We start from the raw sequence: 144,179 nt of genomic DNA, 5'->3' as shown, positions 1-144,179 counted from the left end.
GCCTCAGAGTGGTCTCCTCTCTTCCATTTTAGCCTCACAATAACCCTGGGGAGTAGGTTAGGCTGAGCGAAGGACCAGTCCAGCGTCTCCCAGAGAGCTTCCCTGCAGTGTGAGGATTTGAACCCAGGTCTCTCTCCCAGAGCCTAGTCTGACATGCTTACCACCACTACACCACACTGCTTCTCCCAAATGAAAACTGTAAGTCAAAGTTATGGTGTAGGAGCCATGCTGGGTACAGAGCTGCATCCCTCCCCCACACACACAAACACACACAACAGCCAATATGGAGTGCGTGTTGTTAGCTTATAGCCGGGGTTCCCGAATTATTTGAGCCTACAGGCACATTTGAAATTTTGACACCGTGTGATGGTGCAGCCACAAAACGGCTGCCGCAGGAGGCAGAGCCAGCCTCACAGCTTCCGTTCAGTTGCACAGTGACGTTTCTTGTGCTGTGGTGGCAGCTGCTGCCAAAGCAAAGTTTTTAAAAACCTGCTCAGCCATTCAAATCTCCAGTGGCCAATCAGAAGCCTTGCTGGGGGAAAGCCCTACCCGGCCCGGCCCCTCTTTCTAAATACACTTGGTGGGTGGCAAGGAAGATTTCAATGGGCATAGGGTTGCCAAGCTTTAGATACCAGCAGGACATCTCCTGCTATTACAACTGATCTCCTGCCAATAGAGATCAGTTCACCTGGAGAAAATGGACACTTTGGCAATTGAAGCCCCTCCCCTCCCCAAATCCTGCCCTCCTCAGGCTCTGCCCCAAAAACCTCCTGCCAGTGGCAAAGAGGGACCTGGCAACCCTAAGTGGGCACCATGGCTTCCATAGGCATCATTAGGGTTGCCAGGTCCCTCTTCACCACCGGTGGGCGGTTTTTGGGGCAGAGCCTGAGGAGGGCAGGGTTTGGGGAGGGGAGGGACTTCAATGCCATAGAGTCCAATTGCCAAAGGCAGCCATTTTCTCCAGGGGAACTGATCTCTGTTACCTGGAGATCAGTTGTAATGGCAGGAGATCTCCAGCTAGTACCTGGTTGGCAACCCTAGGCATCATGTTGGGGGCCCCTAGCCCATTTACTTGGGAGTAAGTCTGCTTTTGACTTCAGAATGTACATACCTCCTTCATCCTGTAGCTTCTGTGACTAGGATATTTCACCAGATTTTCCTGAGACAAACATATAGTCAGTCCTTTGTGCACAGATCTGTATAGCTTGAGATACCAAGCCAGATACAGTCCATGATGGGTAGCCCACCAGGGGGGACGTGATAAATCCTTTGCTTTGCTTTCCTGCCCAGGACTGCAAACATGGGGGGAGGGGTGTCAATTATGAAGCCACTGGGACCTACGTCTGAGTGAGCATGCATAGGATAGTGGGCATAGGGAGATACTGGGCATAGCAGGTGTTTATGAATCATATTGTATGAGCTGTGAATTCTTGCAGTCTGAATTGGAACACCAGCCCTGTCAACTGCTAGATATCAAGATGATGGAGCAGAAGAGAAACCTCCTGCTGGAGTTACAGTCTGCAGCCAGCCTTGTACAATTGCTAATATATAGAATTTAAGATGTACTTTGTAAATATCCCTACGCTTTGCATTTTGTAAACAAGCATGCTGCAAATGAACATATCAATATTAATGATTTTTCCCAGCAAAGAGGAATAATGAATCATTTATCCGGAATTCATTTTGCACAGAACTCGCTTTTCGATCTTGATTTGTTGATTTGTGTGTTTACGGAAGCCATTGCCTGGTCATTGCTTAACAGATTTATGGACTTCGCTAGTGTCCAAATCTTGAATGGGTGTCCCATTTGCTAGTTGTTTTGGAGTTCACCCTGTTCCCCTTCCCCACACTTTACTCCTGCTATTATACGGGGTCTGATTACATAAGCAAGAACAGTGTGATTTACATAATTGTCTGTCCTGTTGTACCAGTGGTTACAACAGGCAGACCTTTGTCAAATGCCTGGGGCTAGAAATTCACTGTGACTGCTGGAAACTGATTGCTTATGATTTGTTATTAATATTAATGAGTCAGGCTACATCTTGGTCAGATATCACCCACTGTTTCCAAAAATAGAATCTGGTAATTGGCATTTTAAAAAATGGTCATTCAAAGGCAAGGTGTGTCTATATTGCCCAGATGTGGCAATTTACTACATTGAGCACTACTCATTGTCTGTAAGATTGACAGGGGGGTCCTTAGTAAAGGGAAGGCAGTGCTGATGCTGAAATGTTTTGCATCTGTTGCATTTAGTGGCTTTTAGCTATTGTCTGACTCCCAGGTTACTCTAGGAAGGACTCACGTTTCAACCTGCCTGCCTTGTACTTTTCGCCCGTCACCACCATTTAGGCCTGATTTATATTTCTCACTCGCAGCCATTTCTGTACTTATTAGGTACATTTTTATCTCATCCTTCCTCCACAGAGCTCAGGGTGGTGCATACCATCCTCCATTGTATCCTCACAATAACCCTATGAGGTTGGTTGAGCAGAGAGAAAGAGGAGAGAGAGAGAGAGACTAGCCCAACTTCACCAAACTTGCTGGATGACCGTAGGCCAGTCCTTCACTCTAACCTACCTCACAGGACTGTTGTTGTGAGGATAAAATGGAGGAAAGTACAATTATGTTGTCAGCTGATTTGAGTCCCAATTGAAGAGAAAAGCAAGTGATAAATAAATATATTTTAAGCAGAAATTGGTCTGAGACTACCTTGTACCTTCCCTCCTCTCCAGTCCTGTCCCATACTTGTAATCTCATGAGTCACGAAAGGAAAATTCCTATGTTATTTATGAATGACATCGTGTTCTTTCAAATATTAATGCTTAATGGACTGAGACTGTTAATGCCACAACTTTAGAGTTGCAAATTAAATGTTCTTTTTGAATGTCGCAGCACATATGCTACTTTTCGATACGGAGGCAACAGGTAATCTAACCCCCCCCCCCCCGGCTAATTGAAGCAGGCTGTTGAATCTTTGCTTCCATTCCATTTTGATTGCCTTCGCTTGGAAATTGACATCTGGGACTTGAAACAATTTGCATAATAAGGTACTAAAGGCAAAATTTACACATTTTTAACAAAGACTCTGCTGTAGTTTGCGTGCTACCCAGCCTGAACACATTTACCAAAATTGCAGAAGGCTACACTTTCTCTTCAACGTTCATGTTTAGCATTTTGAGATCCTTCTTCCATTATTGCTGATGGCAGGGTTTTTTCCAGAAAATGAAAAAAAAAAAAAAAACAGCCTCATTTTAACTGATTATTCTATTAAGTGGAAATTATATGGATCCAGGTGATGCTCTGAAACTATTTAACAGAGATAAAAGTATTCCCTTGGAAAATAATGGCAAATCCTTTAACTGTTGCGTAAGTTGCATTCAACTCATTGGCCATAAACCTCGATTGTGCTGTTAGCACTGAATAGTATTCAATGAGGGGGATGCCGCAAATTAAAAATCTGATTAATTTTAGAGTAAGGGCCAAACTGGGAAATGTGTGGTTGGGTCTTACTGCATTTTTTAAAGGAAAGCCTTGTTCCAATTAGGGCCCCAGTTCTGGGCGAGGGGGGTTAAGCCTTTCCTTTCCCCCCTCCCTTTTCCTGAGGCAAATGTCTTATACCTCAGGCATTTTCCTCAGACAGTGTTTCCTCCTGCAGGACAAACAGCAGCAAGATGAAGGAGGTGATTTTCATTGGCGAAAAGTGTTAGCCCTCAGCCCAACAACACAATATGGTCCTGATCCAAGTCAGAGGTCCCAGCTTTTAACTATTTTTTTTTAAAAGAACTCTTACAGCCCATTCCTGATCTTGAGGACTGAAAGTCCTTAGGAGGAGCACAGGGGCCTGCGCCAGCATCCGTGCCCCTTGCGCCCATGCCCCTTGCACCCGCAAGACTGGCACGGACACCGGCATCAGGCCTCTTACTCCGCTCTCCTCGGCGTGGCCCTGGGATGCCGGCTCAGCCTCCTGCTGGCATCCTGACAGCCATCTTCCCAGGGGGCGGTCCAGGGGAGGAGCCGCCTTGAGGTGGCCTCCTAAGACCTTTCAGGCCAGGAATGCCCGCTTTGTGCTCACCTCGATGTATGCCACCGTTTTAGGTAGTGTATCCCTGTGGAATCCTATGGAGTGGTTCCACAGGTCTCGAGGATACATTTTGGCTTGGGGGGGGCTGAATCCTCCTTTGGAGGCGGTGCGGCACTGCCACCTCCAGCCACTGGCTCAGCCCTGCCCCTCAAGAATGGACTGCCCGTGTTTACATAGCTATGAAGGAGACATCGACACCAGGGAACGGGGCCTTTATTGCAGTTGCCCCAAGGCTGGGGAATGAGTTCCTCGATGAGGTTCAGTGTTCTTTCTCTCTGTTATAAAAGATGTAAAACGCACCTGCTGCAAAAGACTTGGCAACTGAGTTTGATTGAGGTCTTGCTGCAGTTGTGAACGTTCTGGTTATTGCTGTCTTGTGGGTGAAAGAAGACTCCAATGTGCCTTTTATCAGGGATTTTAATGTTCTGAGTTTTGTGATTTAATCACTGTTGTCAGCCGCCTCAGGCCTTGGAGAGGCAGGATATAAATGTAAGAAAAAAAGAAGCTGATCCATGGTTACGAAGTTTCCCCCACAATGCACAAATGCGGGGGACTGTTTAATGCATTGTAGGGTTGTTCTCTCAACAAGGGTACACATGAACACATGAAGCTGCCTTGTACTGAATCAGACCCTTGGTCCATCAAGGTCAGTATTGTCTACTTAGACCGGCAGTGGCTCTCCAAGGTCTCGGGCAGGGGTCTTTCACATCACCTACCTGCCTAGTCCCTTTAACTGGAGATGCCGGGGACTGAACCTGGGACCTTTTGCATGCCAGGCAGATGCTCTACCAGCCACAGTCATACTGCCCATACAGAAATGTTGGTAGCCATGTTATTTCTAATAACTGGTCCTCGGTTCTGGAACATAGTAAGTAGGGCTGCCAACCTCCAGGTGCTGGCTGGAGATCTCTTGCTATTACAACTGATCTCCAGGTGACGGAGATCAGTTCTCCTGGAGTAAATGGCTGCTTTGGCAATTGGACACTACGACACTGAAGTCCCTTCCCTCCCCAAACTCCACCCTCCTCAGGCTCCACCCCCAAAAGCTCCAGGTATTTCCCAACTTGGAGCTGGCAACCCTAGTAGTAAGTATGAGAGACCATCTCTGGGGATGTGATTTTCTGTCTAGCTCTGGAGCTGACTCCTCATGCCTCGGAGACGTTGTCCCTTATCTCCCTGGCCAAGTAGCCAGCAGAGGTCTGCAGTGATGTTTCATTTCTCTGTCAAGATGGAGTCGTTTGATGATGGCTGAGACTGGGGCCTAATGCCACAAGCAGGCCACTCAGCCAGGCAACACAGACAAAACAGTTGCATCCCTTTTGCAGCAGCTTCCCGATGATGGAGGCTGTTCACAAGGGAGGAGCAGCCATATCTTTATGGGCATGTGGCAGTCCTACCATTCCATCCTGCAGCCCTGATGCGGCTTTGGAGCACAAGACACACAGTGTCATCCTAAGCAAAGTTACACTTTTGTAAGTTCAGTAACGTCGGTTGCTAACTCTGGGTTGAGAAATTCCTGGAAAAAAAATTGGGGGGGGCTGGAGGGGGTCTGGGAAAGGATGGGACCTCAGCAGGGTATAATGCCATCGCATCCATCCTCCAAAACAGCCATTTTCCCCAGGGGAATTGATCTCTGTAGCTCAGTGGAGGCCAGTTATAGTTCAGTTATAATAACAATTCAGTTATAATTCCAGGAGATTTCCAGGTCCCACCTGCAGACTGACAACCCTAGTGGGTTTATATTTTATTTATTTTATAATAGGGGTACAAAAGGGGAAAAGGGATGGATAAAAATAAGAGGGTATCCATCTTACAGTAAAGGAAAAAGATAACATAAAAGTAAACACCTTAAAAACTAATCAAGCTGACTGCATTGTTATTCTTTCCTTCTATTGCTCAGGCAAGATTACAAATGTGTTCAGAAGATAAACACCCTCTACATCTAACATATAGGCTATTACAGCAGGCAAAGCGATTTCCTACTCTAAGCTTAAAATTACGTTGCTGTTATATAATGTTAGGTCTCTAATTTTATTTCTGTTAGCCTTAAGCCTCAACGTATCTATAGAATAATTTCCATTTTTCATTAAACTGTTCATGTGTCACATCATTAGCTGTATTTGCCATGTGGGTCATTTTAGCCATGGTGGCATAGTCCATTAGTTCCATGTCTGGAAGAAATGGTTGTTTCCATTTCCTTGCTAAGATGACTCCGGCAGTGGTAGTGGCACACTTAAACAAATCTTTGATTGCGAAGGCCATTCCGATGGCATAATGCCTAACAACATGTTCTTGGGGTTGAATGTAAATTTTTGCTGGAACATCTTTTGTAATTCCTGGTGGATAGCTTTCCAGTAAGATTGCAACTTCGGGCAAGAGTACTCCAAAGTATAACCAAGATTGAGGGGGGAAATTGCAGCTAACACCCAAGAGACAGCAGAAATTAAACTAAAGCAGAAATCAATGGGTGCAACTTTAGATCTCCACAATCAAAAACTTTTTGAACGTTCTCAGCTTCATCAAGATACCAACATCAAAATTGACACACATGAAATAAAATTAAGAGATAAAAATATTAAACTGTGTGGCATTGCGGAACAATTTGGAAAAACGGACCTGGAAGGAGATTTGAAAGCGCTATTGCAAGATCAGTATGAGTTCAACGAAGAGGCCACTGAAGTCAAATACTGCTATAGAATAAACTCTGCCTATGCTAGCTAAAACAAAACTCCAAGAGACATCCTGGTTAGATTTGTTCATAAGAAGACCCAAGATTTACTTTTGAAAGTGCAAAGAAACAACCCTTTGATCTGCAACGGAACACCAATACAAATTCTCACAGATCTTCCCAATAACATACTTGCTAAAAGAAAAGAATTCAACGAGCTAAGACAGATTTTTTTAAAAAAACTTATTTTTATATAATGGGATACAGAAAAGAACAATGGGAAAGGAGGGGGGAAATCAAATGGAATACAATGCCGGTATCCCTTATTCATTAGAAGTATCACTACCCCAAGGTAAAAGTATTATACGCAACAAATCAGAAGCCAAAGCTTTGATTGAAGAAATCCAGTCAGCTGAATATCGCTGGCCATGAGGTGAAAGAGAAACAGCAGGAGAAGGGTCAAGTGCTCCTATTCTTAAACAAGCAATTAAAAAACATCCAACAACAAAACCAACAAAGCCACAGGAGGAAGTCAAAGCTTTGGAAGAAGAAGACAAAATTGGACAAGCTGCTTCATTGGATACTCAGCTTTAACCAAAGAGATGGATACCATCGACATATTGTCTGTAAACATTAATGGATTGAACTCCTGCCAAAAGGACGAAAACCTTCCATAACCTACACAAACTAGGCAAAGATATCTGTTTGCAGGAAACGCATGTCAAAAAAGAACACGAGAAAATTCTGCAGGTTAAATATATGGGTACCTTTTATATTGCATATGTTCATGAGAAGAAAAAAGGTTTGGCAACATATATAAATGACAGGAAATTAACGGTTCTTAATCGCTATCCTGATCAAGAGGGACGATTCCAATTTCTCATCTTGCAGAAAAACAATGGGGAAACCTTCACATTAGCCAACATATATGTCCCAAATGCAGCTAAAAAGGATTTTTTGATCAATTTTTTTAAAAGTTGATAGAATACCACCAAGGAGAAATTGCGATTCTTGGAGACTTCAATGCAGTGATAAATCCCATCATTGACAAATCCCGTAACAGTATTCGAGGAAAGCTACCATACAACATCTTCTGCTGTATGAGTGAACTCTATTTGGTTGATGCATGGAGAACTAAAAACCCAAACACTAAAGACTATACATTTTATTCAGATCGTCATGACTCCTAATCTTGAATAGACATGTGCTGGATGTCAAAGATAATGTTGATATATCTGAATTCCATAGACATAGCTCTGAGAACACTCTCTGATCACAACCCTATTGAACTAACCTGGATCCAAGAGGGGTTCGGTTTGAGAAGACAGAAACTGAATGACCAGATTCTACTGAGGAAAAAGATCATTGCCCAATGTGAGAAAGAACTTGAAGAATTTTTTAAATTCAATAATACACCGAACATCTCGAGCTCTACAATTTGGGAGGCAAGCAAAGCCTTCATAAGAGGCAGACTTAGCGCAATAAATGCAAAAATTAAAAAAGATAGGGAAAAAGCATACAAAGAACTTCAGAGTGAACTCAGACACCTAGAGAAAAGACATCCAAACCTTCTTGATAAAAGTACAAAGCAAAAAATAAAATTGGTGAAACACAAAATACAGTGAGGGAAAAAAGTATTTGATCCCCTGCTAAATTTGCCCGTTTGCCCTCTGACGAAGAAATGACCAGTCCATAATTTTAATGGTAGGTTTGTTGTAGCTGTGAGAGACAGAATAACAACAGGAAAAACCCCAGAAACCCAGAAGACAAAAGTCAGAGATTGATGTGCATTATAATGAGGGAAATAAGTATTTGATCCCCCATCAACCAGCCAGATCCTAACCCTAACCCTAACCTTAACCCTAACCCTAACCCTCAACCTCCCTCGGTCTGCGGCTCCATGCAAGATCTCATCTCGTGGAGTTGCAATGATCATGAGAATGGTGATGAAGCAGCCCAGAACTACACGGGGGGAACTTGTCAATGATCTCAGGGCAGCTGGGACCATAGTCACCATGAAAACAGTTGGTAACACACTACGCCGTGAAGGACTGAGATCTTGCAGAGCCCGCAAGGTCCCCTTGCTCAAGACAGCACATGTACAGGCCCGTCTGCAGTTTGCCAATGCAGGTAAAAATGAGGATACCACCACAATGGTGTTTAATTACTTTTGCTTCAGATTTATGAGATTCTGGCTCATTTACCTTCAGTTTAGGAGACTGGGTATGCATTTGAAAATGCTTAATGTCTGGCCAGGGAGGTGTCTCTTTGGGAACAGGAATGAATACACATCCACAAAGAAAGCCAAAGGCAAGAGAATTAATGTAATAGGGTGAGAAAATATAAAATCACAAAAAAATGGTTACAGATTTGGACAGAGGTCTCATATGCAAGAAGGCAACAATATCTTGTATGGATTCACAAGCGTAATTAGCATATTTTGCATACTGTTCATGGGTGGACATGTTGGACTTATTCTCACAGCAAGGAGTTGGCCACCAACCCTTGGGAAGAGCATTACTTGAGTGGTCATTAGCCAAGATGTCACAGAAACCCACGAGGGTGCACAGCTGTAGATGTTCTTTGACCAGCATGAGAGAAACCACAGGGGAATCAACAATCATGCTGGTACAACAACATGGAAAAGTGCATAGAAATTACTGTCAGAATGTAGGGTTTGATCATTTGGCGAGATTTAAAAAATTGGTTGATTGAGGTCAAATGATAATGGAGGTTAAATATAATATAATGGAGTAGAACTGTAACAAACGTGTAAGAAAGTTAAAAAAAATTGGATTCAAATTTATCAAGAAACGCAGACAATTTTAAGATTTAAATTTCCTATGAATCCAGAAACTATGCTATTAGGAATTCCACCAGACAACTTGGATGTAAACTATACAGAAGTATTTGGATATTTGACGACGGCAGCTAGATTAATTTTGGCAGCTTCTTGGAAGCAAGATGATATTCCAGATTTCAAAAAGTGGCAACAAAAGACGGACGAATTTGCGGTGATGGCCAGATTGACCAGCTTGATAAAAGACAAGACGATGGAAGAATTTCAAAAGAAATGGGAATGCTATTTTGATTATGCTAAATGGAAAGGATAGATTGTTAGATATAAGGACTATTGTTTATAATTTTGCAGAATTTATCATATAGTTAGAAGGATATAAAATGCGACTTAAAATCAAGGTATAAAAGGAGATGTAAACTCCCCGAAGGAGTATAAACTGTGTGAATGATGTATGTGTTTGTATGTTTGTTTACTTTGAAAATGTTAATAATTTTTTTTTAAAAAAAGAAGCCTGCTAATTACAAAAACCATGAAAAAGCACTAAGACGGTCTATTGGTGGTCCTAAGATCACAGTTTTAGAACCACAGCCTCACAGGAAGAGTATGCATGGCTTCTCTGCATGCCATAGCTATTTTCCATTTCAGTGATTGCTGAGAATTCATTCCCCCAGTTTTTCCCCAGGCACCACAAACATGTGTAATGTGTTGACAGTAGAACTCTCGGTAGGCCTATTTCTATCAAGACATCATCCTTCCCAGGAGGTTTGTTATTAGTTAAATCCTCCCCTACCAGTCTTTCCACATCATCTAATGCAAATTGCTTTGAAACAGCATATTTTCTACCTAAACCAACACAGTTTTCAATGAACCCTTGACATATTGATCAGCATGATGCTTCAGAGTAGTTTTTAATTTGAGCAAATGGATCCTGCCTAATTAGATGACTGACAGTTGTCATTCTCGTCTTGTCAAGAGTCTGTCATCCACTCCAGAAATGCTTATTCGGATTCATCATCATCCATGGTTTTATTGTGTGTAGCTCAGTGCAAAACAGAGCTGGTGTTTGCAGTGTTATGGTTACTTTTGTTATGCCACATTTCTATCATTTGACAGTCTCCTAAATGGCCGTGGGTGGGGTCACCTCTGGCAAGAATGAATCACCTTCAGGTAACCAGGCAGGGAAGCTTTTATAAACTGGTTATCCCCTCCACACACACACACTTACCCTCCTATTTCATGTAGTTGAAGTGCCACAGGAATTCACAGATATTTTTATGGACAGTTGGGCTAATAAAAATGCTCATGGTCTAGCAACTTGTGTGGCCTTTTTTGTATCTAGGGTGTGAAAATATGCTTTCAGTCCAGATGAACCGAAACTTTTTCATTTTTTTAATGGGAAATGACCTTGGAAAAGTGTTTTGGATAAGAACTCAATCAAGGAAATTGTGAAGTGTTGACAAGGCTAAACAGAGACCTCCCCCCCTCAAAAAAAAAACCCATACAATATAGGCAAGGCATCCAAGAATATGGATGAGAGCCAATGTGGTGTTTTGGTTAAGGCTGCCAGACTAGAATAGGACTGCAGAACCCTAGACCGCTATCTTCACTCACCATAAAACCCACTAGCAATGCCCTCCATCCTAAACATCCTTCTAAGCACATTGGCTTGAATTCACTTAGAAGGGAGTAACTGTGCTTCAGATGGCACTGTGGGTGACCTAGTCCATGTTGCATTTCCTTTCAGCGTAATTTACCTCGTCCGTTTGTATCAACATAAAATGCAAAAGGGGAGAAGGTATGTGCTCCCTGGACGACAGAAAGGGTAAAAATTCAACAGATATTCATGGATTTTCAAACTCTCACTTAATATCATATATTTTAAATCCAGGTGAATTTAAGACAGGAATTGTGGCCACATGAAACAGATGATGAAGTCTAGAAAGAATGAGTTGGATTTTCATCTTTCTTGAAATACTGAAGTAGTGAGAGAGAGAGAAAAGAAAATCCTGTTAGTAGTGTAGATGGGGGCAAATAACAAAGGAGCATTCAGAATAAATAAAATAAAATAAAATTCTTTTCCTCTTTCCTTAAAAAAAAAAAAGGAGGTTAAACTTAATTCAGTTATTATATTTAGCTGGCATTCAATAACAGTTTCGCATGACCACAGTATTTCCTCAGGGAAATTAGAACTTGGCTTCACCCAGAATGCAATTAAATGGATCAGATATTGGTCACTGAGCAGCAAAGTAATTATAAATGGTGGTCCTATCCATTCATCCAAAAACAATCATCTGACAATATCCCACAAAGATCATGTGACCCTACTTTGTCAAACATCTTTATAAAGACTGTAAAGTATAACATGCTAATTATAGAGAGAATATTTCAGGAAAAAGAATTTCTCTTTGCCATGGCCCAACTGAAATTACGCCCTTGTATAAATCCATTTGTTTTGATGAGACCTGAGAATACCCTTAATAAAGTTACTCTTATAGTCACAAGCCATGCATGAACACAGAGAATGGCCTATCATTTCCCTGTGCAGCAGCTTCCAACATGGTATGTTCATTCAAATTACCGAGCCACTTTTTGAAACTCTCCCTTCCCTGTATAGAGAAGTGGCATAATGGCTTTACTGGGTGGATATTACACATGAAGGCTAAAGTATCATGCCAACATGGTTGAATGATCTTGACCTGGGATATGCACAAAAACGTTGTGAAAGGAGCTGACATTTGTCTAAAACAGTAGAGCAAATAAAACAGGGAAATTTTCGGTTTAATTTATAAATTGTGCAAAAGCTTAGGACATTCTGGGTTTTGGCACAAGACAAAGGACTCTTCAAGTATGAACTTCATGTTCAACCCAATAGCTATTTCAGGAGTCCCCAACCTTTTTGAGCCTACAGGCACCTTTGAAATTCTGACACAGGGCGGTGGGCGCAACCACAAAACGGCTGCTGCAGGAGGTGGAGCCAAGCACAAAATGTGAGTTGATGCTTAACTCTAATAGCAACTTTGCAACATTTCAGGCAAAATCTCTGCTTAACAGGATGCCTTTTGAAATGAACATGCTGTTTTAAAATATTTTCTTGCATGCACACAGAAAAAGTATACATATTGAGTGTGAGGTTCTCCAGCCAACCCCAGCAATCCCAAAAAGTCACTCGCTCAGACAGGCAGGTCTAAAGCAAGTAAACGTTTATTCAGGAGCCGCAGGTACAGCATAAGCAATCCACAGGTTCAAAGCTGCTAATGGCAAACCAACCTACAAAGCATAACTTTAAGCACAAAGCAATCCCAGGTGCAAAACCAAGCAGGCCTGGGAATTAGGAGATAACGGTGCCTGGTAGGAAGTAGGGAGTGAGCAAGCCATAATACTGAAGTTGCCTGCCTGAGACTCAAGGTCAGAGCAGGGGGGGAAGTGAAGGAGCTGGGACTGCTTGAACATCTCAGAGAAACAAAACCAAAAGATGCACTTGAACAGAAATGGGCCTAACTCATGTCAAGAACCTGTCTGGACAGCATGACTCCTGACATTGAGCTTGTTAGAAACTGTTACAGGCTTCAACATATGGAACATATGAACTGTTGTGTTAGTGTTGAGCATAGAAAGAATGTACCTATTTCTGAATTAGGAAGCTTTCATTTAAATCCATTCAAAGACTTCTCTCTCTTTAGTAAGAGCTGGGTGACAGAAAGTGCTTTCTCTATAGCAAGTGCTGTCTTTCCATCAAAAGGTCATAATTCCAAGAAGTCTCTCCGTGAGGCTCTCAAAGTGAGTACAGTACAGAGACTTGGAAGTATGCCGAAGTCAACAGTTACTAATGCCTTATTAGTTAACTTGCAGCTGGAAGTGAACAGCTGGAGGCAAATACAGCAAAATATTCAAAGAGATCTGTGAGAATGGAATTTGTCTTATAGTCTGTGCCAAGTCTGTTATCAGAGGAAGATTTTTAAGTTGCCATTCCTCTGTCAGCTCTTGGTGACTTCTAAGTTTAGTGTGACCTTAGTGGGTTTCTCCTGTTCAGCAGAAGACTACTGTATTGTGAACATTGCCAAAAACATTACTTAATGGAGGTTATATAAATGTTATACTGGTTTTAATATTTATACATGTTAGAGTTTTGGTGGAATATTGAAAATATATTCATTTTTACCGCATTCCTTAGGAAATGAAGATGTTAGTAAAATGAAATATTATAGATGTATGGATTAGCTAAAATAGCTGAATCTTGTACTGACTGTTCAGTATGTTGTTATGACAGCAGATAACCCTGCTGGAAGAGTAACTCCTTATATGGGAGTATGCAGAGAGTATTCAGCTGAAGTTGACCTGTAGTAGTGTACATCTCAGAGTGTAAACCATGTTATGTACTTGATATTGGACAGTATAAATACAGGCAGGGAAAGGCTTGAAAGTTAGATCTCTATCTTTGGACTGAGAGGGTCTCAGAAGATACCGGCTTGGTATGTATGAACTACTTACTTGTATGCTATTCTAGATAGTGTGAATCAGACTCTTTTAACTAAACCAGACTTCTTTAACTGTTATATTTTAAGTATTGGATTTTAAAACTTAATAGTATGTAGAACTTGCTTGAATTCTTGTATACACTTTAAAGACTTCATAATACTTGCGTATACACATATATTACATTGAAGCCATTCAATAAAAAGACTTACTTGCGTAAGTAAATTAAGTTGTGTCCTGCTTAGTAGGTGACTAACTGAATAAGATAACATACCACCTCTCGGGAAGGGATCAAGTCTAAGAGCATAGTCAACTGAAAGGCACTGACCCACTTCAAAACCCTCATCTGCCAGTATTTGTCTTCATTTTTCAGGCATCTGACCTGGCTATCCTCTTTACATGAGCTGGGCAAAAGCCCCACCTAATTCCTCCCACTTTCCTAAAACAGTGGGTAGGTGCCAGGAAAGGTGTCAGGGGCACCATGGTGCACAGAGGCACCATGTTGGGGACCCCTGAGCTATTTCCTAACACAACCCAGAACATCTTTGACCTGATTTTTGTGAGATCTGAAAGTACTGAAATCTGTGAAGAGAAGACAGTATTTACCTGACTTTCTCCAGGAGGTCTTTTACACCTTACTAGAGGTAAGGAGGCCAGATGTCCTCGTTTGTATAGGACAGTCCTCTTTTCTGAGGCCCATCCTCTGAAATTTCCTAAAACACATACATCAATGTACTGGTTTCTCTACATCAGGAAACAGCGGTGCACCACAGACTCTGTTGGCAAGTTTAATAGCTTCACAAGTTATCTATTGTGTGTACATGAAATGGAGACTCCTGGCCGATCCCGGTGTCAACAATGCACGTCTCTATGAGGAGTTCCAAATAAATGTTTGTCATGCGCATAAATTAATTAAATATTTGTATGGCTGTGTGTAAAAGGTTTCTTGTCAACATGGGCTCTATAAAGCCAGTTTCTGGAAAACATCCCTGTATCTGAAGATGAAAATAAAAAATGTCTAATATGATTAGCCTTCATAGCAAACACGTGTTAGGCTTGGAGGCAACTCTCTTCTACAGACTCTAAAATGAATGCTGTCTTCAGCAAATTTTCCATTGTATAATTGTATTTGTGGTATGTGTTACCACTATGCCAGGCATAATCCATCAAGGAAATAACTTTCTATTTACATGCTGGAACATGAGTTTTCTTTGAACATAGATAGGAACATGTCTCGGATTATACTTATCCCTACTGGATGGATAGCACCTTACAACATTTTCAAGTGTTATATAGTTTGTTTATGCCCTGGGTCTCCAACCTTTTCAAGCCTGTGGACACCTTTGGGATTCTGACACAACATGGTGACACAGCCGCAACATGGCTGCCACAGCTGGCAGAGCCAGCCAGACAATGACTGCTGCAGCATAACTTTGGTCACAAAGTGAAGATCTTTGTGGTGTGCTGGCAGCTGCTGCCAAAACTATGTTTTAAAAAATCTGCACAGCCAATGAAATCTCCAGTAGCCAATCAGAAGCCTTGCTGGGCAAAAGCCCCTCCTGGCCCCACCCACTGTCCCAAAACACTTGATGGGCACGAGAAATTGTGTTGATGGGCTCCTTGGCACCCAGGGGCTCCATGTTGGGGACCCCTGGTTTATGCCCTGTTTTTTTCAGATTCATTGCTATTGGAATTTCATTGGTGGTCACATGACTGACCGGAGCCAATAATAGTGGTATTGCTGTTCCCACAATACATAAGGTGACAGACAGACGGGATGATAGATTGCCTTGTGCTGGGAAAGACCCCTGTTTATATTTCCAGAGCTTATGCATGCTAGTACTTGATATACAGAGTGCATGGCTTCCAAAGAATTCCTTATTTAAAGGTTAACAAAAAGGAAGAAAGTTTTCAGAAATGGCTGGGGTAGGGGGAAATAAAATCCCGAAAGAGGAGAAGGGACATGTGCAGCTGGAACCTACAATGACTGACCCACGTGCAGGGCTGCACAGTTTGCAGCCAGTTGAGGAAAGGGCAGCTCACCTGCCATCCATCAGATTTTCTGTTTGCTGTCTCTCTAGGCAATTGCTAAAATAGAAAGGTTGCTGTGGTCCTGACAGGCCATGCTCTGCAGCTGGTGGGCTGAGTTTTGACTTGACGGGTCACAAATTAAGTATGTTTGCACTAATGCAATCTCATCCCCATAGTAGGAAAATGTATGTTTGCCCCGGTGGGGCAAGTAGCATATCCTGGGAGCCATTTTATTATTATTTATTATTATTTGATTTGTACCTCACTCTCTGTCCTGGCACATTGGAACAGTGCCATGGGGGGTGCTTAACCCTGAGCTGAACTGGATCCTCACATGACTGGTAATTTCAATTGTTCAAAAACCTGGGGAACTCCGCACTTGGAACCCTCAGAGTCCTCTCTACCTTGGCCCCAAATGTGATAGTTCTGCTTGCTGGAGCAAATATCGATGTCCTCCAGCAACGTAATCTATTGGTGTAAATGTCGTGAAAAGTGGTTCTCCTGCTACAGGACTGAGAGTGGCATCTGAGTCAGAGCTGTGAAACTCCCACCCCACCCCGTGCCCCGGAAAGCCACTCGTGTCTGCAAATAGTTTCACAGGGCAGCCACGTTGGTCTGCAGCGGAACAGCAAGACTGGAGTCCAGTTGCACCTTTGAGACCAGAAAGGTTTTCAGGGTATGAACTTGTCTGGAAAGGTTCTCAAGCTATAAAGTAGTTATTTGCAGGCAAGTCTCTGTTTAAATCCAATTTTACCTGTGCAAAACTATGGGCAGGGCTGAAATTTGAAATGTCAATTAAGCACCTAGGAATTTAATTAACACAGGCTATTAGCATCTGAATTGCAGGTGTGCAGAGCAGAGTAACGAACAGATTCCTCAAGGGTGCTCATGGGGAAAACCTCTCCTGTCAGAAAGATGGGCTGCCCGCTTTTTTGCCCCAAACCAGAGTTGGTAGCTGCTCCGAACAGCCAAATTTTATCTTTGAAATGCTAGGTGGGGGCTAACCCCACCCATCCCCCTTGCCGGGGCTCTTCTCCAAATCCCTCCCCACCCCCTGCTGGTGCTTTTATATTAAAGACACCGGAAGATAAGGTTACCAACCTTGAGGTGAGGCCTGGAGTTCTGGAATTGCAGCTGATTTCCAGACTACAGAGATCAGTTCCCCTGGAGAAAATGGCAGCTTCAGAGGGTGGTCTCAATGGCATCACATCCCTCCTGAGCTCCCTTGCCTCCCCCAATACTGTCTCCCCCCAGGGACCACTCCCAAATCTCCAGGAATTTCCCAGGCCACATTTGTCACCCCTATTGGAAGATCCCATCAAGAGGCCTCTTGTCTAACCTCCACCCCCTTGAGCATGGCATTGCTCAGCCTGGTTTACATGGCTGTGTTTATGCCATTTTCATACCTATGCTATGCTGTACTTAGTCTACTGATGGAAATGCAAATAATTTACAGTGCAGTCCTAAGCATTGTCGTGTGTGTGGAGTGCTGTCAAGTCGCAGCTGACATATGGCAACCCAGTAGGGTTTTCAAGACAAGACACTAACAGAGGAGGTTTGCCATTGCCTGTCTACACAGCAACCCTAGACTTCCTTGGTAGTTTCTCATCCAAATACTAACCAAGGTTGACCCTGCTTAGCTTCTGAGAACTGACAAGATCATCCATTGAATTTAGGAGGGTGTAACTCTGTTTAGGATTGCACCATAAATAAGTTTCTTGTTACTGCTGGAATGTAACGTTTTAAAAATTAAACAAGGGGAACAACAACAACCACAACAAATAGGCTTAAAATTTTATAGTTCAGTCTTTTTTTGGTGTTTTGATATTTCTGATATTATGTTCATTCAGTTTTCTATATGTAGATGTATTTTGCATTTGAATTGGTATGTTGTTTTGCCAGTGTGATAATTCTTTATTAGAATAGTGACTTTAAATCTGTATTTCAAACATAATGAAAAATGTAAATAATCTTAATATGTCAATAAGATTTTTTTTCCAAAGTTTAATGCCTCAGCATTGGAGACTGGATCTCCTGCATGGTATGGGGGCTGATGAGGTGTAAGTGGACTTTTCCATGTCTCCGTTGCAAATGTTTCCCAGTCTTCACTTTTTGATCGGGATCCTGGGAGCTGTAGTTTGCTGAGTGATTGAACCTGATGCCTAGAGTGTGTCTATGTCTAAAAGTAAATACACACTTAAGACGGGAAACCAGTATAGTTGCAGAGCAGAAGTAAATCAGAATCTAGCCCCCACCCCACCCCAAATTTCTCCATTTTCCCCCTGCATGACAAAGGTAATAAAGGGGTGGCAATGCTTCAATGACTAAAATTCAGTTTGCACATCAGAAAGATTTTTGTACAATACCAGTAGTTTGACTGTGGGACTTCACCCCGTTCCTTCCAATTTCCTTTCTTCCCCCTCCTTCCTGTGAATGTAATGAATCACTGCCAGCCCTGAAATTAAATTCTCTCCCAGTCTCTTTCCACTCTTGTCTACATATACTCTATTCCTGTTGCTTCATTCATCTATTAGTTTCCCTCACCTCCTCCATTGACTCAATGTCTGTCCTCATTCAAGCTGTAGCTCATCTTTGTGTCCTCTCTGTGACTCATCCACCCATGCATTCACAGCTCCGCTAATTTTCACTCCCGATGATTCCCACTCCCCAAATCCATTTTGTGATTCAGACATCTTGGAGGAGAGAGAGAGAGAGAAGGTAGCCCAGTGCTACCCAACATAGTGCTTATGGGTGCCATGGCACCCAACAATTTGTTTTCTGGCATGTTCTTACTTCTTCACCAAAGCACCTCTTCCCCAAAGCAAAGAACCAGTCCTGGCTTTCCTCTGCTTCATTGGAATATGGGGTGATTCTGAAGAGTTCAAGAGGCATTTATGTCTGCAGAGAACAACTATTTGGAACCAGCAACCTCCATCATTAGATGATGCTTGGCTTGGAACCTTCTAGCATTTTGTGGAACCTCCTGGCACACTTGTGTTTAGCTCCTGCCACTATGGCAGACATTTTGCTGTTGTGCCTGCTAATAGTCCTCACAATTCCAAAAGTACCCATAAGCTCAGAAGGGCTGGGGACCCCTGCCTTTGCCCCTTCTTGGACATTCTTACGGTGGTGAGTCCAAAAGCAGACTCCATAAACTTTTGAGTGGATACTAACAGCACAATTCTATGCAGCGTTACACCCTTCTAAGCCCATTGACTTTAATGGACTCACAAGTGTGTAACTCTGCTTCAAATTGCACTGTCAGCATAGAAGCCATTGGCCTCTCACTGTTGCAAATTCTCATATGCTGGAGTTTGCTGATGAGGATTTTTGGTCAAAATATTCTTGGATAAATGTCTAGATAACTTGAAGAGGAAGGTAAATAGCCTGCATCTTGTCCCAACTTGAAATCCTATACAATTCAGTGAGGCTCCTCAGAGTAATGGGGATATTGTTGTCCTGTGCTAATTGATTCTCTAGGCTTGATTTAATACCCTGCTTGCATGCTTGATGCCTTTTGATGACTGGTGTCTATGAGCTATTGGGTACACAACTGCTTAGAAAAGAATGGAACAATTTAGTGTGGTGTTAATATAAGGACACAAGAAAAGCCCTGCTGGATCAGACCGGTGGTCCATCTACTCCGGCATCCCATTTCACACAGAGGCCAGCCAGTTGCCTGGAGGGTCAGCAAAGTTGGCACAGAAGCCGAGGTCTTTCTCTGGTGCTGCCTCCTAGCACTGGTATTTGGAGGTTTGTGTGTGTGTAGGGCCGTCAAGTCGCAGCCGACTTATGGCGATCCCTTTTTGGGGTTTTCACAGCAAGAGACTAACAGAGGTGGTTTGCCAGTGCCTTCCTCTGCACAGCAACCCTGGTATTCCTTGGTGGTGTCCCATCCAAATACTAACCAGGGCTGACCCTGCTTAGCTTCTGAGATCTGACGAGATCAGGCTAGCCTGGGCCATCCAGGTCAAGGCGGTTTACTGCCACCTAATGTGGAGGTTCTCTTTAGTCACTACAGCTAGCACCCGTTGATGAACTAACTCTCTGTGAATCTGTCTAATCCCTTTTTAAAGCCATCTATATAGTCCCTGAAGTAGAAACTGATCTGAGTTTTGCAGCTGTCTGGCAAGAAGCATCCTTGTGTTCTAAGAACAGATGCTGCTTTAAAGTCTAGCTCTGTCTACATAGGTGTCTGTCTGCTCCCCTCCCCTAAAGGTAAAGGTCCCCTGTGCAAGCACCGGGTCATTCCTGACCCATGGGGTGACGTCACATCCCAACGTTTACTAAGCAGACTTTTGTTTATGGGGTGGTTTGCCAGTGCCTTCCCCAGTCATCTTCCCTTTACCCCCAGCAAGCTGGGTACTCATTTCACCGACCTCAGAAGGATGGAAGGCTGAGTCAACCTTGAGCCGGCTACCTGAAACCGACTTCCGTCGGGATTGAACTCAGGTCGTGAGCAGAGCTTTTGACTGCAGTACTGCAGCTTAACACTCTGCCCCTCCCCAAACTACATATAAATAAGTAGCTATGATTTCGTCAGATCTTGGAAGCTAAGCAGGGTCAGCCCTGGTTAGTATTTGGATGGGAGACACCCAAGGAATACCAGGGTTGCTGTGCAGAGGAGCAAGGCACTGGCAAACCACCTCTGTTAGTCTCTTGCCATGAAAAACCCAAAAAGGGGTCTCCATAAGTCGGCTGCAACTTGACGGCACTTTATACACACACACACATTACAGAAAGCGTCATAAGTTAGTTAAGATATTTCTTATCCTGCTTTTCTTCTCAGTGAGGACCCTAAGTGGCTTACAAAAAATACCAATGTAGTGAAAACAAACAAAAGATACACTAAAAATCATGGGCTGGGCTAGGATCCACGGGAGGGGGGGCAGTCCATCAAGACCACAGGCTGCTTAACCACAGGCTAAGGGTGAGACGCCCTTTGATTCTTGCCCTTCAACTCGGGCCTCTGACCATCCCTAGCCTTTAAGTGCCTGCAACAGGAAGGGAACAGAAGCCCAGCCTGCAGCTTAGGGTTGCCATGCAGTGGCTGACAACTGGTGAGAGGATTGTGGAGGGGGCAGAGTCCCCGGAGAAAAATTAGAAAGAAAAATAAGGCCTCGGCTACATACTGGAAGTTCTTACCATAGAGCTCCTGATGATTCCTAGAGCTACGCAGAGTGACATGGGTATGTCTAGCAATCATCACAAACTTTATGGTCAGAGCTTCCAATAAGTAGCCAAGGCCTTGTTCTACTTTTTAATTTTTCTCCAACACAATCCACCCACCACCACCCAATCGGGGAAATGGGAACCGTGCTGGAGCTTAAAGAGCTGGCAGCCATCTTCCCCTAATCCCACTCCCTTGTTCCCTACATTCCTAATACTACGACTCTGTGGCCATTTATTCATGGAAGGTTTTGCGTTGGCTTTGCCACTCTTTAGATGCACTTTCCCCCCATCCATATTCTCAAAACTCAACAATAAGCCGCCATGCAGAATTTTGAGACTGCAGATGGGGAAAATGGGCATCTATAGAGTGACAAATCCAATGCAAAACCTTCCATGAATAAATGGCCTGTAGAAAAGTTGCTCCTGTAATTCTCTACTAGGGGGAAGTGCTGAGCACTAAACAGCATTTTCATCGGATGGCAGTTCCAGCAAAGGTTGTGAGATAAGTACATCTGCAATCCACAGGTCCCTCAACTCATCATATGGGCCCCATTTCAAAGGGAGGAGCTGCCAATGCGAGGTGCCAAATGTGTTTATTGGAAAGCGAATTGCTATTTTGTAAGAAATGGACTGAGCCCAACTCATTTGAGATGCTCGCGCCGGACAGCTGGTCGCTACTTGCAGCCACCACTGAGCACTGATCAGCATTTAAACCAGCAACTTAGAGGTGAAAATCCCCCTATCCTGTTATTACCCTGCTAAGCCACATAGGCGTTCCAGAATTTGTAGTCTTTAATTTATTGGCTTTTAATCAGGAGAGGGGTGAAAATATTATAAGCAGCTGTGTGTGTGTACAAATTCGCCTCAACTGCCACTGCTGACAGCTTGCTGTTCGCTCTCCCCCCCACCCACCCCATTCATCTGTCCTCATTGATATTCCTAAAATTCTAACAGTATTTTTCTTCCCAAAGCAAACAACCAGAGGAGGGGGTGGGGGAGATGAAACTGCTTTCAACAAAAGAATCCGAAAATTGGCTCTGCCTCTTTTCATAACGTCTCTTCTGACCTTCCATGTGTAACATGTTTTAGTCATACAATTGATCAGTACATAGAGTTTGCGCCACCCTGACCTTTTGAACTGCCGGCGGTCGCCGCCGCAGAGATCCTCTCCAGGCCCAGCCACCATGTCGGAGGATGCTGAGAGCCGCTCCAGGCCCGGCCATTGCGGCGGCTGATGTTGGGAGCCACTTCAGGCTTGGAGAAGCTCTCCAACACTGCCACCGCAGCAGCAGGTCTCAAAGGTGAGTGCCGGCTCAGCAATGGGGGGGGGGGGGAGATGGGACTCCCCTCACGAGTTTCATGGGCCTTCCTTGTTTTACTTATTTATGTACTTACACCTTGCCTTTCTTCCCAGTGGGGTCCTAAAGCAGCTTATCGCACTCTTGTCTCCATTTTATCCTCACATCAACCCTGTGAGGTATGTTAGACTAAGAGCATCTGACTGGCCCAAGATTACTCAACAAGCTTTCCATGGAAGAGAGGGGAATTGAACCTGGGTCTCTTAGATCCTTGACATCTTATTTCTCAGGGCTGGGTTCCATGTCTGATATTTCCTTCCTCCAGCATGCAAAACTGTTACCTTCTCTGGTTCATCCTTTTCAGACTTTGCATCTGCATGTACCCAGAGCCTCCTAACTGCATGTCACTCCTCCCACTATGCAGTTGCCATGTCTGTAGAAGGATGATGCACATTGAATTTTATTTATTTATTGTTCTCCTTTCTCACTGAGACTCGAGGTAGATTGCATGATATAAACAATGTAATCAGGCAACACAAGGGACCTCATAAGCAATGCAATGGGACCAGGATCACAAAAGTCAGGAAAACAATGCAACAAGAAAGAGGTATTGTACCTGATATTTTGTAAATAGAACAGCAAATGGATTTACAAAAGTAGAAGGGAATGCAATAAAAGCAGGATAAAACATACAATAGACATAGGAATAGACTATAATTCCATCCATTTTATAAAGAAGCTTCCTCCTGAACCACTACTTTGTACTGCAGCCCTATTCCCTTAATAAAAATGTCCTCCTGGACAATTCTGTTCTACACAGTCTGCAGAATGACAGACGTCTGGGAGCCTTCCTGTACCCCTCCCTTCCACGAGGAATGCATGTAGAGTTTTGGTACATGCGAACTGACTGCTGGATTTGTCAGAGTTCTAGCCATGAAAGAGCTAGAAAAGATTCTTAAGTGTAAGGATGTGCCATTGGCAACCAAGTTCATGTTAATGCTGTAGTATTCCCTATTATTATGTATTGGGGGGAAAAGTTGGACAATGAAGAAAGCTGACAGGAAGAAAGCTGATTTCTTTGAAATGTGGAGTTGGAGGAGAGGTTTATGGATATTGTGGACCATCAACAAGACCAATCAGTGTGTTCTAGATCAAATCAATCCTGACCTGTCCCTAGGAGCTGAAGAGGAGAGGACTGAGAGGAAATATGATAACCATCTTCAAGTACTTGAAGGGCTGTCATATAGAGGAGGGTGCCGAGTTGTTTTCTGTTGCCCCAGAAGGTCATACCAGAAACAACGGGTTGAAATTAAATCAAAAGAGTTTCCATCTAGACATTAGGAAGAATTTTCTAACAGAGCGGTTCCTCAGTGGAACAGGCTTCCTCGGGAGGTGGCAAGCTCTCCTTCCATGGAGGTTTTTAAGGCTAGATGGCCATCTGTCAGCAATGCTGATTCTATGACCTTAGGCAGATCATGAGAGGGAGGGCACCTTGGCCATCTTCTGGTCATGAAGTCTGGGTCACTGGGTGTGTGTGGGGGAGGTAGTTGTGAATTTCCTGCATTGTGTAGGGGGTTGGACTAGATGACCCTGGTGGTCCCTTCCAACTCTATGATTCTAAGCTAAAATGTCTAAACCGAGGCTATCATACTCTGGTCACATTATGAGAAGACAAGACTCACTGGAAAAGACAATAATACTAGGAAAAGCTGAAGGCAGCAGGAAAAGAGGAAGACCCAACATGAGAAGGATTGACTCAATAAAGCAGGCGTGGGGAACCTCTGGCCCGCGGGCCATTTACGGCCCGTGGGATCATTTCATCCGGCCCCCAGCCCACCTGTGGAGGGCCACCTGCCAAGCCCTTCCCCGCTTAAACCCCCAGCTGGCGCACGCTTCCCGAGCAGCCGCCGGAGGGCCCCCTGGCCATCCCCTCCCTGCTGGATCTCCCGGCTGGCGCATGCGCGCTTCCCACACGGCAGCCAAAGGGCCCCCTGGCAAGCCCCTCCCCACTTAAACTTTTGGCTGGCCCACGCTTCCTGCACGGCCACCAAAGGGCCGCCTGGCCACCTTCTCCCCGCTGGATCTCCGGCTGGTGCGCGGCAGCCGGAGTGGACCCTGCCAATCCCCTCCCTGCTCGAACCTCCAGTGGGAGCAAGCTTCCCGCGTGGCCGGCGAAGGTCCCCCTGGCTACCCCCTCCCCACTGGATCTCCCGGATGGCACCAAGGGGCCCCCTGCCAAGCCCCTCCCCGCTTGAACCCCCGACTGGCGCGCACTTCCAGAGCAGCTGCCGGAAGGCCCCCTAGCCAGCCCCTCCCCACTGGATCTCCCAGCTGGCGCGCACTTCCTGCGCAACAGCAGGAGGGCCCCCTGCCCAGCCCCTCCCTGCTGGATCTCCCGGCTGGTGTGCTTCAGTAAAGCGTCTTGGCAGGGACTGTGGATCAGTGATAGAGCATCTGCTTGGGAGGTGCTGTGGATCAGGGGGAGAGCATCTCCTTGGCAGGGGCTGTGGATCAGGGGAGAGCATCTGCTGGGCAGGGGCTGTGGATCAGGGGGAGAGCATCCGCTTGGCAGAGGCTGTGGATCAGGGGGAGAGCATCTCCTTGGCAGGGGCTGTGGATCAGAGAGAGAGAAAACATCTGCTTGGGAGGGGCTGTGGATCAGGGGGAGAGCATCTCCTTGGCAGGGGCTGTGGATTAGGGGGAGAGCAGTTCCTTGGCAGGGGCTGTGGATCAGAGGGAGAGCATCTCCTTGGGAGGGGCTGCGGATCAGGGGGAGAGCATCTCCTTGGCAGGGGCTGTGGATTAGGGGGAGAGCAGTTCCTTGGCAGGGGCTGTGGATCAGAGGGAGAGCATCGGCTTGGGAGGGGCTCTGGATCAGGGGTAGAGCCTCTGCTTGGCAGAGGTTGTGGCTCAGAGGTAGAGCATCTGTTTGGAATGCAGAAGGTCCCAGGTGCAGGATGGACTACCAAACGTGCAGCATCTCTCTCTGTGTGCTTCTCCCCAATCTGTACCCTTCTAAGTTCAATCCATGGCATTGCTGGCTCGGGCAAGAAATGAACAGAGGTGGGTTGCCATTGCCTTTCTCTGCATAACAACTCTGGTATTCCTTGGTGGTCTCACATCCAAGTACTAACCAGGGCCGACCTTGCTTAGCTTTTGAGATCTGGTGAGATCAGGCTGGGCTGGGCCATCCAAGTCAAGTTTCAGGCAGCATGTAAAATTTCTCAATAAACAAAATGTACTTTACAGTTTCTCTGGGCCAAAATGGGTAGGTTGCCAATAGGTTAAGATCCTAGACATCTGCAGGACAAACCTACTGACACTTTCCAATGAGTAAGCCCCGCTGACTGGACTTCAGTAGGATTTAGAGTAGACCTGCATAACATTGCACTGCTGATCACTTTTTGTTTTATATAAATAAATTTTGTATGGCCCGCGAATAATGTCCAAGATATCCAAATGGCCCTTAGCAAAAAAAAAGTTCCCCACCCCTGCAATAAAGGAAGCCACAGCCCTCGATTTGCAAGACCTGAGCAAGGCTGTTAACAATAGGTTGTTTTCGAGGACACTGATTCATACTGTAGCTATTTGACAGCACTTCACACACACAGTTGATGTCTGCTGAAATGAGCGGGAAAGCACAGAGAAAATGCCCTCTGCCTTCTCAGCATGCCTGAAAGTGAAGTGGGGGCTTGCTCCTGTGTGGAAGCAGCCACGGTCTAGCTGGCTGAGTTGGCAGGGCATCAAGCTTGTGTGGCTTTCCTGGAAGACTGTTACTGTGTGTGTGTGCAGGAAACCTGGTTTCAGGCCAGTTGTGGTCTGCATTGGGAGCCAGGTGTTGTTGGCACTAGTGAACATTTTAGAGAGGACAATGACCATACTTTGCATTTGTAAGGTCTCATGATCCATCTCTGGCTTCTTAAGTAGCAATGTTAGGAAAGACTATTAAGGTTTAGGGAATTACTGCCAATCAGAATGGACAATACCAGGCCAAATGATGACCAATGGCCTGTCAGTATAAGGCAGCTTCCTCTGTTCATATGCTTTGGAAAAAGGAAAATCCATGTTTTTAACTGATCTTTATCCAGCATAATTTTAAGTCTCCCCCCCTCAAAGGCAATTAAAGTGTTTCAAGGGATAGCCCATGTTGCTTGGTGTGTCTTGAATAGTGATGGCCTCCTCTGGGGAATATTGTATTAACAGAGAGGTTTCCAGATGGTTGCATAAGTGTGAGAGGCATGAGGAGTGCAAACATGTTGAGGTGAGAGATCTCCAGGAATTCTAACTGATCTCCAGGCTACAGAGATCAATTCCTTTGGGGAAATGGCTGCTTTGGAGGGTGGATAGTAGGGCATCCTACCCAACTTAGGTCCCACCTCTTCCCAAACTCTCCCCTCCCCAGGCCCCACCCACAAATCTCCAAGAATTTCTCAACTTGGAGTTGGTAACCCTACTGAAACTGACCAATATTTGCAGAACTTCCCATCCTTGTAACCAGCAATGCAGGCTGGAGGTTCTGATGAACTAGGGTTGCCAACTCTAGGTCGGGAAATACCTGGAGATTTTTGGGGTCGAACCTGGGGAGGGTGGGATTTGAGGAGGGAGGTCAGTGAGGCATCATGCCATAGACTCCACCCTCCAAAGCAGCCATTCTCTCCAGGGGGAACTTCTCTCTGTCATCTGGAGATTCCGGGAGATCTCTAGGCCCCACCCAGAGACTGGCAACCCTAGATAAAAGACGCCTCTCCCCACCCCCACCCCCCAATCCCTGGCACCATGAGTTCTAGAAACTGTACTCCTCCAACTGTAAAATCTCTTTCGATGGCTTTAAAAAAAAAAAAGCTGGGAAGCATGGGCTGTATTCCTGCTGGGGGCGGTGAGGCTGGGGGCAGAGTGGTACCGGAGTGGGACGGGTGTGTGTGCAGTGGGCTGCAAACACAGGACCTTCTTGGAAGTCGCCGGTCATCGAGCCAGCGGCGGGGAGACTCCCACCTGCCTTCCGCTAAGCCCGGCAGCCTTGACTCAGCAGGAGCTTTACCAAAATTAAAAAGCGCATTAAAGAGCTCGATTATAACAGCACTACTTTTCGTGCTCGTCGCGTCTGTTCATCCCAGTTCTTCGGAATACCCCCTCCACGTGATCTGCCTGCCTATACGTATTATCTGCGTCTCTGTAGAGCTTTTTGCTTGGCTAGATTGAATGCTAACCCTTCTATGGTAATGCAGGGCAGAATCCTGAATATACCATACCCAGACAGGACCTGCCCTTGCTCTTCTGGCTCTATCGACTCATTAGCCCATGCCCTTTTGGAAGGCTGCTTTTACGAGGCACTTCGATCGCGCTATATCCCCCCTTTTAATATACAAATCCAATGCCTCTGTGACCGACATAATGCCTTTTTCACTAAGCGATAGGGACCCCAAGGCTACATTGTCAGTGGCAAGATTTGTTTCGGTCCTGACATCCCTCCAACGCTAGATATACGCTGCTCAAGATGAATTGATCAAGGAGCTTCTAAGGCAGGGGTGGGGAACATCAGGCCCAGGGGCCGTTTAAGGCCCACGGAATCATTTGGTCTGGCCCTTCGTGGGTCCCGGCAGATCTCTGGCTCAGAAGGAGCCAAGACTGGCGATCCGCCCCCTCCCACGGAGTGCGCCACCGGCCGGACGCCCGCCTGCTCGCCCGTGCTGGGACTGGCCATCTGGGGCGACTGCCTGCTTGGGGCTTGGGCGGCTAATTTTTAAGCTGATGCTTTTGTATGGCCCGCGAATGAGGTTATAAATATCACAAATGAACCCTTCCCATTCATAGACCTTTATTGGCATAAAATGTTATAAACATCCCAATGGCCCTTGGCGGGAAAAAGGTTCCCCACCCCTGTCCTAAGGGATAAAAGGAAAAGGAAAGGGCTGGGCAGGGGCGGCAAGCGGCCCCTTTAAAGGGCCAGCTCCCCCCGCCCCCCTATTGCGGGCACAGGAGGCCTCTCCCCCCTCCCCTCCCCTCCCCTCCCCTGGCCTTCCAATCCGCGCCCGCCGCCTGCCAGCCAGTCCCGGGCAGGGAAGGGAGCGCGCGCGCCTCTCCCTCTCCGCCGCAGCCTGCAGTTTTGCAGCCAGCCTGGGGAGACGGCGAGGAGCAGCCCCAGACGGGAGCCGCCGCCGCCCCTCCCTCCCTGCCTCCCTCCCTGCCTCCCTGCCTCCGTCTCTCGCCTTGCCTCCCTGCCAAGGAAGCCGTCCCGGAGCCGCGGGGAGGGCGAGCGCGGAGGCAGACGCACCCGCACGATGGAGGTGCCCCGCCTGGACCCCCGCCTGGGCAGCCCGGCCAGCCCTTGCGAGGATGTCATCAAGAACCTCAGCTTGGAGGCCATTCAGCTCTGCGATAGGGACGGTGAGTGGGGGAGCGGGGGTGGGGTGGGGGGCGTTGAGCTCAGCGTCGCCCCTTTGCAGCCTCCCCACCTCTCTCGACTCTCCCCCCCCCCACGGATGCTCGTACACAATCCCCCCCCCCGCGCGTAGGGCTCTTTGTTGCCCCTCCTGGCATCCCCCCTGCGCGGTGCCCTCCCTCTCCCCACCCCAGTCTCGCCTTTTCTCCCTGTTTCGGAACAAAAGAACAAAAAGGGGGGAGGCACCGGGTCACACCTTACGGAGCCTCCCCCCCTGCCGTTTGCGCGGCTGTGCCTGCTGAGATGACTGGCCAGGAGGGGCTCGCCGGCTCCCCTCCCCCCCCTCCCCCAAAACCGCGAGGGGTCGCCGATCTGCACAATGCCCAGGCGAGCCCCAGGCTGGCGGCGATCGCTTCCAGCCGAGCCCTGATCTCGAACCCCTTTTTCAGACTCTGGAATTATGTGCTGGGGGTGGGGGAGAGAGAGAAAATAATTGCTGGGAAGAGAAATAGAGAGACAGAAAAATGTTTCTTTGGGAGATCTTTCTTTCTCCCGTCTCTTTGGGCTAATTCCCCCACACACACACACACACACACACGCAAATACTTGTTGCCTATTCATAGTATATATATTTTTTCATAAGGAATCAAGGGCAACTAAAGTTACCCACCCGTCTCTCAAAGTGGGGGTGGTGGTCAATGCAAGTGGGTGGGTGGGGGATCCTGGCTGGGGGCGCAGAGGAGAAGGGGAGGCAATAAGGCGGGGTGTTGGGAGCGGTGGCGCGTTTCAGCACCATGGATAGCGACAGCCTCTTCCATGCTGGCGTTGGAAAAAAGGTCGCGCGGGATGTGCGGGAAAATTCGCCTGGTGGAGTCTGATCCAATGCAAGTCCGTAGGTCTGATGCCATACAGTTTGTGTGCAAATATTAAATCCTTTGTTCTAGACGGGCGCACACAGTTACAAACATTGATGCCCCGGGGAAATGGGAGAGGATGTATAGAGCAGGAATTGCTTCTTTCCAGCAAGGAGATGGTGGTACAGGGTTGGTTTGTTTGTTTTGTTTTCGGGGTTTTTTTTGCTTGATGACATTGATGGCGCTAAGTGGAGGAGCTAAAACTGCCTAATAAATGAAGTTTGGTTTTGGAGTGGAAAAGGGTTGTCTGAGCTGCAGGAAGCCAGCTGGTTTTTAAGGCTGCGATGAGGATCTTGGGAGCATCAATATACATACTGGTTTACCAGCTCGGAAGATGGGCAATTATGTGTGACTTTAATATTAACTCCATACAATCATGCCTGGCTTCAGAGAGGAAGCACCAGGAGACCTCATGTTCAGAAAGTCATACCTTAAAGAATGAACTTATAAAACACAATTTGATCGTGTGTTTCTGCAATTAGCAGACGTCGTTTTTGCAGCTCAAACAATGTAACAGTGTATTTCGATTAGCTGAAAGGGTGAAAATCAAAGTGAATATGTTTGGTTTTGTTGATTCTATAACAGGGTGTTTGGACCTTTTTGAATGCCTGTGGTCTTAACATTATGCTTCTTCCTTATGTTCATATTGCGGTGACTGTTTGACCACTCCCCACTGACAAGTTGCTCTCAAGCAATCCCATTAGTTCCAGTGGGTGGGAATATTTAGAGTAATGTCAGAAGTACAGACCAAATAGCTGCAACAAAATTGATACCCCAGCGTGACAGAAATTCTTTTCATAATGAGCTTGTAAAACATGAGGGGTTTTCACTTCCTAATTCCAAAGCATTTGTCAATTATTAATTTTATTTTAACATTATTCAGGATTCTGATTTTTTTTTAAGCTTCTCACTCTGGAGTTCAGAACCCCCAATCCCCATGAGAACATTGGAGAATATGTACATTCCCAGGAATTCTTTAGTCTATACATACAACATTAAAACCTTGGCATTGGGGAAGATGAATTGCTTATGGAGAGTTGTGGTAGTGAAGGAATAAGACTTGAATTTTCAGACAGTAGCCCATTCCCCTTCCAGATGTGATCACATTGCGCTGCTTCCCTCAGCTCTGAAACAATGCACTGCTATGTACAGTTGCTTTTACATACACAACAATTATTTGTGGATTCAATGTGGAAGGCACGTTATGTAACTTTCTCTCTCTCTCTTTGCCTGTCTCAAGCAATGTGTAATGAAGCTTGCTGTGTTCATTGTAGTGGGCTGTTAATTAATTCAGCATAGTATAATTAATTGCTCTGTACAAATGAAGCTACGATCTCATGCAGCCCAATAGGATTCTGGAGTGGTCCCCCCCACTTAAAAATAACTTGCTCAAACTGCTATCAGGGTGGGGTTGGGGTGACAACTTTCTCTCTTGTAGATTTCGAATGGTTGAATGTTTTAAATTTTTGTGGAGCTCCTGGAAGGCAAGGCTCATTAACTCCAATGTTTTTGGGGTGGGGAATTTGCAGAGGCTTTCTTTCACATATGAGCAATAGGCATTTAAGGAAATAAAATGTGTGTATGTGCAGTGCACTGAAAATACTAGGGGTGTGGATAACTAGGTGTGGAATAGCACATGAAACATTATTTCCAACAGGTGGTACCTCAGAATGTCAACATGGAAAGGGAGAAGGAGGAAGAAATACACTCCACTCCAGCATATAGAATTAGTAGCTTCTAAAATGTAAACTCCATATAAACCAGAAGGCCTTTCTTTTAAACCATTGTGAGGTACAATCTGTCAAACAGTGCTGCAGTACAATATTCATTTTGGTGGTATGGGTGAGGGGCTTCTGGGAAAACTTCAAAATGAATTGCCAGGCAGCCATTCTAAGGAAGCCTGGAGTCTGATCAGCATAACCTTTGCTCCTTTGAAGCTGTGGGACATTTATCTCTCAAACACCCCCCCCCCCCACACACACACACACACCCCGCAAAGGACCAATAATTGCATTTTATCACTACAGTCTTTTGCTCAGTTAAGTGAGTGTGAGCCACAATGAAACCAATTGAGTACAATATTTCAGCCTATAATAATGATGTCTTGCTTAGGAAACCTCACATATCAAGGAAGTATGTGTTATTTGGAATCCACAAAAGTTTTTTTTTAAAAAAAAACCATGCCTAACGAAGCTCTTTTGGGTGTGAAAGCTGGACAATGAAGAACGCTGATAGGAAGAAAGTATGGTAGATTCCTCTTAAATGTGGTGTTGGAGGAGTGTGTTACAGATACCATGGACTGCCCCAAAAACAAACCAGTGGGTTATAGATCAAATCAAGCCTGAACTGACCCTAGAAGCTAAAATGACTAAACTGCGGCTATCGTACTTTGGTCGCATTATGGGAAGACAAGAGTATTAAATATTTACTTGAGGATAAAGATGCCAACATTTCCTACACAGTGGCAAAGTTTTGTTACATTGCCACTAGAGTGCGAAGAGCTTGGGTTAGCACATCAGAATTGTAATCCTGTCTCTGTATTGATCAATTTTAACAACGTTTATCTGCTGGTCAAATGACTGTAAATAAATAAACTGAACGGGAAGACAAGAGTCACTGGAAAAGACAACCATGCTAGGAAAAGTTGAAGGCAGCAGGAAAAGAGATGGATTGAAAACCCAACAAGAGATGGATTGACTCTATAAAGGAAGCCACAGCCCTTAGTTTGCAAGACCTGAGCAAGGCTGTTAAAGATAGGACATTTTGGAGGGCGTTGATTCATAGGGTCGCCATGAGTCTGAGGCAACTTGATGGCACTTAACACAAACACAACGAATCTCTTGTCAGACAACTTCTAACAATGTTGGTTGATAATAATGAACATAAAAATCTGTAGAATGGGTGATATACATACAAATGCTTTCTCCTTTTAGTGATAAGGGCCACACAGAAAGATATGTGTTAAAATCAATATTTTATGTGTTAAAATCAATATTTCATACATATAAACCTACTAAATATACTGTTATTCTCCAAGTGATAACCCTATAGATATACTCCGCTTAAATACTTTTAGCAATTATTCTGGAATCTGATTTGAAAGTTTAATATTTGAACATTTCAGAATTTGAAAAACGGTTTGCATTGTATTCTGTTCTTAGCAAATTTGAAGGCCAAAGCCTGAGGAGGGGCTGAAACAGATCATATCAATATTGAGGGATCATGAGAAACTGTGTGCATGAGGACAACTTGGAAATCCTACTCCTGAAAAATTCTCTCTCCTTCAGGATTCTCTCCGCAGCTTGAATAGGCCTGTTCTCCTCTCCCCTTTTATTCCTTTAATTGACTCTCAGCTGTTCTCAACATTCTGTCCCTTCTCTCAATATTCTGCCCCTTCTGGAGCATTTTCAGTCCTCATCAGGTTCGTTAGTGATTTTTTTTTGTTTTAGTTCCTTTACACAGTTATATTTTTCTATGTATCTGGCAAGTCTTCTAAGTAGGTGAAGATCTCTGCCTTCTGTGGTTTTGTGGTTTTCATTATCCTCATAGGAAATGGTCAGTTTACTATAAAATATAGTGATATACTATACTGGGGGGGGATTCAACAGTGGAATCGGCTCCCTAGGGAGGTGGTGAGCTCCACCTCTCTGACAGTCTTCAAGCCGCAGCTGGACAAACACTTGTCAGGGATGCTCTAGGCTGATACTGCACTGAGCAGGGGGTTGGACTAGATGGCCTGTATTGGCCCCTTCCAACTCTGTGATTCTATGGTTCTATATGTAATTGTGTGTGTGTGTGTGTGTGTTTCTTACCACCTTACTTTTCTCAACCCTATAAATTCTCTGAATGCGCTGGGGAAATCTAGAATATTAATATACACTAAACAAAATTAAATAGAACAGTTTATTCAAGCAGATAAACACAATATTATTCATTTATTGAAAGATTCATATTCTACTTTCCCTAGTTTTCAACAAATATTTATCAAACCAGATAAGCATAAAATATTGATTTTTGAGGTGACGTGCTGGACAACAAACACATTTACAGTGCAGAATGGAAAATAAGAAGTATTTTTTAAAGTTTTTAAACCATGTTTGTAAAATAATGCTTTACAACAATGCCCAGCGGCATGGGCTTAAATGGACTTCCCTGGTCAAGTTAACCCTAAAATGTAGAATTGCGACCAAAAAGCCCTGCTGGGTGATGCGATCAAATATGCTTGAAGGGTACCTGAAGCAGAACCTCTCCAGCAATATAAAGGGCCACAGGGAATGCAGTAACGTTACAAGTTTAATCCAGTGCTGTCTTGTAGGTTTGGAAGTTATCTGTGCCCATGGAGTTCCCCTGCCCACAAGGAGTTCCCCAGTACACCCAAGAACTGTGTAAGTCACGTAAGAAAATGTGGTGTCCTGCTGGATTTAACCAGTGGCCCACCTATTCCAGCATCCTGTTTCACACCATGGCCAACCAGTTGCCCTGGAGGGCCGTAATACAGGGCATCAAAGGCCAAGCTCCTTCCATTGGTGTTGCCTCTTAACACTGATATTGAGACATTTACTGCCTTTGGACAGGGAGGTCCCCTTTGGTCATTATGACTAATAGTAACTGATGGACCCATCCTCCATGAATCCCTCTAATACCGTTTTAAAGCCACCGGTGCGAATGGTCCTCACTATGTCCCCTGGCAGTGAATTCCAGAATGCAATTACTTATTGAGCAAAGATGTACTTCTTTTTGTTCACCCTCATGCACACCAAATTCTGGTATTATGGGAGTAGGAGAAAATATCCTCTAGAATGGGATGTATGGACCCAGTTGGTTTATGGCTGCTCCCCAAATTCTTAGCAGTTTAGGTGCCATGGTTAACGCTGTTATTGTTTTTCAGGGTATTCCAATGACAATTATCCATTCAATTTCAGAGTCCCTTGGTTTCTTTGGGTTGTCTTGCTGTCTCTTGAAATATTGTTGATTTACTGAGTCATGTTGATGCGCATGGTGCTATGATTCAAACATTCCCATCTAAGGGCCTTTTCAGTTTTATCAAGTTGGACAATCTGATATACTAATTTCTGGCTGGTCAAATAGACCGTATCAATAAACTTGACATCCAAGTGCCTGTCAGTGCCATCTTAAGCAGAGTTACACCATTCTAAGCCGATTGACTTTACATCCGTAATCTTCTGGATTAACTTTATATTCTTGCATTCTATAATTGTTCAATTGAATGGCATTATAAACTTAATAAGGTGTGGATTGTAAAACAAATTTTGTATGGAAAAGGATGTTGAAATGTTTAATAGGCTGTAGCATAAATTGTAAGTCTCAAAAGGAAACAGAATATCCAGATTGTAGGGCAACTCAGCAATGTCCTAAAGGCATCGATCTGTTCAGTCTTCTGTTCCCTATTTCCTTCAGTCATAAATATCACTAGCATCATCTTTTCTCTTAAATTCCTATGAAAGATCCATTCTCCAGTGTGATCAAAGGGAGAGTCAGTTAGCTCTGTATGTTTTTCTTGCCAGCTATTTGTGAATGTCTAAGAAGCCATCATGGTTTGTATTGCTCTCTATATAAAGGTTTTCTGCCAAGTTCTCCACCACCCCACCACCCCGGAGTGCACTGGCTATTTGCACAGGATGGAACCAATGTGGGATTGTGAAGCTTCACATTTTTGGTGCAGGCAAATCTGTCTAGAAGATGGCGTAAAAGGCCTCTATTAGGGAAGCCAGTTGAATCTCATGATTATTTGACACTCACACCCATTTAGCTATAACTTTGAGTTTTCCAGTTTTGCTCCCTCCCATACCAAAATGGCTCATACATTTCACTAAAACCAGCTCTGTGAATGGCATAGAGTGAATATCTTTTGTGGGGACTGGGGAAACCTGTCGTTCTAAACTTTTGTCTCCTTGGTCCTTCCTTTCCATGTTCATAGTGTAATGTGTTCTTTTTGAGTATGCTAACTGTTTCCTCTTGTCCTTTGCTCACATGCTTCAAGTCTTTCTGATTGTCTCCCTTCCTAATGGCCATATATAGCTCTTCAAGTCTCTTCTCTCACAACAGTTGTTATCCTCCCACCGGTAATTTCTGTTGCTTCTTGCTGAGTAGCACTTTTGGGTGTGTGTGGGGGGGAAGCCTTGTAATGGGTGAAGCATTCCTTTTCAAAGTGTTTCTTTTAAAATGGACACATGGAAAGAGAGTCTCTTTGCTTCTTCGGAAGCAATACATTAACCACTAAATCACAGGGCTACATTGAGATGGCTGTTCTCTTTGATACCCAATTTATATAGGTTTTTAAAAATTGGTTTAATGGTTTAGTGATACTGATGGTTTTTGGCCTCTTGATGGTCTTGTCATTGTATTTTATTAGGTTCTTTTTTCATTGTATTTCCTGGGTGTCACAAGCTGCTTCAGAAGCTGTAGTTGGCCAGGAAGCTGGATAAAAAAGTAATAACATTATATCTTAGCTCTAAAATCAATCCAACTGCCATAAAGTATTCTTCATTAGCTGCTTGCATGCTGTATTCCAATGCACTCATTCATTTCAATTGGATTCCTCTGTGTAAGGGAAACAAGCCATAAAAAAAATATTATTCTGTGCTTTCCTTGTGAAACTGCAGTGAAATCTTTTCGATTCCATCACCAAATATCAGCTGTCCATTTCCTGGTACGCTATTTTCTGCGTTCTTCCTTTCCATTATGTGGATTTTGCAAGTTTATTTCCCAGAATTGAATTGATCAGCATTCAGAATCTGTGCAAGATGTATAATCATTTGCAAGTAATTACTCCTCCTCTTTTAATATCACTGGCAAATTTCACTATTGTGTTCTGTCTCATCTGGATCATTAATCAAGCCTTTCATTATACATAGAACAAAGCCCTGCATCTGTGATACCTTGCAGAACATCTGACCCTGCTCGAATCCCTGCCGTTGTCTCCTGTCGCCACTTGATCATTTCTCAGGCCATGCCAGTGATATTATCAGGCACTGTTCTGCGAACGAGAGGATAACCAGCCACATTAAGGAAAGGGCCTTTTTCTAGATCTTTGGTTTCTACCAAATGTCAGGAGCACATCAAAATCAACTGGTTCAAAATGTACCTTTATTTCTATGAGAGATCAACATTTCTTGCATTTTTTATTTTTAAATACTTTAACATAGGCCTAATTCACTGCCTATGACCTGAAGCAGGGTCATTCATTAGGAGCTTTGTAAACCTTTCCCCCCCCCTCTGTCTTTCATAAACTACTAAAAGTGGTGGTGAGAAGTGGGCACATTTATGGTGAGGAGCTGGGGTCCAGTGGTAGAGCATCTGCTTTGCACGCAGAAGGACCCAAGTTCCATCCCTGGCTTCTCCAGCGAAAAGGATCAGGTGATGTGAAAGGTCTCTGCCTGAGATCTGGGAGATTTGCTGCCAGTTAGAGTGGACAATACTGACCTAGAAGGATGCATTGTCTGACTCAGTAAAAGCATTCATATGGCAGGCCACTGTAAATGGTGGATGGATCAGCTTGGTGGATCATACTTTGTGCAGATCTGGCCTGCCTGAAAAAATGCATTCTAATTTATTTTAATCATGTAGACTAGTAAGTAGTCTTGAAGTTAACCAGATTGTACCCATACTTCTAAAACCCAGAACTTGGTCTCTACCAATTGTGCAGTAAAGGAACATCAATATATAGTCTATGGATTGGATCCATAGCTTTGCCAGTGGAGTGAAACAGATGGACCAGCGACGTGTCATCCAAAGCACAGCTTCTTCCTTCTAAGTCCACTGAAGTCAATGGTCTTAGAAAAGGTAACCCTACTTAGGATGGCACTGTTGGTCCCCTTCCCCTCGGTGGGCCTGCTTCTTTCCTCTGCTACATACCCAGGAATTTCAGACCCTCTTTGGCTTGTCCTATACCTAGAACATGGTATTGTTACCTCAGGGTTCCATTGTTCCTTCTTGAGGTAATGGTCACAAGAAGGCGCTTATTAAGAGAGCCTCAGGAGTGGGACAAAGATTAAGTTAGATGGGTGGGATTGGTGTAAATTGTCCTCTCCTTGTCCACCAGCAAGACTGCCGTTCCACCGACAGAACAGAATGTTTGGATCCATCCCTGTGCGGTTTATCCTGTAGGAGCACATGAAGATGCCTCATACTGAGTCAGACCCTTGGTCTGCCAAGGTCAGTATTGTCTCCACTGACCTGCAGGGGCTCTCCAGTGTCCCAGGCAGAAGCACCCTCACATCACCTCCTACCTGATCTTTTTCTGTTGTTTTTAGCTGGAAATGGCATGGATTGAATGTGGGACCTTCTGCATGCAAAACAGATGCTCTAACACTTAGCAACAGCCCCTTGCCAACTTGTGGAGTCATTGCTGCTAACATAAGTCAATTTCTTTTAAAAAAATACTCCATAGGATTAGGTCAAGGATCATAGGATTTCAGTAGGTATTAGCCCTGAAAGCTAAGAATGGAGCCACCATGTTCAGATGCTTCCAGGACTACCAGGACACGTGGGAGTGTGGCCACCTCCAGTGTGACGGTTTTGTGACACCGGGGCTGATTAGCATTGGAACAAGAATGTTGTACTAGGTGGGCTGTTGGTATGAGCTAGCATGGCAGTTCTTATGTTTTGTTACTAACACCTCTGCAAACTTTCAAATGGCCCAATCAAAGCTATCGTTTGGATTTTCCTATACAGTGCCAACCTGGCAGAAGATCCTGAGATCATAGGAGCCAGTGTGGCGTAGTGGTTAAGAGTGGTGGCTTGGAGCGGTGGAGTCTGATCTGGAGAACCTGGTTTGATTCCCCACTCCTCCACATGAGCAGTGGAGGCTAATCTGCTGAACTTGATTTGTTTCCCCACTCCTACACACAAAGCCAGCTGAGTGACCTTGGGCTAGTCACTTCTCTCTTAGAACTCTCTCAGTCCCACCTACCTCACAGGGTGTCTGTTGTGGGGAGGGGGAGGGAAGGCAATTGTAAGCTGGTTTGATACTCCCTTAAGTGGTAGAGAAAGTCGGCATATAAAAACCAACTCTTCTTCTTCCTCATTTGGCTGCATTTGTATGCACTGGCCCCTGACACTGCTTCCAAAGAAATTCAGCTCATGTATTTATTCCACCATCTTTCACAACTGTTCCCTCTTCAGCCTTTTGGTTGCCTAAATCTTTTGGCTCTGGAGTGAGCAACTTATGACTGCCAAGCAACTTCTATGTGCAAAGAGGTGCAGTGACATCCTGTGGAGGACTAAACAGCCATCGGTTTGAAGCTCTGAACTCTTTCCATAGGTTTGTTGCTGTCTGCTTCTCCAAAACCTCTCTCCCCCCCACCCCCCGACTGTGGTCTCTGGCTGTCTTGGTTAATAGCCTTGGCTTCCTATGTCCTTTCTGTTCTCTCAGATAATCTTGCAGCTGCTGAGTTTTCGTCTCCCTCATTAATTCTCCTTTGCTTGTTCATATACAGAGTGATCTTTCTCCTCCTTTACTTGTTGTTCATGGTTTCCCTGCCATCCTCCTTGTCTTTCAAACCCACCACAATTCAGATAAATCATGGCACATAATCTGTCCTGGACATCTTTTGGTAGATCAGCTCAGGGCAGAAGGACCTGGGCCCCTATTTAAGAATTAGCGGCAAGGATCATACACACAGCTGGTTTTTGTGCAGCAGTTCCCATGGCCAGTTGTCTAGTGCTTTTTGTGGGAGAGAGAAGAGTTGATCTAGAGACTTCCCAACTCGTAGACGAAATTCATGCGGGATTCTTTTCAGCTCTCTCCCACTGTTAGAGTGTGCATGTGAAAAACAGGCAGTTTTCAATGTGCTTATGTCAGGGTTTCTGAATCAATCAAAGGTCGTACAGGAAGGTTGATTTACAGTCGCATTTACATAGATTACTGCACTTTACAGTGCATGTAGGATTTCAGTTGGGCTACTTCGCTCCATCAATTTGCAATACATAATCTTCTGGGAACTATGTCATATGTAAAGTTGCATTTCATTTTCTCCAGATAACATCCTGTAATGATTATCCTGAACTCTGTGTTTGTGATGGTTTCTTAAGGCAGAAACTGCCCTCACTCCTTCATATTTAGGAAATTATGTTGGTTAATGTCCCACTGGCCTGGATAGCCCCAGGTGAACCTGATCTCATCAGATCTCAAAAGCTAAGCAGGGTCGATCATAGAATCATAGAGTTGGAAGGGACCACCAGGGTCATCTAGTCCAACCCCCTGCACATGCAGGAAATTAACAACTACCTCCCCCCACATCCCCAGTGACCCCAACCCTCCCCCTGCCATGCAGGATCCCACAATCAAAGCACTCCCGACAGATGGCCATCTAGCCTCTGCTTAAAGACCTCCAAAGACGGGAACTCCACCACCCTCCGAGGCAGCACATTCCACCATCGAACAGCCCTCAGCATCACAAAGTTCTTCCTAATGTTTAGGTGGAATCGCTTTTCTATTAGTTTAAATCCATTACTCCATGTCCTAGTCTCTGGAGCAACAGAGAACAAGCTTGTTCCCTCATCAATATGACATCCCTTCAGATATTTAAATGATCCTGGTTAGTACTTGGATAGTTAGTTAGTACCAAGGAAGTCCAGAGTTGCTACACAGAGGCAGACAATGGCAAATTACCTCTGAACGTGTCATGCCTTGAAAACTCTATGGGGGTCACCATAAATTGGCTGTAACTTGACGGCTCTTTCTACCAACAATGTCCCACTGTTACTATGTGAAAAGTTTCCATTTGTAGCTTGTAACTGAGAAAAAGAGAGAGTCTTGAGACCATACACACATCCACATACACACAAACTTTGATGCTATGGATTTTGTCACATTCTTTGTCTGACCTTGAAATTATTTTTTCCGACGTGTTACAGTACCTTGTGGTGCTGGTAGTGGAATCAATTTCCAGTGCAGTGTTTGTAGTCGAATCAGTAATCAATTTTTGTTTTATTGTTATCACAAAGTGTTCTTTTCTCTGTTCACGCTCGAATGCAGGCGCTATTTTTGCATAGATGGGTTTGAAAACCATAATTGGACTTTAAAAAAAAATCTGCTGAAGGCGTCGGTGAACCTTGGCAATCTTACCCAAGATTAGGAAGGGAAATGTATTTTGCTAGAATAACTTAAAATGAGTTGTTTTTATTTAACCACATTTCTGACATTTGTTCGTACCAAGTGTGTGACTTAATCTGAATGCTCTCTTCTAATTTTTGCTATCGGTCTCTGTTTTTTCTAGATCCTGTTAAAGGGCTGTCATTCCATCAGGGGGCGAGTCAGGATCATAGCCAGATATGCAGCCAAACAGAAAAATGGGGGCAGGCAGGACAGAGGCAAACAAACCACTCAGGGTTCAGAGTAGGTATGAGTTCAATAAGGGTAAGAAGCCCCCCACCTCACAAAAAAAGCAAATGAGAGAGGCCGTGGCTCAGTGGCTCACCCAAGTTTAATCCTCAACACCTCTGGTTAAAAAAAGGGTCTGGTAGTAGGTGATGTGAAAGACTCTCCTCAGTTGGAAACTAGTTGACATCCAGTTGGCCATCATTCATATATCTTCTGTGTGAATGAGAGGGCTCAGCTTTCCTGCCGTCTTTCTTCAGTGAACCCAGTTCAGAAATGCTTACCTGAAATTACCTTTATGGTCTCTGGTTCCTTGATGCTCTTCAAGGTCCACTAGCTCTTGGAAGGTTTCCCACCTCTCAGTCTCTGCTCCACGCAAGCATCACAGTAAGTGGTAGAACCCTATGGTGATTAAAATGGGCTGGACCACTTTAGACTACAGACAGGGGAGATACTGTTTTTTAACGTTGAAATCATATTGATTGTTTCTTGGTGTTGTTATTATGTATACCATGGATATTATTTATAGAGTGGATCGAGGAAGGTTTATCCTGTGAGGCGAAATGGGAAAGCTATCTAGAATGCCCGTCTCATACCCTTAGTAGCCTCGGTGGCTTCGCGGCTTTATACTCATCAGCCTTTATGGTGTTATTTGAGACATTGATACACCAGTATACATACATACATACAGAAGAAGAAGAATTCATATCACACACATTGGGACTGTTTTATGGACAATTTGGAAATCATCTTGTATACACTGTACTTACCTGCAGTTCCTATTGTGGATAATTGTTATATAAATTTCTGAAAATATTGATAAATAATAATTGCTTAGATTTTTTGTCATATATAGTTTTGGCCATTGTGCTGTTTTTTGTTACCAATTTCTGCATTCAGCATAGGGTTATTTTTGTATTTAAATCCTGCAACCTATGTCATCCTGACCCCAGCTGCCATTGCTCAGGAGCAATTTGTGTGGAAATATCCTACGCAGACAGATTAATATTTACTTCTGCATCTGCATTTGTACTTGCATGAAATAAAAGTACCCATGATTTGTCAATAAATTTGCCGCTGTTTAAGTGCTTGCATCAGGTGAAGCATGTAGACTACCAACATACTGGCCACTATTGGAAATAGGATGCTGATCTAGATGGGCCTTTGGTCTGATCTGGCAGAGCTCTTGCTTTCTTTATCGTATTGAAGATTGTTCTAAAAGCATAACTGGGAGTGGAGGCTCGATTGAGGGAAATTGTCTATTTTAATTTAAGTGGGAGAGTGAGTTAACACAGGGATACCTTATTTAATTACAGCAACACTGTATCGACAAGAAGGTGTACATGCATTACAAATGCCCAGTGAGCCGTATTATTGGTATATTTTAATGATTTCTTTGTAAACATTTCAATAGTTCTTTTAACTCTGTGGTCTCCATGTCTGTCTATTCCATGTTTAATAAACACTAAGCTACAACCCTATGGGGTCACCACAAGTTGGTCGCAACTTGACGGCACTTGACACACACCCATAAACACACACAAAATGTATGTTTTCCCTACAAGGTTAAATTGTGACAGTGGACTATAAGGAATAAATATTAAAGAGGCTGAATAAATAAAATACAGTAGATTGGTCACAATAAGAGTTGGTTGGGTGGCTTATTTTTTTTAAAAATCCCTATCTTTGTAGTTTAGAGACAGAGCAGTGAGATAATAATAACTCCCCACCTTCCATAGAACTAATCACTCTTTTCTTCAGGAGACCAGAGTTTTCCAGTTACTCACAACCTGAGATTGTATACTCAGAAATCTGCTGAGGAATGTTCTGGGTGATACAGTCTCAATTTTTACTCTTTCTTAAAGCCATATTAGCAGATTCAGTAAGGATTCAAGAACGGCCAGAGAGAGCTCATTAAAAACATCAGTAGAAAATGGTATTTGAAATAAGCCATAGTTAAAATTGAATGAAAGGAATAACATTTCCTCCTTGACCTCAGGGACAGATTTAAAGTGGAAGGCTCTTCCTGCCACGGAAATGTTGAGATGTTATTCTTGAAAGGTCCTTTCATTTGTTTTTGAATGTGTCTTCAAATATACTTCATTAGCCATGACATTGGTGTGTGAACCGTGTGGTGTGTGTGTGTGTGTTTTTTTTTTAATGTGGATTGCGTTGTATTCAGGGTATTTTCAAACTGTCTTAATTTGCTGCTTATACACTGAGGATCTCCTTTGTCGTTTTCAAAAGAAACTTGGAGGCAATGTTTTATAATGTGGGTTGTAAGAAAACTGAGGTCTTTGCTAGGGTAAATAAGAGGACATAGTGAGGATGTAAGCTTCACGTTGTAGGTGGTCCAGAAAGCCTTTAAAGCCAATAGAGCCTGATGTGGACCTATGCAGTCACTATGGGAGGTCTTGTAGTCCCTCTTCTCTGGCAATTTCATGGTGCCTATTTAGCCAGGAGGCCAAAGTAAGATTTGAGGTGTGCCCTTCCATTGGAATACCTTTTATTCTTCATGGTCTTTCCCTTTTTACAATGCAATCCAAAGAATGCTTCCCTGGGAGTAAGCTGCATTGGATAGACCTGCTGTATTCAAGTCCAGTAGCACATTAAAGAGTGACATGATTTTTGGGGTATGAGCTTTTGAGAGACTTTTGAGAGAGAGATGACACCCAGTTTTACCTGTTGATTGACGGCCATCCGGACTCTGCCCCGGACGCACTGGCCAGGTGCTTGGATGCCGTGACTGGGTGGTTGAGGGAAAGTCAGCTGAAACGGAATCCATTGAAGACAGAGGTCCTGTGGCTCGGTAGGGGCGGCTTGGGGATGGGGTGCCGGCTCCCGGCTCTTGATGGTGAGTTTAACACCTTCGCCCCACCGTCAGGAGCCTAGGTGTGATTCTGGATGCCTCCTTATCTATAGAGGCCCAGGTCACAGCTGTGGTCAATGCAGCCTTTTTCGACCTCTGCCGGGCCTGGCAGCTGGTGCCTTATCTCTCCTGCCCTGATCTAGCCACAGTGATCCATGCAACGGTCGCCTCTACGCTAGACTACTGTAACTCGCTCTATGCAGGGCTGCCCTTGGGACTGATCAGGAGGCTCCAGCTGGCAAAATGCTGTGGCAAGGCTCCTTTCTAGGGCCTCGCTGCAAGAGCACATAACACCAGTGCTGAAACAACTGCACTGGCTCCAGCTGGAGCATCGGATCAGGTTCAAGATGCTGGTTTTGACCTTTAAAGCCTTACACAGTCTGGGACCACTGTACCTACGGGACCACCTTTCCTGGTATACTCCCCAGAGAGGTTTATGCTCAATAAAGAACCATTTACTGGTGGCTCCCAGCCTGCGGAGTGTGCAGCTGTCCTCGACAAGGGCCAGGGCTTTTTCGGCCCTGGCCCCCGGCCTGATGGAACAGTCTGCCAAGTAACATCAGGGCCCTGCGGGACCTAAAGGAGTTCTGCAGGGCCTGCAAAACCAAACTGTTCCACTGGGCCTACACCTGAGGGCAGCCGCAAGTCTTTTCACTATCATCATTTGCTGACCTCCCCATCCTTCCCCCAATTTTATCTGGGAGCCCATTGCAGACTGAACCTGCCTAGTGGCTACAATTTAAAACAGAGTGCCATTTTGTTTTGTTATAAATATGAAGTATGGATTTTGAAGTATGCTTTAATGTTTGTTTTAATTGATGTTTTACTATTGTGTTGTGACCCGCTCTGAGCCCGACTTACCGGGAATGAGAGCGGGATATAAATCTAATAAATCTAATAAATACATACATACATACATACATACATACATACATACATACGTCTAGCTGTTCTACTGCAGACCAACACGGCTACCCTCTGAAACTATTGAGTAGATCTGAGTAGGTTTCTGAGTAGTCCTGTTTAGGATTGGTCTCTCATTGTAGCCTTCCGGTCCCTGAAGAGCCGTACTTTCATGTAGCACGCTTCTTTTTAGATTCCCTTGCCCTCGTGCCTAAAAACAAACCCGTCCACCAAGCCAATCACTGTCCGCTAACCATACATGGTGATTCTTCATCAGGGGCTTAAGAGACCTGAGTTTGGGGTCTACTGTAAAAACTTTGCTTTCAAATGCCTGTGCCTCTCTATACATGTTCAAGAATCCTGCCTTTTCAGAGTTCCAGGTCACATGACCGACGCATAACAGTGTCAACTGTTATTAATGGATGCAAGAGGGTGTAAGCAGGTATGATCTGTTAATAAATGTCTCTACAGAGAAAGAGATCAGCCATAGAAATAAAGGGGCCTTCTGCCACTGTTATAGAGAAACCTCACACCCAGGATTCCTTCAGGTGAAGTCTTCTCCTCCTTAGGAGACCTGGTCCTTGTTGCTGGTGTCTGGCCTAAAGATTTCTTGGTTATAGCCCCAGCCCTAACTGTCGAACTGCGTCTTTGGAGCCAACTGGTGCCAAGTCTTTGGGTGAGCAGGTAAGATTTGCAGCCTCGTGGCAAACCCTCCGTTTCGTATTCTGGGTTGATCCGGTCAAACAGTTTGTGTGATGTGGGGAAGCTTCCACTTGGCAGATATTTGTGTGTAACTATCCTGTGTTGTTTCCAAATTCAGGGCCTTAATAAAGGCAAGATGGGAGGATGATAGACCACTGCATCTTTCCTGGCTGCCAAAAGCCACGGTGGGCCACCACACAAAGATTCCTCATGCCCCCGCCCCACCTATTTAAAGAAATGCAACATTAGGATGGAAAGGAACAGAGAGGAAAGGGGGTAAAATAAACCCTACTAACCTCAGTGGGATTTATTTCTCTTTCGTTGCTTCCTATTACTGTGGCAAACAAGGGAGAATCACCCACTCACACAATGGGAACCACCAATTGTTTTAAGGAGCAGAGCCAGGAAAGCCTCTCTAGGAATTCAGATTCTCTCACTTCAATCTTTTTCTTTCCTTATAAAAATAGCAAGTGCTCTCTTGTCGCAGGAAAGCACTTGTGCACCTTCAAATCAAGCAGTGGGTTGGTGTGAGTGGTTATAAGATTCCTAGAGGGGCTTCTAGAGAGCCAGCGTGATGTAGTGGTTAAGAGCAGCAAACTCTAATCTGGAGAACCGGTTTCGATTCCCCATTCCTCCACATGAAACCTGCTGGGTGACCTTGGGCCAGTCACAGTTCTCTCAGAACTCTCTCAGCTCACACGGAGGCAGGCAATGGCAAACCACCTCCAAATGTCTCTTGCCTTGAAAACCCTATGGGGTCACCACAAGTCAGCTGTGACTTGCTGGCACTTTCCACCTCCAGAAGAGCTTCTAGCTGTTTCTGGAGCTCTGAGATTAGCCCAGGCCACCATGCCTCCTGTTGACTATTCCCCTGTTTTCACATGAGAGCAGAATGAGGCGAGGGGACTGCCTGACCTCTTAGGTCCCCAGACAAGCCTGGGGCATGGTTGCATCTTTCTAAGCCCATTGGTCAATGGCGTAGAAGACTGTAACCCTGCTTAGGACTGCACTGCTTGAGTCCCTTCCCCTCAGGGGGCCTGCATTTCCTCTGCTGCATACTCAGGAAGACCCTCTTTGGCTTGTCCTGCACCAACAATATGCTACTATTAGCACAGAGTGCCACTTTTTCTTCCTGATGTAATGATGACAAGAAGACACGGTATACCTGGTTGCGTTTTTATGCTACTTGGTAGAAGGTCATGTCATATTTGTCCTTTAAATATCAGTTTCATGTTACTTGATCTTCTCCAGTTTTCATTTTTGTCTCAAATTGAAGTCATTTTTCATCATACAAATGTCAGCATATAGCTTTCTCACTTTCTCTGTTCTTTTCCATTATTATTAGAAATATATGCACCACCTTGATAGGTTTATGGGTCCAGCCAATTTCCAAAAAGATGCACCCTAGCAGAACTGGTATTTTATTGTTTTGATGTTTTTGTCGCTTTCTTGTTGTTTCTTTTGTTGATTTGTGCTACCCTGGATATTTAATTTATAATAGAAAGGCAGGGTATAAAGCCTTGACATAAATATGTTAGCAGCATTTTCCTTCAACAAAATATTTTAGAAAATAAATTGTGCATGACTATAATTCAACTCCTGAGAACCGTGTAACATTCCTGAATTCACCCAGTGTGTCACCTGGCTTTGCAAAGATATGACCATCAGGTAGGCCTGGCGTTTTCAACTTTTACAGAACAAAATTGCATTTATTAAACTGGTTTGGGGTTCGAATAAACCCAAAGTGAGTCATAATTTTTTTTAAAAATTCTCAGCAGTTTCATTGAGTGACAATAACTGCAAAGAAGAAAATCTATACTTCATCAGTTCTTTACTTCTGGCAGTACAGAACATCTACAAACATAACTATTAAGAAAATATTTGAAAATACAATTTTGTCAATTTCAAACTATGTGTCAATTTCAGCTTCCTTTATCACAGTGCTCTTCAACCCATGGATTGGGATCCTCAGATGGGCTATGGAGCCCCATTTGCTGGGTTGTGAACTCCTGTAGAGCCACCAACTTTTTTTGCCTGGGTCCCAAAACTAGTGTGCATGTGTAGACTCAGGTCTCCATTGTTGGTGTTATGCTCCCTGCCTCATGCTGGTAGGAGCAGTAGGATAGTAAGGTGAAGTGACTCAGTAGTGGAGCAGACCCTTTTTTAGCTCAAGCAGGACTCTCTCTCTTCCTGACACATGACTCCAATATCTATTTCTTCCTGTCGCATGCTTGCAATGCTGTGGGCTGCCACCTGGGGGTTAAAGGTGGGTGTCAGTTCTATAAATGTTGAATACCGCAGCTTTACCATGCCATGGTGGTAAAAATGACCCCAGTACTGTGGATTTTTACACTGCAACTTACAAATAATGAAAGTGAGGCAAAATGAAACAACAGATGCCATTGATCATACTAAGGTTGAGAAAGGCACGGAATATAAAGTTACAGAAAAGTGAAAGCTAAGTTTAAGCAATTTTGTTTCTATTTCTCAGGGTCCGTTTGATCCCACTGCCTCTTTGTCCGAATCTGGGCCCTGATATACACCCCTCCGAGGCACTTGGCAGCGAGGGGTCTAAAACTACCAGTTTTTATCCACAACTGTTTTTGACGTGGAACTTCAAGGTTGCAGTACATAAGATGAGATTGGTTTCTTCTACCTGCTGCTACTTCATTCTGTTGGATGCAATAGCCAATTTCCCCTGTTCACTAGCCAGATTTGTTTACCATGAACAGAGACGACGCCAGGTTAAGAAGCAAAGGAAGAAAAAGCTTTTTTTTATTTTGCCAGGCAAAAGAGGAGAATATTTCAGCCCTTTTGGCTTTAAAACCCCGCCCATTTCTCCATATTTTATACTTTTTTAGAACCCTTTGTTTGATCAAATTTTAGGAGGTCTCCTCCCTTGAGTATATCCCACTATGATTTCATTTTTGTGATCACATGTTGTTTTTTTGGTATTAATTTGTCCCAAGGTACAGTTTTAAGATTAAGAAGCCTTAAACTTTTGTTAAACAATACTGCTCTTTACTGACTTATATAAGTAACCACAGCTTACAAATATAACATAAAAATAATATTTTTCTAATATGCTAAAATTAAATTAATTAAAATCTTACACACCCCACAATTCTGTTCTTTCTCTGGATGAAAACTTGCTAAATCCTGATATAATTTTTTGTGTGGGGGACCAGCTCTTCCAAACCCAATAAGTCCTCCAAACCCTAACTTGCCAGCAGTTGTTGTCGCATATGGCTTCAAAGGCACTAATAAGCATGTCTAGCAACTTCCCCCAATGGAAGTCTGGCAGCCAGGAAGCTGTTAAGCCAACCACTTTTGACCACCAGCAATGGCTGGGAGTCCCCTCAACTCTTTCTGTGGCTGAACCCCCTATCCAGATCAGGAGCATCTGTCCCCTGCTATGAGGCCCTACTGCCTCTTTCTTCCCATAGCTGTCGCCTATTACAAGTCCTCTTCCCAGTCGTCCTGTCCCACCTGCTTATGGAACAAAGAACTTTGCCCACATTTTGTCACTGCTTTCTATGCATTTCTGCATAAATACAGTAGCATGTTCTGTCCCAACTCTACTGCAGTTTATTGTGCTCCTTCCAGTTCCAAAGGAAACATGGAATCTTGCCTTGCAGCAATTAGAAGAACATCTGAAGCTCCACCACAGATAGGAGCTCAGAATTTGCTTGCTCTTCATTGGTGTTAAGGTGTATTTTTTTCTCCCAGCATCTTTCAGCCCAGATTATTTGGTCACATGCATGTATGTCACCTGCGCTTTCTACAGCAGGGGTCCCCAACATGGTGCCCTGGGCACCATGGTACCCGGCGACACTTTTTTGGGGTGCCCACCAAGTGTTTTTAGGAAGTGGGTGGGGCCAGGTAGGGTTTTTGCCCAACAAGGCTTCTGATTGACTATTGGAGATTCGATTGTCTGTGCAGATTTTTTAAAATGTTGCTTTGGCGGCATCTACCACCACAGCACAAGGATCTGCCCTGTGTGACTGAAGTTGTGGCAATAATTTTGTGACTGGCTCTGCCTCCTGCAGCAGCCATCTCGGGCAGCCATTTTGCTGCTGGGCCCACCATGCCATGTCAGAATTCCAAATGTGCCTGCAGGCTGAAAAGGGTTGGGGAAACCCTGCTCTAGAGCTTGCCCCAGTCATTGTCCCTAAGCACACTTGGAAGGGTTGGGGTTGCGCTACAAACCAATCGATGTATGGCATTTCCTCAAAGAAGTATGCAAACTGTAGTCTTGTGGCTGCCGACAGAGCATTTCTTGTGACAGTCTTGTGGCTGCCAACAGAGCATTTCTAGAGTTCATGGTTCTTTGGTGGAAACCATGACAGTTCAACTAGTTTAAAACCAGTTTGTGCCTGCAATAGCAGCATGCCCTTATTGCAAGGTTTCTCTGATAGTAGTTGGTTCCAAATAAACAGGACAGAGTTTCCTATAAGGTTATCCTTCAATTAATTTTATTCTGTAGATTATTTCTTTATAACTGCCAAGAAAAAGAGACTTTATGAAGGCAGTAGATGCTACTTTACTTTTTGTGTGTCTTGTGTAAGGCAGAATAAATATTCTTTCAAGGAGAACTCAGACCTCTAAATCTTTGGGGACAGGAGTCCCCGGTGGTAAACTGAGGTGCTATGTGTTATTTATGGAGCATACTGGCTGCTTTTGAAAAAGAGTTGGAAAAAATGATTTATGTGGAAAGAGTTTGCCAGGCATGAAGAACTTGGAACCATCCAACAACAAATGGGCTCTGTGCCTCTTAGAGAATATCTGCACTGCAGGTGTTAGGGCATTCTTCATTTCACATTGCGTGCAAAGCATTTGTCTTCCCTCTTCCTGCTCCGCTGCTAAACCTAAGATACCTTTCCTTCTTCTCGGGGTCCACATGTGCCTGGATGCCTGGTCTCCTGAGTATTTAAAAACTGGAGGTGCATGCTGATGAATTTTGAAATACTTTCCCTACCAGCCCCTTCTGAAGAGAGAACTCCTGGAAATGCAAAGTACTTAGTGCACGAATGGGCCTTCCATGCATTCGAAGTACAGTGCATCCTAGGTGGGTCTTACATTAACGTGGCTTTGTCAAGAGCTGAATTATGGTCCTGGGAAAGGAGAGATGGGGGAGCTCAGTACCATTTGGGGAACATTACAGGAAAAGGTTTGAGACTCATTGCTTTGTTGTCACCCCTTCTGTATTAAAAAAAATAGTGGTGCAGAATCACATTTTGATTGCAGGTATCTGGTTTTGCCAGCTTAGTCTGCAAAGCATGATCGTAGTCAAGGCAGTGTCTTTTGGAACAAGAATATCACATCTGTAGAGGATGCAGAGTCTCAAAGCCTGGTCTGCCCTTCTAAATCCATTAAAGTCAGTGGCCTTGAAGAGTTTAACTTTGCTTAGGATTGCACTGTTGGAGACCCCTGCCAGGTTGTGGGGATCTTAATTCCACCCCATCCCTGCTCCCTCTGGCAATTTCTTCTTTCCCTTTCTTTGTTGGAGCTCGCCATGGTTAGTGTTATCACTGCACCAGTACTTTCATTAACCATGTTTAGTGTCCAACCATGATTTTCAATAGCCATGGTTAAAAACAAGTTTCAGTTTAAATGATCCATGAAAAGCAATGGGAGAGGTGAGAACCATGATGTACTCTTGCCCCCCTAATCGTGGTTAAGGTGGGTTAAGTGCTAGGGCTCTTCTCTAGCATTCTTAATCCATTAAATAACTTGGGAAGTAAATCTTAATAAATTACTGTCAAATAATTTCTGATGTTGAGCTGTTAGGTTTTTCTTGTTATAGGTTGAATTTCCTACTTGGCAGCTTCTTGGTGCGTGTCTTTATTTTGGGCTGAGCATCAAACTTGAGGGTGCATCTTCACTTCCCTCATATTCATTGGTTTTATACCAGTTGAACACTCATGGCTTCTCCTGATTTAGTGTGGGAAATGCAGACTAGTGACAGTGCTGAGAGTTCTCTATGCATTTAGTTGATTGGTTGGTTTACTTCATTTGCAATCCACTTTTCTCCCCAATGGGAACCCAAAGCGGTTTACAACATTCTCCCCTTCTCCATTTTATCTTCACAACAGATGAGAATGTGTGACTGGCCCAAGGTCACCCAGCACGCTTCCATGGCAGAATGGGGATTCAAACCTGGGTCTCCCAGATCCTAGTCTGACATTATAACCCAGGGATCACGAACCTTTTTGAGCCTGTGGGCACCTTTGGGATTCTGACACCAGGTGGTGGGCTGCCAAAGGCAGCAGAGCCAACCAGAAAATGGCTCCCACAGGAGGCAGAACAGCACACACAGAGGAAACCCAAGTGTAGCGCCAAAGAAGGATAATCTGAATGTACACTGAGAAAGAGGAGTGGGAGAGAATACAACCAACACGGTAGGGGCAGCTGCAGTGGAAATAACATTGTTTTAATCTGCCAGTCACGTCTCCAGTGGCCAATCAGAAGCCTGTCTGGGCAAGAGGCCCTGCATGGCTCCACCCACTTTCTAAAAACACTTGATGGCAGGGTCGTCTTAACAGCATTATAGGCCCCCGGGCAAAACAGTGCATTGTGGCCCCTACCTACACAACCACTCACAGGAATAAAAATGTAAATGATTGATAAAATTAAAGATGTTGGTGCTTCCATAATGAACAAGTCCTTTATTGGTGCTTCCATAATGAACAAGTCCTTTCTCACATTATACTTCAGTATTTATTCATAATCCAAACCCAAATTGTGATTCGGCGCTTCTGGGTGTAAACCGACGCAATTGCGTCGGTGGGGCTGCGCGGACACGTGATCCCTGCTTACAAGCCAGGCACTGGATTGCCTGCCAATCTAAGCAACCTGGCAACCCTACATGGTGCCCAGAGGCACCACACTGGGAACTTTGGCTCTAACCTCATTCCTTCTCGTAGAATGAGCTGGTGCCACGTAGTGGTTAGTTAGAGCGTTGGACTAGGAGCTGAGAGACCTCGGCTCAAACACCCCCTCGGTGATGAAATTTACCAGCTGACCTTGAACAACTCGCACTTTCTCAGTCTAATCAACCTCACTGAGTTGTAAGGATAAATGGAGACAGGAGAACTATGTAAGCCCCCTTCCTGAACTCCTAGGAAGAAGGTGAGATTACAATGTACTAAACAGGTGGTGTGACCAGAAGAGCAGTGCAAGAACCATGGGGAGGTGTTTTGAAATCACCCAATCATAGCCAAGTGCACGGCAAAATGGGAGTTAAGATTTTGAAAGTTGGCGGATTAGTCACAGAGAAGTTGGGAGTGAGACAGAAGGGTTGTGAATGATTAGTTTTAATAGGAGTGTGGATGAAAGATCTGTAGAGGTATCAGATCACTGGTTAACTTTGCCAGTCTGGGAAGCTGAGTTTTGAAGGTCATTCTAGTATTCCAGCAGGGTCTGCAGGGTCTAGTTAGCCACTAAGTTGTGGCAGAGTGCTGCACTTATATGTAATCAGTCTGCCTAGGAATGGCATTTTTTCCCTTTGGCAGGTTCAGTTAATCACCTGACATCCAACCTCTCCTTGTTATCAGTTAAGATTCACCTTAGTTTGCATCTGATGAAGGGAGCTTTGACTCTCATAAGCTTGTACCCGGGAAATTTTGTTGGTCTCCAACATACTACTGGACTCGACTCTTAACTGCTCAGTTTGTATGCTTCCATTTAATGTTCATTCTTGTTTGCCTCATCCTTTAACTATTGGTCACAGGCTCTGGTGGGTTATAGCCAGGTCCAGATTCTATTGTCAATCTTTTTAAATTCCCACTTGGAACCTTGGTGTAGTGGATAAGGCAGGGAGTTACGACAGGAAATCCTTTGGGGCCCATGTCTAGCCCCAGCAAATCTGTCATGTAATCATGCTGCGGCATCTTTTCATTTCACGTGGCACTATGGCATTGCCCAGTAGGCCTGACTGGTGCACTGTGTTACTGGGGCCTCAAACCTTACCCCAAATCCTGTAGGATGTTCAGGGGTTCCATGGTAGATGGTAGAAGTTGTTAGGCAAACAAATAGGGGCAGAAAGGAAGAAATTTAGAAACTACCATTCCAGCAAGTGGCCAGCTTAAATCGCAGTTAGTTGATGTAAACTTTTTCCCTAAATAATCCAGTTGACTGAATTTTTCTCAAGCAAACAAACGTTCTCCTCCTAGTCAATTTTTGCCCGCAGCTCAAGTGTCTTATTCTCTCAACCTTCTCAGTGTGCTTCTTTTGAAGCGCTATGAATTTCATGGCTGGGGAAACTAATGGGAAGCTAGAGACAATTGGTATTGGCATTTAAAAAACTCTGTGGGTCCATTAGTCACTCATGCCCTTTCAAGCAGAAATCTATCTAGAGAATGACCTTGTCCAACCGTGAGATACCACTATTATGCAAGAAGAATGATCTGGTTTGGCGGGGGGGGGGCAGATTAGGGTGTTTTGATTGTTGTTGTATTCCAGTCTCCGTGTCAAAAATTCCCTATGTGAAAGTAATAAAATCAGAATTTAAGCAGTGCTGAAATTACTCCGGAGTCTAACGCTGGCCCTACCGAGAGCTAAAAAAGATGAGCAAAAAAACCCACCGCATGATACTATTGATGGACTGTAGCATTCCAGATTGCCCATGTAGGACTGAAAGTTTGAAACAGCATACAAATGTATGAAAAGAATAGTCTAGAATCTTCTCCCTCTGTGGGCAGGGAGTATTTTATGTGTGCAAATGTTCAGATATCGTGTTCCCCACTTTAGAGACCAACAAGATTTCCGAGGTATAAGCTTTCAAGAGTCAAAGCTACCAAAGGGAGCTCTCAAAACCTTATATCCCCAAAATCTTGTTGGTCTCTAAGATTCTACTGGGCTCAAATTTAGCTCTTATACTGCTGACCAGCATGGCTACTCTCCTGAACTAGTCCCTCACTTGCAGTCTAGAATGGTACAGCTCAGCTCCAAATACATCATAGGTAGCTTCTGGTTATCTGTCTCAGGCCTAAGAAAACAGAGTTTCACTTACCTGTAACTGTTGTTCATCTGGTGGTCTTCTATGCAGGCACACATTGGGGGACTGCATAGGCGCAGGCCAGCCACGGATAAGGTTTGTCAGCTTCTAGCAAAAATGAAAGTGAGAGTGCTCCCCCTCCCCTCGGGGCATGTAGCCTTCCCACCCAAAGGTCACATGACCCAGGGGGAGGGAGCACTCTCCCCTCCAGTTCTCCAACCTGCCGCCACGGAACCACCCACGTGTATTGCGGAGAGGTCCCACAGTGGGGAAGGAGGGAGGGATGTGTGCCTGCATAGAAGACCACCAGATGAACAACAGTTACAGGTAAGTGCCCATGGCCTCTCGGTGCTCACGGCCTCTCGGCGCCTACGTTCTCGGCGCCTACGCTCTCGGAGCCTACGTTGCTGAGGCAAAGACTCCCCCTGGAGACTCTTCCAACCAAGGTCTCCTTCTATATTAAAGGATATGGTCCATTCCGAGTCCGATGCAATGGACATGGGCGCTGAGAGGCAGTGGGTGCCAAGAGGCCGTGGGTGCCGAGAGGGCATGGGCGCCGAGGCGCCAAGAGGGTCGCCAAGAGGGCATGGGCGCCGAGAGGCCGTAGGCTCCAAGAGGCCGTGAGCACCAAGAAGGTCACCGAGAGACCATGGACGCCGAGGGTGCTGAGAGGCCGTAGGCTCTGAGGGTGCCGAGAGGGCCGCCGAGAGGCGGTGGGAGCCGAGAGGCCGTGGACACCGAGAGGCCGTGAGCGCTGAGAGGGTCGCCGAGAGGCCGTGGGCGCCGAGAGGCCGTGGGCACCGAGAGGCCGTGGGTGCCGAGAGGCCATGGGCTCCGAAAGGCTGTAGGCGCCGAGAGGCCGTAGGCGCCGCTTGTCTGGAGTCGGAATAGCAACACCCTTATGCGGCTGCAAAAGGAATTGAGTGCGGAGCTGTTGCTAATCTGGGACCCACTCTGAACAGGAGCAGAGGGGCCAACCAGGGCATCCTGGGACCAGGGCATCCTGGGACCCGCTCTGAACAGGCAGAGGGGTTAACCAGAGAATCATGAGACGTATCCTCAAGCTCCGTAGACGTCGCTCGGCGCCAAGAGACATCGACGACGATGGGAGATGCCGAGGTGAGTTAGATGCCGATCGGTACCGAGATGGTGCCAGCGCGGGTCAGCACCGAGGCGACTCCGCGTTCTGAGTGACGGGGGAAAGAAAACTTGTCCTGTTTAATGAGGGTTTTCACCGATTAGAGGTCCGAAGGGAGGATTTGTCTCGCCCAGACGTACCTCAGATGTCTTCCCGAGTTTCCGAACGGGGAATTTTCCTCAAAGTGGAGGTAACCTCGCTGAGGACTCCATGTAAAAGTGATCAGTCCGAGTCTTCAATGCCCTCTGAGTGATCTAGCACAGCTCTTACATGAGGAAGGCAGTTTTTCTGTGACAATCGGACTTAATTATTTCTTGAAGAGAGGAGCCTTCATAGACTCCATAATGAAGAGAAGCTAAAGACACGTTCTCTCTCCATGGCGGCAGAAAGAGAACTGGAGGGGAGAGTGCTCCCTCCCCCTGGGTCATGTGACCGTTGGGCGGGAAGGCTACATGCCCCGAGGGGAGGGGGAGCACTCTCACTTTCGATTTTGCTAGAAGCTGACAAATCTTATCCGTGGCTGGCCTGCGCCTGCGCAGTCCCCCAATGTGGGACTGCATAGAAGCCACACAGATGAATTATATTTATCCCTTCTAAAAATTCTAATATTCCAGCCACAGTAAAGCCATGGATGTCTAATCCCTGTTAATTTGGAGAAATTGGTACCAGTTTCTCATTGAACTAGAAACTGTCAGGAAATTCCTCATTACAAAAAAACATCATTATTAAAAAAAAACATATGCAGTGTATGTCAAAATAGTTATTGCTCCTGTGTAAAACCAGCATTCATCAGGCCATATCATAGGCTGATAAGGGAAGACTCATGTGCTATATCATTATTTCTGGAAATTTTTAATGGTCTTTGGGGTGTAATCCACTGGACCAATGGTGAGAAGATTTATAGTGTTATTTACATCAACCTTGAGCTAAATTAATTTCTTTCCCTGTCTGAATTTCTGGCTCATGAGTTATGTTACTTTTATATTTAATAGGTATATGTTCTTTCAGCTTGGAAAATTGAAAGCTTCATTTAAAAGCCCATTCTGGCAGCCCAGACTCTGCACCTATGACCCTTTTCTGTGACCAGAAAGCGGCACCATTAGCAGAGGCCTCGCTGATGGTCACGTTGACTGGAAAAATAGTTTCCGAGCCTTAGGGCAGTGTGAATGATTTTGTCACAGCGACGTCAGAAGCAGGCTCACCCTAACTGACTGACTTATGGTCACATATTTACCCACACATGAACAGGACTGTGAGGGTCACATTAGCAATCCAGGATTTCTTGTTGCTTGTTTGACTTCCCCATAGGATATATCTTGTGAGCCTTTTTGAAATTGAGTTGGTGGAACAACACAAAGATATTGTCTTCTTCCCTCTTTGCTCAAAATCATAGTTGTTTGCTTCTGTTAACACTACATATTTTAAACCAGTTTCAGACTTGTTCAACTCTTATTACAAGCAAACAAGGAACAATAGGAATTGTAGTTCAATGACTGACTATGATTTTCTGTTCAATGCTCCTCATTCCCCTTATGAAATGATGGCTCCCAAGATTCATGTGAGGAAATTATCATTGTTAACTTGATTTGAAACCAGTTGATATTTCTGCCATGGCTGTTCCATCCCATTTCTCTCACATCTTGGATCTCCTCAAAGAATGACCCTTAGTTCCGAAAGAATTCATACATTAATGATTTGCTGGGATGACGCAAGCTTCCTCAAGGAAGCCAATATTACAAGTCCCAGAAGGAGGGACCATGAAAATTGTACTTCAGAAAAAGGCAGACTGATGAAGGGGATCGGGGATATTGCAACAACAACAACAAATCTAACAGAAGGAAATAGAATAAATCTTCATTGTTTACAAAATGGTATATGGCCAATATTGTTTCTGTAACTGGCAGAGACAGGGTGTTGGTATCAGATAGAGAAGCTTAAGCAGTGGGAAAGACTGCATCCAACTTAGAAGGCTTTAAGAGGGGAGGGGACATGTTCATGGAGGAGAGAGCTATTTATGGCTACTAGTAAAAATGGATATTAGTCATGATGCAAACCTATTCTCTCCAGGATCAAAGGAGCATGCCCATTATATTAGGTGCTTTGAAACACAGGCAGGATAATGCTACTGCAGTTGTCTTGTTTGTAGGTTTCCTAGAGGCACCTGGTTGGCCACTGTGTGAACAGACTGCTGGACTTGATGGACCTTGGTCTGATCTGATCCAGCATGGCTTTTCTTATGTTCTTGTGTTCTTATGACTATTTCATCTGGACAGCAATTACAGATTATAAAGTAAATGGTTAAAAACATTTTTTGAGGCAGTATCTCCTGTCTTCATGACTGAAGAGTTTTCAGATATTCAGATGGGTTGCATTCAAGGAGTGACAAACAATTCAGCTGTAGAAAAGTTCCTGGAATGGGAAACATGTCTAGGTTGTGCTTATTTATACTGTAGCCTCTGTGATACCTAGTTGACTGTTCTTGCATCCACCAAAGCATCTTGGGAACTGTAGCTTCATGAAGGCATTGAGAATTATGTTTATCTCACAGAACTATAATTGCTTGAGAATAAGGTCTATTAAAACAATTTGAGGCTGTGGTGGAGATATGCCCTCAAGTTAGGAAAAGGATTGCCTTGTGAAACAGGCTCTGGCTCACAAAAGCTTATGCCATAAGAAATCTGTTAGACATTAAGGGTGCGGTGGTATGTTGCTTTCCATTTTGTTCTTCCTTTTGAAAGTTAAGTCAAAGTTGGTTGTCTGTTGTCTTTGGTAGGGGGGGTGTTAATAGGTGCTTATTATTCCATTGTATCCCATTGGTAATGCATATTATTTGTCTAGTTGTTGCAGTGGAGTTCTTCATGCTTAGTACTAGGCTGTACAGCTAAGTGATGTGAGAGATGGTCGATGCCACACACAAGCAAAGCTGGTGGAGGCAGGGATAGAGAGGATTGCCAATACAAATGGCATCAACTGTGAAAATACCCCATAATATTGCTGTAACATGTCTCCCAGTGTGAGCCCATACTTTTATCAGTTTTTGGTATGTTTGTTGGTTTGTTCAGATGGTGAGTTCATTCCAAAACCAAAGAACTCTTGATCAAATTACATTAGTACCCAGTCATAACTGCTATCAGATGGCTACAAGAATAAAATCAGAGCTGAAATTCCATAGGCAAAGTCAGTCTACTCCAGACAGATATCCAAAAACAATAACAAAAGCCACATAATACTTTTTATTAGGACCAACCTAAATAACACAAAGCCAGGGGCAAGCTTTTGTGTTCTTCAGAACTCTTCATCAGGCTGAATGTAATAAAAATAAAAAGGTGATCACAAGCAGGTATCTCAGATCATGATTTTAAGATCTTGTCAGCTTCTTCTGTCAAATGCTGAACGGGCATGCAGATTTAAAATGGTGCTGGTGTCAGGTAGCATACTAGTTATTTTGGAAGGAAGAGGTAAAAAAAATAGGTTCCTTCTGTTGTGAAGCCCAGCAGTAGTCCAAATGGCTCTCTAATACCTGTCTAGATACACTGATACCCTAATGGCTGAGAGCAGAGGAGAAACTTGGTATTCCTTTTGTTAATTAACTTCACTTATATTCTGCCTTTTCCCCCATTCGGAAACCCTAAGAGACTTACAGCGCATTCCTGAGGCTATAGGTGCGGCGCCAGGTTGGGGAGAGGTGCAGCAATGTTGCAGCCAGGAGGCCTCTTAAGGGGATTCGTGGCGGTGTGGGCTGCCAAGAAAAATAAAAAAGAAAACAGAGATGGGAGAGGGTGAGGAGTGGGGCCGTGGCGGCTGTGGCGCAGGGCAACGCCGCACAGGCCAAGGCCAGGCTATGCCAGCAGAGTCAGCAGGGCTACTTCCAAGGGAAGGCCGTCGGTTGGGGGAGGCGGGCCATGGAATGGGGATGGGAGGGAGAGGGCGTGGAGGGGGCATCACCCCTCAGGGCGAGGAGTGTCGGGGAAAGGACGAGGGGCGCAAGGGAGGGAAGGAGGGAGATCAGGGTGGGAGAGGAAGGGCAGGAGATCTCCTGGAGGGACTGGGAGAATGTGAAATGAATGCATCTGTAGCCTTGGAGACTACTGGTGAGGTGTCGGTAGGGCCACCTCCATGGGCTCCTGCGCACCCCTCAGTTGCATGGAACCATTAATCCCAGCCTTGACTGGACCTCCAGGATGTTGAGGGACCTGGCACCACCACCCCTCTGGGCGCCAGACATCAGCTGCCTATGGGCGCCCTCAGCGTGCAGGGGCACATCCCCATTCATGGCTGGGTGGGGGGTTCGGGCAGCCCGGGGAGCTGGTGGGGGGCCTCCATGGTGCGCTGAAGGGATTGGAGGGACCCCAGTAACCCTGCCTGCCGCTCGGACATGAAGCAGGTCAGCTCCAGCATCATCGTTAAGAGGCCCCTGGAGGCATTGACATTGCCAGCCAAGGTCTCCATCCAGCGATCAGCCCATTTGCTCGTCTCTCGCCACTCCTGTCTGGTCTCCAGCTGATCCCTCTCAATGGCAGCCCACATGGAGGAGAAGGTGGGGGGGATGGGCTATGATGGGTGGGGCCAGGGGCACGAGAGGTGGGCCCTCCACTGCCTCCTCCACCTCGGGGTGGCCTGCTGCCCTGGGGGGGTCATGAGGAGGATCTTGGAGGGGGGCTGCCAGGGGCTGCCAACAGCAGCCCGCTCTTCTTCAGACAATGTTCCTGAGGTCTCGGAATCGCCAAGCACTCCCTAGTGATGTCCCCGGAGTCTCCGTGGCGCTCCTCACCACCACACTGGATGACAGTGGCGGCAGCATCGGCGGCCAAGGGTTGTGGACCTGCAGAGAGAGGATGTCATCACCTACACGCCGTCCCAACAGTCCTCTCCCATCCTCCCCTGTCTGCCCCCACCCCACAACTCCGATCTCCATCCCAGGGCATCTCGTCTCAGTGGGAAGGCTGACATCTGGGGAGACCTCCATCAGCTCATCCTGGGCGGCCTCCTGGATCTCAAGGGAGCCAATCTCTAGGGTGCGAACCATCTCGGTGGGGTGTTCGCACGAACATCCAGATCGAGGATCAGACCCAGTAGGTGTCCTGTCCTGAGTGCTGGGCCGCAGGGCGGCCCAGCTACCCTGGGAGTCGGTGCTGGCCATGGTTCCAAATGGGGCTGGCTTGCTGTCGCCATCCTCTTGGAAGTCATGTGCTGCAAGGCAGAGGACAGGCATTCAGAGGGAGTTGCATGGCCACCCCGCACCCTCCCCCACCCCAGACACTCACCATGCAGGACTTCCACCCCTTGACCCTCCACCGACGTGGCCGGAATGAGAGGGCACAAGATGACATCAGATCCCTCTAGTTCTTTGGTCAAGGCATCCTCAAATGGCAACCCCTGCGCCACCAGCTGCTGCCCCCATTTCTTCGTGCGCCCATAGGAGTCATTCCAGTGCTTAAATCATGAGGGCCTCATCCTGTTCGGCTGGCTGAAGGCGGACACCCGTTGGGACGTAACCTCCTAGAATTCGCAGTGCTGCGCCTGTGTAGGCATGCGTCTATCTGGGGGATGGCGACCGACATATTTTCCACCACTATTTCAAACAGAAGCACCTTCTCAGTGTCTGTCCAGTTGGGCTGGCATGAGGGAGTCCGGCTACTCTCTCCAGGCTCTGCCATGGTCCTTGGGTTCCATGGAAGAAGGGAGGGGGGACAGCAGGAGATAAGCGAGGATGGCCGGTCTCTGCCAGAGAAGCCCCATGAAACCTTGGCTATTCCCCTGTCCAGACGCCGGGGATTCTGTTGTGGGATGAGGAAAGGCAGCGAGAGTGGGCCAGACCTGGGTGCCGCCACTAACCACCTCTCATGTTGCCAGCTCCCTGCCCCCAACTGACCTCCCCTTCACCTCCCGGGGGCCCTGCCCCTCCACCCATCGCGTCCGACCCTCCTCCCAGTCCCCAGTTCCAAATTGCCACCATGACGCCTGAAATGAAGGTTCTCTGGAGCTTCACGCAATCTTTATTGTGGTGCAATGAGGAGTAGGACAGTGCAGCTATGAGAGGTGGGGACGAGGACAGCAGGCCTGACAGATGAGAGACGTCATGGGTGGTCCCCTCCATCCTCATGGGGTGGGGACATTGCTGCACCAGTCACGGGGTCAGTTGCTAAGGGCGGATTGAGTGTGTGGTGGGTGAGGGATTGCAGGCAGTGGGCAACAATGGGAGGGCGGGGTTGTCCGATGCAGACATGGCCAGTGGGGATGTCAGGGGCCAGGAAAGGGACCGTGTAACCTCCCTCGCTACCAAGCTGCCACTGTCAATGACGCACCCACCCTCGACAGGCGCTGGGACCAATGATGGAAGGGCCCCTGTAGTGGAGGGGCAGCATTCTGTGCTGCATGATCCTTCAAGTAGCTGGGGCGAGAAAGTGCCACTTCTATAGGCATAAAAACACATAGCTTGGCTGATGGGAAGGGGAATGACAGGGCCTGCCCAGGGGCTGACAACCCCTCTCCCCTCAGCCCCCGCCCCCACTTCCTTCCCAGTTCTCTTCAGCCTCCCAGCTGGGTGCGGTGGCGGCGGCCGTCCAGGCACTTGGGGATCTGGGCGAGGTCACATCGTCATCTGAGGGCACACTGTAGGGCGAGTGGTCTGGCAAAATGCAAAGCCACCAAGACCTCCACATCCCCCCAGCCTCCGCCACCACAGCATCCCCTCCAGGGGTCATGACAGGCAACCCACAGCCAGCAGCCTCCTTACCCTGCAATGGACAGGCTGACATATTAAGCCCCCCCCCACACATCTCCTCCCATCATGTCCCCTCCCCAGGGCTCTCCGCCACATGCAACACATGCGACAGAAGAGGTGTGCCAGAGAGATGGCCAGAAGGACAACTAACCATGGGTGCCTCAACCTCAGCAGCCACAGATTAGTCTGTGGGCCATTCCCGGTAGGTGTGGGGAAGTCCCCTCTCCAAGGAGGGCAGAGGGGCTGCCCATACAGGCTCTGGCATTTTGTGAGGGGGAGGGGCTCGTGTGAGGGGCAGCCGCACCCATGGGCCCCCTCCCCCTGATCATTGGGCCAGCCCTTGCCTTCCTTTTAGCACCCACAGGTTGAGAGAGATCAATCCCGCTGAATTCCCTCCTGTCTCCAAACTCTGCCCTCCCCACTCAATGCCCCCAACTACCCAGGAACTCCCCAAGCTGGTGTTGGCAGCCCTAAGTACTGTGCAGAGCACAAGTGACCGTTTCACACATTTGCTTTCTATTTCTATTTCTATTTCTAATAGCATTTCTGTTCTATTCTATGCTGACGTGTATGTTGAACTGTTAATAATGCATTGTAGGACAAATGTCATGTTTTCTCATACATCCCTCCCATAATATCCTCATGAGTTCTCAAATGAATGAAGGGTAGGCTCACATGATATTGGTATATTAAAAGTATGTTCAGTATTCTACTGAATCAGACTCCTGGTCTATCAAGCTCAGTATTGTCTACTCTCTGGCGTGGCAATTACTCTCCAGGATCTCAGGTGGAGTCCTTTCATTTCATCTACTACCTGACCCTTTCAACTGGAGAGGCCAGGGATTGAGCCAGGCTATGGCAGAATAAAGTAGGTTGCTATAAATTGGACTTATTAGAGTCAATATTCAGCATTTTTATAGTCTTACCTATGTTTTATTACACTGTATTTTAATTATGTTGTCAGCCGCCCTGAGCCCGGCATTGCCGGGGGAGGGCGGGATATAAATAAAAGATTATCATTGTTATTATTATTGGTTTTTTATATAATTTTATTAGATTTTTTTCTTTAAGAAAACATAAAAACAAATACAACAAGAAAAAAAAATACAAAAAAGAATACAAGAAATTGTAAAAGGGTATTCATGTACCATAATTAATACATTCATAATTACTAATTTATAATGTTAAGCAAAAATACCCTTTCTCCTCCACCCACCTAAAAAGTGACCCTTCACCCGACTTCCGCAGAAGTGTCTTAACAGTTTTATTTTATCCATTAATATTATAAATCACAATTGTAAAAAAATTAATTTCTACATCTCATTAATTAATAAAGTCCATTTTTGCCAGTTATTATTATTGTTAACGTTGTTGTTATATTGATGATGATGATGATGATGATGATGACGACGACATAAAGCAGGGGGAGCAGAGCCTCTACCAATACGTGACAGCAGAGAGACCGGGCCCTGGCCGTGATCCCTGGCAATAAAATTGGGATATTAAAAGCATGCCCATTTTTCATCTGTGAAATCCTGGATATGCCCTGCATGTGGTAAAACTACACCAAGGGGAGAACAATTAATCTTTTCTCTCTAATGGGCTAATTTATCTCACGAGCCTAAAGAAATACAGACCAGAGTTCTATCTCGAGATAGAAATGGTGCATTGTTTTTTCCTTCCCGAGTCTGGACTAGGAGACTTCTGTTCTTGCAGCCTAAAATGGCAGCCTCTTGTGGCATAGTGCTGATTCATGCAGAATTAATTATTCACAATAACCCCCGAGGCCTCTTTGAGAGCGATGCTACCAAGCCGACTTTCTCCTGCTTGGAAAAGCTGAAGCAAATTGAACGCACACACACGACAGTCAGCTTTAGCTTTGTTTTATTCTCTCCAGGGTCTTGTTCTTTGTCGCTGTCTGCAGCAAGGCAAGGCACTGAATGCTTGATGGAAATAGGCAGTTTTCTCTTCCCCTTGTTGGTGGCAATGAAACTATAAAGAGAATAATAAAATCTGTGGAACCCGCTTTGTTTTGCCAAGATTTTTTTAGTTGAGTCACAGTCGTGATGACCGTAACCGCTTTAATATTGATTAGACAATTTAACTTGAAATTTAACGCTGACTGTGGCACAGGGAGATAAGCCCGCAAACAGTCGCATAAAACATTCATCTTGCTGCTGATCTTAGTAGAGCTGGCAGGTTGTGTTTTATTCTTTTATTTTTAAGGACTGAAACCTTGCATTCAGAAGTATGAACAGTTGTTGAACTTCTTAGTAAAAGGGGAAAAGGTCCCTTGTTTTCTTCTTTAATGAAGCAAATAAAGCCGTTTAGAAAGCAGGTCTTCCAGAAGTTTAAGGTGTCTGCCATCTGCAGAGAGCACACTCTCTTGGCATTGAAAGCAATGTTGGCTGAGGGCTGATTCCTGAGTGAATTTTATAGTTTATAGCCTGGTTTACACTCCCTATGCTGTGTGTTCACCTCAGATAGTCAGTGTTCTCTGTGGCGAATGGACAGAGGGTGAATACATCTCCAACTACTCAGAGATGTGGTGGAATCACCACTGGGTGTGGCTCCTGGAAACTCATTGCGTGTGTGTAAAGTGCCGTCAAGCCACAGCCGACTTATGGCAACCCCTTATGGGGTTTTCATGGCAAGAGACTTACAGAGGTGGTTTGCCAGGGCCTTCCTCTGCACAGCAACCCTGGTATTCCTTGGCGGTCTCCCATCCAAATACTAACCAGGGCTGGGAAACACATTACAGAGATTTATTTTTGTTTCTCACCCCTTTGCTGTATTTGCTCCAAGAAACGCCGGTGGACATGTGGCAAAAATGGCTACCAGATAAAACACAAACCAATCTTGGGTTTCACGTGCAGTCTGAAATCATCTTGACATGGATGTCATAAAATATGACCCGTTATGTGAGATAGTAAGCGTTGCGACTTTCGAATGTGATGCTTCCAGGCAAAGTGTGTGGGAAAGCTGGTATGGTGGGAAAGCTGGTATGGTGGTCATATAAAGACTTTTACTGCCTCAAAAATGCAACTTGGAATGGACCCTAATGGGTGGCTTGCACATTATGGAATACACAGGTTAGTTCCCGGGTCCCTGTTCCATGTAACAGTCAGATGTGAGTTGTGGGGTTTCCTCATTTCCCACATGCACAGTGCCCAGTTTGGCACACATGGAGATGGGGCTTCCACCTCCCCACAAAACACACACTGTTTTTCCAACCTGAAATGATGCTGGGAGGCCACTATTCTGTCTTTTGGAGAAGCCCATATGTACAAACTCAACCTGTGCACTTGGTAATGTGTAATTTTTTCTCTGTGGTTAACTTATGTCTTTACACTCTTCTTGGTATTAATGAGATTTGGTGAATTCACTTTCTCAAAAAGCAAGAATTATTCAGATTGTTGGGAGGTTGTATCCTTACCTATCCCATAGACTCCAGGTTGGTAAGAATTAAAGACTTACAAGGATTAGACTCACAAAAGCTTTAAGTCTTCAAGGTGTCATGAGACTGTTATTTTGGCTGCTGCAGAAAAGCACTGTTGTCCCTCTGGAATTAATTGACTGTTACATGCTGAAAGCACAAATCTCTGCTTGGTTGAGGACCAGACAAATGTGTGTAGCTCTTTGGTAGATTAAGAAGCTTGTCGAGGGAACTATGAGGATTTCAACTGTATTCCTCAGCTTCTCTCAGCTTGCTAAAGCAAGGTTGGATGGTCAGGCACCAGCTCCTCCCTGGCCTGTTGGCATGAATGCCCCATATCCTATGCCAACAGCGGAAGACTAAAAACATATGCTTTGCTGTAATTAACCAAGATGCTTCTGTTTCTGACAGTGACTAGACAGCTACCTCTGGAGAATCACAGGTGTGTCACAAAAATGATAGCAGAAAGAGCAGCAAAACATCTTGCTAGAAGCAGCTGTATTAAGATCTGGGCGAGTTTGTTTTGGCTCTGCAGGTATATAGCTCAGGCATGGCCAGAAATGTAAGCCTGTTGGTATAAGCGAAAGGGTTCTTGGCCCATGACTTGTGGCCTGTGGCTATGGATGAGCCATCCTAGGGGATCCGGCACCAGCCTAGGATGTGGTTAGTATACTTTTTGTTTTGTTCTGTTTATTGAAACTTTATTTCTTTAAAGTGCCACTTTATTAGGGATGCCAGCCTCCACATGGGACCTGGGGATCCCCTGGAATTACAGTTCATTTCCAGACTACAGAGATCAGTTCCCTTGGAGAAAACAGATGCTTTGGAGGGAGGGCATTGTACCCTTGTTCTCTCCAGGCTCCATCCCCAAACCTTCAAGAGTTTCCCAACCTGGCTCTGGCAATCCTACCCCCCATCTCCCGCCAGTGGGCAGGTGGGGACCTGGCAACCCTACACTTTATTCAAACTGTATTTGGGTGTTTTTGTAAGCTGCTTTGGGTCCCCATTAGGGAGTAAAAGGGGTCAACAATGTGCAAATTAATCCATCCTGTGGATTGTCTCCAGCATCTGGTATTTAGAGGGCTTCTGCCTCATTGTGTGGAAGTTTCAGTTTTGGTTTGGAGAAAAGGAGGATCCTTGATCCCATCAGATCCTTTCTCTGATACTGGACTTTGCTGTATGGCTGTTGGTTAGGAGGAGCTGAGAGAATATGAACTGAATATAGAAAGATTCCCGCTTGTGAGCTGCATGCTAATAGCTCTGCCTCTGTTACGAGAGGTATTTCCAGTACTTGTGTATATTCTGTGGTATTTGCTAGGAGAAAATTCAAAATCCTGAGGACTCAAGCTTTCATTATTTTAGCACACATGCTTTGTCTCAGTAAGGGTGGTTATTCAGCTGATATATTGTGCTGTTGTGTGGGCTTATAAATTCAAAGGTTAGTCTTTTTTAAATTCTTGTTGTATAGAACCGCTAAAATAAAATAAAACCAGGATAAATATCAAAGGGTATAGGCATTAAGACTTTGGGCCTGCAGGAACCCTGAAATTCATAGTTGTGAGGGCTTCTTACTGTGTTGTCAAGCATATGGCATTCGTAACAGCTGAAATGTGCACATCTGTACAGGCTGAAGTGATGCTTAGAAGAACTAAAGGGGAATAAAAATAGCTTATGGGTTGCATTTTGCCAGATGTGTATTTGGATGGCAGTGCACCGAACAAAATACCCCATGTTTGTGAGGAATGCTGAATTGTGAAATAGTCAGTAGCTTGGTGATTTTCGAAAGGATGGTAGGGAGAAAGGTCCTTGATAAAGAGCCTTATGAAATCTATTTGACAAATCAATTCATTGTTGTAGTCTGCAAAGAATACTCAGTAAAGAACTGAGAGGAGTCATGTTGAATGGGGGAGAATAAACTGTATTATGCAGGCTCTTGTGAGATCCTGGAGGCATTCATGGTAACACCTATGTCATCTGATGAGGCATTGGAGGAAATACAATATTTTAATATGTGAAAGTGAATTAATTACTTGTGTTTTAAAGGTTGTAATATAGTATACCCAAGCAGATGATGGTAAAATAAGGGGGGGGAATTTAAGAAATTGGGAAACAAAAAAGACAAGTCGGAACCCACAAGCACTTGCAGAGGAGCATCTCATTTCTCCCTCTCCTTCTATTTCCCATCCATGGCAGCCCCCACAGCCTTTCCCCACCCAACAGCCAACTTACCTTTTCCTGCCCCTGTCTTCAGCTTTCCTCCCTCCCCACAAGTAGCCTCTAGCTAGGAAAACTATGGCCCAGGAGTGTGGTGTCAGCTACTGGGCCAGGCCCGCATACGTAATAGGGAACCGTCAAGGACTTGTGGAAGGGGCACCTCATTTTCCCCTGTATCCCCCTCCCTGCACTATTTCCTCTTTCTTTCCTCCTGGCAACCCTCATACGCTCTCTCCTTTCCCTGCTTGATTCTCTCCTCAGCCATTCACCAACCTACCTTTTATCTGCCTCCCATCTTTATAATTAAAACTATATTTATAATTTATCTACTTCACTTATACACTGCCTTTCTCTACAGTGGGGACCAAAGCAGCTTACATTATGTTCCTCTCCTCCATTTTGTCCTCACAACATCTCTGTAAGGTAGGTTAGAAGATTAGTTTTGCTAAATAAAATTGGGTTGGAGGGAAAAGTAGTGAGGAGTTCATCTGAAATGAAATATAGGTATGATTCTAAACAATAAAGTACCACTTATTTTCTCCTTATGGGGAGAAATGAGGGACTGACACAGGTGTAGCCTTTTCTTTTTCAGGTTACGTTCTACCAGTAGTGGGCCTGCCAGTTGCATGTGGCTGGAGTTGCATGGATGCCTTGTAGCATTCAGAGTTTGTCTAGAGCTCATAGTCAAGGGTTAACATGTTCTGTCCACAACAAGTGGCTTCATATGTCTGCCTCTACATGTGGTACCAGCAGATGGAGTTTCTTCTATCTCTGGGACCCCCAGCTTCACGCCTTAAAGGCGTGGCCCAATAACTGGACCCGCCCCCTTTGATGAGGGTCTGGCCCTCTGTTCCACCATGCCCTTGACTGCTGCTGAGAATGCAACCCATCCATCTCCTGCTGTCAGCATGTCTGGCCTTACCTGCCCAACCAGTCTGTCTCCACCAGGTCTGCTGTCCCTTTTGCCTTGCTGTTCTGACCCCTCCTCCAGAGTGGGTTCCCCTGCAGCCCAGTGGGGTGGTCCATGTCACATCCTCCATCCATGAAAGAAAACTGCAGAGTTGGCCTTGTAATGCCAACAAAGGCAGAAACAGTTCTCCAAAAACTGCCAGTCCAGCTACATCTATGCAAGAAGATTTATTTCCACAAGTTCAATATACCACTCATGTGAGAAGATATTGGTAATTCCTTTAGCCTATGGTCCAGTCTCTATCAGCCTTAATTATTGACCTTATCTGGTGTTTTTCTTTGTAAACACTGAAAGTGCTTTCTATGGAGGGGGGCATTGCTGCAAATACATTTGTGTTCCTTTGCTTTTGTTCCTCTCGCTGTTATCTTTTTTACTTTACCTTCACAATACTTATCCTCATTTGCCCACAATGCCACTTTATTCTACTGGCTGTTGCAACTGATGATTTTGTCAATGTGGTCTCGATATTATTCATCTCTCCCATCCCACCTTTCCTCCAAGGATGCTGTCTCACAGTGCAGCATATCCCATCACTTTTTCCTCACAGCAACCCAGTGAGGCAAGTCAGGCCAAGAGAGAGAGAAACTGGCCCAGGCACACCCTATGAGCTTTGGGGCTGAGTTGGCGTTTTGGATGTGAGTCTTCCAGGTCCTCTAGCCACTGCGCAACTTTGGCTTTCTCATGAGGGACCTGGTAACCCTAGTGGTAAACAATGGGGGGGGGCAACAGGTTCTCTGCCAGTGAGCATCCCAGATGCATCCAGTTGAAAATCGATTGATGGACATGGGGGTCTGATCAAGCAAGTCATGTGTTCTTACATGATTTGACTTATATATCCTAGGTAAGTGTTCCCATTTCTCTAGATTCTTATTTGTCCCTGCTTCAGAACCTCCTTGTAGAAGAACTACAACATCTGTATATTCTAAGGGAACAGCTAATCTGTTATTAGAACATTAAGAGAGATAGAAGAACAATTATAGATTTTAAAAAGCCATAATCAAGGATGAAAACACCTAATATTTTACCTGGAGCCTGGAGGGATTTGGAATGATTTTGGTTTATAAAGCAGGGAGGTGAATCAGCAGCGTGTGCTCCCTTTTTTAATAGAAAAAGAGTTCTTTTTGCTATTAAAATAATTGTGTGTGCCTTAAGCTGTTTGTTGTGGAAGGAAGGCAGTAATAAAGAGTGGGAGTTTGCTAGCACAACATGAAATAACATTGTGTTCGACAACTGTGACTCCTTTGAGTCATTGCTCATATGGATAATAACTTAATTATACAATTAGCTGTTTGTGAATCAGGCATAACATTGAGTGGGGAGGGAGGAGGAAAGTTGTTCACAGCTTTTGTGTTGGCTCAGATGTACACTTGCCACATCAAAGTCTGTGGGTTTTGGGGGACATGCAATGCTGCCAGGCCTATATGCACATTACCAATGTGATTATTTCTCGTAATCAGCTTAAAATGTGTACCCCATAAAAGCTTTTATATGGCTGGGATTTGGTAGTGCTTTATTTTAAGCACTTCACTCTTATGGTAGGAGGTACCACTTATACCAAACCTTACTCTTTTTGGTCTGGGAAGGTCTCAGTACTTGAGCCCACAGTGAGTCTTGGGCCTAGAATTGAAGGATGTTCATGAGGTATTCATCTTGTGTGTTACTTCCCAGCTGTGGACAGAGGAGGGAACTGCTGGGAGACCAGCCTAATCAGCAAGGGACCCTCTTAAGAACTAACTAGATCAGGTAATGTTGTTCCCCTGACCCCATAAAAGCCTTCAAGAAAAGCAGAACACTAACACTCTTCTGGTCCCTGAGATAGAGGGCTCTTACCATGTCTCTTTCTTTCCACAAATGTTAGCAGTTCTCAAAAACGTTGATGAGAACACCAGCCCATGCATACCTGTGTTAGGCATCTATGGCTTAAAAGACAAGCCAAAACCAAGGTTTGCAAAGCTCCTTTGCCTGCACACTTGGAGGTGTTTTCTGAATCGCCACAGGTGACCAGGTCAGTGGGTGTTTAAGAGAGCTGCAAAGGGCTTGTTGATTGCAAGCCCATCAGATAGCAAAGTGAGAAACAAAACTCAAGTGCATAAATAGAACAAGCAGATCATAAAGCTATGTCTGCTGATTTTGTTCAAGAAAGTTTTGGAGACCATCATCTCCACCCCCCCCCCCGAGATTTTGTAATTTCCTGTGGAAACAGATGATTCAGCAGAGAATCTTTCTCTCAATTTGCCCTTCTTTTGAAATTTCACTTTAGTAGAGCCAAATTCACACAACATAGAGTAACGAATGCAAGCTTGCTAACAAGTGTTTCCTCAACACGGAGCTGCCTCTTGGCAAATGTACCCGTTATGTTGCATTTGTCTGAAAATGCATGTTTCACTTGGAGCTTTGGACAGAGTATACTGCATGAAGCTGAGTTTAGGCTTTCAGGTAGGAGAACTGTTGTTGTTCTTGTGCTTGTATCTCTCATAACTATTATCCACAAAAAACTCTGTAGGTGTAATGTACGCACATAATTTGTTGTTTGGTATATATTATGACTGTTTCTTTTTTGGTTGTTTTACTTTTTTACACATATACTGTAGGTTTTAAAATTGTGCTTGGAGGTCTATACACAGATAGATAGATAGATAGATAGATAGATAGATAGATAGATAGATAGATAGGTCGGTCGATAGGTAGATAGGTAGATATGCAATATTTTGTTTTTAAGGTCCTTCCAAATTCCCACAGATGCACCTATTTGGTCACAATCTCTTAATAGATTTGAATTTTGCTTTGAATTTTGGGAGAGTGTGCTGTTCCTGATCCTCTCGGTACATGTGATAACCACCATTTTCATCTTCGGTCCTGGTGCAGCCCCACATTGGGGGTTAACAATTTTGTGTTAAAAGGGCAAAGCATGTGATTTCCAGCTTCGGTATATACAAGCATGTACTCTTAAAAACTCAGATTTCCAATAGTGCATACCGTGATTGGAAAATATGCTTATTGCCCATTTCACACAGACTGGTGTTCGTGCAGTGTGCACTCTCCTGGTATTCATCACAGGAAACCAGAAACATATTGCCTGAAAGAGGGCTAAAATATGAATGCAAACACAATTACAGGTCACACAGACAATGATTGGAATATTCACATTTTCAGTTTAAATGATATATATTTAATGTATGTATTTAAACTTTATGGGCAACCCTCGCCTTGTTGCATCTTTCAGAAAGCACAAGGTATTTGATGTGCAGTTCCACATTTTCTATTCAGGTAAAAGTATTCCCACAGATGCTATAAATAAATAGTTGCTATAAATAATCTTCTTCAAAGTCAGTCATGGTCCAGTCTTCAGGTTCCCATTCTTCCTTCATTTTACCTACAATGCCCATTTGCATGAGTTAATTCAGACTCGTGTATCAACATATCAAACAAACAGCTCATTAAAGAAGAAGCAAAAAGCATGCAAACATCAGAATGAGGTGTTCGTAAATGTGCTAGACCGATATAAAAGGTGGTGCCAACCAACAGCGAGGTCTTAACTTAAATAGAAAACGGGCAGGGTCAGAGACATCCGGCAGATCATTTTGTGGAGATATTCCTCAGATCTTTTCTGCTTGGTGTTCAGGTGGGTTCTGAGTTCTGCCCTAAGTTCAGGGCTCGTTCAGCAGGGCGCAGGATCAAAAAAAAGGAAAGTTCAGTGCTGGAGGAGGGACTGAAAAGAAAACAGAATTGCAATGGCTGCCTGTCAAGCTCAGGGGCATCCACGTCTGGAATACTGTATGTAATTTAGAGGGAGGGGAAGTTTAGCGTAGGATGTTCAGACAGGGTTTAAGAAGAACAGTTATAGTCTTTTCGCTTGAGTGGGGGAAAGGATGAATAAGAGGGTTTTACATTTCTGAATGGAACTGGGTGGGGGGGATAGAGAGAAATTATTCTCTCTTGTAATATTCGAACACCAGAGTTACTCAAAGAAATTGAACTGTCACCGACAGCACTTCCACATCACCTCATGCGACACTTCTTCAATGGAGTCAGTTCACACATTCAGTGGCAAAGCATTATGTGCTGAGCGATTGAGTGATTGTTGATGCAGGTGTGAAGCAGAGAAAGGTCTGTCGGTCCTGAGCTAAAAAGGGATACTGTGTTTATCTGGAAGGAAGACAAGCCTGAATGTCAGATGACTCCCTTACAAAGGTTTTTCGCAAAAAGTTCTTTTATGACGGTGCATACAAGCAACTGGTATGAGAATTTAAGGTAGTCCCCTCTTTTCTTGATGGCACAAGTGGAACATAACCTGGTCCTTTCAGGTCGATAACAGCATTTCTGGCTATCAGGGACATATAACAGTTGTTTCTGTCATGTTTTGCCTCTGAGCTTCCCAGGCTGGTTTAGGGATGACATATTCTCAAGTAGAACTGTGAAGATGGAGTGAAAGGCCACAGTCCTTCCCCTCTCTTTGTGAAGGATGGAAGATTGTCAAAGCAAGGACGTAAATGATGATTTGAGGAAGAGGGACGGAGGGGACTGTGGATTGGATTGCCTGGCTGATCCCCAGGCCTTTTGCTCTTGTGGCTTAGTCACAAGGCCTGCCCCTTCCATTAGTATATCCAGCAGTCCAGGTAGGGTTGCCAACCTCCAGGTGGTGGCTGGAGATCTCCTGGGATTACAATTGATCTCCAGGTGAGATGAGTTCACCTGGTGAAAATGGCCGCTTTGGAAGGTGGGCTCTATGGCATTATACCCCATTGAAGTCCCTCCCCTCCCCAAACCCCACACTCCACAGGCTCCATCCCCCCCCCAAATCTCCAGGTATTTACTAACCTGGAGCTGGCAACCCTAAGCTCAGGCATGCATGTGGGGCTACTTCTGTCCCCAGTGCACTGGATGAGCCATAAAATCAGTATGGTTTTACCTAACATCTGGAGGGATCTGAGTTTTGGTTTTGCTTTTTAAAAGGAAAGTTGCTAGGCCTCAGGGTGGAGAATCCTGAACCCATGATACTGCAATGTGGACTATACAATGACCATGCAAATTTTGATGGATAATTCTGCAACCTCTGAACTGCAGGATTAGTCCAGGGGTCACTCTTTGTATACAGTCTCCCATAGCTTGGATTTCATAGCCAAGGAATGCTGCCCCAGATGTAGAAGTGGCTACTTCTGGCACTCCAAGTGGTCTCCCGCTCAAACTCAGGCCAGGCTCAGAGCTGCATAGCTTCAAACAGGGAAATCAAGCTTGGAATGATCGAGCATTACTATATCCAGACACTCTCTGGGCTGTTACTTATTCCTTCTACATTAATATCATTGACTGTTCATTCATAAACTTCTCCTGTTCTTCTTTTGTTATGGAGACTGCTTATAATCTCCAGAATCTTTGTCACCTAGCTGCTAATCTTGGTTGACTGCTGCTGCTTTTTGGGTCCCAGGGCTCGATGTGTTGCCATTGCCAGCATTTTCTACTGAAACTCTGAAACAAGGCCCAGCAATTGCATGAGTTTCTGAGCGACATACAAAGGAAGTAAGAAAGTAAGAAAGTTGTTTCTTTCTTACTTTCTTATGCAAGGTTTGCATAATTCCATTTCGGTACGTAGCTTTCTCCCTGAAGCTCCTGTTCAGAGCTGGAAGATTGCTTGCTTGGTTTGGAAAAGATATATTTGCCATCTTGCTCAGAGGATTGTGCTATTAACAGCTGCACAGTGGGCAGAAATTTAAGAGGTGCAGCTTCTCTCTCCCCACATTACCATGTTGGTATAAAAAACACCCTGTTGAATTCCTGCACGTTCAGCAGCATAAAGGTGACAAAGTTGCATACCTTTTTAAAATCATGGATCTAGAGCTACTGCTATCTGGCTGGAGGCTACATTCAAGAGGAGTTTTTCTCAGTAACGCTTGACTCCCCCGCCCCCTCTCCACATTCCCAATGCCTTTCTGCACTGTGCTGTAGTGTCCTTTTCACCCCGTCTCATTTCTCTGCCGATCTCCCTCCTGCGTTGTCTGTTTGCATTTCCCTGCCTTCTTATGTGGTCTGACAAACCTCTCATAATCTCTGCCAGTTTAGCACTTGCTGGTGGCACCACTGCAGGGAAAGAACTGCTATGCAGGGGGATACCTAATTTTAGTCCAAGCGCTGCTGTATTTTGGGGTGGGGGGATGGACAATTGATCCAACTTCCTCTCCCACTCTCATGGGAACTGCAGAAATCTGCTGGATCTCTCTTTAAAAACTGCAGAGTAGCGTAAATATGTCCACCCTGCTTGCAGAAGGCTACCGGGGGGGGGGGGGGCAGTAATTGCTGCAGACGCTTTGTTAAAACTCAGATGCAATTTAAGATGACACGTCTGTGCTGGTGTTTGCATATTTTGGCTCCTACGAGAAAAAAAATGGCAAATTGCATTAATGAGAGATAAACGGTGCGACACATTGCATACCAATGGTCTGATCCCAGGGATTTTGCTGCCCCAGAGAGGAGGAGGAGGAATTGGTTTTTATATGCCAACTTTATCTACCACTTAAGGGAGAATCAAACCGGCTTACAATCACCTTCCCTTCCCTTCCCTTCCCCTCAACAGACACTCTGTGAGGTAGGTGGGGCTGAGAGAGTGTGACTAGCCCAAGGTCACCCACCTGGCTTCATGTGTAGGAGTGGGAAACAAATCCAGTTCAGCAGTTTAGCGTCCGCCACTCATGAAGAGGAGCGGGGATTCAAACCCGGTTTCCAGATTAGAGTCCACCGCTCCAAACCACCGCTCTTAACCACTACCCCATGCTGGGTCTCCAAATAGGAATCAGAAAACAAACTTGAATCTAAAATCACAATGTGAAAACATCACACGCAGAAATCAAAACAAAACAGATGTCCAGATTGGGTAAGAATTTGGGGTTTCAGAGGAGCATGGCTGAGTTTCAGAGTCCTGAAATCTAGATTTTCCTTTACTTATTTCTGATATTGTTGCCTTAGAGTATCACCCTGACCAAATTCGGAAAATGTTTAACAAGGGATTTGACTTGGATTGTAAATTCACTCTTTGAAAGGTTTGCATCTGTTTTATTTGGCAAATAGCTGCAAATAAATAAATAAATAAATAAATATTTCCAATATTTATAAACCGTTTTCTGCTGGGAAACTCCCGCAATCGGATTTCAGGGGTGAGCTGGCCATTTAACCTTCCAGGAAAGTTCCCGATGGCCCTGGGCCTCTGAAGGGCTGCTTTCTGCGAGAAAAACAAGCATAGCCAAGCCCTGCAGCTCCACTAGCGCTGCAGGAGTCGCTTGGCTCAAGATCTTCTGTAGCGACAATCATGGCTCTTTGCTCACCGGCTGCCTCCTTCTACCACCAGTGGGAGCAGTGGGAGAGCTGAAGCCCGCCATCGGTGCTGTGGGCCAGGATTAAGCCAAGTGGCTTGCTCAGCTTGGCTTGTCCCTGCGCCATTGAAACTTCCCAGCCGGCCCCATTGGGTTTTAGGAAACCAGACTTTTGCTATTGAAAGCTCCACTTGTCTATTTAACTAAGATCCACATTATTATTATATCACTACCTCTCTACAATTTACACATTAGAATGCTTTCTCTGTCCTTGAAATTGTTGGATCAAGTTCTTTCGGTATTCTTATTGTTATTATAGTATGTCAACTTAATTAAAGCACAGGTTTCTTTAACCTTGTCAAGCCAATTATTTAAGAGGGAATTTATTGCTTTTCCAGTTTCTCACAAAATTTGTTCTAGCAGCCGTTAACATATGGAAAAACATAACTCAAATATCCTTTGGTTTGTCTGGAAAATAATTTAATAAAATTGTTTCCAGTCTTACTGGAATAACAATTTCAAGACCATTGGATATGATTTCAATCACTTTCCTCCAATATGTTTGGGCTCTACTGCAGCTCCACCACATGTGTAGAAAATCTGCGCCAGCTGAATCACAATACCAACATTTACTAGCATTTTTATTTTTAAAAATCATGTATTTCGATATTTAGATGCCCTTTTTCTTACATTGTTCTCCCCTGTTCCATTTTATCCTCACAACAATAACCCTGTGAGGTAGCTGGGATGAGAGAATGTGAATCTCAAAGTGAGCTTTGATGGCAGAGTGGGGATTTGAACTGGGGTCTCCCAGTTCCTAGTCGAGCACTCTGGCCATGACATTGCCCTGGCTGTCCCTGACTGACCATCACCTCTAGTTCGCAGGGTCCATTCATATATGACAAAGTTCTCATGCCCCCCTCATGGCCATCACGAGGGACATTCAATTGCACAGGGAGTTCCATGCTCAGAACTTAATTCCCAGGAGAGGGAGGAACCAATCCTAGCTGTCTTTCTTCATATTTGATTGTTATGACTGATAGGATCATTTTTGGTTTCATTGTGATTGCATGGTGCAATATGATTTTGTTAGCCACCTTAAGCTAACAGAAAGGTGGGATATAAATCAAACAGGGTGCAATCTGGTCAGCATTATTTTAAGCACATTTTAAGTCAGTGAGCAAGATTTAGAAAGCAATCCTAAACCCGGTCTGTTGGGTGTCCTGCTCAGGTCTATTCAATTGGGCTTATTCCCAGGAAAGTGTTCTTAGGGTTGCACTGTTAAGCAAGTATTTAATTCTCCCTACTGAGATCAATGAACAAATCAGCTTGCCTATGTGGTACAAAGAACTTAATTTGGGCCGGGGGAGCAGGTGTATATGTTCCGGTCTAATGGGCTTGCACACTGAAAATACTGTTACTGTATTGCTACTCATTTCCATTCCTCCTGTAAACATTAAAACCCTCATAACATCCATGCTCAAAATGTGCAAGATTAATTTTAGTGTTCATATCCCACCCCCAACCATCTATTAGTGGCTAGGGTTAGCTATTACATTAGAAAAGCAGTCAGTTCTGGAATGGTAACAATTCTCTCTGACATTAATTACTCTATACATCTCTCGGGATAGTTTTTTTTTTAATCACATTGGCTCAGCTCTACTTTTTCCCATGATTTACTGTGAACCAGGCTGTGAAGTTTTAACTAATGTTGAAGAATATTTAGTCATGTGGATAATCCCGTCACTTTTGCCTGCCCTGCTTATGCAAATACAGAAGCTGATGCACGGTGTATGGAGACGCATGTTTTCTAGTCCTTCCACTGATGCTTCTTTTATGTAACTTTGAGTAGAGTTGCCATGTGGCCAGTACTGTACTGGTCAGACCATAGCACTGAGTGGATTGACTCAGTGGGTTGGATCCAACCAGCTTTTCAGTGGGTGAAAAAGGAAGGAGCTGAGCCCTATGACCACAATTCTGGGGATCATTGGAGCTGTGTTTAGAACAGCCCTGTGGGATGGGGGCTGTAATGAGGAAAATGGGGCACGATTAGGGCTGCCAGGCTTGGGGGGTTTGGAGCGGCAACACGGTAGGGGGTGGCATTGCTAGTGTGACAATGTCACTTCCAGGAAAGACCCATTGAGTTTCCAGACATTCCTAGAGCTACCCACCTTCACTTACAGGTTTTTCCCAAAGGTGACACCATCACAATGGCAATGCTGTCAAGTTTTTAACACCCCCCCCCCCGCTGCAGCTAGGAGCATTTGTGGGCAAAAGGAAGTCAGGGCAGGGGATCCCCTACCCTGACTAGGAGCTCAGCAGTCCTTGGCAAAGTTGAGTGAAAGAGCAGGCTAGATGCCACCAAATCTTCCTGAGGTGCCAGTTGTCTGCTTGGTTTGACATGTGAGAGTGTTAAAACTGTGATCAACTCTACCTTCAGTTTCAAGTGGTATCGTTCTTTCCATGAGCTTGGGAGTCTACCACCTCATTCTGTTGCATGTTTACGGGCTATGCCTTAGGATCTGAAGAGCTCCAGATTTTCTCAGGAGTCACCCACGGCTTATGAGATTCTGCTTTGGTGTCCTGCCTCTGACCTGCCAGGTTCCTTCAGAACCCTATTGGGTTCTGTTCTGATCTTCCTTATTTTGGCTCCACCCCTGCTTCCACTTGCACTTTTCTGGTCTTACATTTACAGCCTTAACCACATATGTAGTAAAAAGTTTTTAAAAATTAAGGTTAAAATTTTTATAGTAAAAATTCTCCAGTCAGTTACAAGGAGCAAAGTTGGCCATAGCCTTTTGCTAACAGCAGCACATTTTTATCCATGCCCTCACAGGGAACAAATCGCAAGATAGTGGAATTGCAGAGATGGAAGAGCTCCCGGTGCCCCACAACATCAAAATCAGCAACATCACCTGTGATTCCTTCAAGATTTCGTGGGATATGGATTCTAAATCCAAGGAACGCATCACACACTACTTCATTGATCTAAATAAAAAAGAGAACAAGAATTCCAACAAATTTAAGCACAAGGTATGTTTTGGGGTTTTGTTTTTGGGACAGTCGGCAGAAGGAGGAGTTGCTTCATGAACCAGCTCGATACTAGTAACTCCTGCTCAGACCCATGTAGCGTTGTAGGTTGTGCTAAAGGGGAGTGCATGTGAAAGCTAGTGGTGGTATTTGCTGTTACATTAATTCTTCTGTTGAGGCCAGTCTCAAAAGTTTCCTGACCACGTAGCTTTGCGATATCTTTAATTGCTCTGTTTAGCTCAGGCCCATACAGTTCATGACCAGCTTGGTATCTGATCAAACTAGGGACACCAGCCTCCAGGTGGGACCTAGGGATCCCCTGGAATTACAGCTCATCATCATCATCATCATTTTAATACTCTCTGGAAAATGTCTAATTCTTTACATTATTTTACTATTTTAAAATTTTATTTTGGTGGAATTCCTACCTTATTCTGTATTGTTGCTATAGCTTTTTTTTTTTTTGCTAATGCAATAAAGACTTGATGATGATACAGCTCATCTCCAGACTACAGACATCAGTTCCCCTGGAGAAAATGGATGCCGTGGAGGGGGGACTCTATGGAACTGGACCCCACTGAGGTTCCTGTCTTCCCCAGGATCCATCCCCAAATCTCCAGAGGTTTCCCAACCTGGATCTGCCAAACCTGCCTCCCATCTCCCACATGGCCTGGGGGAACCTGGCAAACCCTACATCAAACTCTTGTTTTCACTGTGTGTCAGCAACGGCAGATCTGGGGTGAGGAATGGGGCAGGCCACATTTGTTTAGTGCACACACACACTGATTTATTTAGTTAGCAGATCTGTAGCCCAGCTCTTTAGTGATCTATTCAGAGTGACTCACAGCTAAAACAATGAAACGGAACACAACAAGCCATTATAAACAAGGTGAGGCATAAAATCAGCATTAAAAACAAAATACTGAGCAGCCTAAAATTATATTCATAAAACAGTCTCCACTCAGTCTAGAATCATGCCATAAGACAGCTAAAAAAAGATGGAAGCCCTTAGTTAAAAGCCTGGATAAAAAGGAATATATTGACTTGCACATGAAGGAAAGCAGATGTCAGGAAAGCCTCAAGTGCGAGGGCATTCCAGAAGCAAGGTGCCACCACTAAAAGGCTCTGTCTGTGGTCCCATTCATCTCACCTCTAGAGGTCGGGCATGGAAAACGGGGCTTCAGAAGAGGATCTTAACTGTCAGGGCTGGGCAATACAAGAGAAAACCATTCTTCAGGTATTGTCGAAGGCTTTCACGGTCAGAGTTCATTGGTTCTTGTAGGTTATCCGGGCTGTGTAACCGTGGTCTTGGAATTTTCTTTCCTGACGTTTCGCCAGCAACTGTGGCAGGCATCTTCAGAGTAGTAACACTGAAGGACAGTGTCTCTCAGTGTCTTACACTCTTCCTACACCCTTGACACTGAGAGACACTGTCCTTCAGTGTTACGACTCTGAAGATGCCTGCCACAGTTGCTGGCGAAACGTCAGGAAAGAAAATTCCAAGACCACGGTTACACAGCCCGGATAACCTACAAGAACCAATTCTTCAGGTACTTTGTACGTATAATATTGTACGTATTATCTCGTGTTATGAGCAAAAACGTTCTTTTTATGTTTGAAATGACACAAATAGGCATTATTATAGTAATGGACCCCCCACCCCACATACACACTGGGCCCCAGCAAACTTTTCCTATTTTCCTGCCATGTCACAATACAAGGCAGAAGTACAGTATTTGGTGTTAAGGGTTACAAATGATACATGTTTGGTTTAGCCAGATTCCTTAGGAGGGGTGGGTAAGGTGCCCAACAGGACTATTTGCAAGTGGCTTACTCATTTTGTAAATCAAATGTAAGGGGAAAGAAGTTCTCACAAACATAAACAATAATAAGTCTGTATTCCTCAGCAAGAAGGCAGCTCTGTATGTCAAAAGAAGTGGGTTAATTCCAGGGGGCATCCAAAGCTCTTTTAAGAAAACAGAATTTTCAACATATATTCAGCATACATCTGGTTCACAGTGAGTTTCTCATCATCATCATCATTACCTTTATTAGGCATTTACATCAGTATACCATAAACAGAATTACAAAATTGGTTAAAACAGATTACATTAAAAGGACATTACTTAGAAGTACGTACAAACTGCTCGTGAATCCTTTGTGCAGACAGGAGAAAACTAGCTACTTGTTGGGTAACAGTAGGGTTTCTATCAGATAAAAGGTACATCACCGACTGCTGATCTGAAAGACTTTGTTCACTAGGCAGTAGGGGTTCAAAATAAGTATTCCTTGGCCTCATGTAAAGCTGGCAGTACAACAACACGTGAGTTAAGTGTTCAGGATGCCCAGTCTTACATGGACAATACCTATCAATAAAAGGGATTCCTTTGTATCTTCCTTGTAGGATAGCTGAGGGAAAAATGTTAAGTCTGGCGAGCATGAAAGCTCTGCGAATGTTCGGTGACTCCAAATAAGACAAGTAGGAAGCTGCAGCTCCATAAGCTGGAGTAATACCATGAAACATGGGGGAACAGTGTCTATTAGCTAGGGAGGTTAGGGTCTGCATTTCTATATCTAGTAGGCGCTGACGTATCAATCTAAATGCTTGCTCTTTCCCAAGCATCAAAAGAGAATCAAATGGGATACCGACAGACTTGATTTTCCTGATAATTAATTTCGACCACTGGCTTATGTAAGAATCTCCCATCAATGCAGGGATATAGCCAGGATATTCAGTTAGAAAGTGCAGACGTAACCAGAACTTAATGGTCTGGATCCAAGCTCTGGTTTCCAAAAAACCCTGTCCCGTCTCAAGGCACAGAGCTGCATACCCTACACAATTGGGGACACCAAGAATGCGGCGTAAGAAGGTGGACTGAATCCTCTCAATGTCCTGATTTAAGGCACTTACCCAAATAGGAACTCCATATAGGAGTTGGGAGATGGATTTAGCCTTAAATACCAGTGAGGTTTGGTTCTTGTAGGTTATCCGGGCTGTGTGACCGTGGTCTTGGTATTTTCTTTCCTGACGTTTCGCCAGCAGCTGTAGCCGGCATCTTCAGAGGAGTAACACTGAACAGTGAGGTTTCTCCATCTAAATCTGTCCATAAGGAATCATATTGAATGGGGAAACAGTTTCACATGTGTGAACCCCTTTGACTGATGCTAATGTCCTTGAGATATTTTTGAAATGGTGTTATCCTGTTCCTTTGTCTAAGAAGTTTGCCTTGCAGAGAATCTAGGCTTTTGCTGAGAGAAAACAAAATGGCTTCCCTGTTATTATTTAAAAGCTGTCTCAGACTGGTTATTTGTGTGCAAATTGACAAGAATATCAATTTTCTTATTGATGCTGTCTGAACGGTGGCGTGCTTTGCTCTCGCCCGACAGTACTTTGTTCTTGTGGCGAGGCAGAGGATGTGAATTAAATGAAATGCCGTTAAAACCAGATTTCAAGAATGCACTAGGTGCATGAAATGAAAGGTGTTTTTAGGTCTCGCAGATTAAACAAGGGCTTCAAAGAGGGTAACTCTGGGACAGAAAAATCTATGGTTGATGCTACAGGCATAAGTGGATCAGATCAATGGCTGTTCCAAAGCAACGCAACTGGCTTGTTCGAACTAAGCATGAGTGAAAACGTGCTCTAAAAATTAATAGGATCCTGACCTCAACATCGATGTGAATGGGTCAATCTGGGCTCACGTGGGAGTTCCACGTGCACCTTGGGAGTCCCGTGGTTCTCCGGGTGGGGGCAGTTTGTGTAAATTCTGTTCCTTTCAAAATAGTTTTACCCTGTGTTCCTATAGCGCACAGTGTTGAAAGCCACATGACAAATCATCAAAATAAAATGAACAACAAATGAGGGGGGAAATCAGTTCGAAACACCAGCTGTGTATAAACTAATTTATTCCGCCAGTGCTCACAGGAGAAGAAGCCCACAAACAGTGTCCCAACATCTTCAGAAGCAGATATACCTCATACCCCTTCCAAAAGAGGAAAATTCAGCCACAGACCTTACCTAGGAGGTCATTTGACAGCCCCGTGGCTATCTCTGTAAATCTGCTTCTCCTGAAAAAGCACCTGGAACAGCATCGTGGATGAAGATCTCAGTTAGCAATTATAGTAGTTGCCGTAAAATTGGTTGAGCATGCACTCATGCCCACCCTGAGGCATTTCCCTGCAGGTCCTTGTTACTTTTTCTTTATTCCAGTAGTCTCACATGTCACTGCCAAGACAAATCAAATCAGGGACTAGTTACTCCAGCTTTTATATCAGCACCCTCTGTACACTTTATAAATCTACACTTGCTTTCTTCGGCTGAATCATTTTATTTAACCTCAAAGCAATATTATTATTTATTTATTTAAAACATTTATTGCCGCCTTTCTCCCTTGTGGAAGTCAAGGTGGCCTCCTGAAGATCAACAATGAGGGGACCAGGCGCACCTCCATTGTGTAGGTTGCTCCTTAATTGTGGGGCTGCCATGGAAAAGGCCATCTCTTGTGTACCCACCAAGTGAGCATCTTAATTGTGGGAAAGTCAGCAGGGCCTCTCCCTGCAGTCTTAATTCCTGAACAGGAACAAATGGGGGAAGACGATCCTTCAGATACCCCAATTCCAAGCCATGTGGGGCTTTAAAGGACAAAACCAATACCATCAGTTAGGCTCGGGAGTGGATCAGTAGTCAGTGTTAATTGCTGGAGCATCAAGGACATATGCTCCCAGTAGCTGGCCCTGACCAACAGTCTAGCCACACAATTCTGCATTTGCTGCAGCTTCTGAACTCTCTTCAAAGGTAGCCCCAAGTAAAGTGCATTGCAGTAGTCCAGTCTAGATGTAACTAAGGCATGGATCACTGTGGCTAGTTCTGACTGAACCAGGAACAGACGCAGTTAATGCATCAGCCAGAGCTGGGCAAACATGCTACAAGCCACAGCAACCACCTGCTTTTCTAAGGTGACTGCTATGTCAAGCAGCACCCCCAAGCTGCGAACCTGGCTTTCAAGGGGACTATAACTCCATCCAAGACAAGGGAGAGCTGAAGTCCCTGGCCTGTCTTTCTACTAACCCAGAGAACCTCTGTCTTGTCAGGATTAAGCTTGTTCACCTTTATCCAGCCCATTACTGACTCCAAACGCCGGTTCAGAACATCAGCAGCATCCTTGGAATTAAGTGGAAAAGAAAGGTGGAGCTGGGTATGATCTGCATATGGATGACATCGCAGTGCATACCTCCTGATGACCTCTCCCAGTGGCTTCGTATAGATATTAAATAACATGGGGGATAAGATGAAACCCTGCGATACCCACAGCCCAATGGGGCAAAGCAGGAACCCCCCAGCATTCTCTTCTGAGACTGACCCCCCAGATAGAACTGGGACCACCGCAATACTAAGGTGCCCCTTAGTCCCAGAGCTGAAAGGCAGCTCGGTAGGATACTGGGTCGATAGTATCAGAGGCTGCTGAGGGATAAAGCAGAACTGGATGGGTCTCGTTCCTCCTGCGTAGCACTCGATGGAGGTCATTAGCCAAGGCAACCAAAGCAGTCTCTGCTCCAAATCCTAATCTGACGCCAGATTGAAATGGGTCCAGAAAATCACTCTTCCAAGAACCCCTGGAGCTGAGAAGCAACAACCCACTCTAGCACCTTGCCCAAGAATGGAAGATTGGAAACTGGGCAGAAATCTTCTAACATATTAGGGCTCAGGGAGGTTTTTTTTTCAAAACAGGTCTAATTAATGCCTCCTTGAGCATGAGCGGCGCAACTCCCACTCTCAAGGAAGCATTTAAAAAGGTAAAGGTCCCCTGTGCAAGCACCGGGTCATTCCTGACCCATGGGGTGACGTCACATCCCGAAGTTTCCTAGGCAGACTTTGTTTACGAGGTGGTTTGCCAGTGCCTTCCCCAGTCATCTTCCCTTTACCCCCAACAAGCTGGGAATTCATTTTACTGACCTTGGAAGGATGGAAGGCTGATCAACCTCGAGCAGGCTTCCTGAAACCGACTTCTGTTGGGATCAAACTCAGATTGTGAGCAGAGCTTGGACTGCAGTACTGCAGCTTACCACTCTGCTCCACGGGGCATTTACCACTCCCTTTACCCACTCCACCAATCCCCCTCTAGTAGCTTTTATCAGCCAGAACGCAGGTGGTAGTCCTCACCTGTCCAAGGATCTTGTCCATATCCACTAATTGAAAAGTATCCATATAAATTGTACAAGCTCAAGACAAAAACGTCATCTGGACATGCATCCACACCGGCATCTAAACCAGAGCAGATCTGAGCAAGTTTGTCTGCAAAAGAAGAGGCAAATTGATCACAGCGGGCTGTCATATAGTCAAAGTCCAAATCCTTGGGGCTTTGATGTAAAAGTCCCCGAACCATATGAAACAGTTCAGCTGGATATGAGCAGAGGTGGCAGAGAAATGTTGCCTTTTCATTATCATCACTGCCACAGAACAGGCTCTAACTGGGGTCTGTGCCATATTTGATCAGTCACACTCCAAGTTTTTTGCCAATGGTACTCTAGCCATCGTCCCTCCCATTTCATCACCATCAACTCCTCAATGAACCAGGGAGATTGCTTGGGTCTATCCGGGGGGCAGGGTGGAGGGGGCACTTAGGAGCAATTGTGTCAACAGCTTGAGTCATCTCCCTATTCCAGAGAGCCATCAGAGCCTCGACAGAATTGCTAGCAACCAAGATGGGGAAATCCCCAAATGCTGACAGGAACCTGTCAGGATCCATCAGGTCAAAGATCTGTGCCATTTTTTTATTTCCCACTCATCTGTCTTCTAGTTTCTATCCACACCACCCATACAAAAATTATAATAATTTTGGGTACAGTCCATCTTCATACAGGTTCACTCTAGAAGCAGGGGCAAGAGGACAGGACAGGAGGGGAGAGGAGAGAGATGGCTTTAGGGGAGGGGCTCTCAGCCTTTTCAAAATGGGATCGTGTTCTAAACTTAACTGCACTTTTCAGGATCCAAGTTTTGATAGTGCCCTCTCTCCCCCCCTCTCTTTAGTGACCACCCACCAGTGTATACCACCTACCCATGTTTCTGTTTGAATGGGGGGTGGCTTGCAGGGGATGACTGCAAGTAAAATAGTTTTTGACAGAGGTTACACATGCTAGTGCCGTCAAGTTGCAACCAACTTATGGCAACCCCAGCAAGGGGCTTTCAAGGCAAGTGAGAAGCAGAAGTGATTTGCCGTTGCCTTCCTCTGCGGAGTCTTCCTTGGTGGTCTCCCTTCCATGTACCAACCCTGCCTAGCTTACGAGATCGGGAAAGGTTGGGCTATACTGTACCATTCCACATCCCTTAAACTTAGGTTAAGTAAAGGTAAAGGTCCCCTGTGCAAGCACCGGGTCATTCCTGACCCATGGGGTGATGTCACATCTCGACGTTTACTAGGCAGACTTTGTTTACGGGGTGGTTTGCCAGTGCCTTCCCCAGTCATCTTCCCTTTACCCCCAGCAAGCTGGGAACTCATTTTACCGACCTCGGAAGGATGGAAGGCTGAATCAACCTTGAGCCGGTTACCTGAAACCGGCTTCCGTCGGGATCGAACGCAGGTCGTGAGCAGAGCTTGGACTGCAGTCCTGCAGCTTACCACTCTGCGCCATGGGGCTTTAAAAGTTATCTCAATTTTCTTTCAGCTAGCATCTAGTTAGTAATGAGTCATTAATTACACTGGATGTAATTAGATCCTCATTATAATGTTCAGGAATCTAACCGTTTGGGACCCTTAACCTGTAGGCTCAAGACCTGTGAGGCTTTTTTAGACAATAAAATTCTGTCATGTGGTATATCCAGCTTTGCCCTGCTGCAAAAAGCTAAAGTACCATATCTACTCGTGTATAAGCCGAGTTTTTCAGCACATTTTTTATGCTGAAAAAGCCCCCCTCGGCTAATACTCGAGTGAGGGTCCCACTTACGTGTTCTCCGGTGCAGTACGGGTGTTCTCCAGCTGGGGGGGGGGCGCGTGTTAGGGCTCATAATATACACGCTGCATTGTGTACGCACTGTGTTACTGTGTTATTGGTATCTATTTTTATTTTGAAATTGACCAGTAGCTGCTGCATTTCCCACCCTAGGCTTATACTCGAGTCAATAAGTCTTCCCAGTTTTTTATGGTAAAATTAGGTGCCTTGGCTTATATTCGGGTCGGCTTATACTCGAGTATATGTAAGTAATAACTTCCCAGTGGTAAGCCACAAAGTGTTTCACCAGGGGAACTACTGCATATTTTTTCCCATTTACAGTATTTACTGAATTTCAAGATTAGGTTTTTTTTCATAGTTATGCTATAAAAAGAGGGGGTTGTCTTACATTTGCATACAAGTTAGAATTATGTCTATTACTAGGTGTGTGTGTGTGTGTGTGTGTGTGTGTGTGTGTGTGTGAAACATTTTTAAGGGTGTCATCTTACATTCATCTTCCCTTCAAGTAAATATGGCAGGATATCTATATATCTAATTCCCATATATGCCCCTTGCCTGAGGATAGCTAAATCTGCAGATAAGGGGCACACTCACCACCAACAGATGTTCCCCAAGTTTGCAGAAGAACCTGAAAACAAAAAAACAAGGGACTTAAATTCCCCTGATTTTTTCAAAAGTCTTGTCTGCCCATGTGGGGCTGGGGTGGGGAGGAGGCCTGGAGTTGCGATGAGGGGTAGGGGATGGGATTCCCCCTGTGAGTTTCATAGACCCCCACTTGTTACTCTGTTATGAGTTTTCCTTCTTCCCTAGTCTCTGCTACAAGGTAACTCTATTAAATGTACAGAACATTTTTGTCCAGACTTGTCGGCTAGGGTTGCCAACCCCCAGGTAGTAGCTGGAGATCTCCTGCTATTACAACAAATCTCCAACCGATAGAGATCAGTTCACCTGGAGAAAATGGCCGCTTTGGCAATTGGCCTCTATGGCATTGAAGTCTCTCCCCTCTCCAAACCCTGTCCTCCCCAGGCCCCACCCCAAAAAACTCCTGCCAGTGGCGAAGAGGGGCCTGGCAACCTTATTGACGGCAACCCTGTATGGGAGTGAGGAAATGCACAATAAAGTGATGTCAAGACACGAGTAAGCTTTGTGAGACTATGGAGGAGGTACTAGACTTGGGGCTGCAGTATTTTTCAGCAGCTGTGCATCTACTGTTGTGTCTAGCAGGATGTGGGAGACCCGGGTTCGAATCCCTGCTCTGCTGTGAAAGCTTGCTGGGCGACCTTGGGCCAGACACATTCTCAGTCAAGCCAACCTCACATTGTGAAGATAAAATGGAGGAGAGAAGAATGATAATGTGGGTCTCCTTTGGGAAGAAAGGCTGGATAGAAATTAATAAATAAATAGTCCTGGACTTACATGACTGATGGCTTTGCCTGTCCATGATTTCATGTCTAGAGATGACAAACCAGAGATTCCATATGTGCCCCTAGTAAAACTGTTTCATGGATATCTCTCAGTTTTCAGCAAGACTGACCAATTTATATGCCCTCATACGTAAGATCAGTTTCCACAAGGAATTTTACAGAACTGGAATACAATTGCTTCTTGATGGGAAGGGCCTTCCTTATAGGTGATGAGAATGTTTCCTTGTGCGTTTTAGAAGGTGAACCCATGGTAAATGATGTAGGGAACAAATTCCTTTCTGTTCTCCAATGTTGTGATAAGCCAAATCCTTTTTTTTTTTTTTTGCTCATGTTTTTGCATGAGCAAAAACATGCTAAGTCTTGCCAAGAGAAACTTGACTATTTAAGGGAGAAAGCCTTATCAGCCAGAATTTTGTCTTTCTGGTTCCGACTTTCCTGGTGCCTCTGAAATCAGAGATCCAATTTATTTGTGTGGGATGAGCTGACAGCCCGGATATGCGGTTGAGCCAAAACAGAAGCTCACTTTTCTTTCCCCTCCCGCCTCTTCTGCCCTTCTTGCCCAGGCCCCCCTAGCGGCTCTAGAGCTGGTCACACAAATTGGCAGAAACTGTCGGAAGCCAGCAGGCCACAGCTGAAGCACCACAGCGGATGTCACACAAGATATTCTTTATACATTGATCCTTTGCTCCCACTGATTTTGGTGCCACTGCCACAGAATGGCACGGTTCCTTCTCTTTTCTGTTAAAGTTTGTCCATAGCCATTTTACAGTCTTGTGTACACAGGCTGCTTGTATACACTGGCTGCCCCGACAAATCCCAGAAACGTTTGGGGGCAGAGCTGGGGGGACGAGGAAGTGTCACAGATGCTTCACTCTTCCACTCTGCACCATTTTCCCAACCTGAAAGAGTCCCAGGGGTGTTATTTGGGGAAATCCAAGTGTTTCCTAGAATTAGGGTTGCCAGGTCCCCCCTCTCCTCCGGCGGGAGGCTTTTGAGGCAGAGCCTCCCTCCCCCCCCCCCCGTGTGCATGGGCTGAATCCAGCCCTGTGCATCCAGCCTGAAGCCTCCCCCCTCCCTCCCTGGGTGCGCAGGAGCCAGAGCACCCTGCAAGTGCAGCCAAGACCATTCTCCCCTCCCTCTTTGTCTTTCTGTCCCTCTTTCATTCTTTTTCTTTCTCGTCTCACTTTCTCTCTCCCTCTTTCTCTCATTTCTCCCTCTTTTTGTCACACTTTCCTTTTCTTTCTCTCCCTTTCTTCCTCTTTCTCCCTTTTTGTCTCCCTTTCTTTCTCTCCCACCGTCCCTCCCTTTTCTTCTTTCCTTCCCTTTCCTTCCTTCTTCCCCTTCCTCCCTCCTTCCTTCTTTCTTTCCCACCCACTGTCCCTTTCTTTCTTTCTTTCTTTCTTTCTTTCTTTCTTTCTTTCTTTCTTTCTTTCTTTCTTTCTCTTTCTTTCTTTCTTTCTTTCTTTCTTTCTCTTTCTTTCTTTCTCTCTCTCTCTCTCTCTCCCCCCCCCCTCTCCCTCCTATCTGTTTCATTCTTTCTGACTCTCTCTTTCTCCCTTTGTTTCTCTCTTTGGTCATTTATGCATGGTCACTGTAACCTCCTTTATTCCCTGTTTCAGCCAGGATCAAACTTTTCAGTATGCACAATATCCCATTCCTTGGTAGCTCGATGCTGTTCCAACGCAAAACCAACCCGGGTCCTCCCATTCCTCTGTTAATCCAACTTTTCCCTGTCCCCTGAGCTCAGCCCAGCTCAAATTTCTGTGCAGATGGCAAACAGGGGAAACACAGAAGATTGGGTTCTCTCACAGCCAATCATAAAGCAATGTATAACGAGGCGGGGATTCAAGTTCTTCCTGCTACCTCGGAGCTCTTTCTGAGCAAAAGAAAGGCTTTTTAAAAATGAGGCTTGGATTTCCCCCCCCCCTTTCAGATTGCTCTGTTTTGTTTTTTTTGTTCTTAAACTGCTTTTTTACGTGGCAGTTGGGTTTGGGGAGGAGGAACTCTTCTCTCACAGTGAGCACTGCGAAGTAAGCCAATTACAGAACAGCATTTAAAGAGGCAGGACTTGATTTGAGCTTGGGAGACGGCCGGTGCATAGATTCCCAACAGAAAAGTGTGATTCCAGCCAGCAACGAACCTCAGGTAAAACTCCCATGCCTAAATGATCTTTCTTTCTTTCTTTCTTTCTTTCTTTCTTTCTTTCTTTCTTTCTTTCTTTCTTTCTCCCTTTCTCTTCTTTCTCTCCCTCTTTATTTCCCTCCCTCTTTCCTTCTTTCCTTCCTTCCCTCCTTCTTTCCCACGCTTTCTTTCTCTCCCTCCTTCCTTTCATTCCTTCTTTCCCTCCCCCTTTCCTCCCTTCCTTCCTCCCCCTCCCCCCTCTTCCTCCCTTCCCTCTATCTGTTTCACTCTTTCTGCCTCTCTCTTTCTCCCTCTTTATTTCTCTCTCTCTTCTCTCTCTCTTTCTGGACTGGGAGAGAACTGCAGGCTCACCAGTCAAGGCAGCCAGTCCTCCCCAGTCCAGATCTGGGCTAGTGAGTTGGCTGTGGGCTTGCCAGCCAAGGCAGCCATGCCACCTTCCGTCCAGATCTAGGCTGGTGAGCCCACTGCAGGTTCGCCAGCCCCCTAGTTTAATTTTTTTTAACAGAATTAATGGCAGGGACTAGCGATACAAACTTCATAGAAGACACTTTCAAAGTAAGTTAATGATATTATTTTTTTTACTTTATTTTTTACTTAAAATACAAACATACTTTACAAAATAACAAATCTGTTAAATAAAAGAAAATATTGTAAGAATCTTATTGTTGTAAACCTTTTTGTGTTTCAAGTAAAAAACAATATCATTAATTGACTTTGCCTGTGTCTTTTTGTATCTCCAGTATCTGGCATTACATTTTATGGTATTTATTTATTTATTTATGCGCACATGGCCCAGCCCGACCAAGTGACATTTATGTTTTATCCAGCCCTCCTAACCAATGAGTTTGACACCCCTGTTCTAGAGTGTGCTCTTTCTTTTGTGTGGTGGATAGCTTTGCCGGTGGTGATCAAACCCAGCATGACCTTGAGAGCTCTGTAGCAGATACCGATAAAATCTGCCTCAGAACCACTGTGGGGTGCAAAAGTGATAGATAGCTTTTTTAAAATTTTAATCACTCCATTGCAGACTTGACCCTGATTTTTTGGGATTTTTTTTAAAGTCCTCTTCATACTATACGAGTCTTAAAAAACAATTCCTTCATTCCAAAAGGGAAAAAAACTATTTCATATAATATTTTTTTCAGTGCACCTGGGTTCCTTGTGATGCTTAGGTTTCTGAAAATATAGTTCCCAGCATGCTCACATGTCAGTTCGGTAATCCACATGGGTGCCAAGTAGTTATCTTATTTGTATGCAGCAACATGAAGATTCTTCTGTTTTCTCCTCTCTCTGCTGCTGTTAGCCTGCCAAGTTATTATTTTTTAAAATATCATTTACAGCACCATTAGGTGTTAGCGATGGATATTGTGCACACAACTATAATCAACGTAGAACTGCAGTGTCTTTGTGTGTGCCCATGCAAGCACATGTGTGCGCTTATGGAAAGTGAGCATGGAGCTGGTGTCAGTCTGAAGTTGGTCATTTTTAAATTCACAAGTGATGGCCTCAGTTTTGCTTGTAAAGGTAAAGGTAGTCCTCTGTGCGCCCTGACCTGGATGGTCCAAGCTAGCCTGATCTCGTCAGATCTCAGAAGCTAAGCAGGGTCAGCCCTGGTTAGTATTTGGATGGGAAACCACCAAGGAATACCAGGGTTGTTGTGCAGAGGAAGGCACTGGCAAACCACCTCTGTTAGTCTCTTGCCATGAAAACCCTAAAAAATAAAAAGGGGTCGCCATAAGTCGGCTGTGACTTGACGGCACTTTACACACACACAGTCCTCTGTGCAAGCACCGGGTCATTACTGAACCATGGGGTGATGTCACATCCCGACGTTTACTAGGCAGACTATGTTTACGGGGTGGTTTGCCATTGCCTTCCCCAGTCATCTACACTTTACCCCCAGCAAGCTGGGTACTCATTTTACCAACCTCAAGAGGATGGAAGGCTGAGTCAACCTTGAGCCGGTTACCTGAAACCGATTTCCGTCGGGATTGAACTCGGGGCGTGAGCTGAGCTTTTGACTGCAGTACTGCGGCTTACCACTCGGCTCCTGTCAATCTATGCAGCGGCTCTGCTTTGTGCACCAGGCACAAATCTTCACATCCGCACACACACAGCATCTCAAACTAGGACACCGCAAGGTCGTTATACCTGTTTTGCAGGCCAATAAACTGAAATAAACATTGGAGGGGGAGAGACGGATCCTCTTGCAATTAGTTTATGAGTAGCCTCTGCATGCAGTGAATAAAGTAGCAAAACTGTCTCCTTTGTGCTAGCGACTACTAACTTGCATCAAGGAGGAATTTGGCTGCACTGGCGAACTTATGCAATGAAAGCCTTTTATGGGCTTTTGCAAAGTCATGCCAGATACTTAACGTTTGTCAGCGTGACAGCATTTCAGCCTTTTGTGCCAAGACCAGCGCTCTGGCATTTGTTGGCAGGAGCAGGGCTGTAGGCACAGATCCCTATTCACATTCTGTACACGGGGACTAGTGATGGGCATTTTCTCTCCCTCTTTACAGGTGAATGTTTGAAATACAAATTTATTTTCATGGTTTAGGCATCAGCCTGCTGCAGAATACCAGAGGCTGCCATTCTGGATTAACATGCTACAGCTTTATCAAAAAGCATTAGCTGAAGAAGAGGGATTATTAGGCAGACTCCTTTGCCTCCTTGGCTCATGTCTGCCAAGTGTTAATTTTCATTAGCATTAATCAATTTTCATTGAGCTAATGAATATAAAGATAACAGAAGGAGGTTTTAGATCAGAGTAAATAAAAAAATCAGATTACATTAAATTTCAATCACATTTGTTTCTATTGTGAGCATGTGGCAGAATGGCTAAATTGCTGTTGAGAAAACAGAATATTGTTTATTGACATTTGAAACACACACACACAAACATATGATCCATGTGCTTGTTTTTGGATATGACTATATCTATATAGAGATCTATATATAAATATATTTTAAAACAGTACAACTAAATATCTTCAGTTAAAAGCTTGGGTGAAAAGGAACATTTTAGACTTGTGCCTAAACCTGGGTATTTCGCCAAGTTTCAGTTTGTTGGGTGCCAGCACAGAGAAGGTCCTGTCCCTTTGGCCAGTAACCATGCTGAAACAGGTGGGGGCACAGAGAGAGCTAGCATACGGGAGAAAGTGATGCTTGATATTTTTCTCCATACCCGACTTCTTTCCTCCTCTATTTGTCTGCCAAACTAGGACGTACCCACGAAGCTTGTGGCAAAAGCTGTTCCTCTGCCGATGACGGTCCGCGGCCATTGGTTCCTGAGCCCAAGAACCGAGTACACAGTAGCAGTACAGACGGCATCGAAACAAGTGGATGGTGACTACATGGTTTCAGAATGGAGTGAAATCATAGAGTTTTGTACAGCAGGTAAGGGCTCTAGTAAAAGAGTCCGGCCCATACAAAAGAAGCAGCCGATAAATGTGTCTTGTGTTGAACTGTCTTTTGCTGGCACCAGAAACACAGATGTGCAGATTGCCACTTCTTTCTCTGCAAAACATTCCAGGCCACTTCCTCTCCCCTCCCACAGAATACAGCTGTGTCCCTTCCCACCTACTAACCCTTCACCAAGGAAAAGGCAAGCCAAGGAGAGATAGCTTGGTGTAGTGGTTAAATTCCTGGACAGGGGAGACCTGGGTTCAAATCCCCACTCTGCTGTGCAACTTACTGGGTGACCTTGGGCTAGTCATGCGCTCTCCACCTAACGTACCTCGAAGGGTTGCTGCAGGGATAACATAGAGCAGAGGTGACCCATGCATATCACCATGAGCTCCTTGGAGAAAGGGTTCATAAATATGTACTAAACAAACAAATAACATTACTATTTCAGATGCTGTCCCCAAAGTTTCTGTATGGAGAAGAGAACCGTGTATGCCACCTTGAACTCCTTATATGATTAAAAAAATGATAGATTAGTGGCTTTCGGAGGGAGCTCTAAATCCAGCATCATCCTTATAGATTTGAGAACAAGCATGGTGTAGTGGTTAGTGTGTCAGACTATGATCTGTGAGACCTCGGTTCAATCCACAGTCTGCCATGGAAACATTGGGCCAGTCCTACACACTCAGCCCTAACCTACCTTACAGGGGTGTTGTATGGATAAAATGAAGGAGAGGATAATTCATTTGTAAGGCACTTTGGATCCCCACTGGGGGGAAAGTGGGGTATAATTAACTTACTCTAGTTGCTTCAATATACACCAAAGGTGTTTTTTTTTTAATGTTAAGTGTAGATGTAACAGATGCACATGGATCATACAGCATCATTTCACAGAGAAAATAGCTGGCTGAGACTCCTTAAAGAGAGTACACACAGGGTCCAACTAAATAAGGCTTGAAGATCCATTAGCAGTCCTTCAGTAGGTTTTCTACTACAAAATAACAACTGGGTGCAGCTGATTTCCAGTCAGGGGCTGAGGTGAATGTGGGGGGGTTAAATCTTTTACCCACCCATGTTCCGTTCCACCTTCTTCCCAAACGGTTATTTTCCCTGTTGATGATGAAGAAGAAAAAGAGTGGCTTTTGATATCCCAATTTTCTCTACCTTTTAAGGAGACTCAAACCAATTTACAATCTCCTTCCCTTCCTCTCCCCATAACACATATCTTGTGAGGTAGGTGAGGCTGAGAGAGCTTGGAGAGAACTGTGACTAGCCCAAGGACATCAAGTAGGCTTCATGTGTAGGAGTGGGGAAACCAACCCGATTCACCAGATTAGCATCCTAACCACGCTAGCTCTCAAGATTGCAAAGTTGGCTGCATGATTCTCCCAATGGGGCAAATGGGGTCTCCAGGAACTGATTCAGGTCAGGAAAATGGAAAGGAGGGGTTTAAATCCAACGGGTTGAAATTAAATCAAAAGAGTTTCCTTCTAGACATTAGGAAGAATTTTCTAATAGTTAGAGCGGTTCCTCAGTGGAACAGGCTTCCTCGGGAGAAGGTAAGCTCTCCTTCCTTGGAGGTTTTTAAAAAGAGGCTAGATGGCCTGAGCAGCTGGGGTGAGAGACAGAGGAGCAGCTTAGAGACAGCTGTAGCTGGAGTGGCTGAAGTGGCTGTGGAGCAGTAGTTGAGGTTGCTGTGTGTGAGACAGGGAGTCTTGAGAGGCAGTTTGTCAGGGCAGCTATCAGGCAAGTGCAGCAAACTCACTGAACAACTCCAGCAATGGATCACAGCCGTGTGGCTAGTGAGGGAGCTGAGGCAGTAACATGAAAGGTCTGTGGCATGTTTGTATTCTTACCTGAGGGTAACAATAATTAGAATAATAGAATCATAGAGTTGGAAGGGACCACCAGAGCCATCAAGTCCAACCCCCTGCACAATGCAGGAAATTCACAACTACCTCCCGCCACTCCACATCCCTAGTGACCAGAAGATGGCCAAGATGCCCTCCCTCTCATCATCTGCCTAAGGTCACAGAATCAGCATTGCTGACAGATGGCCATCTAAACTCTTCTTAAAAACCTCCAGGGAAGGAGAGCTTACCACCTCCCGAGGAAGCCTATTCCACTGAGGAACCGCTCTGTTACAAAATTCTTCCTGATGTCTAGACGGAAACTCTTTTGATTTAATTTCAACCCGTTGGTTCTGGTCCGACCTTCTTGAGCAACAGAAAACAACTCGGCACCCTCCTCTATATGACAGCTCTTTAAGTACTTGAACATGGTTATCATATCCCCTCTCAGTCTCCTCCTCTTCAGGCTAAACATACCCAGCTCCTTCAACCTTTCCTCATAGGACTTGGTCTCCAGACCCCTCACCATCTTTGTTGCCCTTCTCTGGACACGTTCCAGCTTGTCTACATCTTTCTTAATTATACTTGCAGTAAGTGTAAGTTGGTAGCCCTGCTGGAGGAGAACATACAGGGACTCGAGGCGTGCTTGTCCACGCTCCATTTTATAAAGGAGGGTGAAGAGTTCATGGACACAACGCATGAAGCACTCTTTAGGGGGCAACAGGAGGAGGATGGTAAGGAATCTCAACAAATGGACGCACAAGCAACACAGGAGGAGGGTGTATGGAAGAATGTGACCCACAGGAGCCGGACAATCAGGACTCATTCTCATCCTCTGTTGCTCAGCAATCAGTTCCAGGAACTCCGCATAGATACAGATTCTGGACCACTGGAACAAGGGCTACCCCCACCCCCAAAGCTTGAAAGAAATTTCTCAGGCTCCTGCACATGAGAGGACTCGATCTTCTGCTTTCCAATTAAGGAAGAGGTGTGTTCTGGTGATTGGGGATTCCCTACTGAGAGGGGTAGAGTCTAAGGTGTGCCGACCGGACTTGTCATTTCGAGAGGTCTGCTGTATAACAGGTGCATGAATTCAGGATGTGACAGAAAGGGTAGGAAGACTCACCAAGCTCACAGATTATTACCCTTTCTTGCTCATTCATGTGGTAACAAATGATATTGCCCGACACAGCCCAGAACGTATTAAAAGAGACTATGCGGTTCTGGGTAAGAAGGTGAATGACCTTGGGGCGCAGGTTGTTTTCTCATCAGTTCTTCCTGTCGAAGGTTGTGGCTTAGGAAGGGAAAGAAGAATACTACAAATTAATACTAGACTAGATGACCCTGGTGGTCCCTTCCAATTCTATGATTCTATGGTTTTATTTATTTTTGATTGATTCCCTGCCATCTATTCCCAGCCAAGGCTGGGCTCAGGGCAGCTAACATTATTATAAGACAACACACAATGCAATTCACCTTAAAATGTTTTTTTTTATGATGTTTTGCTTCTTACTAGTGTTAGCCAAAATGCCCGGTTATGAATTGTTATATGGGGGAATTAGCGAATCAATAACCGGCAATGGGCATAACTTGAGCTGGGATGCAACCTTTATCTACCAGAGTCCATACTATGACCAGTAAAGAGGCAGAAGCAATGGAATTAGGTTAAAAGGAATTTACTCAGATTGTATGTTCACACGCACATACAAAACTGCACATACACATCACATAACATACAGAGTCTAGGAATCAAAGAGAGGAATAAAGAGACTTTTGCCATGTGGCAGGCAGAGGAGGAAATATACTGCACCTCTCTTCAGAGTAGTTGTCCGTCCTGAATTCCATGCAGCTGTGGGGGATAAAAAGGGGACGGGGGGGGGGCTAGGTGTTCAAGCATGAACACCCCCACTGGCAGAGTGCCAGGCAGTATGGAGGGGAAGGCCCAAGGGAGAGAGAGAGCGAATGGGCTCGGAGCACCCCAGTTATACTGTTTTTCTGGGGGCGGGGAGAAGGGTTTCACCCCTCCTAGGTTCCCAGGTAACAAAAGTTGACAACAGACTTAATCTGTGGCTTGGGGTGGAGTAGTGAGAATTTGGAAATCTATTCTAATTCCAATGGCTTTTGCAACTGGAACTTCTCTGCTGACGAGATTAGCATTCAGGAACAATGGGAACAATGCGATCTGTGCAAATGTCCTGGGGTCGCTGCTGCTGAGGTGGAGGAATGAGTCATCAGGATATCTGGATGGCTGCTGATGATCCATTAAGCGGTGGATGTTGCAAGGGGGGGTGCTTGACACGGATTTCCTGACATTCTGCTTCTCTTGACATGGCTGCAGCTGGAATAGAGCCTATACAGGAACATGGCTTCCCTCTGGTTCACCGGAGGCTGCCCCTGCATCTGCTTCCTAACTGCTAGCTGCACGGCGCTCGCAGGAGCGGCCGAGTCCGTGACGACGGACCGCGCAGCAGCCGTCCCGTAGCGTTTGGGGCGGGCGCGCGGCCAGCGGAGTAGTCCAGTGTCAGCACAGCGGGTTGCCAGATCCCGTCCGGGAGGGGGGGGCAGGCCCGTATGCTAACAGTTCCCCCCCTTGTCGCCGTTGAAGACTCCGTCTGATATGGCAACACAATTTTCTTCTTGAGGTCTTGATTGTAGATCTAAAAAGAAACCAGGTTGCAATGGCCAAAGGAGTTTGGGAACCATTTGCTAATCTAAAACCAGGCCAGGTTAAAAGGGGACTGCCTATGGAACTCAGTACACTTTAGAGAGGAATATGAATTCTTGAATTTGCAAGCATATTTAAAACAACTACATTGGATGGCTCAATGCAGCAGGTTCAATCTTCAAATACATTCAATACAGATAAACAGCAAATAAAGCAATGCTCTTACTAAACTCAAATTATATTTCTAAACTATGAAACTAAAATAGTGAGATAGACCGCTGGTGATCTGCTGAAGGTGCCTTGGAAAAGGAAAGAATAAACCAAAACATCACCCCCCCTGGAGTCCAAAAAGAGCTCAAAGTTCTACAGTCAGGGAAGGGTTAAACAAAATCTTAATGGTTGCTTTCAGCCGGCTGGAATTGGCTCTTCTTCTCAAGGCATGTTGGCTCGGGCACTGCACATCTCACTTTCATTCTTGATCATATGCTTTGCAAGAAAATGATTTTATTTGGGGGGGAAAATAAAGGCTTCAACCTCAAAGAAAAGTCACACAGAAAGTGCATGTCTCTAGTTGTAGGGGACTAGGGCCTTATGCTTGAAAGGTCTGGGGGTTACTACACAATGATATTAAAACATATGGAAGATTCACAGACTTAAACTAGGCAAAACAAACATAGTGGCTCCAAGGGGCAGTCCCTTGCAGCCTTATGGTACATTGACAATACATGGAAAATCACACCCCCTTCTTGGCGAGAGCAACTGAAGCAGCAGTGGCTGGATCAGTTGTCAGAGGTCGTTTTTGGGGCATCCAGGTCTGCCCAGGAGGTTGGCAATAGGGTTGCCCTGGATATAAATATCAGCACAGGGTCCCACTTGAACCAGTTACGGCAATACATAGATACGAGGGTTACACAGAAACTGACTGCTATATGGGAGGGGGAGACACTTGGTTTTAAAGCAGAGATCCAATTTTTAATTATGCCCTGTCAGCAATGAAAGATTTCGTAGTTGTTCCCTTCCCTGTGCATTCTCGCAAGCCCATTGTTGACTACCCTCCCTCCTTTGGTGACCTTTGGGGCACCTTGCCCGCAGGCTGGCTGCAGCAGGATTGTTGCTGACCAGGAGTCTCCTGCCTGGAGGTGGCATAGAGGAACAAAGGAGGAGCATACAGCAGGGAGTTCCAGCAGTAGTTGTGGGTGCTTGGGAGTAGAGGCTTGCATACTTAACAATATTACTTAGACACATTAATGGCTTGGGGGGGTGCTTTGCACTCGCATTGCACCTTAAAGCAGAGTCAATAAAACAAAAGTCATTGCGATGGAGAGAGCTGAATGCAGTTGGCTCTTCTGGTAGAAGGGGCCCTTGCAGGGAGAAATCTAGCCAAAAAGCAGGCATACATAACTAGCATTGGTTGCTGAGAGCAGAGTTGCAAAGCTAAAATAGAGCATGAAGACATTTTGTTCCTCTTTCCCTTGTTTCCCAAGGGGAGGGAGTACCTGGTTGCTTATTAAGCAGGCAAGTATTCATATGATAGAGACAAGTGGTGTTTGAGCAAGTTAGATCAGGGAGCAGCCTGATGCAGGCTGCCATAATAACCAAAGACAGTACACACATTGTAGTATGCATAAAGCATTGAGGTTTCTTAAAGGAGAGAAAGTTGAACACTGTAAACAGAACACAATTGGTGGGGGGTTACTCTTCTTTCCGGTTCTCCTGGTTGGTTGGCATGGATCAGAAAACAAGACTGTTAATGAATACCATGCAATGTGTATCACAAGATCACAAGAGGGGAAGGAAGAGACCCTTCCAGTGGCGGTTTGCTTCTCCACCCCCCCCTTCATATCCCAGATAGCCTTGTTAGCATGCCAGGGAATGAAGGAGCTAGGCTGAAACAAACAAAAATCAGGACTTTTCAAAATTCTCAAAAATAAATTCAAAAACAGAAAAAAAAGACCAAAATCATACAACAATTCAAAAGAAAATGAACCCAGCTCAAAATCTGATATTTTTCTCTTTAAAAAAAAAACCAAATTCAAAAACTTCAAATCAACTTCAAATTGAGTAAAAACTTCAACTCAACTTCAAATCAGGCATAAAAACTTCAAAAAAAATTCTCAACTTCAAATTTAAAAAAAATTGATTATATTTCTTTCCTTTAAAGAGTTCCAAGTTCAAAAAATAACAGTGGTTCAAAAATAAAAGTAGATTGTATATCTTCTCCCCCCCTCCTTTCCTCTGAATGCATGAGGAGGAAAGGATTGTTTCCGTGAGGTGTACCCCGCGTCAGAAGGCTGTGTGGCACCACTGGGCATGTGCAGAGTGCACTATGTACATTGAGCTGCATTAATGGGATCTGCCATGACAGGCAAGAACCAAAACTTGCAACTAAAATGAGAGCTTGGGGGTTGCTTCAGGGGGCTAGAGAGAGCCCGGATTGCTGTTTTCCTGGAAACAACCCTAACATTTTGGAGGAACAAAAAATAAAAATGGGGGGGGGGAATCCTATTGCTTGGATTACAGATTATTACCATGTTGGATGAACTCATTCAGCTGCTGCATCATTTAGGATTGCAGCCCCACCTTATTTTTAGTCACCACTCTTGAGATCATCTTATTCATGTACACTTCAAACTTTTCACTGACCTTCTTATAACAATACAATCCTTTTTGGCCGCTGCTTATGGGCTGCAGTCCCAAAGCATTAGCCATCCTTTTATCTATTATATGCTAAACACCTTCTTTCCTCACACCATGTCAACATACTTTCACCTTCATGTTTCTCCAACACAGTAATAATAGCTATAAAACCGAATGAAGAGGGGCCGGGAGCTGTGGGGGGAGGGGCAGAGCACGCGGGGCTCTCCCCTTCATTATTCACTTTTCACATATTTACAAAAGGCAGAATCTAGGTTTACAAATATACTACCATCTACTAAAGAGGAAACTTTTACTGCGCAGTAAAATTAACCTTATATATATATCTTATCCTATGTGTACACTGTAATGGTTTCCTTGCCTTTTCCCAGGTACCGTGGGAAGGGGCATTGACACACACACATACTAGTTTCCCTTGCAAACATACAGGCACTTGGGGGAGCGTGCTCCCTTGCATATTTCCATTTGGTGCCCCATGCCAATTTTGCGCAAACCGCATTGTACTTTTGGGGAACCAAGGCAGATGTTTCTGTGAGATTGGCCGGATCTTCACAAAAGCATGTACCCTAAATATCGATTTATCATATTTACCACACACACAACTCTATTTCCTGTAGGAGAAAAACACGTTATATAACTATCCTTTTCCTGTGCCAGATAGACTTGTCTGACCCAGGGAGGTTTCATTACAACTGCACATCATGACATACAAGAAAACTGTAAAATCTTCAAATAGAAAAATCATTAAACTAAAGGTGATCACCATGGGTTACCTGATTATAAGAAATATCTGCAGATTGCTAGCAATAACACAAACTAGATCAATTAGGTCAAGATAACACAGTCACACTTTCAAGAAAGTTACACACTTAAGAAACACAAAATTAGAGAAACCAAGAAGCTGTTCTACTAGGGTGCTTGTTTAGAACAGCTCTATAAATTTGTTTGCTGCAAAACAAAGTTGAAAACATTTGAACTATCCACAATAACTTAGAATGAATTTAAAACGTTAGACTCCAAAATAAAAGGATAGAAGCAAAATATAACACATGAGGTATGAACTTTCTCAGAACACCTATAAAATAAAAATCATGGCACACGTACTATATTCCTAATGAGGTTGCATCTCTGTGCCTACACAGAGTTCCTTTAAGAAGACTGGCAGAGAAGCCTGTGTATATCCAAGTGAATTCTGTAAAGCAAGGGTTAAATAAAACACAAATTCAAGACTTTGCCATGTTTGTGGTGGCTTCTTCCACCAGGGCTGTGGTCCTTTCCATGTATTAAGTGGGTCCAGTAAGAAAAAAGGTGTGTTCTGGACCTGTGCTTTCCAGCCTTTCTCTTGCATTAAGGGTGAATAGCTCTCCCAAATATGCTGCTTCAGTCCTGGGAGGCTCTGAGGCATAGTTTTTGTGTTGGTCCTTGAAGGTTCCACTTTGCATCCCCTCCCATTTAGGCTTGTAAGGTTGGGAAGAGGACGAGGCTGACTTGAGTCAGAATTCTGGTCTGACTGAATGGCTGGTTTGGGCTGGGTTTTCTTTTTTAATGCATTTGGAAACAGAGAGCCTGCCTGAGATTTGCCAGGCAGTCCTGTTTCTTGCACGACTGGAAATCCTGCTTTCGCTTTGCCACCTTGTAACATTTTTGACTCCATTTCCAAGTAGGATTTCTCTAGAGTTTTTAATTTGGCTTCCGTGGTTCTATGACACTCCAGCACACTTTGCAGTTGTGATTTTAAGTTGTCAGTTTCCACTCTGTTCCTTTCTAGTTGGAGGTTCATTTTGCCAAAGTCAGTCTGGAGTTTCTTGGTTTTAAGAGCAGCTTCTGATTCCTGATTTTTCTTGGGGAGACTCTCAGTCTCCAAATCTCGTTCCTTGTTAAGTTTTGTTAATTCCTGGATTTTATTCTCCCTATGGACTAGTTCCAATTTCAGAGCCTTGTTCACTTCCATTAAGGTTTTTAGCTGGTTCTGGGTTTGAATTAGTCTTCTGATTCTGTCCATTCCCTTAAGGGGAAGACCTTTAGTAGTAGGGTCAGTAGTTGGAGCGGGGCTGTCTAGATCAGCAAGAGCGCAGAGTTTGCCCCTCTGCTTTGCAAGCGACCCCATGCCATTGATCGAAGGGGATCCTGACCTGCAGCGGAGGAGGGCTTATACACAGAAGACCTGAATTGCTGTGAGAAGTCTGCTTTGTGCCCTGTCTCTGCAGGTAAGGGGGGAGCGTTTGGAAGGGAGTTGGCTGGGCAAGAGTCGCCTGTGGGGTAGGGTTTCCGAGAATGGAAGGAAGAAGGCTGCGAATGTTTAGAACGAGAGCCTCTTTCTCTCCAGCCTTGGCTTGCCTCTTTTTCCTGAACTTGGTTCCAACCTCTCCTTCGTGAACTCTGCGGAGCCTGATCTGGGCTGGCTTGAGAGTGGGGGCTGTCATTGGAATACGTGATAGCCTGGATTGGCTCTGGAGGGTGCCTTTCTCTCTCAGCGCTTTGGGCTTGTTTTATTCTAAGAAGTCTAGCAGCCTCCCAAATTTTCCGCTTTACTCCTTCCCAGGGTATGTCACCCACAGATATCAGGCCGGCAATAACTCTGGTGTCAGGGTCCAAATTGTCTACTAACGGCACTGTGAAGTTTTTATCATTGTAGTCCGGCTCCCCATGTTGATTGTTAATGACAATTTTAGCTAAGCGTGCCAGCAGCTGTTTGCGCATTACATATGCCTCAGGTTCCTCTCCTGGTTTTTGATAGTCTGCCCAAAAAATGGCTGGGGCTAGTTCACCTATCCGGATGAACTCTAACATTTCTCGCATCCAGGGCATTATTTCCATATGTCTCAGGTCCCGAGACGATATGAAAGCATGCATCCGAGCTTGCTCGTGATGCGGGGTGCAGTTTATGGCCAAGGTGGTTAGGTCTTCCGCATCAGCGGTAGGGTACGAGGTAGAGGCAGTAGTCAACCATGTGACCATGGTTAAGGGGTCCCACATGTGCAACTGCTGCCTTTAACTCTTCTCCAGACCAAGGTCTGGCTTCGGTGACCAGTTTAGTCACCACCGCCTGCCTTCCCTGTTGTGTGGTGACATTCTTTGTCACCACTGGCTTTAGAGGGGCCGGCTCCTGGGATTCGTTTTCCCATTCCGGGGTGGCCAGAGAGCTGCGCTCCTCTATCGGGGGTAAAACAGAATGGAGGGGGAAGGAATCCCCCAGGTGCGGTCGCACTGTGCTTACAAGGGAGTGTTGGAGTTCCAACTTTTGTTTTAAAGCTTGGATCTCCTGTGCACAGGCTTCGTGTGAAGCAGCCTCGTGCCTTTTCTTGGACTGCTCTACCATGTAACTGGCGGCTTGGGCAGCCTGGGCCGATTTTTCTTGTGCATCTTGCAACTGCATCCTGAGATCTCTATTTTGGAGGGTTAGGCAGTCCCTTTCTTTAGTTGTCTCTAGGAGAGAGACTGTGGCCATCTGCTTTTCCAGCTTCAGGCTTTGAATTTCAGCGGCTTGTTGTTGGACTATGGCAGCAAGCTGTTCTGCCTCGTCAAATGCTCCCTTACTCTCATTTAGCAGTTCCATACAGTCATGGAGCGCAGTGTACAGTCCCCATGCCATGAACTTGTCTTTCTTGGAGGAGGAGGGTTTCTCCTTCTCGCAGAAGGTTTGCAATGCTTCCTTTAAAGTTTTCAAGGGGTTTTCAGTTTTAAAACTTCCTTCCTCTCAAGGGCTATCACCCCGTTTTGCCATCCACCTCTCCAGACGTGGGAGACTCTGCTGCTTTTTGTACATGGTGCTTTCGGTTAGTTCCAATGTACTGGGGCGAGGAATCTTTTTGCCTCTACACTACTACGTTCCTGGTTTCCAATCCCCGGGCGGAATGGCGTAAAAAACCTAAGTCTCTCCTGGCTTTACCCTTAAGGAGCTCTACTCCAGGCGGAGAGTTTCAGGCAGTTTAATCCTTTCCTCCTAACCCTTGGCGGGGCTTAATTTCAAAAATGCACCTTCTGGAAAGCTGAGCCCTCGCTCGCTGGCTATACCCGTCACTTTCTAAAAAGGGGGGGGGAGGAATCAGGTGACTCGCTTCTCCTGTCCTCGGCCGCAGTCAGGACTCTCCTGTCCGTCTGCTATTACTTTTCCGGTAGGTGAGCGCAGGCTGCCTAAGTCGCCTGACCCCTCACTTATTTGGAAGTTTGCTTTACTCACTCTCTGGAAAATCAGGCAACTCCCTAAAAGGTCTTGGCAGAGGGACGGGCACTTGCACCTCTTCTGGCAAGATCACTAACTTGTGCTGCTGTCTCAGTTGGCACACAGGAAAGTTCACCTCCCTGGTTTCCAGTAAGACTTTATTCTCTCTCTGGGGAGCCTCACCAAGACTGCTAGGATTGTTTTACCTGCGCTCTGGCAAGACTGTTTTAGTCTGCAAAGTCTCTGTACCAAGTGGGGAATTTTTCCTTCCCACTTTTGAAAAGACTGGCCACTCTGGCACTGAAGTCTCGGCAGGGCTTGGGTTATTTACTCTGCCAAGTCCTAAAAAGACTAACTGCACTCTCTGGGAAGTCTTGCCACCCACCAGGATTCCTACCTGTGTCGGGCAAGGCTATTTTAGTCTGGGGGGGGGGCATAAGCTATGTCCTTTGCTTAGCCTTTTCTGCAAAGTCTCTGCAAAGGGGTTCTGAGTTATATCCGTGGCTCAGCCCTAGAGACTATTTCCTTGGCACCTGGCCATCACAAAACAGAACAACTACTCAGGCTCTCTGGCAGTTTAAAAGGGGTAGCCCTGCCTATCTCCTTCAGCTAAGGGTCCCTGACAATTCAAACTGCTCTCTTGGCTCTTCTGGCCAGTTTGAAATGGACTCCTGCTTTATTTACTAAGCAGGCTTCCACTGGGCAGATTCTGTGCTGTTTAGAATCTGGGCTCTCCTGGCCTCTTGAAAGAAACTGGGGGCGGGTATTTTAACCCTAGCAAAATGGGGGGGGAGGTTTTTCCTATCGAGCAATCTTCCAGGAAGGGGATATTATATTTGCCTACGTGTAGGTGCAGGATGTCTACGTGCAAAACCTACTCTGCAGTAACCCATCCCAGATAGCCATTCAAAATGGGGAATCTCAAGAAAGAGATGCGGTTCCCAGGGCGACACACACCCGTCTCCCTTGCATTGCCGGGAAGGTGGCCCGGCGGGCGGCTGAGACGAGTGGTGGGCAGAGATGAAGGGGGGGGAAAGCCAACCCACAAAATAGTGCTCTCTAGAGCCACACACACATACACACACACGCTTCCTTGCCAAATTTACAAGGTCATGGACTTTCTCCTACGTCTGTGTGCCTGAAATGCTCACAGGGTTGCCCGCATTCTCCACCAATTCTGTTAGCCAAAATGCCCGGTTATGAATTGTTATATGGGGGAATTAGCGAATCAATAACCGGCAATGGGCATAACTTGAGCTGGGATGCAACCTTTATCTACCAGAGTCCATACCATGACCAGTAAAGAGGCAGAAGCAATGGAATTAGGTTAAAAGGAATTTACTCAGATTATATGTTCACACGCACATACAAAACTGCACATACACATCACATCACATACAGAGTCTAGGAATCAAAGAGAGGAATAAAGAGACTTTTGCCATGTGGCAGGCAGAGGAGGAAATATACTGCACCTCTCTTCAGAGTAGTTGTCCGTCCTGAATTCCATGCAGCTGTGGGGGATAAAAAGGGGACGGGGGGGGGGGGCTAGGTGTCCAAGCATGAACACCCCCACTGGCAGAGTGCCAGGCAGTATGGAGGGGAAGGCCCAAGGGAGAGAGAGAGTGAATGGGCTCGGAGCACCCCAGTTATACTGTTTTTCTGGGGGCGGGGAGAAGGGTTTCACCCCTCCTAGGTTCCCAGGTGACAAAAGTTGACAACAGACTTAATCTGTGGCTTGGGGTGGAGTCGTGAGAATTTGGAAATCTATTCTAATTCCAGTGGCTTTTGCCACTGGAACTTCTCTGCTGACGAGATTAGCATTCAGGAACAATGGGTGCGATCTGTGCAAATGTCCTGGGGTCGCTGCTGCTGAGGTGGAGGAATGAGTCATCAGGATATCTGAATGGCTGCTGATGATCCATTAAGCGTTGGATGTTGCAAGGGGGGGGTGCTTGACACGGATTTCCTGACATTCTGCTTCTCTTGACATGGCTGCAGCTGGAATAGAGCCTATACAGGAACATGACTTCCCTCTGGTTCACCGAAGGCTGCCCCTGCATCTGCTTCCTAACTGCTAGCTGCACGGCACTCGCAGGAGCGTCCGAGTCCGTGACGACGGAGCGCGCAGCGGCCGTCCCGTAGCGTTTGGGGCGGGCGCGCGGCCAGCGGAGTAGTCCAGTGTCAGCACAGCGGGTTGCCAGATCCCGTCCGGGAAGGGGGGGCAGGCCCGTATGCTAACACTAGCGAAATGTTTTGTGTTCACAGATTATTCAAAGGTCCACTTAACACAGCTTTTGGAAAAAGCAGAAGTGATTTCTGGACGCATGCTGAAGTTTTCAGTCTTTTATCGGAACCAGCACAAAGAATACTTTGATTACATCAGGTAAGGGAGTCGCAACCTTTCTCACCCCAGAGAATAAAAGAAGAATGCGGTCTTCTCCATGCAGCAGAGGTATCAGGAAGAATTCCTACATTTAACTTTAGAGCAACCTGTTGGCATGATCTGTAGATATGTGATCCTGCGGGTAAAATTAATTAGCAGCTTGTTATTTCTTTATGTGAATTTATAATCTGTACTATTCTCATATCTGAGAGTGGATATTTAAAAAAAATAAAGATTAAGAATATGGAAAAAGCGTTTTTACCTGGTCTTCAGCAAAAATAAGATTCTCAGCGTTCCAGTGGATTGCCATGAGTGAAAGAGCTGCATGCCAAACAGATGGCTCCATAGTAGTAGAACATCTGCTGTGAATGCAGATGATCCTGGGTGCAATCCTTGACATCTTCAGTCAACACTGGATTGGGCAAACCAATGGTCTGATGCGGTGCAGGGTAGCTTCATGCGGCATGTTTTCCTGTTGTGCCCATTTGGAGGAGGGATCGCATAGACAATTCCTAGGGATGGGCTGCTGCATTGAACAACCAGGGCTGTGAGTGGAGATAGCCATTTAGTAATCTGTGGAAGCACAGAGACCATGAGGTTGAATCTAGTCGCTTTCACACACACACCTCAAACAGATGACTGGGCCTGGGAGGGGGATCAGACACCTCATCAGTGTAATGTGTATCTCTACCCTGGAGAGCCAAAGGCGGCTCTGCCACCTGGTTAGAACGGTAGCTGTGTTATGGATGGACGTAGATATTAATCCAACTGATTTTACACGTGTGGTTTCTAATCCAGAAAGTGACACACATGCACAAATCTGCTGATAGGTGTTGATTTGCTTTAATGGATTAAAGACTGCTTGTTGATTTTGCTTTGTATATTTATTTTATTTATTTAGGGCACTTTTAGCTGGGCTTTCTCTAAATAAAGCACCAAGGCACCTCACAATGACAGCTAAAGCAAGAAACACAACAACAATTTGATTTATGTGCATTAAAGCACAGCAATCAAAATCCCAAACTGTAGGACAATGAGCCATAATCCCTTAGTTCTGCTTTGGACAGTTTCCTGGAGATTCAGAGATCGGGTGCCTTCCTGCTGCATCCCAGGAAGTCTCTCCATAATGTGGAGAAAAATACAGACTAATAGGAGAACCACCAGCCAAGAGCAGCCCCCATTGCCTCTCACAGTCCCCAACTGGAAAAAAAATGCTCAAGCCCCTGTGAGGAAGTGGAGAGGACTCCTGCGAAGGTTGCAGTTTGCAGGAATCAGCCCACTTGAAAGGAGGAGGGATGTGTAGGTGCCTGATAACGTTGCCCGCTCTACAGGAAACACTCACTTGCAATGAGTTTAACCAGCCACCAGGTGTCGCTCTGCTGTCATTCAACAACGGCCACCCACCCCTTCTCCAATTATTCTTTTGATAGCAGTCTTTCTGTATTCATCTGGGTTTAGGTATTTGGTATTTAGCTAATCCTCACTCTGTCTTGTTCTTATTATTATTTTGAAAATAAATGGTGGAAGTCCTGAGGGTTCTAAACAAACCTTTAAAATTTGCTGAGCCACTTCACTGGAAAAGCCAAGCTACCGCAGAGTTAGAAATGTCAAAGAGTTCTCATACGCTGTCAGCCCCCCCCCCCCAACGTGAATGTTCAGCTCTGCCCATTGATGACCCACCCTGGACATTCCTGAGCTGGAAGAGCAAAAAAGATAGCCCAGATGAGGACTTTGATCCCACGGCTCCATTCCGCCAGCAGAGGCTGATGGAAGGAACAGGAGCGTGAGTCCGCATGTGTCAGGGGAAGGATCCACGTGCCTCTGCAGGATCCAAACCCTGTGTTATCAAATGTCCTGACTACACAGAGATTTCTCAAAAATCTTCGACTGGTAGAGGACCTTTTTTGTCACCAATATAGGATTTTCCCAACACATTGCTCGAGGATAAGGCTCCTCAACCAGGGCTCTGGCCTGCCTAGGATCAGCTATCGCTCTTGCTTCACAAAGTCATTCCATACATTACCCAGCCACTAACCCACATGTCTTGTAATGACATGCCACAGAGTTGTACTCAACAGGCAGCTGCCGCCCCTCACAGCTGATTACTCTTACTGTACAATGCATGCGTTCCCAGCCCAAATGCATCATCATATGTGACATTTTCAAGGGTACACTTTATAAAATAACTCTGATGTGTATATCTGATGTGATATAGCTGATGTGATATATACACATCTGCTTTGGATTTCTCCTTCGCTGTTCCTTTCTACCAATATGAACATGTTTTTTCTTTGTTTGGGGTTGAAATGCTGTTACTCTGGGGGCAATGCTTTTTGAATAGTCAATGTCTTGCTCTCCAATACCTTTGTAAAAATAAACCAAACTGCCCATCCTTCACTTCTAGAGCACAGCACGGAAATGCGCTGCAGCCATCGGTCAAGGATAACAGCGGCAGCCACGGCTCTCCAATCAGCGGGAAGCTGGAAGGCATCTTCTTTAGCTGCAACACCGAATTCAACACTGGGAAGCCCCCGCAAGATTCGCCTTATGGAAGATACAGGTTTGAGATTGCAGCGGAAAAACTGTTCAACCCAAATACTAACTTGTACTTTGGGGACTTCTACTGCATGTACACAGCCTACCACTATGTCATCCTCGTCATCGCGCCTGCTGGATCACTGGGAGACGAATTCTGTAAGCAGCGCCTCCCTCAGCTGAACTTGCAGGATAACAAATTTCTGACCTGCACTGAAGAAGACGGGGTCATGGTTTACCACCATGCACAGGATGTAAACTTGGAAGTGATTTACACTGACCCTGTGGATCTCTCCCTCGGCACAGTTGCAGAAATTACTGGTCATCAGCTAATGAGCTTGTCAACCGCTGATGCCAAGAAAGATCCCAGCTGCAAGACCTGCAACATCAGTGTTGGACGTTAATTTCAGACCCCCTCCCCCTTAGGAGCCTTTTCCATCACCTAATTCCCATTGTCAGCCATTCTCATCAGACGCATGCACAATGCCGTTCTCCCCAAAAACAAAACCCAGTGATCAAATTCTTCAGCTGCCTTCTTAGGGTAGAACTGCATGTTACGGCCCATGCAGGGCAGTCTCTCCCACATGGCATTCTGTGTCAAGTTGCCCCTTCTCCTCTGTGACCTACCCAAGCTGTGATGCCTTCATGTTAGACATTTGCCTGACATGATTCCAAACCATTTGGCTAAGCATGCTGGAGCACATGAGCACATCACAGCCCCAGTAAGTGGACCCAAATATTACTGGGAGACGAAGGGGGTAACTGGACACAGGAATGCCATTTTCAGTGACAGCCTTGTCAACTTTAGCATGCAGGTGTGCCTTTAGTACTTCTTCCCACCTTCCACCCCCACTCCCCCGGTCCACCAGTGCTTTTCAACTGTTAGAAATCTCAGATCTTTCTTTATAGCAACCATTTATATACCTAGATGCTGCAATTGGTGTTTTAAATTTTCTTCCTTTATTTCTCTGTCTCGCTTTCTCTCTCTCCATATTGCCAAATGTAACAAATTTATATAAAACAGCTTTAGCAAATAAAACTACAGGCTTCTAAATGGTGTTTAAATATGTATTCATTTTAATCTACTGAACAACTTACTTGGGATATCTCCAAACAGCATGAAAGGTTGTAACTGCAGCATGACTTAACTCTCGCAGCCTAAAAAATGTCAGCACTTCCAACGTGTTGTTTGACAGTGTTATTTATGTTATTTATATTAGCTAACAGGAAACAACAACAAAAAACTGTGTTTCAGCTTAATAAATAGAAAAATATTTTATTTGTACCGTTGTATAAAATATTATACAATCATATAGAATATATAGATTACATTTTAATATCAACTGTATACGTATGTCATGAAACCATTTTTCCCCTTATCAAAGTTGTAGTTTGTAAACTTCAGATTCTTGTGTATCTGTTCCTGTTGCTCTGACATGACTTTTAATTAAAACAGATTTATGAAGGAGACCGTTCTGATTCATAAAAGTTATAAATGTTCAAGCCAATTACACTGAAACATCAAAGGTCATAGAAACAAAAGAAGTCCACGCAGGATAGCCAGGGTGACAGAACTCCCCTCCAAAACTCTTTTGAAAGTTTGTTTGTTTTCTTTTTTAAAAATCATGCATCAACATTACATACAGCAGAAATACAAACAGGGTTGGGAGACCATGGACAACAAATATTTTCTTATTACTAGATCCTAAGCACTGAGGCACTGTCCTTCTCTGGGGGAGAGCTCACTACACAGATAGCGGGGATCTCCACAGCCTTCTAGAGAAGACTTAATCGCCACTGCCTGCTGGCCCTCACCCAAGTGATGTCACTATGGTGACGATAACTCCAGTTCTCCCATGGCCTGCTCGTCTCCTGCCGACAGCCAGCATACCTTTGCCTAGGTAGGTCGCAGCCACATGTACTGAACTAGGAGGTGAGGTGAAGGACCGTCGTGGTGGTTTTCAAGTCAGTCATATAAAATGACGAAACAAAAACACGAATGAGGGTCCTGGAGTTCTTAAACCTGTGTTTTCTAGCAAGCAGCGAAAGCTTGCCACCAATTCATGATGCCCACTCAGAAATCATCTACTGCAAGAATAATCTCTCTGCATTATAAAGTGTATTCTTCTTGAACAGCAAGATAGGAAAAAACATCCATCTCTATAATCTTACACACATACATACACACAGACATACATACAAAAAAGGGAGGAAAAGAAATCCAGCCTTCCTTCAGTTCATAACCATGACACTTCGATTATATATTCTGCATACATTAAAATCTATCCAAAATATCATAATGCAATAAACTATTATCACTATTTTAATAATATAACGATCTTGGCAATCATCACACAAGAAATATATTCAGGTCCTACAAAGTGCATGCTTTCAAACGAGCTTTGGTAGTCAGAAAAGCAAAACTTTATAGCGTTGGGGCTAAGGAAAAGTGCTACAGAAATAAAAGGAGGCATCTGCCGTTCCCCATCACTTTCGCTCTGTCTGATTTTTGGTTACTACCCATCAAGTCCGGGCAAATGCTACTAGAAATAGAATACCATTACATTGTCTTGCAATTTATTACTCATTCCTCTTCACCAAGCATTTTTTCTATATATCAGATTCGCCTCTTTTTTCCCTCTCCCCCAAACATGCACCCTAAAACAAAATTATTTCATCTTTTTTGTTTCTGCTGTGATGTAACCTTAAGCCAATTTCTTTGTCCACTGCAATTTCTTTTGTCCACTGCTCAGCCAGTGGAAAACCTTTTCTTGCCCCCCACCCCCGCCACATCCTCCAGCAGAATTTGCACTCATGCAAAAAAAGGGCAATCTTTCCTACACAGAACTTCCACAGGAACTACAACTAGGGAGGGCTGGACGCATACTCCAGTCGCTAGGACAACTGACCAAGTGGATGCCAGTCTCCCCTGGTTCCGCTAGGTCAGCTGATCCATCAGAGAAGGAGACTTGACACTGATGGTCCAGATACATTCTTCAGAGTCCTCTATCCCCGACAGCAGCATTTAGCTGACCTCAGTGGGAGGGAAGAGGCTGGACTGCTCTGTTCCACTGATGGGAAATTGAGTCTGGAACAAACCCACACCTAGCACCTGGGCTGTCAGAATTGAGCACTGTCTCGCCACACTTGACTCCTGCAAACCGCAATCCAGTGGTGGCCCCTAAATGCAACATTTTATTCTAAAACGTGGTTTTTCAAATTTGCTTTCTTTAGAGAATCCTTGTAAAACAGCATCTGTTGCAGATTCCCCCCTAATTGGCCATGAACCGCCACCCCCACCTCCGGACTGTTGATGAGAATTCTGGGGCTAACTAGGCATGAATCAAGTGTACATCCTGAAACAACCCACCCATCCTGGCAGCATACTGTAAAAATCATGCTGGACAATTGGTTATAGCAATTTCCTTGATTTTGGTGCTAGGCCTCAATGACCTCATCAAGGCAGAAGAACCATCATGACACCATCAATAAAGTCATGTGAGTCATGACAAGCAATAGGATTAAACAGCAACAAGGACAGCAAAGTTGAGTTGGACCACATGAATGAGTTTGCAATGAGCACATAAAACAGCCTAACACAGTGTTTTCTGACACAAACACAAGCACAAAATGAAATACGTAGTTTTGGCCCAACCATTCAAAAAACTGAGGGGCATTACACAGAACTATCCATTTTGTAGCAGCCATTTTCTTTTGCCCAAGAGCACTCCCCACCTGAATTAAATACATCCCTGGATCGACCTGACATAAAGAGAACATTCTTGCTCTGAGGTGGGCATTTTGGGTGGTGGGTGATTCCCACTGGAGCTTAGGGAGGCAGGATCAAATTTCCTCTTCCTGTCTCCTGGGTGGGAATTGCCTGCTCAGTTTACCTCCTGCCTAGCTAGGGAGAAGGAGCAGCAGAAGTAGCTCTGCAGTGGCTACTAACTTGAACTTAGGAAAACCTTCCTTTCTTCAGCTATTACCTTCTTCCTTTCTACCTCCTGCCTCGATCCTGCCTAGTATCTATTCTTGTCACTTTGCCTCTGTCCTCTTCCTCTCCGTCTTCTGTGATCTTAACCTCAATCAAAGAAGACAAGATGGTGACCCAGGAGGAGTTTGGAGCTGACGGGCTTCTCTCTGAAGAAGACTATGTTGCTGGGCTCCTTTAATCTAAGTGGCAGGATATCGAACAGCCCTCTGGCAGCCACAGACACAATCCTACAGAGGAGGAGAGCAAGCAAGAGGTGATCACTCATAAACAGAAAAGGCCTGATGCAGCACCAAAAAAGGGTGTGAAAAAGCTGCAGTCAGAATTGACAGCCTCTATGATAGTTTGATCAGCACCTAGTGGTAACGAGGGCATACTGAGCTCTCCAGATGATCTACCTTCAGCCCAGGTCTCATCAGAACAGCCAATGATTGGTAACATACCCCGCTCCCAAGGATGCGGGCAGCAGGCAAATCCGCAATCCGATATTGTGGCTTTAGTCAGGAGAGCCTTAAGGGAGGAATTCCAATATCTACAGGTTCCCTCTGTTGCCTCTTCATGCTGGGGTTCTGAGGGCTCTCCCCCTAGTTCCCCTCTACATCTTCCTCCCAACCAGGACAACTTTTATGAGAGGATGGTACTCCAACATAGGGAGTTACACCAGCAATGGCCCACAAAGGCAGCAAGAAAAGCTACTCCACCCAGCACCAGGCATCAGTCACTGGGCAAACTACCCCTCTTCTCCTCAGGACTTTGACAAGAGGGAGGAGGGGGAATTCTCCTTGGATGAAGAAGATCCAGTAGTAGAGGACCAACAGACTGTTTTTGGGGGAGGAAGTATCAGAGTCTCCTTTCAAAAGCCATTGTGGCTCTAGATTTATCAGAGGAGCCAGACTCTGGGGATGAACCAAAAGGGAAAACCAGACCCAATGGCAACAAGGAGTTCTTTCCCAGACAGCAAATCTCCAACAGAGCTGTACCTTCCCCAGAATATTTTGAAAAGCTGATGAAGGCTGAGTGGGATAAATTAATGGTTCTGGTTCTTACCCGGAGCCGGAGTTGCGGGTCCGGATGGAGGGGAAGGGCAGGAAGGCGTCCGGAGGTCAGGCGGCCCCGGTCGGCGCCTCACGTGGCAACCCAAGTGTGGGTGAAGCACATGGAGGCACGCCTGGTGCCCCAAGGGGGTCCCTCCAATCAGCTGGCCCGGCATTTAAACGGGCCAGTGAGAGGAGCCCCCTTGCAAAAAGGGAACGGTCGGGGGGTGCCGGTCCAGAAAGGGAAGGTTTCATTCTGGTCCGGCACCAGAGAATAAAAAGGGGAGCGGGGCTATGGTAGCCCCAGTCCGCCTTCGGCCGGCACCACGGAACAACAGAGCTGAAGTGGCTGGGGACAGAGACGGACGGCGGCAAGCCAGAAGACAGGAGGAGAGCGCGGTTGGCGCTACAAGAAGGGTGGTCAGCTCTGGAGGGACGGTGATCCCTCGGGCTGCTCGGAGGAGCTTGAAATCACTGGCTGCACGCAGGCATCGCTGAAATCACTACCCCCCTTGCATGGGGGAGCTTTCCGAAGGGCAGGGTACATAGGGGCCAGGCGAGCCCAGAACCATGCCTCCGAAGCCAGCACCCCAAGCGACCAGGGCCCCAGCAATGCTGCCTCGGACGAGGAGCGGGGCTGGGGCGGCTAGGCGGTCCTGGGAGCATCTAGCTCCAGGGCAGCAGGAGGTGGAGGGGGGAGCTGAGATGCCTGTCCCGTCCACCAGGTCCAGCAGGACGGGGTGGGAGGTGACTAGGTGGCCCGCTGGGGCGATCTGAGGCTGCTTTAGCTGCTATGCCTGGGGAGAGACCAGCAACGCCCCGGTTCAAAGGGAGGCATCTCTTTAGGGGATGTCTAATGCTGTGGAGCAGCTGACACAGCGAGTAGATAGGCTCAGCTCCCTGACTGGGGCTGACTCGGAGGAGGCGGGCCCCAGTGGAGGCACTGCAGCCAGGCCCAGCAGGCTCAACAGGCCCCGTAGCAGGCGGAGGAGAGAGGCCTCTTCATCGGAATCCTCCAGCCCGGCTCGAAAGAGGCGACAGTCAGCACGCAGCACCAGGAGTTCTAAGGACAAGAGGTGATCCAAAAGGTCATCCAAGAGGGCAGACAAGAACAGTTCAGATGGTGAGCATTCTTCTGAAGGCGAATCAGGGGAGCAGGGGCTGGACTATTGGGTGGCAGCAGCCAATGTGCCTGGTCTCCCAGCTTGGGCACTTTGCCACAGGGCCTACCAAGGGCGGCATGATTCAAATGATGGGCACAAGGCTGTGTGGGATAAGGGTGGGGCTACGACACACCTTTCCCTTCCACCCCAATTCACTGATGAGGAGGACCCTCCTGGGATTCACCTTCCAAAGGACGTGCGGGAAGACATTCTAGATGGCTTTTATATTGACCTCTTCTCATTAATTAAGCCTGAAGTAGAGGAGGGTTGCAGGTCAACTTCAAAAGACAAGAGAAAGGAAAAAGAGAAGCTCAGCAGCGTTGATAAGACTTTTGATAAGTGGCTGACGGGCTATGCAATATTTATGGGGGTGGTGGCATCCGCCTATCCTGATTGGGGTTGGCATCTCATCAATCACTTGGCCAATGTGTTGCGCGCTCGCGCTTTGGCGGGTGACACGGCAGCCATGGATTACGATGAAGCCTTTAGAAAGAGGGCCTCACAGAACGAGCGGTCCAGGTGGGACCTCATCAATGATAAGTTATGGTTGATCAACATAGGGCCTAACATTAAGCCGAAGGTTGACTCCAGCTGTTGGAACAGATGGGGAGGGGCACGCAGGGATTCAGGGAGGTGGGTGTGCTGGGAATACAATCAAGGGAAGTGTCAGCGGATAAAATGCCGCTTCGAGCATAGCTGTGAGTTATGCTTTGGTCCGCATCCCAAATCCAACTGTGCCCGTAACAGCAGTGGTGGATCTTCCTTTCGGGGGGGCAGGCACCCGCAAAATGCAAACAAGAAAGATGCCAGTAGTCCAGGAAGTTCAGCCTCCAGTGCAAAGCAGTAAGGTTGGGTTGTTCAGCCTGGCCCACTCCCCAGTCAAACTCATTGCTTTGGCTGTGTTACTGGCAACATACCCTGATAGAAAAACAGCAAAATACTTGTGGGAGGGTTTCACAAAAGGTTTCAGGATCCCGTTTTTTCACCCCTGGGTACCCTTGACTGCCCGAAATTTGAAGTCAGCCCATGAGTTGCCGGACGTGGTGGCCAAAAAGATTGAAAAGGAAAGTCAGGCTGGCAGGATGGCAGGACCGTTTTCTTCCCCCCCCATGCCAAATCTAAGAGTCTCACCGCTAGATGTTGTCCCCAAGAAATCATCAGGGGAATTCAGGCTCATACATCACCTGTCCCACCCTAGGGGCGGGTCAGTAAACGAAGCCGTTCCAGCAGAATTATGCTCAGTGCACTATCAGTCTTTCGATCATGCGATTCATATTGCACGGTTGTACGGCCGGGGGGCGGAAATGGCAAAATGTGATGTACAGTCGGCCTTCCGCCTACTTCTGGTACATCCATCAGACTTTTGCCTGTTGGGGCTGCAATTCCGGGGTTGCTGGTATTTTGATAAGGCCATGCCAATGGGCTGTTCAGTGGCATGTGCGGCCTTCAAGGCGTTTAGCACCTTTCTAGAGTGGGCTTTGGCAGAAAAAACGGGCAGCCAGCACATTGCGCATTATTTGGATGGTTTCTTGATGGTAGGACAGGCCGGGTCCGGGGCATGTCACACGCTGTTGACAACACTCCAGGGACTAGCATCTGAATTGGGCGTGCCCTTAGCAGCTGAAAAAACGGAAGGCCCAGCGTGCAAATTGAAGTTCCTGGGAATAGAGATTTACTCCAGGGCCGGCACGTCCAGACTACCTGAAGATAAGCTTTTGGCCCTACAGGCACTATTGTCGCTCTTGATATGCAAAACAAAATGCACATTGAAAGAGTTACAATCGGTTATTGGGCACCTCAATTTTGCGTGCAGGGTAGTGTCTCCAGGGAGAGCTTTTTGTGCACGGCTGTGCAGAGCCACAGTGGGTATTAAGGCACCTCATCACCGTATACAGGTGACACGGGAGATGAGGGAGGATGCCCGTATGTGGATTCAGTTCCTTAAACACTTCAATGGGGTAGCACTGTGGCCAGAACATTCTGCCATTGGCCAGGACTTGCAGGTGCAGTCAGATGCTGCATCGGTTTCGGTCTGTACTTTTAGGGAAGGTGGTGTTCCAAAGCATGGCCAAGGCATTGGGCCGACTCCAGCTTGACATGGGACCTCACATTTCTGGAGTTATTCCCTCTGGTTGTAGCAGTGGTCATATGGCAGGAGCATTTTAGGGATAAACGCATAAAGTTCTAAATATTGTCGAAGGCATAAAGTTCTGTTGCGATAACCTGGCAGTGGTTCACGTAGTGAATCGCCAAGCATCCAAGTCTAGCAGGGTTATGCGCCTGGTCCGGAAATTTGTTTTAACCTGTCTCTTGGCTAACATCTCTTTTACTGCCTACCATGTGCCAGGCATGGATAATAGCATGGCAGATTCTCTTTCTTGCCTGCAGCACAACAGGTTCCGGGCTCTGGCACCAGATGCGGAAAGACAGCCAGAAGCATTTCCTGAGGACTTATGGAACCTTGGAAACGGACCTTGATTCATGGCATTTATATGTCAGTTTCACCAGCAACTTTTCAGGCTTACTCTACAGTGGCCAAAAGGTTCCTGCCTTTTTTAGCCACGCAAGGGGGTCCGGTAAATTGGCCGGTCCCCGACCCCCTGGTGTTGCGATACATTTCACACCTGTGGCAGGAGGGCTACGCTGCAAAAACAATCGGGCAGCGGTAACATTTGGTAAATTTGGCAGAGGTAACATTTTTTAACAGGGCTCATGGGCAGGACAACACCAGCGCATTATATTTGGCACAAAAAGCGGTTGCGGGTTGGAAGAGGGAGCTTCCTCGGGTGGCAGACCAACATTGCCCAGTTACACTGGGTATTTTGGCGGGCATACTGGATAGCCTAGAAGCAGTATTCTCAATGGCTTTTGAAATATTATTGTTTCGAGCAGCTTTCACCCTGGCCTTTTACGGGGCTTTGCGGGTGGGGGAGTTGGTCCCTAGTTCCAGAAGGGATACCTCTGGTCGGGCAGTCCGGCTGGATGATGTGGGCATCATGGCAGGTACTTTGGAGGTGACAATTTGGCAATCCAAAACTGACCAAGCAGGTGTCGGGGTCCATCTGAGGCTGCATGGCGCTCAAGGGGTGGCTCCCTGCCCGGTGGAGGCCATACGGTGGTTCTTGAGGGTTCGACCATTGCAACCTGGGCCACTGTTCATTCACAACAATGGTAGATACTTGACTCAATACCAATTTGTACGAGTTTTTCGCTGGTGTCTGGGGAGTATGGGCTTGCCGGCCGGAGAGTTTGGTTCACATTCTTTCTGGATTGGGGCAGCCACTACAGCGGCTCAAGCAGGACTCCCGGGGAGTGGCATCAGGAGCATCAGCAGGTGGTGCTCCAGAGCATATAGAGACTACGTTAGGTCTCAGTTGGGTTTCTATTAATCTGTTGTTTCTTAAGTTGGCTGGTGGGATACAGCATAGTGGACCAGGCCAGCAAGTAGGTACCCTCGTCTGGCTGGGGCCGGAATCTGGGCCTCGATGACTCGTTAAAAAATTTCTGGATGGGGTCCAGAGGGATGCGGTGGGCAGAGTTGGTTCCCACAGTTATGAAGGCAGCCCAGCGGCATGGCACCCCGGACGCGCTCCTGGTCCAATTGGGGGAGAACGACCTAGCGGTCCAGAAACAAAAAGACATATCAGAAGCTGCTTCTTCAGATTTTAGGAAACTGGCGACAGCATTCCCCAACATGTTGATTTGCTGGTTCGATATGTTGGAGGGGTGTCACTGGCGCGATGCGCGTAAGCCAAGAAAAGTCGACTTGGCGAGACGAAGGGCCACATCTGCCATTGGAAAATCAGTGGTTGCCCTCGGCGGCATGGTTTTTCCTCACTGGGACATTTCTTTTCGAGAACCTGCGTTATTCCTCCGGGATGGGGTCCATTTGTCAGATTGGGGAACTGATCTGTGGTTGTTAAGCATCAGGCAAGGCCTGATGGAATGGCTCCAACTGTGAAGCATTGGCGCGAGCAGGGGAGGGACATGGGCCAGCACCCTGCTGTGTGGTGGTGTTAGCATATGGGCTGGATCCACTCGGAAAGGGTGGTCTGTGAAGCCCCTCCTTTCCAACAGGAGGACTCCCACAAGGGACTGGAAGTGGTGTAAAGCAAAATAAGATCGGCTCAAATGGTTGTTACTACAAACGCCACTTACTAGTCAGCAGTGGGCACACCTAGCAGCACACGCCCAGGTGATCCTGGATACTGCTACTCCCTAGGGGTGTTCCCAGCGGAATCGCTGGTGGAAGGTCTTGCACATCAAGCCACATTGGGGTTGGCTGTTGTCCCAGGATCCAGCCTCATATGACATGCCAATGTTTTACAGTTGTTAAGTTATAAGATGGTTTATGGTTATACATAAAAAAGTTGTGGCCAACTTATATTCCAAATATACTTCAAAGAATTGTTAATAAAATTGTTATTGCAAAATATGTTGGGTCAATTAGCAGTTCTTGATGCTTCCCCGCATAATTACCCTGGATCCGCAACCCCTAGCTAATAGACAATTTCTGGCCAGTAATAAGAAACTATACAATCTGGCACCACATGCCTTGGAGGTATTACAGGTGCCTCTACCTCTAGTAGACACCCCCAGAGTGGCACTTCAAACCTCTGATTTGCTTTCAGAGGATGGCATCAGCTCAGTTAAGGATCCCCTAGATAGAAAGGCTAAATTTGCTTCTAGGAAGGCCTATGGGGCCTCAGAGCTTTGTATTCAAGCTTCAGCCACAGCTGCTCTCATTGCCAGAACCGCCATTGTCTGGACCAGGAAGCTGTCCCAACTAATTCCTCAGGAAAATCGGAGAGCCACAGAGGGTATCAGCCGGGTCCTGAAAGCGGTCATCTTTTTGGCAGATGCTTCATTAGACTCCATGACATGTGCAGCTTGATCTGTGGCTGCCTCCTCAGCTTCTAGACGAGCTCTGTGGCTGAGGGCCTGGCCAGTGGACTATCATTTGAAGTCTATTTTTATGGTCTATTCGTTCCAGGGTGGACGGCTTTTTGGAGATAGGCTAGACAAAATCCTGGTGGAGACTAAGGATTAAAAAAAAGGCTATGCCAACACACCTAAGGATAGCAGGAGTTCTTCCTTTCCTTCCTTTTAATCTTTCTACATGTTGCCTTGCCCCAGGACAGACCAAATGCATAATTCCTGGTCAGGTGGAAAGAGCTCCTTTCAGAAGGGTAGGACCTCCCAGTTTCAGCAGTCCCGATCAGACAAACCTGACAGGTTTTCCAAACGGAAAACAGTGACACCAAGACATCACAAGTGGGGGGAAGGTTTCACTATTTTACATGCCAGTGGGAACTTTCAAAACCAGATCTTTGGATCCAGCAGGTAGTTCAGTCAAGCTATTGAATAGAATTCCATTGTCCGCCCCCCGGATCTTTTCAATCAAGCCCCCAGGTCCATCAACTCAGAAAAACATGCAAGAACGCTATCTGCAATTGAACATCTCGAGCAGATATGGGTCATCGAACCTTCCTCCTCCAGAAGAGTGGCACTCAGGGGCCCAAAAAAGATTGGAGACTGGCATGCAATATTAGACCTCAAGCATGTGAACACATTCGTCAAACAGAAACATTTCCGTTTGGAAATCCAGCATTTCATTGTCGAGGCTCTTCATCCTGGGCGTTCATGACATCCATCAATCTGATGGAGGCATATCTTCACATCCCAATCCATGTGACTTTTCATAAGTTCCTCCGCTTCACTTATCGGAAGCATCATTACCAGTTTAGAGCACTCACTTTTGGCCTGTCATCTGCTCCCAGGGTGTTCTCCAAGGTGTTGGTAACCTTGGTGGCTCTGTTGAGGAAGCAGGGGATCCATATCCACCCTTACCTCGATGACATCTTGGTGTGCTCACCCTCAAGGGAGATGGCCATTCAACACACCTTCAAGGTCATCCAGGTGTTGCAGAATCACGGATACCTCAACAAGGAGAAGAGCATCTTATTCCAGCCTAGAGGATCCAGCTCCTGGGAGTCATCATCAATATCAGGTGCAACACACTTTTTCTCCTGGAGGACAAGATCACCAAGGTCTCTCCGTTGAACAAGCAGACAGTCAAGGCATGATCAGTAGGGGTGTCATCCCTGGCTCGCCTTCAAGGCTTAATGGTATTTTACATAGGATCAGTCCCATGGGCCCAACTGCTACAACGGTCCCTAAGACCCTACCAACAGCAGATACTCCAAACAAGGAACATACTTTTGATATTACCATCATTGACCAAATACAGTGTGACCTGGTGGTCCAAGTCAAGCAATTTAAGAAAAGGTCAATCTTACCTGCACGATTCCATCATCCAGGTCTTCATGGATGCCAGTCTGGAAGGCTGGAAAGCAACCATACATTAACACCTAGCATAGGGCTTCTGGTCCCAGAAAGAAAAGACTCTTCACGTCAACAGACTAGAACTCAAGGCTATAAAAAGAGTCTTGACAGAATTCCTTTCTTCATCATGAATTGACATATGCATGGACATATTTGAGCGCTCCCTACCCCTCTCACTCTTGGGCTGGGCTCCCCTTTCCCGCCCAGGGGGCCATGTGATCGGGGCAGGGCCAGCGCTCCTCCCTCAGTTCTCATGTCGCAGCCATGGGAAGAATTCATAAATTAGACTTACACATGTAGCCCACAGCGGGGACAGAGGGAGGAATGCGTGCCTGCACCGAAAACACTCGATGAACAACAGTTACAGGTAAGTGAAACACTGTTTTCATCATCGTGTCTTTGTTGCAGTCCCACATGGGAGAGTAGCAAGTACACTAACCTTTGGCGGTGGGTGTGGGCAGCTCAATGGAAAATCGATTGAAGTACTGATCTCCCAACAGCTGCTTCCTGCCTGGAGTCAACGTCCATGGAGTAATGCTTCACGAACGTTGAAGGTGTCGACCACGTCACGGCCTTGCAAATGTCTGTCAAGTCGACTTTGGCCAAGAAAGCAGCTGAAGAGCTCTGCGCCCTTGTTGAGTGAGCGTGGACAATCAAAGGGCAGTCCATGTGTGCGGCCTGGTTCGCACATCGAACAGCTGATGCCACCCATCTAGAAATGGACTGCGCAGACGCAGCCCTTCCATTTTTTTGACCTTTAAAGCACATGAAGAGGTTCATGTCTTTTCTAAATGTTTTGGTCCTGTCTAAATAAAACAATAATGTTCTCCTCACATCTAATGTGTGCAGAGTTTGATCGGCCTGTGATTGTGTGTTTGGAAAAAAGGTTGGCAGGACTATGTCCTGTGACATGGAACTGAGAAACAACCTTTGGCCTAAATTCTAAACTGGGGCGCAGCACCACCTTGTCAGAGTGAAATTTAGTGAAAGGAGTATCAGCACACAGTGCTGCTAATTCCCCCACTCTTGTTGCAGAGGTTATAGCCACCAAAAACGCTGCCTTGTAGAAAAGTATCGCTATGTCACAAGTAGCCAATCGCTCAAAGTGTTGCCTCGTCAGATGAGTGAGAACTAGGGACAGGCTCCATTGGGGAACGGGGAATTTAACCTGCAGGTAAAGATTGTACAACCCCTTCAGAAATTTCTTGGAGAGTGGGTCTGCAGAGACTGTATTGGACCCCACCAGGAAGTGGAACGTTGAGATTGCTACTAGATGAACCTTGATGGAACTAGTGGCCAGTCCCTGCTTTTGCAATTTTAAAAGGTATCTGAAAATGTCTTGTAACGGGCATGTTTCTGGGTTTAACCCTTGGGAATCTGCCCATATTTTGAATTGTTTCCACTTACTAACATAAGAGCAGCGAGTGAATAATTTCCTGGCTGCTGGCATTACCTCTAGGACTTCCCAGGGCCAATGCATTATGCGTGAATCCACCATGCTGCTAGATATAGGGTTTGGACCTCTGGGTGCCTGAGTGGACCTATCTTGAGCAGGTCCCCCTCCTGAGGCAGAAGCCTGTGCCTGCCCTGAGAAAGGTCCCATAGCAGACTGAACCATGTCCACCTGGGACAGAATGGAGCTATCATGATGCAAGGCGCCTTTTCGTCCTGTACCTTCACCAAGGCCTTCTGCAAAAGGGCAGAGGTGGGAAGGTATAGGAAATGAGGCCATCCCAGTGGAGCTGGAATGGATCCCCTAGTGAACCTAACCCTTTTGCTGCTTTCGAGCAGAACTGGGGGCATTTGATGTTTTTCTTGGTGGCAAACAAGTCTATCTGTGGCCAGCCCCATTCCCTGAAAACAGGCAGAAGGTAGTGATCGTTTAGAGACCACTCATGTTCGACCCTCAGATGCTGAGGGCATCTGCTAGTACATTCTCCTCTCCTGCTATGTGAATGGTCGAGAGTGTCACCCCGTGGGCGAACGTGCATGACCAGAGTCTCATGGCTTCTGTGCATAGTCTCACTGAGCCCATTCCTCCTTGTTTGTTCATGTAGTATTTGGTGGTCATGTTGTCTGTAGCCACCAGCACTCTCCTCCCAGACACTAAGTCTGCAAGAGAAACAAGAGCGTAACGGATATCTCGCATCTCGAGCTGATTGATATGCAAGCAGGTTTCAAAGTCTGCCCAGGTACCCCATGTGTAAAGGGATCCCAGGTGTTCTCCCCACCCGTGGAGTGAGGCATCCGTGTAGAGTATCAGCTCATGTGCAAGTGCTTAACATAGTGTCACAGAATAAATTGGTATCCACCGATCACCAGAGAAGTGACCAGATGATTGACCTGGAGATGGAGAGCATCCTCCATTGGGGGTCCCGAACTGGATTGAAAATCCCAAGGAACCATAGCTGCAGCTTGCGCATCCAGAATCTCATTGGGAACCATGGCAGTGGTTGAAGCCATAAGGCCTAGCAGTTTTTGAATCTGGATCGCTTTCTGATACCTGCATCTAGTGAATTTATGGACTATACCCTTAATAGCATTAGCCCTCTGTGTTGGTAGGAAGACACGGTACCTGTCTGCATCAAGGACAGTCCCAATGAACTCGATGGCTGGAGTAGGGCTTAACTTCGATTTCTCTGTATTTATAATGAGACCTAGTTCCTCGAGTAGTGCAGTGATTGCCTTCACATCCTGTCGCAATTTACTGCAAGACGTTGCCACTATCAACCAATCATCTAAGTATGGGTAAATTGAACAACCCCTGAGTCTCAAGTAGGCTACCACCTCAGCTACACATTTAGTAAATATCCGTGTGTGAGTGGGGTGGCAAGGCCAAAGGAGAGTACTGTGTATTCATATGCCGTGCCCTGGTAATAGAATCTCAAAAATCTCCTGTCAGCTTCGTGGATTGAAATGTGGAAGTATGCATCTTTTAAATCCAAAATGCAAAACCACACGTTGGGGATAATAAAGGTAGGACATCCCCCAACGACAGAATGCGAAACTTGGGCACCCTGAGGTGTTCGTTCAGTTCCCTGAGGTCCAAGATAGGCCTCTTACCACCATCCTTCTTGTCTACCAAGAAGTATCTAGAGTAGAAGCCACCCTGTGGCATAGTGTCAGGCACGTGCTGAATTGCCCCTTTAACCTTTAATGTATTTATTTCCTCAGCACGTCTGATGGGGTGGAACAACGTAATAGACACAAAGAACACTTAGGAACATGTTTAAACTCCAAACGGTAGCCAAACTTTATTATTGACACCACCCACTGATTAGAAGTAACCTTTTTCCAACTGTCAACAAAACTTGATAACCTATTGAGGAATAACCTCTCATGGCCTAGTCACATGTTAGCCTTTCCCTTCTGGGATAGATCCCTGGGGGAGCAATCCCCATTCCTGCCCCTGTTTCTATTACGGCCTCTCCTGCCCGAATACTGAGGGGTGGAGGGCTGTCTAAACCCCTGGTCAAACTGGTGATGAGGTTGGTATCTCTGGCCCGTTAAACGAGTAGTGTTGGTTCTGCCTGGGAAAGTACCTTGGCTTATATGTGTTGGTCGGAGCAGTAAGTCCCACAGACTTGCCTGCCTCCTTTATATGTACAGGCAGTCTTTGATTCTGTGGTGCAAAACTATTGTGTCTGGAAATTTTGATGTGTTGGCACGTGATTGGTCAGTCAATCGTATTAATAAACTTGACTTGACTTGCCCGCCTGCTTTCCTTTCTTCACCCTATCCAGGATGGTGTCAGTCTGCTCGCTAAATAAGTTGTTGCCCTCAAAGGGGAGATCCTCAATGCGAGCCTTAGTGTCAGCAGTTAAGTATGATGTATGTAGCCAAGCATGACGGCGCAGTACTACACCTGAGGCCATGGCCCTACTGGCGCACTCGGCAGCATGCTTTGATGCACCAAACTGTTGCCTGCCAAGGTGGGTGCCTTCAGACAGGAAGCTCCTGATCTGGGACCTCATCTCCTCTGGTGGGAGTTCCATGCACTGGGCCAGCCGGTCCCACAAGAACACCTGGTATCTGCCCATCATGGCAGTAAAGCTGGACACTCGCAAAGCTAGGGCTCCAGATGAATAAACTCTCCTTCCCAATGAATCTAACTTATGCCCCTCTTTGTCTACTGGAGAGGAGTGGAATGAGGCACTATACTTAGAAGGGAGGGCCTCAGTGACCACTGAACTAGATTTTGGATGGTGAGATAAAAAGTCAATGTCATGGGTCCACAGGGGGCATACGGATTGAGAGTCGTCTTTGTTCGGTTCTGAATTCCAGTCTCGATCCCTGGATTCATGCTCCTCCCTCAGATCCGAGAGGGCTGTGATTGGAATCGGCACCTCAAAAACCTCATCCTCCAAAGAGAAGGGAGAGGGCAGATGCAGCATGAGAGGCGATGAAGTGTCCTCTCTTGGAGAACTCCACAGGGGCAAATTTGGAGGCGTCTTGGGGATCTGCCCCTATCATTGGGTGAACGGGGGCGGTTTGCTTTTGCATGAGCCCGTGGTTCCAGAGATCTCACCTGGCGTCGAGACAGGCTGGGCGATCGATGTCGAGGGGACCGTCGGAATCGATCGGAGCCATTGGGGCTACCTCACGTTGGTTCCGCCTGCCTGGTCGAGCCCAAGATGCGGATCTTAGACTTAGTGTCCTTGGAGATCTTAGGGGCCCCAGACATGTGCTTCGACTTCTTTTTACTTTTTTGGGAGGGGGGTTCTGATGCCACCCTCTGTTCCCCTTTGGAGGCCTCCTGCTTCTTCATAGGGAGAAGAGGCAGGGAAAGGACCAAAGCCGCTGGCGTCCTTTTTCTCGGGGTGTACACAGCCTTCATTGATCGCTCCCACAAAGCAGCCTTTAGTCTCGAAACCCTTGCATGATGGGTTTTGGGGGTGAAGGACTTACATAGGGAGCACATCTTCGGAATGTGTTCTTCCCCCAGGCAAAATAAGCGACTTTGACAGTCATCTTTTTGGGCCACCTTAGTGCAGCATTCTCCACATTTTTAAAATAAAGCCATCGTCACAGCTCTGAATCCACGTCCTCTTCCCATAGCGGCAAGAAGAGAACTGAGGAGTGCTGGCCCCACCCCGATCACATGGCCCCCTGGGCGGGAAAGAGGAGCCTGGCCCAGGAGTGGGAGGGGCTGGGAGTGCTCAAATAGCTCTGTAGCTTAGAGAAAAGCTTGTAAAAATATTCCTGCAGCTGGCCTGCGGGACTGCAACGAAGACGCAACGATGAACCATCAGATTCCACTCTTCTTTTTGAGGTATGCCCATCCAGAAGGGGAAAAAGTGGATGCCCTGCTGTCCTCACTGACAGGTCTATTATACACCTTTCCTCTTCTTCCAATCATCCCAAAGGCTCTGAGAAAGGTTTGCCAGGAACAAGCGATGGTCCTCTTCATAGCACCCAATTTGCAACGCAGACTGTGGTACTCGACACTCAGGGAACTCTTGGTTCAAGATCCTTGGAGCATACTGGTCAACCAGGACATGCTCCATCAGGGACCTGTGGTACATCCAGACCCAGATTAGCTGCGACTGATCGTTTGGGTATTGAGAGGCAGTGGCTCTTACTTGGGCTATGATCCGAGTGTTGTGCATACCTTCTTAGAGTTCAGGAGACTGTCTACAAGGAATCCTCTTCATGGAAGGCCTTCATGTGGTGGTGCAAACATAAGCAGGTAGACCCAATGAAACCTAATATAGACAAGATACTGGAGATTCTATAAGGCAGTGTACATCAAAGTTTGAAGACTTCAACCTTACGCAGACAAGTAGTGGCCATCACGATGGTTATTCCACGATGGTTGCTGTCATTCCATAACTACAGTACCAAGAAGGCTGGAACTAGAGGCACTTTCTACACCATCCAGCCTCAATACATTCTACCTACACAGGGCATGGCTCCTACTGGAACCCTTCTTCATCCTCTGAGAAAATTCCTTATTCCACAACAGGTAGTTTTGTCCCTTCTGCCAGGGCACTCAACACCCCAGGAGAAGGCACAACACGCATCTTAGATCAGAAAAATATCCAACAGACTGGTAAATTTAGTATCTATGCCTCTCCATTAACATCACAGGACCCTAGTACAAGATGGAGAAAGACCACATCCTAGAGATTGACAAGGCCTCAAGAATGACCCCCCTCCCAAGCCTCCTGTGCATTCTAGGGTGGGAGAAGGGTGTGATTTCTTTAGGAGAAAGTGAACTGCCCTGAGACCGATGGTCTTGTTTACAGGCCAACTTGCTCTTTTGTGAGGCGTGAAGCCTGGCATTAGTGGCGCCTGCATTTAGGCCTAGAGGCCTCTAGGGTATACTTTACTGACCATCCCAGCTACTCACATTCCTGGAGGTCAGGTTTGGGCAGGAATAGCCTGTTATACATAGCGCCAAGATTGCATGTCCAGCTTGAATCCAACCTACAAGAGTGGCTCTTCTCTCAGCAGGCAAGATGGAAAGCCAGGTTCTTCCCCTATAAGCTATTCCAAGTTTACATTTGAATCCAATGTGCTTTCTAGCCCAAAGCCTTCTAAAAATCTCAAGGCCAACCAAAAAATCCTGTAAGCAGCATGAAACTAGTGGCTGATTCAGTAATGCCACTTGAACTGGCTTGTTGCCTAAGAAGAGGAAGCCTGCACCCCCTTCCAAGGTCATTTACTCTTCACAGGTAAATTAGTTCTCTTGGAGACCTTTCACTAGACCGCCACAAAAAGGTGGGCTGACGCTGACCCAAAACTGAAGGGAAAAAATCTGGGTTTCCTTATTTAAAGGCCTGCACTGTCCTTTCTGTATTTTGAGTATCATTGTGGAAACAACATTAAGAAGAGCCTTGCTGGATCAAATCAGCAGTCCATATAGTCCAGCAACCTGTTTCAAACAGCAGCCTACCAGTTACCCCCGGAGGGCCAACAAACAAGGCACAGAAGCCAAGGTCTCCTTCTGCTGTTGCCCTCTGACACTGGTATTCAAAGGTTTGCCACCTCTGAATGTGGAGGTTCCCCACACCACAGACAGCATGAGGTGGTAGAATTACAAGGCAGGAAAATGGGCATTACCAATTTAGACGGCAGTTGGGGAGAGTCAAGAGTTTTAAGGTTTCCTCATGTTAAAAAATCCTGTACAAATTAGCACATAGGGGAGACCAGTTCTTGCCTAGTCCTAACCACGAGGTGCCCATTTTCCCCATACAGAGCAGTGTTAACATAAAGTGAAGTGTGTGTGCGCAGTGTAATCCCCCACCCTCAGTATGAGGTGGTGCCGTTCATTCACCCCATCGTTCCGCAGCCTCACAAACCCCTCCGTTGCTGCACATCTAGACCATCTGCCTGCAGAGAAGAGCTTTGCACCCAAAGGGTGTTTCCCTAAACTAGCTTCCTGAATTTGCATAAGGCTGCCCGCTTTTGGCTGAGTATGGGAACACCTTGGGTGAGGACATAGAGGTCAGAAGCCAGCGCCCCCACCCTACTTCCTTCCACCTGCTCCAACCTCTCTCCTCAGCCGGGGGGATGGCAATGTTAATAAAGTGCATCAGAAGTCCAGGCCGTTGTGCCAAAAGAACCAGCCCTACACCATTCTCCCTCTTCTCCCTCTCAGCTTTTCACTTTTGCAAACTGCTGGCAGCTTCAGATGGTTTTGGAAACATCATGCTTGCTGATGAGAACCTCCAGCAGCCGGAGCTTGGCTTTGATGTGCTTGTACTCGGAATACTCCTCCGACATGGGGATGCGGTCTTCCCTTTGGGGACTCCTAGAGGAGTGGCAAAAATTAAAATAAAACCGTGTCACTGAAAGGGCAAAAGGAGCCAGGCTTCACAGAATACCATCTAGCCCCCGACAAACTCAATTTTCTTTCTTTGACTGGTTTCTTCTATTAGAGGTTCCCATAGGCAATAAAAGAAGAAAAATGATAAGGCAGCCCGGTTCTCAGAGCGGCAACTCAAGGAGCAAGTGCAGATGTGGAACTGATTATGTTGGGACAGCCAGCTGTTGGGAACAGTCTAGCTTGGATTTCCCTGCACTGGATGGGGACTGGACTAGAGGGACTATTTATTTAGAGAATTTGTACGCCATCTTTCCAGATGCCTGATCCGAGGTGGCTGACAACTAAAGCAATAAAACGAAACCTTGGGTGAGCACCTTTGCATGCAAGCATAGTTGACTAAGGCCCACTTTTCACGGAAGATTTTGATGCTCTCTTGTCATGGACCAAAAAAACCCCGATTTAAATGTTCTTTTCATGGCCGCGATTTATCCCCGTCAATCTCGATGTAGTTTTGGTTTTTCATGGGAACAAAGCACGCTGTATTTGACAATGGTATGGTCTGTCCCTTTTGCAGGAGGCTTCCCCTTCCAACAAGCTCATTGTTTATGCCTGCCCCCAACTCCGCCCCAGCAGATTACCTCGTGCGGTTCACCAGCCCCAGCGCAAAAAACAAGCACCAGTCCCTCTGGTCTCTTCCATTTTTCTTCCACCCTCGCTCTGTTCTGCTTTTGGAACAGTCAGATTCCAAATTGGGGGGGGGGGGGCAAGGCAGCGCTTTCCTCAAAGCTTCCCTCTATTTTCTATAGGTGTGGAACCCACTGCCCTTTAATGACAGACAGGATTGGGGGGAGGGCAGGAATTGCATCCATGTGCCCAAAGCAGTGTTTAGCTGAAAGTGGGAATGGAGCAGCTCCAACCTGTGCCGCTTCAAGAGGTGTGCCTTGGATTTGCCGCTCTCTAGATGCATATTTTCCCCATCCTAATTCTCAAAACTCTTCTTGGCGGCTGATTGTTGAGTTTTGAGAATTTGGATGGGAAAAGGGTGCATCTAGAGAGCGGCAAATCCAAGGAAAAACCTCCCGTGCATAAATGGCCACTGTAAACCTCTTGCATTAAAGCAATTTCCCAGAGTATGTCCCCCCCAGAAGGCCCCTGGCTTGCGCGCTGGCCCTGATCTGACCCCAGTGTATCGTGAGAGAGAGGAGGGCTCCTGGCTTGCGTGCCAGCCCCGAACCAGCCAGTGTGCATGGCGGGGGGGGGGGGGGGAGAGGAAAGAAGGCCCCTGGCTTGCGCGCCAGCCCTGATCCGGCCCCAGTGCATCATGAGAGAGAGGAGGGCTCCTGGCTTGCGCGCCGGCCCCGATCCAGCCAGTGTGCATGGCAGGGGGGGGGAAGAGGAAAGAAGGCTCCTGGCTTGCGCGCCGGCCCTAATCCGGCCCCAGTCCATTGAGAGAGAGGAGGGAGACCCAGAGCAGACTGGCCGCCCCTCTTCAGAAGAATGATGGCAGGGAGTTTTGCCTTGGGTTTTCCGCTCTCAGGATGCACATTTTTCCCATCCGAATTCTCAAAATTCCCCCCTCCCCGCTGGGGTAGAGGGGCCAACAGACCCTTCCCTTGAACATCCCCCCCATGGGTCCAGCTGCCCTAGACCAAGCTGCCACCACCACCAACCCCAGTGCACGAGGCACACATGGCGTGGCCCCACCGGTCTCCCCCTGGAGCCATCCGTCCGACGTCCCCCTGGGCTTGGAGGTGTGGGCCCAGCTCCAAGACCCATCCCAGGCGAGGGGCGGGGAAGGCATGCTACCTGCCCGCCCGCCAGCCTCCGGGACAGAGGGCGAGAAGTGCCAGGACTCTAGGCAGGCAGGCAGGCAGCAAAAGGGGCGGTATTCTTGTCCGAGCGCAAAACTCCCCCAGCCAATCGCCGTTCTTGGGGGAGGAGAAATTAGCCGGCATGGACAGGGACAATTGTTCCAAACCAAGGAACAAAGGCAGTTTTTTTCATGGAGCTCCGAGCCAAAAACTGCGCAGCAACAGGAAAGAACGGCGCAAAAGTGGTTTGACTTGCCCCAGTTATAACGCAGCTTTTATTGCTCAATCCGAAAAAAATCGGAACAGCCATGAACAACCAAAAATTTGCAGCGACGCAAACCGGCTGTGAAACCGCTGCAAAGCTCCGTGAAAAATCCCCCTAAGAGACTGCTTGTTGCTGCAGATGGGCGGATTTCACTTGCTTTGTGCTACCCAACCCAAGGGGCAGCCAGGCTAGAAAAACCAGCAACTGCTGCAAGGGAGGCCCTGCTGGCTGCAAGAGCAATAGGGAGGGGTGTCAACAGGCATAGGAACCTCCCCATACATGGAAGCCACCTTTGGTTACTTATCTGTCTAGCCTTATCCCTCTCTCTTATTTATTTTGAACATGTATATGCTTGCCTCCTCAGAGACCTACTGAAGGCAGGTCACAAAGTAAAAACAATACAATACAATAAGGTCGTTAAAAGCAACAACATCAGTACGATTGGTAATAAAGTGTAAAACAACATTCGGCTGCCTCAAATGATATCGCTAAAAAGTCTTCAGACTAGAAGCTGACTATAAAAACAGCTTTAAAAGACGAGGCCCCTTACTTAAGAGCCTGAGTAAAAAAGAAATATTTTGACCTGGTGCCTAAAGAAAAAAAAAAGGTTGGTGCCAGGCAAGCCTTGAGGGGAACAGCCTTCTACAGGTGAGGGGCAACCACTGAATAAGCCCTGTCTTTTTTTGCCATTCACCTCACCCTTCTGCAAACTGACATACAGACAGCAGGACTCAAAAGTGGATCTAACTGCATTTACTCCAAAGGAAGAGAACCCTGAATGTAAGACAACACCCCCCTGCCCAAAATGTTATAACCAAAAAGATTTTTTAATATTGGACATAAAACTGAAACTTGTTATGCGAATTCAAGACGACACCCTCTTTGGTATCACGTCTTGCATTTGTCTAAATGCAATAACTTTCTTCCCTCTTTCTGTCCCTCTTCCTTCTGCTTCTTGAAATGACAGCTGCAGCCCAGAGGGCATCACGAGGCGGTGATGGAGGCCCTGGCACCAGCATCATGCACACTCACAGCTGCTGAATGAGCAGCAGAGCCTAGCATGATGGGCACAGGGCATGAACTCATTGGCCAGTGCTGAGGTCCACCACATGAGTTGCTGCTGGTCTACTCTAGTCTGTGGTCTTTACAGTAGACCAGAGAGAGTGCCCCACCCTAGAAGTCCTCTACAAATGTCCCCAACACCATGATCAGGACAGGAAGCCTTGAAGTTGGCTCTGCTCTCTGCTGTTAGCTGTTGAGGAGTGGGACTGAGAGCTCTTCATTAGGAAGGCTCCTCTTGCCAGAGGCAGAAGCTGAGGCACCTGGCTGAGAGTCTGCAGGACCCAGAGTTTCTAAAGAGTTGCTGTTTCCTGAGTGAGGAGGGCTAGTGTGACTGGGGTTAATTGCTGGCTCCGCCCTCTGCTGTTGGCTGTTGAGGGGTGGGACTGAGAACTCTTCATCAGGAAGGCTCCTTTTGCCAGAGGCAGAAGCTGAGGCACCTGGCTGAGAGTCTGCAGGACCCAGAGTTTCTAAAGAGGTCAGTACAAGTTTTTGTTTCTTCTCAGCTGGTGTGTGTGAGAGTGAGTGGATGGGGGTGCTTGGAGAGGGGTTTCTGAGTGGTTCCCTTTGTTCTTTTGTTTAGTTGCTATTTCCTGAGTGAGGAGGGCTAGTGTGACTGGGGTTAATTGCTGGTTCTGCCCTCTGCTGTTGGCGGAGGGGAGCATTAACGGTTGGCAACGCCCAACCAATGTTTGACACCCACAGCCTGCAGAAACCCACTGCTAACCAAAGAGTAGGAATTCAGCCCCAAGGGCACTGCGAAACCATAGCAGTATGTGGGGCTACCTTCCACTTGCTTGCTGGGTGTGGCAACTGGAGGACAGTGTGGGGCAAGGCTTTTTTTTTTTTTTTGCACTCCCCTCCTCCTGGAGGGTGTGTGCTCATGCATGAAAAAGTGGGGGGGATGACAAATCCCTTGGAGGGTATACATCTCAGGACCACCACCACCCCAGTCAGAGCCATCCATACTTTAGCCAGCAAACATCCTACATTAAATAATTCATTTTGGGGATTTGTGGGGGTTGATGTCCACAGGGTAACCATATGAAAATACACCCAGGTAATGGGCTTACCTTCCTGTCTGCTTAAAGAACTGCTCCTCAAACTCTCTCAGCACTTTCCGTAGTCTTTTCTTGTCCACTCGGGTTTCTCGGAGATGTTCCAGCAGCACAGGCCTGCCAAGGGAGAATTGGGATTTGAAGACCATGCGGTTTTGAAAATGCTTAATGAAAATTATAGGCGGGAGACAGATTGGGCATCATGAACACATCTTTGGCAAGTGTTTACTGCATACAGTGTGACTTTAAGTACAGAGGTAGACTGGGTATTCGTTACTGTTTTTTTTCGTTAAAATATGGACAAGGAACTTTTCCCAACCCAAGTGATACTCATTGTTTTGAGAATTCACAGAGCAATTTGTGCTAAATGTAGCCACAATACCATCTATTTCTGGCACAGCAGTTTGCAAAGTCCATCCTAGATATGCTGCATATTCAATGCACTTGTATTACAAGAGGTTCCTTATAATTACACAGTTTAGTTGGCTCAGAAAAATTTCAAACACAACGATAAGCAGAAATAATATTATGGGCCATTCAGCTGTACTTCTTGTTCCCCAGGAATCAATTTGGGGCACCCCCTTTGGAACAATAGATATGTGATTGTTTGTTAAATTCACCAAACCTGGGAAGAATTATTATTATTTATTAGATTCCTACCCTACCTTTCCAACCAAGGTCGGGCTCAAGGCGGCTAACAGCCAATAAATACAATTTAACAAAGACTTCAACATCGCCCACTAGTAATGAGAGAACAACAAGAACATGAGGATAGATCACAATGGGTAGCCATGTTCGTCTGCCTGTAACAGTAGAAAAGAGCAAGAGTCCAGTAGCACCTTAAAGACTAACAAAATTTCTGGCAACGTATGAGCTTTCATGAGCCATAGCTCACTTCTTCAGATACAGCTAGGATGTGATTCTATTTATCCTTAAGTAGAGAAGAGTGAATTAGACACACAATGGCAATGTAAATGTCAAAAGCAAGTAAATGACATTAGCAGGCGTGACTGGGCTAGGTGTGATATGCAGAGGGGTAGTAGGCATGGAAAATGAGTGTTGGTAATGAGACAGGAATCCCAGATCTCTATTCAATCCATTATTAGTTGTAATTCAGCAGTCTCTCTTTCTAATCTCCCTTTGAAATCCCTTTGTAAGAGAACTGCTACTCTTAAATCAGCAACTGAATGTCCTGAAAGGTTAAAATGTCCCCCCACTGGTTTCTGAATGTTGTGGTTTCTGTACAATGTAGAGGGTGGAAGGGCATTGCTGGCATAAATCATGTTAGAAGATGAACAAGAGTATGAACCTGAGATAGTATGGCTGATGTTGCTGGGCCCAGTGATGGTGTTGCTAGGATTTATATGAGAGCAAGTTGGCACCTTGGTTTGTTGCAGACCTTGATACCAGAGTCCATGCTACTGTTAAGTAGTTTATCATTGCGGGTGAATTGTTTTAAATTAGCAAGCAAGCAAGGGTCAGCCCCCCAGTGCCTTAGTAAGGAAAGTGTCACAATCCAGCATTGGTTGCAAATCATTAATAATAAATTAGACTGGCTTGAGTTGTGAGCTGTACGTGACCACCAGAGGTGTTCTACTGTCATTTTCCTTGGGCTTCTCTTGTAGCAAGCTGTGCCTGGGTACCATCCTGGCCTTTCGAATCATCTCTCTTGCCATATCAGCAGGATATTTTAGTTGCAAAAATGCTTGCTGTAGGTCCTTTAAGTTAGTATCTCTGTCTGAGGGGTTGGAGCAGATGCAACTGTAGTATAGGGGTTGGCTATAGACAATGGACTGTTTGATATGGTTGGGATGGTAGCTGGAGGTATGCAGATAGGTTTGTCAATCTGTTGGGTTACAGTATAATGTGGTGCTTAAGTGTCCCTCGTGTATCCCTACTCTAGTGTCCAGGAAGTTTATTTCTCGATCAGAGTAATTCAGTGTTAGATTGATGGTGGGGTGGAAGTTGTTGAAAGCCTGGTGAAATCTTCTGAGGGCTTCTTGGCCATGAGTCCAGACAAAGAAAATGTCATCAATAAATCTAAAGAAAGGAGAGGTGCCAATGGCTGGGAGTTCAGAAAACGCTGCTCTAAATCCACCATAAAAATGTTGGCATACTGAGGAGCCATGCGGTTGCACATGGTGGTGCCACTGATTTGAAGGTATAAGTCCTCACCAAACCTGAAGTAGTTCTGGGTGAAAACAAACCTGCAGAGTTCAGTGACAAGATCTGCTGCTGTGTTGTCAGGAATGGTGTTTCTAGTGGCTTGCGGTCCATCCTCATGCGGGATTTTGGTGTACAGAGACTCAACATCCATGGTGGCTAGAATGCTATTTTTTGGGAGATGGTTAATGGTCTGCAGTTTCTTTAGGAAGTCTTTGGTGTCACAGACATAGCTGGGGGTATTAATGACGTAAGGTCTCAGGATGGAGTCCATATATGCTGATATTCCTACGGTGATGGTGCCTATGCTTGAGAAAAAGGGATGTCTAGGGTTGCCAAGTTTATGTAGGAGGAAGAAAGTGCCCGGTCGAGGTTCTTGGGGTGTATCCATATAAATTTGTTCCTGTATATGTTTTGGTAATTTCTTCATGTTTTTATTGAGTTCTTGCTGATATTCCAGTTCCGGAGTGTTGTATAGAGGCACAGAAGAACTTTCAATGGTTGTATAAGGTCCCTTTGTGTTTTGCCTCATATTTACATCGTGGTCACCGAACATGGAACTTGATGACCACGTTGCGGCCTTACAAATCTCCTCCAAGGGTGCTCTACGGTCAAAGGCAGTGGAGGTAGCCGCACTCCTCACAGAGTAAGTCCTGCAGGTACTGGAAGGTTACTGGCTTTGTATGCCTGAGCGATGCAGAGTGTGATAGTACGACTAATGGATGCTCTCGACACAGGCTTGCCTTTGGCAGTGTCAGATTAACAAAGAGGGAGTCAGAACCCCTAATGGTTTCAGTACGACTGATATATATGTGTGGTGCCCTTCTCAGACCTAAGGAGTGCCAGGCTCTTTCCTTTGAGTTTTTTGGATTGAGACAGAATGACGGTAGGACAATATCTTGGTCCCTATGGAATAGGGAGTTAACTTTTGGAAGGAAGGAGGGATCCGGTCTGAGAACCTTCTCCTTATGGAATGTGCACAGACCTGGCCTGATGGAAAGGGCCCCCAACTCTGATACACTGCATGCTGACATCACAGCTATTAAAAACAAGGCCATTTTAAATCTATGTGCCAAATAGGCTCAAAGGGGGCCTTAGTGAGTGCCGTTAGGACAGTCCATGTGGGGAACCTGTGTGTTACTGGAGGCGGTCAGGGTAACACCTCTCAACAGGCATTCAGCGCTCCTGCTTTGATTTGAGCCGACTCACTTTCTTTTGCCACTCCCACTTCCACCTTTCTTAGCTTTCCCTTTTAAGTAACCGGAGTGACTGCAAGAGGGTTGGTCCGGATTCCGGTGGCATAGCCACGAGGAGGACAGGATCTAGATCCCCTGGGGAACAGTTCTGGTTTGCCATCTTATTTTGGCGGGAAACTCCTTTTTCCCGAGAAAACTCTAAGTAGATAGAATAGAGTAGGTTTAGAAGATTAGATTATAGATAGTAGATTAAGGTAGTATTAAGACAGAAGAAAAAAGGATAGTAGATGGTTTCCTAAAACTAGTTAGCTGAGAGCTGAAAAAGGGCTGCTCTCCCCTTGCGAGGCAGGAAACAAAACTGAGGAAGAAGGGGGTGTTTCTCTAAGGAGACAGGAAGATGAAGTTTGTTCCTGCCTCCCAAAGCAAGTGAAGGAAAATACCCACTTTGAAGATGCCCTCCTCATCAGAGCGAGAACTCCGTACTAAATGGGGAAGGGGGCACATATAGATGTTAAACAACATATGGGAGAGGACTGTCACTGCATAGTGACCCTTATGTTCTTTGGTGGTCTCCCATCCAAGTACTAACCCTGTTTAGTTTCCCAAGCAGAATTAGGCCCTTCTAAATCCACGGAAGTTCATGGGCTTTGAAGGATGCAGCTCTGCTTGAGACAGAGTTTTGTTAGCTATTTTGAATTACTGATGAAAAGGTAAGATACGAATATTTTACGGAATACATAAAAAGTTGGAGACTCACATAGTGGCTTCGTGCAGGTTGGACATAGACAAGACAGGCTGCTTGATTCCCTTTTTCTCATCCAGGGGCGAGACAAAGGCAGGCTCGTTCTCCTCGTCCGAGTGGCACAGATGATCATCAGTGGGCAGGTTGAGGGACGACGTGGCTGAGGACAATTCATAGCTACTCTGGGAATGGTCTTCGTCAGAATCTTCTTCCTCCTGCTTATAACAAGGAACGCAGGTTCTCAAATTAACTGCCTGTTGCAATCTGCTTTGAAAATTAATGGGGAAGATAATGGGGAAAAAATTAGATCGGCACCACAAAGTTATTGATGAAGAGCTCCTCAGAGTAGAGTTACATGAGCTAACAGGCAGATTGATTAATCTGGACTGCTACAAGCTCTGCCTTCGGGGCACAAGACCCATGTTCTTCATCAAGGATTCGGTGGTCCTTTGCAAAGATGATACTCCAACCAGCTTTGCTTTAGAATCAGCTCTCAACGTGACTATAAATCTGCATTCACTGGGATGGACATTGAACGTTTTGTCCGAACTCTCTCCATCATTAACAGCAATCACACAACACACACAAAAACAGAGGTTCACACGTGCTCGGTAGCATAGTGTATGAAAATACCTCATCTTATTAAACCAGCAAAGGTGTAATTTACTTTAGGGGGACTCTATAGAGGCAGTCACAGGATCCTGATTTGCTTCTTGTAAGGAAAGTGGCAACAATCAATCTCTTCCTCCTCAGCTCCCAATCCATTCCAGTTTTTGATTACAGCAGTTATCACTGTAATCCCTGCAAGAGTACACTTGTAGACATCCATTGAAAGCTTAACAAGCAAGCCTCACTGCCTAAGCCTGAGCTAAATTCCCTAGGATTTACTTCCTAGAGAATGCCCAGGATTGTGGCTTTATTTATGAAGCCAGGTTTCCACAGAAAATAAATGATTCACCAGAGCAGAGGATTCAAGCAATCCAGCCAGGGGAAAGTAAAGTCGCTATCTCCTATCTGGATTTCTTTCTGGACACTGACACACACACCCCAAAGTAATTGTCCCACAATACAGTGCAAGGCTCATATTTGTGGCGGGTACATACTTTCTCAAGGAGAGGGATGGTACAGAGTTTCAGCCTCCACCTGGGAGGCCTACTCACCAAATCAAAGGACACTCAGGTTTTAGCAGAAAGGAAAGGCCATGTGTGTTTCCTTAGGTCAGCTATGGGAAGCACTGACGTTACAAGGCTGTTTTTCACAGTAAATGCTTTTAGAACAGAAGCCAGTCATGGGTATATGTGCAAATTTAAGTATCCATGTACACACTCTATGATGAAACCTGGGGCTATCAGGTTTCCCAGCACACGTGATCATTCAGCTTCTTAATTTATGCATTTTAACTGCAGAAAATTCCTGCAGCATTTCTTATGCATCACACTGCCCTCCATTGTACCATCTGCAGGAAATAGCTGCAGCACACAAAAGCAGAGCCATTTTTATTGTCCACCTGTGTTGTCAATTCAAGCTTAAAACAACCACAACAATAAGAGAGACAAAATTAAGCTTCAATGAAGACTAAATAGAGCTTCCTCAATTATTATATCCTGACATGCAGATCTTCTGCTTGACTGTTCTGCCAACATTTCAAGGACAGAATTCCCTGGGAAACACAACACATTGTATGAACGGGTCACCAAAAGGCCAACTGTGCAATCCTATGCAGAGGTACTCCAGTCTGTCATTGATTTCATTGTACATTGACTGTGACCCAGTACATAAATTCCAATTGCACATTCGAGCAATGAGAGTAGAGCAGGAATGGATACAAGAACGCCAGCCCTGCCGCCTCAATGTGATCACCAGCTCAGGAGCACAGCATCTGCGCATGGGGGAAGCGTACACACGCACACTCCTTCCTTGTGATCAGAACAGCTTTGCAAATATTCCTGATTGCTGGGTCAGAGTCTATGCATGTAAATTTCCCTCCATGAATAGATGCTGTGCTCATGAGCTGGCGATCATGTGGATGCAGAGGGAAGGGCCTGCACGTTGATACTTGCTCATATCTACAAGTGTTCAATCAATGAACAATCAGTAGGTATTACAGGGCTTGTAGCAACGTTCCAAAGGACTGCACTGCGAAAGTAACAACAGTTCAGAGAACACAACTGGTTATTTACGGCAATTTCCTTTGGACTTACAATAGTGGTAATCAAAGTCGGTGTCGACAGAAGCTGCTTGATAATCCTGTATCGTTCATAAAGGGGCTTCATCAGACTCCTGTCTTGCTTGCTGGCCTAAAAAGAAATTGGATCACTGTGTTGATGCCCATGTCAAGCTCTGTGCCAAAGAAGAGACACATTTATCCTTGTCCTAATGATCATTTGACTTTCAATGGGACAAAAAGCAGAGTTCTTTGTAAAAAAATAAATGTGGTAAGATAATGGTACTGGTGGTCCAGGGCTGCACCAATCCTGCCAAAGCGCACTTCTAGCAAATCCAATGGTCCCTTCTCAGACATGGCCCCTTGCAAGTGAGGCTACTGCTAAATGAGGCTACCGCTACAGCAGCAAGCACCTGATTTACTTATCCAATGATGACTATGGAGGGGCTGTGGCTCAGTGGAAGAGCCTCTGCTTGGCATGCAGAAGGTCCCAGGTTCAATCCCCAGCGTCTCCATTTAAAAAGGATCAGGCAATGGGTGATGCAAAAGACCTCAGCCTGGAGAGCTGCTGCCAGTCTAAGTAAACAAGACTAACCTTGATGGACTAATGGTCTGATTCAGTATAAGGCAGCTTCATGTGTGTTTACTACAGGGTATTCTAATAGCCACACTAGGATGTAGAAGACCTGGGTTCAATTCCTCGCTCTGCCCATCAAGCTTGTTGGGTGACCCTGCTCTAAGCACAACCTATCCTCACTGAGCTGTTGCAAGGACAGAAACAGGGAACACAGAACCATGTATGCTGCTCTGAACTCCTTTTAGGAAGGGTCAGATTAAAATGTACTAGACAGGCTCTCAGTCATCAAAAGGTTGTCAAGAGGCAGACATTGCAGGGATCCTCTATTTTTTCCTATAACACTCTCCAGTAGTACCCTGTGATTTACTTACTACCACAAACATATTAGGAAAGAAAGGTTTGATGGAAACTGAAGGAAAAATTGAAGGATTGTAACTGCCCAATGAAGTGAATCATGCACTGATTCCAACTCCTGACATCTAAAATAGATTTCATTCATGTCCTGTCCTCGAGGCCATCAGCAAAGTTTTCACATGAGGTCTCGTACCAAAGCTTTGTCCTCAACTACCAGCTGAAACTATCAAAAAGGGGAGAGAGAGACAGCATGTGCACATTTAATTTACTGTATTCCTTTACATGTTAATAACAATAAAGGGGGAAATTATTATAGACATAATTGGACTCCAGAGACATCTATACGAAGTGAGAGATGTTCATCATCTACTCCATCTTAACTTCTCCCCAGATTCTGAAGTTTCAGCGATGACAATTCTGGCACTCCTACCTCATGTACCGAATCAGCATGCTACATCCAATATTCTCAATACATGTATTATCTATTTGGGGTGAACAGGCCAACATGCATATTTTCCAATCACATGAGAAGCCAAGATTTTTCAGGGCACATGCTCACATGCACCAAAGCTTGAAAACGTGCTCTCTGTAGTATTCACACAAAAGGGCACATAATCAGGAGTCTCACACATAACATGTTCTCCCGGTATACGAGGTAGGAGCACCAAAACTGGAACGGCTGAAAATTATACACCACTTACAATAAAATAGTGATCAAAATATAATACAATAAAACCAAACCAAATGCACATATACTTATTCCAAGCCTCAAGCCTATTAAAACATTTTATCCGGTGGCTTGTGCTCGCCTCCCATATAAGTGGTCATAAACTTTTCAGATCTGAACTTTCCCTAACCCCCTTACACACTTGCGTACCCAATCTATGTATGAATGCATACACACATAGTTTATGACCCGGTCACCATGTGCATAGACTGCTGTATGACTGGTGTATGTGCAAGTCTGTGAGCACAATGAAGCCCCCTCCCCCCACAATGCTCTGATATTTGGCTTCTGCTTGCACAATTGGGGCAGGTGGAAAGACCCAGATAGCTACGCACTCACAGGAAGAAAACAGTATTGCTTACCTGTAACTGTTGTTCAGCGAGTGGTCCTCTTTGCAGGCACACATGGGATCTGCGCATGTGCAGGCCAGCCGCGGAGACTTTTAGAAAGCTTCATTTTAGCCTAGCAACAAAGATTGCTCCCCATCCCCTCCAGCATCAATCCTTCCTGCCCTTTCGGACACGTGACGGAGGGATGGGGAGCATCCTTCCCTCAGTTCTTCTTCTGCCGCCGCTGTACTCAGACCCATCAGACAGTGAGTCAGCCCACAGCAGAGAAGGTGGGAGGGATGTGTGCCTTCAAAGAGGACCACTCGATGAACAACAGTTATAGGTAAGCAACACTATTTTCATCTTCATGGTCTCTTTGCAGTCCCACATAGGAGAATAGCACACCCACTTACTGAAGAGGTGGGTGTGGAAGCTGGTCACTGCAGGATCAAACTCAGCACCACCTTCCCCACAGCAGCATCTGCTCCTGCATCAATGCCCAGAAGGTAGTGTCGCACGAACGTCGAAGGTGTGGACCATGTTGCAGCCTGGCAGATGTCCTGCAGATCTACATGGGAGGCAAAGGCAGCTGAAGAGGCATGAGCCCTGGTCGAGTGTGCGCGTATCGGGAGTGGACACTGTTTCCCTGCCTCAGAATAAGCCCTCTTAATGGCTGAGACCACCCACCAGGACAATGTCTGATTGGAGACACTCTTACCCTTGTTGGGCCCCGCAAAATACACAAATAAAGACGTATCCTTTCTAAGGGTCAGGATAAAATACAGGTAAAACAATATCTTGGGACATGTGAAAATTGGAA

General features: G+C 45.8%; 1 protein-coding gene across 1 annotated transcript; it reads left to right on the top strand.

Annotated features, from left to right (window-relative positions):
* The first annotated feature begins 28,801 nt into the window (after window positions 1-28,801).
* On the top strand, window positions 28,802-111,014 carry PHYHIPL (phytanoyl-CoA 2-hydroxylase interacting protein like). The gene is made up of 5 exons (XM_056849674.1): window positions 28,802-28,907; window positions 79,249-79,445; window positions 94,177-94,351; window positions 107,958-108,075; window positions 110,480-111,014. Exons 1-5 carry the CDS (start codon window positions 28,802-28,804, stop codon window positions 111,012-111,014), a joined length of 1,131 nt encoding a protein of 376 aa, XP_056705652.1.
* The last annotated feature ends 33,165 nt before the right edge of the window (window positions 111,015-144,179 follow it).

Source organism: Euleptes europaea, chromosome 5, assembly GCF_029931775.1.
Source record: "Euleptes europaea isolate rEulEur1 chromosome 5, rEulEur1.hap1, whole genome shotgun sequence".
NCBI lineage: Eukaryota > Metazoa > Chordata > Lepidosauria > Squamata > Sphaerodactylidae > Euleptes > Euleptes europaea.
This window is presented reverse-complemented; position numbering and strand designations above follow the sequence as displayed.

Coding starts and splice junctions, on each gene's coding strand:
- PHYHIPL (XM_056849674.1), top strand. CDS start 28,802: ATGGAGGTGCCCCGCCTGGACCCCCGCCTGGGCAGCCCGGCCAGCCCT. Junction 79,446..94,176: donor CCAACAAATTTAAGCACAAG/GTATGTTTTGGG, acceptor CTGCCAAACTAG/GACGTACCCACGAAGCTTGT. Junction 94,352..107,957: donor CATAGAGTTTTGTACAGCAG/GTAAGGGCTCTA, acceptor TTGTGTTCACAG/ATTATTCAAAGGTCCACTTA.